Source organism: Rattus norvegicus, chromosome 10 (genome assembly GCF_036323735.1).
Source record: "Rattus norvegicus strain BN/NHsdMcwi chromosome 10, GRCr8, whole genome shotgun sequence".
Classification (NCBI taxonomy): Eukaryota; Metazoa; Chordata; class Mammalia; order Rodentia; family Muridae; genus Rattus; species Rattus norvegicus.
The window spans coordinates 46,909,082-47,037,500 of NC_086028.1; the positions used below are offsets into that span (position 1 = coordinate 46,909,082).

General features: G+C 41.7%; 2 protein-coding genes across 31 annotated transcripts; both read right to left on the reverse strand.

Annotated features, from left to right (window-relative positions):
• Window positions 1–1,200: 1,200 nt before the first annotated feature.
• Window positions 1,201–36,320, reverse strand: Prpsap2 (phosphoribosyl pyrophosphate synthetase-associated protein 2). Of its 22 annotated transcripts, XM_063268327.1 has the most exons (15): window positions 36,133–36,270; window positions 35,610–35,745; window positions 34,550–34,614; window positions 34,260–34,456; window positions 30,762–30,879; window positions 30,378–30,528; window positions 29,249–29,301; window positions 27,020–27,086; window positions 23,274–23,446; window positions 19,422–19,537; window positions 14,963–15,018; window positions 7,895–8,043; window positions 6,168–6,238; window positions 2,966–3,112; window positions 1,201–1,848 (listed from the first exon to the last, which is right to left on the reverse strand). In XM_063268327.1, the coding sequence occupies exons 6-15, from the start codon at window positions 30,494–30,496 to the stop codon at window positions 1,690–1,692; spliced, it is 1,110 nt and encodes a 369-aa protein (XP_063124397.1). In that variant the 5' UTR covers window positions 30,497–30,528; window positions 30,762–30,879; window positions 34,260–34,456; window positions 34,550–34,614; window positions 35,610–35,745; window positions 36,133–36,270; the 3' UTR covers window positions 1,201–1,689. The 22 variants fall into 22 exon arrangements, with proteins under 22 accessions (XP_063124397.1, XP_063124399.1, XP_063124398.1 ...); XM_063268329.1 differs by lacking the exons at window positions 35,610–35,745; window positions 36,133–36,270 and adding an exon at window positions 34,939–35,583 and having other exon boundaries at window positions 34,260–34,452; XM_063268328.1 differs by lacking the exons at window positions 35,610–35,745; window positions 36,133–36,270 and adding an exon at window positions 34,939–35,583.
• A 5,636-nt stretch (window positions 36,321–41,956) lies between these two features.
• On the reverse strand, window positions 41,957–120,763 carry Ulk2 (unc-51 like autophagy activating kinase 2). Of its 9 annotated transcripts, XR_005489812.2 has the most exons (29): window positions 120,173–120,305; window positions 119,016–119,108; window positions 116,498–116,539; window positions 105,872–105,904; window positions 104,879–104,915; window positions 102,456–102,629; window positions 101,279–101,352; window positions 97,558–97,659; window positions 96,527–96,585; window positions 94,639–94,721; window positions 93,009–93,056; window positions 91,553–91,641; window positions 85,917–86,088; window positions 76,733–76,793; window positions 73,653–73,790; window positions 69,519–69,664; window positions 67,334–67,414; window positions 65,512–65,798; window positions 65,073–65,260; window positions 64,660–64,766; window positions 55,940–56,089; window positions 53,091–53,299; window positions 49,491–49,669; window positions 48,710–48,828; window positions 48,274–48,431; window positions 47,029–47,164; window positions 44,876–44,941; window positions 44,652–44,779; window positions 42,566–44,486 (listed from the first exon to the last, which is right to left on the reverse strand). XR_005489812.2 is itself a non-coding variant. In XM_006246497.5 (28 exons), exons 1-28 carry the CDS (start codon window positions 120,260–120,262, stop codon window positions 44,721–44,723), a joined length of 3,180 nt encoding a protein of 1,059 aa, XP_006246559.1. In that variant the 5' UTR covers window positions 120,263–120,305; the 3' UTR covers window positions 42,566–44,720. The 9 variants fall into 9 exon arrangements, 6 of the variants coding, with proteins under 6 accessions (NP_001178574.1, XP_006246559.1, XP_063125081.1 ...); XR_005489813.2 differs by lacking the exon at window positions 44,876–44,941; XM_006246497.5 differs by having other exon boundaries at window positions 42,566–44,779.
• Between the last annotated feature and the right edge of the window lie 7,656 nt (window positions 120,764–128,419).

Genomic DNA, 128,419 nt, shown 5'->3' on the forward strand with positions numbered 1-128,419 from the left:
CCCCTATGGCAGCTGGAGTCTACTTTGTGCTACTCTAGAGCAGATGTTGAGGTCTGTTAGTTCTCTACCCTGAGGCAATCTTTCATCATTCATCCTCCTTTACCCCCATCCTGTCAATGTGACTGCTTCCTGGATGACACCTAGAGGATCAGAGGGCTGGCACCTCAGTGGCCAGAGCAAGCCAGGAAATTTCCTACCTGTAAGTGCTGGGAAGTACATCCCTCAAACAACATCCACTGTGACCTGTCCTCCCTTACAGATAAAGGTGAAGTCTAAAGAGCCAGCAGGACCTACACACCCAAGACCAATACAAAGTGCTACCCTTATTCAAAGTGAAGTGCCAGTGACCTCCATGCTCTCTAAACGGAGCATGAGAAAAGTCAAAGAACAGAAGGACAGTCACAGCTGAGGCTTCTGCACAGAACTGAATTCCCAACCACACCCCAGCCTCCTCATATGGGGACACCATGTTCCCAAAGCTCTTCCAGCAGCTGTCAGGAAGCTATGTCCCAGCCCTACCTATTTATTTGTGAAGTGTGGGATTCTTTTCTTCCTTCCAGGACAAGAAAGGCAAAGATGTATTTATGGGCATTAACACTCTGGGGTCAGTCCTGTTCCATGACACAAGGAAGATGGACAGAATTACAAACTTCAGAGGCTGGAGAGATAGCTCAGTGATGAAATGCATCCACTGCTGTTGCGAAGAACCTGGGTTCAATTCCCAGCACTTACACGGTGGCTCACAAACAGCTTCAACTCCAGTTTTAGGAGATCCAATGCCCTCTTCTGAACTCTGCTTCAAAACAGAAATCTAAACTTGAAACCTTAAGTCAGACAGTTTTTAGTCCTTCTGTGCCCCAACCCCCACCCCCGCCCCCGACTCCCAACCCCTACCCCTGCCCCAACTTCATCACTCAGTGTGACTTATTACATCTTTGTCTGAGAATTGGCTGTACTTTGAAGAGAGCAGAAGGGACTGCGGAGCCTCTGATGAAGGCTGTGAGCCTCACTACTATTTCAACTAAGTGACTGTGCATCACGAACTTGCAGGGCTTCTGAGGCCCCACAGGAGTAAGAACTGCCTCACCAGATGAAGCACTGTATGCAGAGCTCAGATGCTGAAGGGAAAAAGTAGCCCAGGAACTCAGGTCTTCGGTGGCTGTCCATTCCAGCTACAGAACAACCATCCACATACAGAGGTTTAAAAATCAAACATGAGGTTTTATTCTTTGTTTAGTTGCAGAAAATAAATACAGCCACATACACTATATGCCCTTTATAAAAGCGTTTCTAAAAAGATCATGTATTGGAACCAACAGTACCTTTCTGACTGTAGGCAGTAGACAGCAGATCATTTTACTTAACTTTTTGAACAGTTGGATCAAGCAACTTTAAAAAAAGGCTGAGCTTAAAAATCTCACTCAAGTGTATTATTTAAAATGGTTACACTAAAAACAATCAGGTTTTAACTTCTTTTATTTAAGAGGAGGTCTTTCTGTTATAAAAATTATCCCCCAAACTCACAAAAACCTAAACCAACATTAAGAAAGCTGGTCCTTGTACCTTCACAGGAATCAATCAGGAAGATGTCAGGAAGGGAGGGTCAAGTATCTAGCTGGGCATGGGCCTTCCAGCATATATGCTGGGCCTCCCACTTGACCTGTGGGAGTTCTGCCATAGGAGAACTGTTCAGTCATCTAAGCCTATGTTTCTGAAAAGGTAGGACATGGACTCCCCGTTGTGAATTCGGCGGATGGCTTCTGAGAGGATCATGCTGATGTCCACAGTCTTGATCTTGGGGCACTGCAACTTCTGGATTTCATGTGGGATCGTGTTAGTGACCACCACCTGTGCATCATAAGAAATAAAAGCGTCAGATGCCAAGCAGCCTCAGGACTGGGGTGTAACTCATGGTAAAGTGTTCGTTGGTGTGTGAACATCTAGGTTCAGGGCTAGTACTACAAACAGAACAAATACAACAGAACAGAGCAAAGCCAAATCTGAAAAACAGGAAGAAAAAAATAAAACCACCCAGTCAGCCAGTGTCATGGCTTTGTTTGAAAAGTGTACTGCAGCCTGGAGCCCCTGAGGCTCACCCTATGAGAGGCCTGCTGTCATCTCCACAGCTTTGGTTTCCATCAGGAAAAGCTGCTGTAGCTTTAAGATCTGATAACCTCAGGGTTGGGGATTTAGCTCAGTGGTAGAGGCCTTGCCTAGGAAGCGCAAGGCCCTGGGTTCGGTCCCCAGTTCCGAAAAAAAGAACCAAAAAAAAAAAAAAAAAAAAAAATCTGATAACCTCACACTCCTTAGAGCAGTTATAGCCCAAAGACACTTACAAATGTTGGTGAGACCTGGAGAAAATGGAACCCCTGTTCACTGCTGGTGGGGCTGGATTTGGGTCTCTTCTTCATAGCTTCAGTGAAAACTAACTCTTGAAAATTGTCCTCTGACCTCTATATGATGTGTACATTTATATATACGCATCACGCACACAAAATAGATGAGTTATTAGGAAGTTAGGAAGAGGCAGCATGTTGAGGCACACTTCATTATAGACCACAGTGTGACATGGGCACACGGACAAATTCAAAGAGAGAGAAAGCAACGAGGGACTAGGAGGGAGTGTGTAGTTAATAGCTCACAGGGGACATTTTCTCTTAAACCAGTTGGGTGCCCAGCATACAGTCAAAGCTGAATCAGGCCTTACCTCACTCAAATGGGAAAGCCACAGTTAATGAAATGCAAGCACAAGCACTTTTCATGCATTCCTCTTCTTTTTAATTTTTTTTGAGACACAGTCCCACTCTGTAGCCCAGACTGATGCTGAACTAATGGCAAGACTCCTGTGTCAGCATCTCCAATGCTACCCAATTGGCTTGCATCTTTTATTCTAAGCTAAAATGAGCTTATAATTGTTCCTGCTCTGCTGTTAAGGATCCAGACCCCCCCATGTCAGCCCTGCTACCTCATCAATGGCAGACTCTTCAATCAGCCGGGGAGCATCAGAGGATAACAAGCCGTGAGTTGCCATCACAAAGATCTTATATGCACCTCTTTCCTTTAGGGTCTCTGCTGCAGCAAGAAAGCTGTCCACATCATCAATAATGTCATCCTATCAAATCAAAGACCATACAAAAGGCACATCAACACTTGCCTTATTATCTTATTATGTTGTTCAGGGTGTCCTGAATACCTGGGCTCAAGTGATTCTCCCCTACTTAGTCTCCTGAGTAGCAGGGAATACACACAAGCCCATACTACTCTGCCTGGCTAAGAAATGTCTTTGAAAACGTCTCACTTATACATATTTATTTGTGTATATGTATGTGTATGGGTGTACAAGAACCACAACCCATGTATGAAGGTCTGTAAAAATAGTACATTGAGGAGGCTGGAGAGATGGAGCACTGACTGCTCTTCCTGAGTTCAATTCCCAGCAACCACATGGTGGCTCACAACCATCTGTAATGGGATCCAATGACCTCTTCTGGTGCATCTGAAGAGAGTCACAGTGTACTCAAGTACATAAAATAAATAAATAAAAATAAAGTATAATGAAAGCTGAGCATGGTGGTTACATCTTTAATCCCAGAACTCAAGAGGCAGAGGTAGGTAGGGAGATCAAAACTTTATGTTCAAGGCCAGCCTGGGGGAAAAAAAAATGTATAATGGACACCAGTCAGTTTAACAGTTCTTTTCTACTAATTATTTTTGTTTATTTATTCCTGTATTATGAGTGTGCTGTCTGTGTGCACGCCATAGCATGCATGTATTACTATTATACCAAGGACAGCGTGAGGAGGAAAGGGTTTACTTCAGTTTTCAGTTCTACAACACAGTTCATCACTGAGGGACGCAGGGCAGAAACCTGGAAGCAGGAGCTGAGGCAGAGGCCACAGAAGTGCTTCGGACCAGCTTGCTCCTTATGGCTGGCTCAGGCTGCTTTATCATAGACTCAGGATCACCTGCCCCAGGATGGCACCACTCACAGTGGGCTGGGCCCTTTCACATTAAATCACTAATTAAGAAAATGCACTACAAGTTTGCTCACAGGCCAATGTAGTGGGGGCATTTTCTCAATTGTGGCTTCCTCTTCTAAAATGACCCTAGCCTGTGTCAAGCTAATATAAAAGCGAGCCAGCATAGAGTGGAAACCTGGTCGAGAGTCTGCAGGACCTCCCTGCACAGTATCTCACACTTCTTGTAAACCTGTAACTACTCCAAAATAAAATGCTGGTTTATAAACTTTTTGAGTTTCCATGTGTCTGACTACAGGTACCATTCCTCATGGCCCACCTTGTATGAGGTGGGGTCTCTACTGCTGCATGTGCTGCCTCATGATTTCTGGGACTTTTGTCTCTCCCTGCCATCTCATTGCAGACGAACTGAGATTACAGATGCACTACCCGACTTTATGAGGGATTCAAGTTCAGGTGTTCATGTTGTGAAATCAGCAGCTTGAGCCATCTTTCTAGCCCTTAAAAAACTTATTTATTGTTAGTGTGCACATGTGCATGTGTGAAAGCGTGTGTACATATGCCATAGCATGTATGTGGAGGAGGTCAGAGGACAATCTGTGGCAGTCCTCTTTTTAACTGGCATGAGCTCCGGGGACTCTGGTCATCAGGCTTGGTGACAAGCACCTTTACTTGCTGAACCATCTCAACAGCCGATCCCTGTTTGGTTTTTAAAAGCATATCTAACCTAATTCTAACACTACAGACCTGAATTCTCAGCTACTGAAGAGGCCGTGGCGGGAAGCTGAAGGTGAGCTGAAGTTCTGACTGAAATGAAGAACTAGTTTAAGACCATCCTCAGCAACTGTCTCAAAATAAAGAGGGCTGGAGACGTAGCTCAATGTAGATACTTGCCCAGTACCCACAGAGCCCTGGGTTCAACCATCAGGATTAGAGGAAAAAGAAAGCACAGCTGATATGGAGAACAAAGTCTGCAGTCACTGTGCTGGATCTGCACCTTCCGCCACTACCTTGTGTCCTGAAATAAACTAGCAGGCAGCTTAATTCTGGGATGACATGGGGGATCCCTGAAAAGGGTACAAAAATCACCAAACAACAGTTAAAAATACAAGGTACCTATGATGGGATGATGGGGTGTGGGAGCCTGTTACAATACGTTCAAACCCAGTTACTCCAGCTATCTTTTAGAAACTCTTGTGCATGTGACACACCAGAAAACGGTATATGGTTCAAAGCAGTATTATTGGGAATTCAGAAAAATTGAAAACTGTCCAATCTGAAGAACAGATGCATCAGCTATATGGTATCATGACACACTATCTAGTAGTGAAGACCAAAACAGTCTTCACTGCATCCCAAGTACACATGACATGGCACCACTACGTGGATCAACCACAGCATGGCCCAAAAGTCACCGTGTGCACAGACACATTACTTATACATTCAAGTCTTTATTTTTTTTTATAGATGTGTACAAGTGTTTTGCCTGTGTGTAATGGATTCCTTAGAACTAGAGTTATAGACAGTTTTAAGACCATGTGGGTGGTGGGAACCAAATCTGGGTCCTCTGCAGGAACAGCAAATGCTTTTAATCACTGAGCAGGCTGTCCAACCCCAATGCCCAAATGTCCTTTACATTTAAAAGCAGCAAGCATTCTTGGTAGACTGTAAAGTTCAGTTATATCATGAACTTCACTCTCAGGCTAATGACAGGCTCTGGCAGGAGAAAGAGAGCAGGGAAAGCTAGGAAGGCCCACGGCCCCTGGCTCTCTGTCCAGGGAAGCAGTGAGTTACAGCTGCCTGACCCATTCTTCAGTGTTTCATTTAGAATGCGTGCATGGAATGATGTGAGCTTTGGGTTTTGTGATGTTAGGGACCAAATCCAAGGCTTTATTCAACTACGACCCTAACTGCCAATCTGTTAAAACCATAGTCAACTTTGTCCTTCACTTTAACTAACCATAAAAAACAATTTCCCAAAATATGGAAACCAACAGCTGTACCATATTCATGTAACTATATAGAAACTACTATTTTTCTTAAACCATTAATTTTTCTGTTTGGGGCCAAAGTTAACATCTAGCACAAGGCACCAACGAACATGATACTTAGCCCCCTGACCCAGTCTTTATGCACACAATTACAGGTAAGTCAACAGAGGGACGGTGGTAACAATAAAGAACTACGTACCACGATGATGGCAATTCTTCCTCCAACATCACCAACAACTGTGATTGGGGGCTTTTCTTTAGGAATCAGCACTGGTCAGAATGAAACACACACCTCAGTGCCTATGCTCAAAGGTAGAACAAAGACTTAAAAGGCTTTAAGTAGTTAATGTCGCCAGTTATGGTGGCATGTGTCTTTAATCCCAGCACTCAGGAGGCAGACACAGACATATCTCTGGGTTTGAAGTCAGCCTGGTCTATGTAGTGAGTTCCAGGACAGTCAGGGCTACACAGAGAAATCCTGTCTCAAAAAAAACAAACAAACGAAACACCCCCAGTCCCCAAAACAAACAAAACCCTCAAAGAACCCAAAACAACAAAAAAGAATTTAATGTCTTATAAAAAACAAAAACAAAAAACTTTCCAGTACTTAGAAGGGAAAGGAACTTCCTCAATTAGGATGGACAAGTATAAAATTCCCAGGTAACATGACACCCAACAGTATTGCCTAAAAGTAGGAACAAGTCAAGGGCATCCCCATGTAGCGATGCTGCCCCATATGGCATTGGGTATGTGAGCCGAGAAGAGAACAAAAGGCACCGCATCGTCGGGATTAGCAGGGGAGCCATGCAGACTACTTAGCAAGACAGACAGGTGTGTGCTCTGACTTTATTTATTGGCGTTCCAGGTTTTCTTTCGTTCTAAGCAGTTTTAAATATTTAGAGAGGTGAAGTTAGCTGTGCAGACATGTACCCAAAAGAATAAAATACTTTGAAATACATTTAACATTAATTGGCCAGACTTACCCTATGCTAACTACATAAAACTTTCCCAGCACTTTGCATTCCAAATAACACAATGCTGACCAGCTTTGTGAACAAAGAAGCCCCTGCCCACGCCAGCTGAGATACACGCACTGGGCAGAGGCATGCAGCTCCCAGTGGCAACGCACATGAACCCAAATAGCTGGCCATTTTCCTGGTCTTCCCTAAATTTGGGTCCTATGATTCAAAGGCTAACAGTTATTTTAATTCAACCAGGAAGGGAATTATCAGCTTTTGCCAACTCAAAAAGTTAAAAGGGAGGATATGAAGATGGTTTCATGAGTAAATTATCAAATGAGGACCAAGTTTGGGTTCCCAGTACCTCTGTTAAAAAAAAAATCTGGGGGGTTGGGGATTTAGCTCAGTGGTAGAGTGCTTGCCTAGCAAGCACAAGGCCCTGGGTTCGGTCCCCAGCTCCGGAAAAAAAAAAGAAAAAAAAAATTCTGGGTGTAGCTCTGTGTTTTTATAATCTCCAAGCTGAAATAATATGAGCTCCAGACCAGTGAGAAACCTTGTCTCAAGAACAAATAAAAAGGCAAAGAGCTGAGAAAAATATCTAACGTGGACTCTGACCTCCATGTGTATGTGTGTCTGAAAACACACATGTGTATGTGACTACACACACCAAAGAGAACCCATGGGCTGCAGAGGTGGCTCTGTGGTTAAGAGCACTTGCTGCTCTTCCAAAGGACCTGAGTTTGGTTCCCAGTACTAATACCAGGTGGCTCTCAATATCCTGGGACTCAAGCTCTAGGGCATCTGACATCATCTTCTGTCATCTGTGAGTATTTGTACACATGCAGCATGTAACAAAATATAATAATAATAATAATAATAATAATAATAATAATTCATATTAAAATATCCCCTCCACAAATCAAGCAGCCCAGAGAATAGTGGCAAATAGGTACTTGTGGATTCTTACTTGGGATCTCCAGGCTGGGGTGGATGGCAGCTACACTCCTGACCATTGGTGGGGAGTGCCGGCCATCCACCAAGTCAGACTCAGCATCCTGTGCTTCTCCATGGATCACTGCGATCCCCAGGCGTAGACGCTCTGCAAAAGATTGTGCCCTGCAAAGAACATTAGACACAAATCAAAAACCAGGAGGCAGCCTGCCAATGTCCAGGCAAAACACTAAAGAACATAAGCAAAATGTTTCTCCCAAAGGAGTAATTTCAACAGAGAATGACCACCTGGTGGTAGTGGTGCACACCTTTAATCACAGGACTTCAGAGGCAGGTGGATCTCAGAGTTTGAGGCCAGCCTTGTCTACAGAATGTGTTATAGGATAGCCAGGGTTACACAGAAAAACAAACAAACAAACAAACCAAATATAAACCAAACCCAACCAACCAAACCAACAAACCAAAACAAAAAACCAACACAAACAAAAACAAAAGAGAATGACCACTTCAGACTCAGGGAGAATGAGTGTAGAGCCCACAGGTGAGCATCTCTCATCAGCCAAACAGAACCTAAGTTCTGTTGTTGTAAAAATATAAAAAACAAAAAGAGTATGGCTGTCTTTTACCTAGCTAGGTCCGGCACCTCAGTGCCCCAAGATATCTGCTGGATATCTTAATTCTCAGTCAGCAAAGCGTCTCACCCACTCCACTCCATCCCGTATCACACTGCCAAAGGCCTCTCTCTGAGCCGTCAGCAATCTCTCTCCCTATCTAGTTCCCAAGGCAGGTTTCCATGCCAGAAACACATCCCAACTCTGAGGCAACCCAGACCAGCTGCCACACACTCCATTACACTTAAATCTACACATGAAAGACCACACAACACAATGACCTTAGACCCAATTGGTAAGATGTAATTGCCCACCTAAACATACAAAGCCCAGTACCATCCATCCCTTAAGAACATTAACAACAACCTGTAAATACACAGAGCAGAATTTTTTTAAAAAGATTTATTTATTATTTATAAGTACACTGTAGCTGTCTTCAGACACAACAGAAGAGGGCATCAGATCTCATTATGGATGGTTGTGAGCCACCATGTGGTTGCTGGGATTTGAACTCAGGACCTCCGGAAGAGCAGTCGGTGCTCTTAACCACTGAGCCATCTCTCCAGCCCCACAGAGTGGAATCTTAACATCACCTGCCATGGCTTCTCTCCCTCTCCCTACTATCTCTTCTTTTTCTTTCTGTTCTAGTCTCCTCCTCTTCCTTCAAACTTCTCTCCCGCCCATCCTTCCTTTCATCCAATGACAGGCCTCCTTCTATCCTGTACCTGCCCCTCACCTGTATTTTACAAATTCAATGGGGAGAAGGTTCTGGTGAAGTCACTGAGTACAGACTAGGCAGTTGTCCTTGGGGCAGTGGAATTAGCATCAAAATACAGATAACTCCAGGGCAAACCACATCGAAGTTCTGATTAAGGAATTTTGCTGCAGCACGAAGTTGCTAATGCTATCTTTGAAACTTCATGGAGAATCAACCATGTGAAACACCGCCCATTAAAGACTCATTAAGGTATTACATATTAACTTTTTAAAGCTTTACAAAGAAACTTCATACTCCAAGCACACAACTTCATTACCTCTGAAAGATCTTTATACATTCATCAGATTCGTGCTTTCTAAATAATTTCTTCTAATGTGGCAAATACATGTCCATACTGACATCAATGCACTTATGACAATAAACTGTTCTACTAACATCAAGTACAGTCTTTGGCCCTTTATAGCTTCTCCTTCTGGCAAAGTTAACTTATTTCATGCACGCTGATCACAGTATGCCTTTAGTGTCCTACTTTTTTTCACTCAATGTATTGTGGAGATTCAGCCATGTTATAGTTTTACCAGTATATGGATATATTGCTCTTTATCTATTTACTTATTGATGGGAAACCAAGCACCATTTCTTCCTTTTTAATTACTAAGTATTTTATTTTTAATTATATGTTCAGATGTGTCTGTTGTGGGTATATGCACATTAGTGACATTGCCCAAGGAGGCTAGAAGAGGGAGTCAGATCTCTGGAAGTGTTCTCTCTGAGTACCTGGTTGTGAGCTGACTAACATTGGTGCTAGATTTGAGATAGGGTCTCACTATGTAGCCTAGGTTGTCCTGAAACTCAAAGAGATCCTCCAGCTTCCTGCTTTTATCTCACAAGCTTACTGAAGTGAATGTGTCCTATATAAGTGATCAAACCATACCCTTGTTTTTTTTTTTAAAGATTTATTCAGTTATTTTATATAAGTACACTGTAGCTGTCTTCAGACACACCAGAAGAAGGCATCAGATCTCTTTACAGATGGTTGTGAGCCACCATGTGGTTGCTGGGAATTGAACTCAGGACCTCTGGAAGAGCAGTCGGGGCTCTTAACCTCTGAGCCATCTCTCCAGCCCCCAAACCATACCCTTGTATCCATACCCACTCTTGGCCGTTCCTAGCTGACCATCCAGAACCTCAGTGCTATCTGAGTCTGAGGAAAAGGACAGATACTGCCATCCATCTTGTACTAGAGCTGGGGAACAGCACCAGTTTTCACCACTAGGATGTCAGATCAGTTGTTTACAGATCTTTATCTGATAAAATTTCCCTTCTATTCTTAGTTTACTTCAGCTAGATTGTCAAATCTTTGAGTCATGTGGCTTCTCTTTCTTGTTCCTCACCAAGGTGACTGGCATTCATAGACCTTCAAAAGCTGGTGCGCCAATCTCAGGTTCCAGTGACAAGCTCAAAGGGTGTGATGTGTTCAACTTTCATACACTGTTCACTCAGTTTTCTAACAAGGTGCTTTAGAACGTCACTTCTTTGTTAACTGAGCTATCAGCTATCTGAGTGAAGGAGGCCTTAGAAAAGGGGAATGTGCCTGCTGATGCCTTATAAAGTTAGCATTGGTCTCTCATAAATGTGTGACACAACTCACCATTACAATCTAGACCTCGACGGCTGTGGTGGCTCATGTACACAATCCTACCTGTACACCACCGTGCAGTGCCTGGGCAGGAGATGGCAATCAGATTCCCTGAACTGCAGTTAGGGATGAGTCTTAGACACCTCTTCTGTATACTTTTTTTTAAAGATGTATTTATTTAATTTTATGTGTATGAGTATTTTGTCTACAGTATGTATGTGCACATGTGTGTCTACTGCTCACAGAGGCCAGCAGAGGCTTTTTATGAACTGCCATGTGGGTTCTGGGAATAAAACCCAGGTCCTCTAGAAAAGTAGCCAGTACTCTTAAGTGTTGAGCCACTTTTCCAGGTCCAACTTAAATCATTTTAAACTCAAGACCTGCTTTACAGCACAGAATGTCCATTATGCAGTCTGGAGTCCCTGGCTGACCTGGTGCTTTATGGCCTTCCTGATGCTCTGTTTTGCTGATTACTGTCAGAGGAGGAGTGAGATGCTGACCATCCCTGAGGAGAGCCTTGCTCCTTACAGCTACTGTATTTTGAAAGAAACCCTGCTACTTAGTTCAAAATGATTACAGTTACCACACTCTCTCTGAAAAGTGACCTTTTCTCATTGTGAAAAGACCGCCTTCATTCTTTGGAATGTTCTATTAACACAGCCCCTTCAGCTTTCTTTCAAAGACTCAGTTTCCCACGCTATGTCACTGTCCTAGTTTGCTTTCTGCTATTATGACAAAGACCAAGATCAAAACCAAGCTGGAGAGGAAAAGCTTCATGTGGCTTATATTTCCTGATCACAGACCAACACTGAGAAGCCAGGACAGAACTCAAGCAGAGACCCCAGAACAGTGCTGTTTACTAGCTTGCTGCCCCTACCTTGTTCAGGCTGCTTTCTTTTACAACTCAGGGCCACCTGCCCAGCAGTGGGACAACCCAAAATAGACTGGGCTCTCTCGCATCAATCAAGAAAGCACCTCACAGTCTTGTCTTTGGTTTATGTCATCTTTTAACTCCTACCTACCCACTTCCATGCACTGCTACAGACCTTGCCTCACTAGTTCCCTGGCCACACAGGATGTCCATCCTTCCCACTGGGCCAGACTCCGCTTGTGGGACCTTGGGTCTTCTATCCTTTTATTACAGGCACAGGACCCAATAATTCTAGTCTTGCTTTTCTAACATTAATAACAATTAAAAACAGGCTTCATTTACAAGCTTACAAAAATAGCTAAAGAGAAACAAAGGGGAGGGAGACTTACTGACTTCTCAGTACCATCTCAGAAGGGGGAGTGCATTTAAACAGACAAGAATAAAGCTAGGAAATGGTTTCTTAGGATTGGGGGAGGGGTGGGGTAGGCAGAAACCTCACAAATGCAGCATCCCCACTTGCTCCTCAGGTGAGGAAAGTGCCAGCACTCATTCCAGGAAGCCTATGCCCATGCACAGTCACTGTTAAGGAGCATTTTTTTTTTCTTTTTTTTGGAGCTGGGGACCAAACCCAGGGCCTTGTGCTTGCTAGGCAAGTGCTCTACCACTGAGCTAAATCCCCAACCCCAAGGAGCATTTTTATAAAGAGACACAAGGCCTTTTACAGTAGAAAGGCACCTTAACTGTTCTGTGATACTGAAACTTCTCAAGCACACCTAAAAAAGCCATTTACTATAGGCTTGGTTCTATCAAGAAATGAATTAACATTTCTAAGAAAAATGTAACGAGCTCTCCCAGGAGCAGGGCTGTGCTATCCTGGTAAACCGAAAAGGTGCTCTGTACACGTGTGTCTGAGCTCAGGGCAAAGGGGATGAATCACAACAGAGAGAATATTTTAATAAGAATTACTAAATACCTCAATATTTATGATCTGGTATTGTGGGCTAGGGTGTGGTTCAGTAATTTCTTAGCATGTTTGATGCTGACTTCCATTCCCAACACTGAAATAACAGTAGCAATAACAAATTAAAAAGCTGACATCACTTCAGCCGGTAACCACTGTCCCTGGTAGTTACTGGAGAGGTGTCACACAACACATGTAGATGAGCCTCCAGGACATGGTGCTGGGTGAAGAAAGCTAGCCACAGGCCATATACTTATGACTGCAAATCTAAACAAGCAGACAGATGTGTGTCTGCTTCTGCCCAGGGGCAGTACGAGAAAGATGGGTGCTTATTTAGTGGCTACAGGGTGATTTTCTATGAGGATAAAGCCTTACAACAGGTGGCAGTTGTACTTAACCATAAATGCACTATAAAAGCCATGGACTGTGAAAAGACTTCAGTCCTCCCAGTCTCTCAGGGTCTGAATTGTGGATCCAACTTTTACAGAGATTGAAAGCATAGAAAACCACTGGCCTTCATATTGAAATACAGATATGGATACACTTTGCTTCTTGACTTGTTTAACAAAGGAACAACACTATTCATTACATTGTATTAGTAGTTATACAGTCTAGAGATGATTAAAGATCATAGGAGCGGGGCTGGAGAGATGGCTCAGCAAGAAAGAGCATTGCTGCCCTTGAAGAGAATCAGCTTCAGCTGCCAGCACCCACACAGGCTCACAGCCACCTACAACTCCAGTTCCAGGGGATCTGATGCCCACTTTTGACCTCCATGGGCACCAGGCATGCAAGTGGTGGTAGACTCAGACAAAACACTCATACATATAATAAAATAAATCTTTTAAAAAGGCATAGGTAGAGAGCTGCACATGGCAGCTCACATCTTTAGTCCAAGCACTGAAAGTGGAGGTAGGAGGATCTCTGTAAGTAGGAGGCCAGCCTGGATTAAATAGTGAGATCCTGTCAAAAACAACAATAACACAACAACAAAAACCAAAAAATGATTGGTGGATATGTATAAGTTACACGGAAAAAAATGTCATCCTTCCATATTGACATTCCCTGGACCTTTCATACATACCACTTTGCTTCTTGCCTTTTAGTAAAAGGACTACATTATTTATTATATTGTATTAGGAATTACCAGTTACCCCTGGCAAAACCTGGCTTGCTCTATAGATGCTGAGCTAAATGTCACTTACACACACACACACACACACACACACACACACACACAGAGAGAGAGAGAGAGAGAGAGAGAGAGAGAGGGGGGGGGGGAGGGGGAGGCTTGCATGCTAACATGGCCTGCCAGCTGGACAGTCTCTTAACAAGTCAATAAAGTCTTTGAGCAGTAAACAAAGTAGGTTAAGTAGGATTTTTAAAATTTACCTTTACTGCCAGGCATGGTAGCACACACCTTTACTCTTAGCACTCAGAAGGCAGAGGCAGGTGGTCTCTGTGAGTTTGAGGCCAGCCCAGTCTATAAATTGAGTTCTAAAACATCCAGGGCTACACACAAAGAAACCCTGTCTCAGAAAACAACAACGACAGCAAATCCCCAAACTATTTATTTATATTTAGCATTGGGTGGAGGAGTATGGAGGTCAGAGAACAACTAATGGGAGTTGTTTTTCTTTCTATCATATGGGTCTCAGGAATTAAACTCAGGTCAAGCTTGGCAGCAAATGCCTTTACCCTCTGAGACATCTTACTTTAAGCAGAGTTTTACTGACAGGTATGGACTAACAGTGGACACACTAGGTCAGTACTCCCCAGATGGGATGACTCTGGTTAAAAGATATGATTGGGAGCTAGAGAGATGGCACAGCAGTTAAAAGTACACTGGCTGTTCTCCCAGAGGTCCTGAGTTCAATTCCCAGGAACTACATGGTGGTTCATAATCATCTTCTATAAAGGGATGTGATACTCTCTTCTGGCATGCAGGTGTATATGTAGATTGAGCACTCATATATATAAATAAATCTTTTAAAAAATAAATAAATGGGGGTTGGGGATTTAGCTCAGTGGTAGAGCGCTTGCCTAGCAAGCGCAAGGCCCTGTGTTCAGTCCTCAGCTTCAGAAAAAAAAACAAAAAACAAAACAAAACAAAAGAAATAAATGACTGGCAGTCATAAACTGAGATTGGAGAAAAAAAGAGTAAACTAAAATATCTATCTAACATTAGAGTTGACAGGATAATATTAAATTAATCCATGGAAGAAAAGGGGGATCAGGAATCATTGCAGCCCAATCTATACAGTGGGGACGCAGTCCCACCTACCTCTTGGCTGAGGCTGGAGACTTGGCCACGATGACTGCATTCCTATAATCTGGGATCTGTGACAGACAAGAGGCCTGAGGTTACTATTTTAACAAATAGTAAAATTATCATTTTACTATTCAAATTCAAAATTATCATTTGACTTAAAGTTTCACCAAAAAGAAAAGTTCAAAGCAAAATCTTCCTTTGGGAAATAAAGATGAAAATGTTCTCAATATGAATACTTTTTACCTATATAGGAAAGCCCAGTAATGTAGACCAAGAGCTCTTTTAAAAAAGTTAGCAGAGAGAGTAGAAATGTGGCTCAGTTTAAGCTGAGGGCTGTACAAGTGTGATGAGCTGAGCTTGCCCATCCCTCACCCACACAAAAGCTGAATATGGCAGACTGTGTTTGTAACCCCAGCACGGGAGTGGCACTGGGGTGGGGGATGGGTATAAAAAGTGGAGTTAGGCAGGTCTCTAAAGCACACTGACCAGGCAATCTAGCTAAGCAATGAACTGCATGTTCAGTGAGAGACCTCAAAAAGCAAGGTGAATTGAGGAAGTCACTGAACAAATAACACACATTCTCTCTCTCTCTCTCTCTCTCTCTCTCTCTCTCTCTCTCTCTCTCTCTCCCTCTCTCTAAAACAAAGCAAACAAAAAAATCAACAGAGGCAAACCAGGTGTGATGGTGTGTGCCTATAATCCCAATTGTCTATGAGGCTGGTGTGAATCTGTTTCAATAAATACTTTCCATGAATCCCACATTAAATGTAATTTCACAATAGAAAGATATCCACTGAGCCTGAATCCAAGTTAATGTCATATTCTAAAATACTGTGGTTCAAACAGATGACAAAATCACTCCATGCTGAGGAAAGCCATCTGTGAAAGGACAGTTAGCCTATTGCTCTTAATAAAAGGGCTTATTAAACAAACAAAATGACAGACAGTTGTGTTAGTACCTTTAATCCCAGCATAGAGTGGGCAGAGGCAAGCAGATCTCCCTGAGTTGAGGACGGCCTGGTCTACACAGTTAAGACCCATCTCTAAGCAAACAAACTGCTTAAAAGTAAGCAGAGCAAGTGAGGTGGTGCAAGTCCACAATCCCAGCAATCAAGGGGCAGAGGCAGGAGAATCAGGATTCCAAGACCAGTCTAGGTTACCTGAGACTGCCCCCCAAAAGATAAACAAACTAACAAAACCAAGCAACTAAATAATCATCCAATTTGGAAATCATTTCACTGTTGAAAACATAAGCACTCAGTGCTAATGGTGATTAGGGTAGATGTCATTCTTGTGTCCACACACACAGTAAGGAACCATCTTTAAGTAGAGAAGCAGTTTCTTGTTTCTGGCTTCACCTTGCAGGATTTTCTTTTCTTTTTTTAAAAGATTTATTTATTTATTATATATAAGTAAACTGTAGCTGTCTTCTGACACACCAGAAGAGGCATCAGATCCCATTACAGATGGTTGTGAGCCACCATGTGGTCACTGGGAATTGAACTCAGAACCTCTGGAAGAACAGTTAGTGCTCTTAACCACTCTTAACCATCTCTCCAGCCCCTTGGCAGGATTTTCAAACTATTCTTGAGAAATAACCAATCCATTCAGTGCCAATGACAACTGAAGAACATTCCCATTGGTGTTTCCTCACGTGTTTTTCCTACATGTATGTCTATGCACCATGTTCATGCCTGGTACTGCAGAGGTCAGAAGACACCAGATCCCCCAGAACTGGAGGTACAGACTATTGTGAGCCACCTTGTGGATGCTGGGAACTGGTTCTCTGGAAGAGGAAGAAGTGCTCTTACATGGGAACTCTCTCTAGGCCCAACACTGTGAATCTTAACACAGGTGGCTGCAGTATCCAAAGGCCTGCTGGATAACAATTACTCAGTAAAGGAACAAAAATGATGATTATCCCTTCTCTTAAGGAGAAGGGGAGGGAGCAATGGCAGGATCTGTGAGGGTAAGACTGAGAACAGAGAACAGAGGAGGGCGGGGTGATTGGGATGTAAAGTGAATAAAACACACAGACACACACACAAATGCTAATTGGACTTGCGCGTAGAGGAAAGACACACCTGTCCAGTGTTCTCAGGCAAGAAAGGAATGAATGAAGGAAGGAAGGAAGGAAAGAAGGAAGGAAGGAAGGAAGGAACCTTGTTTTCATTTAAGTACCTCGTTTTAGCCAGAAGTTTTTCTGAACTGTTTCATGCACTTCTTTGCCTCATTAAATAATATCACACCCTTCCAAGAGACAGCACAGCAGCCAACAAAGCCCTTAATAAAACCAAAGGACTCTAATAAAAACAGGCTCATTGTGTCTTCAGAGGGTAAAACAGGAAATATTATAAATACAAAGATCAAGGTTTGATGTGAAAGAACCAAGAAATCTAAGAGGAAGCTATTAGTCCAAACAGTAGCTCAGTAGCTGGTCAACAGGAGAAATGAGCTCCCAGGGAAATCTGGGAGGAGAGAGCCAATTTGCCCAGAACAGGATTATGTAAGAAGCCAAGTGTTTAGGCCAAGACAAAAGCCAAGTGCAGTAACTCCAACCTGAACTGCACAGTAAGTACCAATCTCCCAAAAAATAAGAAGTTACACCCAGGTACAATGTGAACACTCAGAAGGTTGAGGCAGGAGGATTACTTGATTCCCATAACAGAATAGAAGCCCATCTCAAAATAAATCAGTAAATAGAACAAATTGAATGAATATCCATCTATCCATCCACCCATCCACCCATCCACCCACCCACCCATCCATCCATCCATCCATCCATCCATCCATCCATCCATCCATCCATCTATCTTCTATAGTTTTGGTTTTTTTGTTTTTTTGAGACAGGGTTTCTCTGTGTTGCCCTGGCTGTCCTGGAAGTTGCTCTGTATACTAGGCTATCCTCAAATTCACATAGGTCAATCTGCCTCTGTCTTCCAAGTGCTGGGATAAAAGGCATGCACCATCACTGCCAGGCACATTACCTTTAATTACTGGCTTTAATGTGTCTTAAATATAAAACATACAGATATTCTTTTCAGTAACATTTCTAAATCACTTCACTATGAATGGTTGTGATGTTATCTTGACTATAAACATAAGTGGATTACAAAGATATACCTTTGGTATGTCTACAAGAGTATTTTCAAACAGGTTTGACTAAGGAGGGAAGACTCACCCTGAAGAAGGTGGCACTGATGGAGTAGGTCTGGACTAATAAGAGAAAATGAGCTGAGCAGCATCATTCGCCTCTTGGCTTCCTGACTGAGTGCTGTATGAGCGGCTGCCTCATGCTCTGGTGGACCATGACTTCCCCACTATGACAGCACTCTAACTCTGTGGGTCAACATAAACCCTTCCTTCTTTAGCTGCTTTTGTCAGACCCTTTTGTCACAGCAAACAAGGAAAGTAACCAAAGCCATGCCTTTATTTGTTCACCAAACACATCAACCCTGCCAAAGAAAGGTGACAGCCAACCAGACAGAACCACTGGCAAGACAAAAGGACCAAAACCAGGCCCCATGAGGAAGACCTGGATTATCAACCAAAAACATGCTTTAGAAAGGTCCAAAGTGCTGCCCTTAAATACACTACCGAGAAATGAAGCTCTCTGTGAAAGTGACTACAGAGAAACACTCATGTGCTAACAGCAGCTCCTAAAAGAAAACACCAATGCGTAGCATAAACCAAACATGTAAAAGGCTCCTGAATTAGCAGATCGCAAATACTCATAAGACTAACAAATTCTGGAAACCTTTGGGTAAGATCATGGACTAGATCTGCCTCTGCGTGGTACAACAAAGGGTCAGCTTAAGTGAAAACAGAGACTGTTTTAAAGAGACAATCTTTCTCCAGAAATTAACAAAAGAGGGATGATGAAGTGAGACACCAGGGGAAAAGGCCAGCAAAATGGATGAGAAATCTGAAAAATGGATGAGAAAGTCAGCAATGAGGAACTCATAAGACAATGAGATAAGGAGAGGGGTGAAAAGGTGATGGTGTGTTAACTAAGAGCACTGCTAGTTCTTCCAGGGGACATGGATGCAATTCCCAGCACCACCTGGAGGGGCTCACACTCCATTTCTAGGGGAGCTGATGCCCACTTCTCGCCTCTATGGGCACCGGGCACACACATGGTGCACATACCTACATGCAAACAAAACAGCCACACACATAAGCAAAATTCGGGGGTTGGGGAAAGAGCTGAGTGGAAAAAAAAAAACTACAGATATGGTATTTTAGAGACTTGTACTTACGAAGCATAACAGTTCTTTTTTTTTTTTTTTTTTCTTTTTTCTTTTATTTCGGAGCTGGGGACCAAACCCAGGGCCTTGTGCTTGCTAGGCAAGCGCTCTACCACTGAGCTAAATCCCAACCTCGCATAACAGTTCTTTAAGCAGAATATAAAATGTTTTGGAAACAGAAACAGTATCATCCCAGAATATTTACAAAATTAGAGCTAGCTTACCTCTTCTTGAATATACTGTAACAGGAAAGGGGAGGCTCTTAAATTATCCACTGGAATATTGAAGAAGCCCTGGATTTCCTTCTGGTGTAAATCCATAGTGATAAGATGAGTCAGACCTTCAAATATAAGCAAGTTAAACAGGTCAACAGTACCACAGTGCTCTAAGACACCCATATAACAATGACCAAGCAAACTCTGTCCTATCATGAAGACCTGGCACCTCTGCTTATAATTTTAGTAACATTAGGTGTATGATTTACATTTCCATGTGAAGATCAGAAGTGGGGCCGAGAGACAGCTCAGCAATAACTGCAGAGGACGTAGATTTGGTTACCAGTGCACATGCTAAGAGGCTTGCAACCACCTGCAATTCAATACAGTTCCAAAGGCTGAGACCCTCTTCTGTCCTCTAGAAAGCTACATACATGTGCACATACCCACACACACACATAAATAACAATAAAACCTTTGGCCAGGCAGTGGTGGTGCATGCCTTTAATTCCAGTACTCAGAAAAACAGAGGCAGGTGAACCTCTGAGTTCAGGTGAATCTCTGAATTAGAGGCCAGCCTGGTCAACACTGTGAATTCTAGGACAGCCAGGGCTATACAGAGAAACTCTGTCTTGAAACAAACAAACAAACAAACAAACAAACAAACAAGCAAATAAGCAAATCATCATCATCATCATCATCATCATCCCCTTAAAATACAGAAACAGCAGATAATCTTAACAAAGAAATATTTTTAGAAGTGCTATTATTACAGCAGATTGCATCTCCTGAAATTTTCCTTAGCAGGGATGGCAAAACCCAGCTTTATATACCAAGACCTCTTCACCCACACTGTGACATCTAAAATGATTACCAAAAAAAAAGGTACAGGAACATTTAAGAAGAAGTACTATCCAAAAGAGTAAGAAGCTGAACCTGTGTGGTCCATCTGAGAACAAGCCTGTAAGAGAAAGGAGAAAGCTTCCAGAAGATTCAGTGAGCTAGCCTATTTCCTCTGTCAGTGCTTGTCAGTGTTTCAAAGGGGTTCAGTGGTTAATAATGTCAACTTGGTAGGATCTACAATCACCTAGAGGTAAGTCTTGGAGACACACATGTGAGTGAGTAGCACGTGGAATGCCTGTGAGGGTTATTCTGATTACACTGAGTCAAGAAGATTCATTATAAATGTGGGTGACATCACACCCTGGGCTGTGTCAGGGGCTGCACAGGGAGGAAGCTGGCCGAGCCAAGCATTTGTCATTCCTTTCTTCCTGACTGCAAGTGCAGTATGATGAGTTGTTTCAAGGTCCGGCTTCTATGATGTGATGGATTGTACCTCAAACTGTGAGTCAAAATAAACTTTCTCTACCTCCAGTTGTGTTTGTCAGATGTTCCATCACATCAATAACATAAGTAACTAATATGGTTCTCCAGGGCTGAGGCTGCTAGAATTTATATTTTTTCAAAGCTGTGTTTTGTTCCTGCCTTCTTTGTAAAGCTACTTTGGAAATGTATTCTCTAGTAAGTATCTGTAAGAAGCGGGGACCTGGGGAAGTTTCAGTCCTTGGTCTGCACAAACTTCTGTGATGTATGCCTCCTTTAATCATGTACACTCACACACAAGCACACACAGCACAGACGTCTGCTAAAGTATGTACAAACACATATAAAATTCTTAGGCTGTGGAATGAACAGTCAGCCTACAGGAGAAAACCTTTGTTAGCTACATGTTAGGTAGGGAAGGTGTTATCTAGAATGCAAAGAAATGAACAAATTAAACACAAGACAAATGAAAAAAAAAAAAAAAAAACAACAAAAAACCAAACCCTCAAACCGCCAATCATTTGGTAGGTGAATGGACTAAACAGACAGTTCTCAAAAGAAGTCATACAAATGGCCAACAAATATTTTCTTGTGTTTGACATCTTGAGTCATCAGGGAAACATAAATTAAAACTACTTTGAGCTGGATGTGGTGAGAGGCATTCCTTTAAGCTCTTCAAGTGCTGTTTAAGGCCAGCATGGTCTACTTAGTGAGACTGTCTTAAAAAAAAGCAAACAAACAAAAGACCCCCTGCCCAACTACTTGGAGACTTCACTTCCCCCTAGTTAGAATGACAATCGCCAAGAAAACAAATAACAATAATTGTTGTCAAGGACAAGAGGAAAGAGAAACACTATTGCTAGTGGGGTATAAACTTGCTTAGTCACCATGAAAACCAATGTGGAGGCTTCTCACAAAATTAAAGAGAGAGAGCTATCAGGGTCTGAAGGGACTTAGGGGTTAAAGGCACTGGGTGCTCCTCTACAAGACTTGGGTTCAGTTCCCAGCAACCACATGGCAACTGACAGCTGGAACTCTAGTTCCAGAGGATCCAATGCCCTCTTCTGGCCTGAGGGAACTGTAACCATGTGGCACACAGACATAATTCATAGGCAAAATACAGTTACACATTAAAAGAAAAAAGAACTACCATATATCCTAGTTGAACCACTCCTTGGCAGATATGAAAAGGACTCTGCTCTGCCACACAAATATTTGCATATCTACAGATACTGCTGTTCTACTCACAATCACAAGAAAACAGAATACCCATCAACAAATGAATAGATAATGAAATTGTAGCACATGTACACAATGGAATTTTATCCAGCTATAAAGAAAAATTAAATTTGTAAAAAAATTAATCTGAAAATCATATTGAACAAAGAAAGTAATCTAGGCTCAGAAAGACAAATATGCATGTCTTCTCTCATATGTGGATCCTACCCTTTAATACTTACATATATGTATATATTAATATGTAGGTATGGGTTATGAAACTAAAAGGGTACCAGGGAAAAGGTAAGAGGTTTTGAGAAACAGAAAGAAGCAAAGTTATTTAGTCTACACGGAGAGCTCCAGGCCAATGAGAAAAAAGGTGGATGTCACCTGAGGAAGATGGCCAAAGTTGTTCCTTGACCTACACACATAATAACCTGTAACTAATTTAAAAATATAAAAATGTTTTTTTTTAAAATACTTAGGCTGTTACCTGAAAATGTTTAACAGAAAATAATAAACGTGGTTTATAAAATAGAACTATTTGTAAAATGAAAATGGTTTCTGTAATAAAGTCTAAAAGTAAGGTTCAAAATTATTTTTCTCCTTTCAAAACCTGAATATGACTGAAAAAATATGATATAACAAGTAATTCAGGAAAAAATATAACAGAAGTTGTTATTATTTGTGTTTTAGTGAATTGGAAGCAGAATCCCAATTCAAATAATTAGAATTCCAATAATTAGCAAATTATAGTTTTCTAATTAAACTAGACCTCAGTTTACCTGTGGTATACTTCTCATAATTTCAGATACCCATGATCCAAAAACACTTAATTACAAGTTCCAGAAAGAAATAATTGGTAAGTTTAAATCTCATGTCACCAGGAATAATGTAACCAAATCTTGTGATGTCCTTCTCTTCCCCTAGCATAGTGCTGTACCTGCCATTTAGGTGTGGTGTGAAATGTACCACTGTGGTACTGTGGGGCAGGCGCACCAGGGTTTCAGGCAGCTAGCTGTTGGGTGACCAGCACATCTTTCCTGGGAAAGGAAGCCCACTGTATAAACTATCTGTTTCACTACTTGTACTATCTTTAGAACTCTCGTCAAGATAATGTTTTGAAATTTCTAAGATCAAAAACAAATCTGCCATGGTGGTGCACAAACTTTAGTCTCCTCGGGAGGCAGAGACAGGCAAATCTCTATAAGTTTGAGGCCAGTCTGGTCTATGTAGTGAGTTCTAAGACAGCCACGACTATATGGTCAGACCCTGTCTCAAACAAACAATCAAAGAAAACACACAAACAGACATTCTTACCAGCTTTGCACATCATAGAAGCCAGCAATTTTGAGACAATAGAGCCCCTTTTTCTCATCTTGCACTGCTTGCTATAAGGAAAGTAGGGGATCACTCCAATGATGCTCTTGGCACAAGAGGTCTTACATGCATATACCATAATCAGGAGCTCCATGATGGTGGTGTTCACGTCCCTGAAAGCCATGGACGATATCAGACATTAGTATGTTACTTTTGACTATGATAACACTTAAAGCATTAGACACAAAAATGACAAATCCCTCTTCTCCCAGACCACTGAAAGAGAGAGTCAAAAGACAGCTTTCCACACCACATGCTCTCAGCCACTGGGCAGCAGAGAACTTTTCACAACGCTCTAAAGTTATACTCTATTTGCCATCCCCTTACCATACTCTGTGGAGGACCAGTGCCACCATCATTCCTCACTTTTCCTGTCTCTCATCATTCCAGTTCTTTGCCTGTCTTTGTAGGACATCTCAGGAGAGAAGTCTACAGTCCCACTCTTCTTTTTTTTCTCTCCTATATACACTCCAAAGAAGCTTTGGTCTCCAAAACAGCTCCCTGACTTTTATCAACAGCCTCCAACAATGGATTGGTTAAATTCATTGGCCTTTCTGCTGCCTCTAAGGCTGCTCAGCTGTGCTTACAATAGGGGCACAATGTCCCTGTCTCCTTCTGTTTCCTTTGACTCCTTTCTTGGTTCCCCCACTACCTGCCAAAGATTCATTCGTCTCTTCCTCCTGTCACCCTTTACCTCTCAGCCTCTGCAAATGCTGGCCACTCTTACAGGCCTATTCCAGCCCAAGACCCCTTCAGAAGTAATCTCACTAGCTGTTGGTAGGCACTTCCGTCTAAATGTTAAAATCTAACTAAAGGAACCGTCATTCCTTGTAAATGCCTACATCATCAGAAAAGTTGTGACTATTCTCTCGCTCACCACACTGTTCTTAGGCTACTCTGCAAGAGCTTAAAGGTGGCTAGATTCCACTCTTCACATGCTTTTGAATCTCACCGTTCTATTACCACCCCGTCCACTAGGCCTCCCACTGGGCCCTCAGTTTACACTCCAAACAGAGCATCTTGTTCTTTAAAGTGGTAGTCAGAGCAAAGTCCCAAGGCCCGAAATAGTTCCTCTTCTCATCCACAGCGCCGGTGCCAGCACTAAGGGATGTACAGGGCCTCCCAGGCCCTTTATGATCTGTTTTCACACTCTTCCCCTAGACATTTGCTCCACAAGCCTTCCTAGACATTCACTGCTCTCCTCTTCACTGAGGCCTACCTTGTCTGCCCTCTGCCCTCTTACAACCATCATCCCAACTCTCTCCCATCATCTTTTCTAACCTTCAGCAATGTTGAGGATTCAATTTAGGGGTTCTTGAATGCAAGACGACTAAGCTTTCTCCGGTGAGTTACAGCCCTAGCACTCCTTCCTCTGTGTTACATGTCACATAGCACTTATCATTTTATGGTGTACCTGGTATCTATCAGATTCTGTTTTTGTGTTTTGTTTCCTCTGAAGAAGGTCTCACTATGTAGTGACACTGTGACATGATACTGATGTCTGTAAATGTGTTGGGCCACAGATGCACACAGCCTGCTGGCTACAGGGCTAATATACCTTGCAGATGATACTAATTTGGAACTAATAATCCTCTTGCCTCAGCCTCTGAGTGCTTGGATTGTAGGCATGCATTGCCTTTTCTGGTTTATCATGTTCTCTGTGTTCACCAGATCATCAACTGTTCCAAGCATGAAAACACATGTAGCAGGACCCCCATTATTGCAAATATTCAACAAATATTGTTAATAATTGAATACCAACATTTGGATGAGAAGGTTCTATTACTACTGAACAAGCCTGATCCCAGATGAATTAAAGTAACTTCAGAAAAGCATTCTGTGAGGAAGGCTAAGCAGGGGAACCTGCAATGAGTACAAAGTTACCCTGAGGCTAACGAATCAGGAGCACCAAACAAGCTTACTACCACTAACTTAGATAAGCAAAGGGATGACAAGAAAATGTCAGTTAATGGGCAGGAATTTTCTTTTCTTTTTTTAAATTTTTTTTTAATTAATTTTTATTTATATGAGTACAGTGTAGCTGTTTTGAGATGCACCAGAAGAGGGCATCAGATCCTATTACAGATGTGGTTTCTGGGATTTGAACTCAGGACCTCTGGAAGAGCAGTCAGTGCTCTTAACCACTGAGCCATCTCTCCAGCCCCAGGAATTTTCTTAATTTAAAAATCTGTCTTAGGTTTTTCCAGCTTAAACTAGTTGGCACTAAAATGAAGGAATGGCAGTACAGCTCAGTGGTGCAATGCCTACCCAAGAGGAGGCTCTGGGTCTGATCTTCACCACTGCTATCAACCCATCACCAAGTCAACCAACCAATACAATGAAGTAGCAGCTGAATGTGACACCATCAAATCCTCATCTATTTCTCGGCATCTCAGGAAGAGGATCCTGATGCGCATGCACTTTCTGCAACCTAGCAAGACAGAACTCAATGTCCTATGTGGAGCCCAAAGACAGGGACAGCTGTCACAGAAACTAAGCACCAGCATGATTCTTGATTACTAGAAAAATAGTCTATCCTTAAGAGCTTCTACTGTTTGCTACTTCCCCTCATCAAGACTACAGAAGAGGGAGCTGGAGAGTTGGCTCAGTGGTAAAGACTGCTTGTTACCCTTGCAGAAGATCTGGGTTCAGTTCCTAGCACCCATGTGACACTGCACAGCTGTTCTAGGGGACCTAATATTCTTGTCTGGCCTCTGTAAGGATCCACACATGTGGGACATGTACATACATACAGGCAAAATATTCATAAAGGTAAAATTAAATTAAAAAACCTTAAAACAACAACAACAACAGAGATGGCCAAGAATTGTCCCTAACTCCAGTTCCAAAGGACTTAATATCCTCATTTGGTCTCCATAGGAATGCATGCAGTACATTTACATACAGTATACAAAATACTCATACACATAGAATAAAAAGAAATACATTAGGGGTTAGGGATTTAGCTCAGTGGTAGAGTGCTTGCCTGGCAAGCGCAAGGCCCTGGGTTCGGTCCCCAGCTCCGAAAAAAAGAAAAAAAAAATACATTTAACAAAACAAAACAGAAAGGGAGATGCAGTTCAGCTGGCAGAGTGCTTGCCTAGCATGCACAAAGCCCTGGGTAAATCCTCAGCAATGAGCATAGGGGCACACAGCAATCTGTCATTATTGGTGACATAGCAAGTTTGAAGCCAGAGATAAACAAGACTATCAAAACAACCAACAATAAACACCCAAAGAAACTAATCTAAAAAGGGCAGGCACAGTGATATCTACCTAGGAAGGCTGAGGTAGAGAAGTCTCTTGATACTAGGAATCTAAGGATGGACTGGAAGCATAGCAAGATTTTATTTACCTCTTTAAAAACAAAACAAAGAAGGGATTGAAGGAGAGAGGGACAAAAAGTCAGCAGCTTCACTAGAAAAACTAGCAAAGAGGGCTGCAGACACAGCTCAATGGTAAAGAGCTGGTTCTCCTAGTGTCATGAATTCACAGTGGCTCAGGTTCCACTAGAACCACCATCACCCACCCAGGAGAATGGTATGGTTCAGTTGTCCTGATTTCTCAAATAAAATGATTTTTAAAAGACCAGCAAGAGCACAGCAACCTTAAGACTACCTTCTCCTGCATGGACTTGTCCTCAGGCTCTGATAGGCACACTCAAGAGGCAATGAGAAAGCACTTACTTCGAGACGGTCTGAATGATAAATACATCTTTCCCTCTCACAGACTCCTGGATTTGAACTCGTGTTTCTAAAGGGAAAAGAAGGAAAGATATAGCTCAAACTTTTAAAACATTCAACAAGTCTGCATTAATTTTCAACCTTAAAGAATACAGAAACCCAGAACTACCAACAAACAGCAGAACGCACTGACATGTCACCATTAATCATACTTTTGAATCAAATCTGGGCTTCTCCCCTCACATTTAAGTAGTGTCTGCTGTGTCACAGAGTACAGCCTAGAAATGATGTACTCAATCACGCAACCAGCATCAACAAGAACAGAGGCATAAGCGCAGTATGCTGTGGGACAAAAGAAGACCGCTAACTATCCTTGCTCTGGTGACTGTCCCTAGCAACAATGGAACAATCCACAGGGTAGGACTGCAACATCAACACGAGAGGAAAACCACAGGGTGAGGTATGGCTCTACATCCACAGAGAAATCATGTCACCATTGGCCATTTTAATACTCAAGAAGCTGAGACAGGAGGATAGAAGAATTAGAAGCTAGCCTGGACTACAAAATAAAACTCTGATTCATAAAACAGCAAACAAAAGCAAATCAAAAAAATTTTAAAAAAATTTTAAAAACCCCAATCACTTGAGGACAGAAATCGTATAAAACTAGCAACAACAGAAAGCCTTCAAAAATCATAATTATAGCAGATAATTTCTTGAAATGTGATTAAAGTATTCTATTTATGTGCAAGAACTTATGTCGGAGACATGGCCAGCTATTTAAGGATTGTGTCTTGATGTCTGTACCTTACTTTCAAATGCAACACATTTAGTGAGCAAAACACCAAACCTATGTAGACATCAATACAGCCAATCATGGTACTACTACTCTCTCAATTAGTTCATATGTTTGAAAGTTTTCATTAAAAACGTTTGCAAGCTGGACATGTAGCTCAGTGGTAGAATGCCTTAGCAGGCTCTGTGCTCTGTAGTGATAGCCACTTTTATACCAGCATTCAGGAAGCTAAGGCAAGACGATCTAAAGTTTGAGGCTGACCTGGGCCACATTGTAAGTTCAAGGCCAGCTTGGGCTATGTAGTAAGGCACTGATTCTAAACTAACAAAATCATTAGAAAAAAAAAAATAGTGTACTTGCAAAGGAATGGGGTGTGATGCTACAAATGAGTTTTAGACACAAAAGATCTGGATTTAAATCCTTGTACTGCTACTCATGGGACCTTGTATCTATCTCTGACCCAGATTTTCAGTATGTACAAACAGTAAGGAATACAGAAGTTAGTTCCTCTGCAATAAACCAAAGACTTTCTACCCCATTACTCCTGAGCCTGGGAGTGAATAAACCTGGCCATAGCCCCACTCCTCCTACAGCTCTCCCTCATCCAGTCTCCCAGAAAAGAACCTCCCCGGATTTCAGTCACAGTTTGTCCTGTAGCCACCATCTTAGGAAAATAAGGAAGAAGAAACAGCTTTTTAAAGTTTAACTACTAGATGAATTCCTGTAGTGAAGAGAATGAACGAGTGTTTAATGAGCACCTACTATGTGTCAAAAGGTGTCAAGTACAGAGATTATTCCATTTATTACTGCCCAAGAATAAAGAGTAAGATTCTCATGTCCATATAAGCTGCCACTCCCCCTGCTAGAATAATTTCACTAAGAATACCCACCATTCTAAAGAAATACCAAAGATTAAATGACATTTTCTTACAACTGTGTCCTAGCAACATTTTAAGGAATTAACAACCTGTGGCCTTAGAGGAGATAAAGAATAACCAGCTGGGGTTAGAGTGCAGCTCAGTAGGTAGGCATGCATGAGGTCCTGGGTGCAACAATGCAGCACATGCAGCGTGGGCGTGTGTAGTCCTGGGCATGCCCACACACCTAAACACTAAAAGTACAGGCACACAGGACTTATGTTACCTACGGCAAAACGATCTCAACCAACAGGTAAGCTGAGGAGCTAGTTATACTTATGCAGTGTTTACTGAATGAGACCCAAGAACCATCAATCAAACCACGTGACTTGCACCAGGGATATTTCTATACAGCATAGTAAGGACTGAAAACAACACTCCTCCACCTGGCCTGCCTGACTTCCTGCTTTCAGAACTGACTAGATGACTGAGTCTGTCTGACAGTCAAGGATAACTTGATGACCCGTTACACCACATTCTGCAAGAAGATCCATAATACATATGTCCAAGGAAGCTCACCTCTGTTAGGTTCCTGGTAAACCTGCACTTTGCCCATCTCCACCCCCAGCCGCCTAGAGAAGAGAAAGGGGAAAAGCTGAGAAGGCAACAGAATAGACCCAACATCTTTACTATTAAAGATGACTTATAAGTTGACAAAGATAAAAGTCATTCTATTATGAAATAAAGTAAATATTATACCATATCTGTTTGTTGCCTACCCTTACCTCCACCCCATGACCACCCAAGGCCTATGCAATCTGTCTCTCCTGCTTCATGGGCCATATCCTAGTACTCCGTGCCCTACTACCCACATTCCCTACAGGCACCAACCTCTTTTTTTTTTTTTTTTTTAAAGATTTATTTATTTATTATATATAAGTACACTGTAGCTGTCTTCAGATACACCAGAAGAGGGCATCGGATCTCTTTACAGATGGTTGTGAGCCACCATGTGGTTGCTGGGAATTGAACTCATGACCTCTGGAAGAGCAGTCGGGTGCTCTTAACCGCTGAGCCATCTCTCCAGCCCAAGGCACCAACCTCTTTACTACATGCAACAGGCCTTGGAACCTGTTGCTCCCTCTGCAGAGCGGTGTGGGCTCTGTACCAACCCTCATTGGACGGCTTGTTTGAGTCTCTCAGTTCTTAGACATTCCCTGGTTTAAAGGTGCCTGAGCACCTAAGCTAGGACAGACTATTACACCCATCCTTATGGCTCACTGCCTTCTTCCTAGCATCTGTTACCACCTGAAACCACCTAGTTAGTTATCCGAGCTTGCTGGCTCCCACACTAAAATGTAAATCAAATGAAAAGAAAGCTTTTGACTGACCTGCTGACATTAACTCACAATACTCACATCAAGGTTTTATGCACTGCAGGGCTCTGGTATATGTTTAAACTATAAGCTGTAAGCTATCCTCATATACTACACATCCCTGCTTGCTAGACAATAATTGATCTATGGTTGTGCCTACCACACTCCTGGGAGCTGTGGTCACTCACACACTGCAGTGCTGAGTATATTCAGATGCCATGCACATCAGCTAGACCTGGTTATGGATTTGATAATCACTGCTAGTCTGATTATCACACTTAAAATTACCACACATAGCGACTATGGATTTGAATAGTAAAACTGGAACTCACTCTGCAATTTTCTTTGAAAGCTCCATACATGATGAATTGGAATTTGCTGAAAACAACACGAGGCCTCCTTTGGTTATGTTCATCTTGGTTTCTAATTCAGGAGGCGCCACACAAAACATCAAAACCTTCTTGGCGTTCCAATTCTAAGAGCCTAGAAAAAAAAAGTATAGATAAAAGACTATCATATATAAAATATACCCGAGCAGATTTTGTTTTAAACAAAGAATGATGTCAGCAGAAGGAAAAGAGCTGCCACCAAAATGGTGGCTCTTATCTTAAGGGAGATACAGTATGGGCAAGTACAACCCTTGGATTTAAGATTGCAAATGGCACCACACAACTCCATTACTTTTCATACCCACTGGGAATAAATAATAAACTTACAAGAAAGGCGGAGCTGAAGAGCTCAGTGTTTTACTGTTTGCTGCTTAAAGTCAATTATGGACAACCTCCTGTTATTCTCCTGTTATCCTGTATTCTGTTAACCTCTCTGTTATTCTTCCTGGATTAACACAGAAAAATGGCAGAGCCATTAGCAAGGACATGGACTAGCTGATCCTTAAACAAAGAATAAATGGCCCAGATCCTTCTATAACACCTGCTCCCCACACCCCCACCCCACAGCAGCTCTGGGCCACATCTAAAGTGCATCTTGTCAGTCCTGGAGGTGGCTCTGTGCTTTAGAGCACCTGGTCAGGGCACACCTTTAAATCCTAGTACTCAGGAGGCAGAGGCAGAGAGGCAGAGAGGCAGAGAGGCAGAGAGGCAGAGAGGCAGAGAGGCAGAGAGGCAGAGGCAGAGGCATCTCTGTGAGTTCAAGGCCAGCCTGGTCTACACTGTGAGTTCCAGGACAGTCAGAACTATAGTGAGACACTGTCTCAAAACCAAAACAAAACAAAAACAATATAAGTAAAAATTTCAACTTGTCATATTTCTTCCCCTCAACTGGGACAAGGCTGACTAGATAATAACCTTGAAGGAAGTGGTCCTCAAGGGGCAGATAAGAGTAGGGCCTGGCCTCTCTGGGCTAAGAATCCTCCTCCCACAGGGAGAGTGCTAGATTGGGTGGAAGATGGGACTATCCAAGTGTACACATCCTGTCTTCTCTGTGTTTACTCAGCTTGGCCAGCTCTCAGGAGGCTTATCTGGCTCTGTTTTGTTTTGTTTTACTGTTTTATTTTATTATGAAAACTAAAATATGGGGCTGGAGAGATGGCTCAGTGGTTAAGAGCACTGACTGCTCTTCTAGAGGTCCTGAGTTCAAATCCCAGCAACAACATGGTGGCTCACAACCATCTGTAAATGAGATCCGATGCCCTTTTCTGGTGTGCATGAAGACAGCTACAGTGTACTTATATATAATAAATAAATAAATCTTAAAAAAAAAACTAAAATATTTGTTATGCCCCAAACAAATACATCTCCCTAGTAAAACCTGAGACATCACCACGAAGGCTAAATCCGCCAGCACTGGCCTGGCTCTTCCAGGACCCCTCCCCTGACAATTAGGGTTCTTTCACTTTGTGCACAGACTGCTGCAGGCCTTTCCCACACACTAGACACTGAACTCTACAGAAATATGGAAAAACATATTCAATACTTCTAGCTCGAAAGAGTATCAATGTGAATATCTGTTAAGTTGCTTGTTCAAACAACTTGAGTGACGGGATGAGCTATTCTATTTTCCTAACTGCTGCCTCAACTTCCACAGTGTGGCTGCTATGTTGTGGTCAGTGGATCATCATCCAAGACAGGCTTCATGCATACACACAGGGGATCACCTAGTCCTAGGTAGCTAGGTGCAGTTCTACCATCAGGCTAGGAGAGCACATTGTAACAGAGCAGCTTTTAAGGGATATTCTAAATGAGAAGCCCAGGGTTCCAACACAGGTTACGGAGCAATTTCTCTGAAGCTTACAAGTCACAAACAAACGTCTATATGGCCAACCAACTAAGGAGTCCGCTGGTGCACACACTGTGAAAAGTGGCTGTGGACCAGGAGTCCACAGATACTACTCAGTCAAGCCCAGTCCTTCCAAAGCCTGGACCATTTCACTATCCTTTCTAGATATGCTGAGCACAGCCACAAAGCCTAAACACTCATCCTGTCCCTTCTGCAACAAGTATTTCAATCCTTGCTTTCAGAGAATGTGGCTTAGCTTCAAAAAATGGGATGATAGAAAAGAAACATTGCACTGGCAGGACTGTAGTGATGGCTGGAGGGTTAGAAGCAATTACTGTTCTTACAGGGGACACAGTGGAGGCTTGCAGCAACCACACGGCAGTTCACAAAGTCTTGGTTATTTACTAAATTCAGTAAAATGCCTGGGTGGTCACTTCTTTATACTCTATAAACTTCAAATAAGAAGTCCCTAAATAACAATACAAGAGACCCTGAGAGGACCTGCGGCAGTATAAAGTATTAAGGGTAGGAAGGGTTCTTTTACTTTAGCCTTTCTCTGCTAGGTCTACAGGATTCTAGTCCCTAGACCTGGAGCCCTCATCTCTGAGGCCCATCACCACAAATTCTACCTTAGAACCGGTCCTCCTCTCCTTGCAGCCTATGGTTCTTTCCTTGAAGATTTAAAGGAAACATCCTACTCTTCATTCAATGGCCCAGGCTCTCTTCTCCATGTGCTCCTCTAGGACATCTGAAGCCTTTCCTTCTGTGGCTCAGATGAACATAACAGCCTGCCTGGTCTCCTAAGCTGAATGCAGAGCCACAGCTCGTAAAGTCAAACTGACATTGAGGGTTGGAGTATGGCTTAACAGCAGGCGGCTTGCCCAGCACCAGGCAGGCCTTGGGCTTCATGCCACGTCCTCATGTAAGCCCACCCTTGAACATCAGAGGCAGGCAGGGCATGGACAATCACTATGACTGCCCAACTCACAAGCCACTCACCTCTAAGAGTTGCCTCTAGTTCCACTTTGCCTCCCACTGAGAAATTCCAACAGTGTTTTTGTTTTTTGAGACAGGGACTCTCTATGTAGCCCTGGCTGGCCTGGAACTCACTACCAAGTCAAGGCTGGCTTCAGACTAACAGATATCCACCTGCCTCCCAAATATTGAGATTAAAGGTATTTATGTGCCACCAAGACCAGCCTCCCACTTAGATGTGCTACTTATCAGGCTAAGAATCACTAGCTGTTGGTGCTCATCAGCACAAAGTTTCCCTGTGAAATGGAAAGCACAGAGACTGCTCCCACTCTCCCCCTGTAAGTGTTTTCATGTTAACCTAAACTTACTTTAGAATATGAAAGTTATTTATGCATGGGCGAAAACACATCTTTTTTCTAGAGACTCTCAAGACCTTTTGAAGAGCAAATCACATTCATCTCTGAATGAGACAAGCTGTCAGGTCTTTAGAGGTCTCCACAATGTGAAGAGGTCTCCACAATGAAGATCACTTGTTTTAGATACATTTAGCACCGGGGTATTTCGACATTCATATTAGAGATGATAAAGCTGCATGATCTGTGCTGTTTCCCCTCTAAAGCATCCACTGTGTACCCAACCCTTCTAGAGATGGCTAGAGGAAGGCAGCTGTGAGTTATACAACAGGCCTGAGCCACAGCCTAGACCTGTAGACCTTCCAGACAGTCAAGACAGGGGCTTGGAAATGGCTTCTCCACCAAAACGCCAGGTCCAGGCTGCAGAGGCTCAACAGTATGTGCTGCACAAAGCCTCACTTCAGGGACAACAGTTTGCAAACACAACCGAAAATCATTTGTTAGCAAAAAGGATACAGGAGTTACTTTCATTAACTCACTCCTGGAAAACCTTCTTCAGTGGTAGGGCACTTGCCTATCATGCACAGGGCCTGGGTTCCAACTCCAGCATGGAAAAAAAGCTGGCATTGATGAGATGGATTAGAAGTGTACCTTAGTGAAAACTGGATGCTTTGTGCTGCAGGCCTGGGTTCAGTCACCAACACTAAAATAAAATGTACAGGCAGGTGGTGCTGGTGCCTTTAATCCTACCACTTGAGAGGCAGAGGCAGGTGGATTTCTGAGTTGGAGGCCTGCCTGGTCTACAGAGCAAGTTCCAGGACAGTCAGGTTGACACAGGGAAACCCTGGCTTGGAAAACCAATAAATATACAAATTAGTTAATTAACAACAAATAGATAAAAAGTACAAAATAAACTGAGGCCTGGGCATGGTTGCACATACCTTTAATCCCAGTGGTCAGGAGGCAGAGGCAGGCAGATCTCTTATGAGCTTGAGGCTAGCCTGGTCTACAAAAAGTTACAAGACAGTTAGTGCTGTTACACAGAGGAGAAACCCCCCATCTCCAAAATAAAATAATTGGGAAACTGCAGGGCAGAGCTAAAACTACATTGCTCTTCCACATTTTTTGTTTGTTTGTGACAACTTGGCGATGCAGGAAATAGATCTAAAACTATTTTAAATATGGAGAAGTAAATTAACTTTATTCATTTAATGTGTATGGGTGTTTTGTCTGCACACCACATGTTGGACCAGAAGAGGGTGTCAGATCCTATGGGTCTGGCATTAGAGGTGGTGGTAGGCTCCATGTGGGTGGATGCTAGAACTCATACCCAGTCTTGAACTGCTAGAACTCTTAACCAGCCAGCTCTCCAGTCCCCACACCTGTGGAAGCAGGTTTTTAATAGTAAGACAGGTTTAACATTACTTTCCAGACTTTTTAACAAAATCTTACTAAGGTAAAAGCTTCTCCTTCAGCATCTTCCTCACAACAGTGGCCCCTAAAGGACAGAGTGCGGTAGCAGTCTGATTTGCAGTACAGTTCCTTGCATACAACAATAGGTTGCACAATTCTCAGTCACACAGAGCATGACTGACGAACTACAGTCAACAGGATCAGACAAATACCCAAATCTTGAAATGTCTATTGCAAACATACCTTATTCAGAAAAAGAAGATACATATTAAATGCCAAAGAAAGAACACAGAACTATGTTTTGGTGTGGAGTTTATCACAAGTATAGAGCTATCAATGATGATAAATGCAATTTTTAAAAAAATGACTTTGTAGCCCTCCTTGCCTGGAACTCGCTATGCAGACCATGCTGGCCGCCTCGAACTCAAGATCCTTCTACCTGCCTCTGGGATTAAGAGGTATGCCACCAAGCCCTACAAACTGCAAGATTATTTAAGAGCAGAAACACTGGCTCTATGTTAAACCTCAGAGTAGCTAATGAATATAATGTGCATATCTCTGCAAAAATTGGGTAATAATCATACATACCATAGCAGTTAAAGGACAAGAAAGGTTTCCTATAGTGGGGCTCAGCAGCGTGCATTATTTTTATTTGTGCATTTAAATTGTTAAGCACTAGAGCATGGGATGGGTCAATGGCAGGCCGCTAGCATTGCTTCTTCACCTTGCATTCGACCCCAGCACCACAAGGGGAAAAAAAAAGAAACCGTAAAACATTAGAACTCGCACTTCCTCAGGCCTCAAAACTGGGTTCAGTATTTTCGTATTCCTCACAAATGCTAAACATCCAAATTGTGTCAATATCAAAATAAGAAAAATAAATCCTTATCAACAATGTACAGATTGAGGAAAATATTTTCGGGCACAGTATCTTTTGCGGCTCCTCCTCCTCCTCCGTCTGAATGGAGCACAATCATCCACCCACTAAGGCCGGTAGAGCCGAACACCGGGCCCCGGGCTCGCCCGGAGCAACAAGGGTCACGGCTCCCGCCCGGCACCGCGCGGGCTCGCGGGGCCCGCCGTCCGCCCGCCGCGGCTCCCGCCCGCCTACCTGGTCCCGACCCCAGCCCGGCCCGCCGCAGCCTCGGCTGCCGAAGGAAAAGAGCTCAGAGCTCCGCACAGCGTCTTACAGCAAAATGGCGACTCCAAGCGCGAGAAAGTCGTGCGAGAGTGCGAGGCTGGGGGCGGGGCCTGAGGGCAACTGACTGGAGTGGGCGAGGCCATCGAGAGGCGTGGTCGGGGGTGGGGGAGAAGGTGGGATGGAAAGCGGTGCATTTGATGCTGTGGGCGTGGCCCACTTGGGTGGGCGTGGTCAGACGCGAGGAAATGTGGGGAGAATTAGAGTGGGTGTGGTCAGAAGTGTGGTTGAAATTCATAGGTTCTGGCTGGGTTCAAGTCTTTACTGTCCTGCAAGCTTGAGCAAGTCACCTCTTTAGCCCGATTTCCTCTTCTGAGAAAGAGATGAAAGCAGTAACCCCATCCCCTGGGGTTGGGAGGAGTGAGAAGTCCGCGAACCTCTCAGCATGGTTCTTGGCATAGAGTCGATGCGCAGTTATCACTCATAATTAAGTGGTATATTGCTTTTCCAGAGTAGCTGAGTTTGGTTCCCAGAACCAATGTAAGGCAGCTCTCAACTGCCGGTAACTCTAGCTCCAAGAGATCTGATGTCTCTGGCCTTCTCAAGCACCCGCACTCACAACATATACCCAAACATAAACACATACAAATAATTAAAATTACTAAAAATTGTTTTAAAAGAATTTGTAGCTCTGGGTGACCTGGAATTCACAGAGATCTGTCTCTGCCTCCCGAGTGTTAGGATTAAAAGTGTGCCCATCATTCAGCAAATTGGTTGCTGTTGATATATCACTGAATTCTTTTTTTTTTTAAGATTTATTTATTTTATGTACTTGAGTACACTGTAGCTGTCTTCAGACACACCAAAAGAGGGCATCGGATCTCATTACAGATGGTTATGAGACACCATGTGGTTGCTCGGAGTTGAACTCAGGACCTCTGGAAGTGCACTTGGTGTTCTTAACCTCTGAGCCATCTCTCCAGCCCACTGCTGAATTCTTTATACCTAAAATATGGTGATCCCTTACTATTTATAACATAACAAACACGTATCACATGCCAGGTATCAAGACATTTATTATGTATTTAAGTTTTATATTAATATATATTAACAGTAACTTTCAGAAATGGGATAAGACTTATCTCCATTTAATTGCTGTGGGAACTCTCAGCTTCCAGTGACAAAGCAATGGGCAGGCGCTACCTGTAGTGCCTTGCTCCATGTGTATACTTAAGGATTCCCATACCTGCACTTCCAGTTCACAAGTGAGACATACACAAGGAGACATATTGGAGAGTGCACAGACACCTAGAATTAAATTATCAGAAGGCTGGGGATGGTTAAATTCATAGGAGGGCATGTGGGTAGCTAATTCATGGGAGCTGTGCATGAAAACTGGAAAGAAGCTGTGTCTGAGTGACTGATTAGAATTTCAGTCCTGTAGGGATGATGGGGATGTTGCAGGTTCAGAGGCTAGTTTACCTTTTCTTGAGTTAGTTCTGGCCCTCCGGAATAGCCCTTTCTTGCTGACCTCTGTGTCAAAGCCAACATCTACAGAACCTTTTATAAGTTTTACTCAAATGTATTCCTTAGGCATTAATTTAAAATTGTTTTTTTTTCTTTTTTTTTTTTTTTTCGGAGCTGGGGACTGAACCCAGGGCCTTGCACTTGCTAGGCAAGCGCTCTACCACTGAGCTAAATCCCCAACCCTAAAATTGTTTTTTAACTATTGAGATTATGACGTAATTTACATCTCCTCCTTCCCTTTCCTCTGTCCAGACCTTATGCACTCTGCCATGCACAGCTTCATCCCTCTTTTGTCTCAATTGTCCTTAAGTATGTGACGTGGAAATCCAAGGGCTCTTTGGGAAGTCAATTGGATGGTGTTTTGCTGGGGCAAACGCCTAAACAAAAATTTTGTTAAAGTGGACATAGGTGTAAAGACCAAGGCAGACTCAGGAAGGAATGTCTCACTGAAGAGGACCTAAGAGATAGGGTGTTCTGCTAAAGCAAGCATGTGATGGAGGATTCTTTGCTAACAACATGAATATATGGGTCTGCCTTACATTGTGTAGCTCCATTTGTTGGGACTCCATAGAGAGAAACACACAAAAACAACTTCTGGTAGTGTGCTGTTTGTTGCCACTTCCAAGGACTCAGGCTGACGAATGCAGGTGCTGAGGCAAGAGCCATAGTGAGGCAAGACACATGTTTGGAGGGTACAAATAGGACTCCATGGAGTGACAGAGACAGAGCTTTGGCTTGCTGGTACAGCTAGAACCTCTCTAAACAGGTCCACTCTCCCCCGCATCTCCTTTCTTTTCCACTACCTCTGGTGGGTGGGGGGTTACAAGGAAGGTTAAAGTGTTTAAGAACCATCATTAAAAATAAGATTTGAAAAAAAAGTTACAGACATGGGTATTCCTAAAAACATAAATACAACCTGTACATGATTTTTGATTGATGATTGTTTGAAACTGGCTCACCATTGATGGTGGTGCAGGCTTTTAATTCCAGCTCTTGGGAGGCAGAGGAAGGAGGCTGGTCTGTGAGGCTGAGGCCAGCCTGGTCTACAGAGAGGGAGTTCTGGGATAGCCAGAGCTACACAGAGAAACCCTGTCTCTAAAAAACAAGAAGGGAGGGAAGGAGGCAGACAGAGAAGGGATCTCATGTATCTGAGGTTGGACTGTAACTTTATGGAAGCCAAGGATGACCTTCAACCTGTGACCTTTTCGAGTGCTGGATTTGTTGGACTTTCTGTCTTGGGACACACCCTCATGGTGTGGAGGTTTGACTCCACCAGACACTTCTTGCAGTGGAGATGGAACTGGCCAATCAGTAGAAGTTAGACCTTTCAGCTCACAGGTTCACTGCTAAGCCTGGGCAACTAAGCATCAGCGCTGCTCCCAGCCTATAGTAGAGCTTGCTCCCTTTCAGCTCACACTTTGGATCCACCACCTTTCTTTCTATGCCTGGAAAGAGACCATCTGAGAAGGACTCAAAGAGAACAGAGAGCAGGATAGAGACCATGCCCAGCTGAGTTTATGTAGAATTCGGAAGCCAACTCTACCTGGACTGCTTCCAAAGCGAGTGTCCCTTGGTTTTCAACCTTGAAGACACAGCTGGTGTTCCATTCCTGCCCAGAAGGCATTCACTTCCTTCTTCAGTCCCCTCCCCGACCAAGTCTTCCAAACACTATTGAGACTGTTTGAGAAGACCGTTTACCACTCCCTTCTCAAATAAAACAATCCCTGTTTTGAGCCCAACCCAGCTGCTTATTGTCCACATCCTGACTATCCCTCGTTGAAAATGTTTGGGAAGTGTTTTGGATTTCTGATTTTTTTTTTGTCCCCTGGACTTTGGGGAATCTGCATATACATAATGAGATACTTTAAGATCAGGCTCAGGTCTAAACAGAGAATTTACTTGTCTTCCCTGCCCAAGTTGGGAGTTCCACTTTTGGCCTGATAAGAGACCTGTGTGGAGAAATGGAAACCTATGCCTCTGGCTGCTGGCATGGTTGGGGCTTATGGATTTGCCTTCATAAGCCTGCTGCTTTGCAATAAAGTTGATCCTTGATCAGAACTTTGTTTGATCCTTCTCTTGTTCTTGTCCTTTAATTCCCAGACTCCCATTAGAGGTACCTACATTGACTGGTGGTCAATGGTCAACTACAGTACTATATTATAAATATAATTTTGGGTCTGAAACAAAGTTTCATGGTGTAAAAGTTTCCATTTGTGGCATCCTTTCTGTGCTCAAAGTGTTTTTGGATTATGAGGCATTTTTGGAGTGGGCTTGGTGGTCTGTAGTTAGTGATGGGATAACTAACTCTACCCAAATCTAAGCCCCAAGAGAATGTTCTTGGTCTCTTGCCAAGCACTATTTCACAGTACCCAGAAATGCCTAGCACAAGTACACTGCCGATATTAAAACACAAAGGGATAATTCATTTTCAACCAAACATGAGTGTCTGTGGCCCAGGAACGTGATTACATGTTTCCCTGAATAACATGGATGTAGAAATGGTCTCACGACCCTTTTATAGTTGCAGAACAAAAGAAAGTCATAAATCAAAGTATTTACCAAATCCATTGTGGGATCACCAGCTAAGCAGGTGATAGCAGAGAGGAGAAATCTGTGCTCTTGTTGATCTCAGATGCTGTCTCATGATATTCTTGGCTTTTGACTTGAGGAAGCTGGTAGTCCACTTACTTTAGTGCATTCCAAAAGGTTTGTCCTGATATTGGCAAGGATGTAATGAAGATTAATAAAACCCAAGATGCTTTGTTCTGGCTTTCCAACATTTCAGCTCTCCATAATCAAGAAGTTCTGATTGCTATCTACCCAGATCTTTCCTCTGAGGACTTCAGTTCACAGAGCTACAGTGTCAAGTGTACCCCTTTTCTTAATGGAGAGTTAACTGTTTTATATGTGCGAAACACAAAGAAAGTAAAAATAGCAAAATAAAACAAAACAAAAAAGGGGTTGGGGATTTAGCTCAGCAGTAGAGCACTTGCCTAGCAAGCGCAAGGCCCTGGGTTCGATCCCCAGCTCCAGAAAAAAAGAAAAAAGAAAAAGAAAAAAAAAAAACCAAAAAACAAAAAAACCAATCCACTCTGATTAGCCAGCTCTAGCTGGTTCCTGCCTGCCTATCACTACTCCCATGATTCCCAGTAAGAAGACTCATTTCCTAGTTCCCCTTTGCACACACATACAGCTAGACATTGTCTTTGCTGCCACCACTCCTCCATCTACTTTTCCCCTTCAGAAGACTAGAAATCTTCGGTAGGGTGATATCAAGTCTCTCAGGCTCTTATTCTCTTATTACATGTAACATCACTGAGTCCTGCCCTTGCTTCAAACAAATACAAAGCTAAATTATTTTTCACCCTGTCCTAAAATGAGCATCTAGAGCTTCTGAGTAATCACATACAGGTGTCAGTGTTCTGGCACAAATCTTGTGATTCTGTCATGGATCTACCCTCATCTCCCATAGGCACTCTTTATTAAATGTATTCTTTAATTTTTATTTTGAGGTAGATTCTATTATGTAGCTTTGGCTGTCCAGGAACTCACTCTACAGACCAGACTGGTCTCTGATATGCAGAGCTCCACCTGTCTCCCCATTGCTGGGATTAAAGATGGTGCTACCATGCTAAGTAGCACTGCATTTTTAGGGTCATGCATTTTTAGGGCCATGCATTTTTAGGGCCATTGTTTCAGATCCAATTTCCTGATTTACCTGCCAAAAACAGTGTCTGGAACTTCTGACTCCTCACTCAAAGATAATATTCTCACCAGGGTTCACAAAGGATAAAGGGGACTTGGGAACGACTTAATAGTCTGCACTGGGGGTTGGGGATTTAGCTCAGTGGTAGAGCGCTTGCCTAGCAAGCACAAGGCCCTGGGTTCGGTCCACAGCTCAAAAAAAAAAAAAAAAAAAAAAAAAAAAAAAAGTCTGCACAGCTGCTGAGTCAATGATTCAGAACGCTCAGTGAGCGGCCAAATGCCATCTAGAACTGGGTGCATGTACGAGACAAGTTCTCTGAGCACTACTGCTCAGAGACAAAGATGAAGGATAGTTAAAGTGAATTCTGTGCTTCTCCTCCCGGGTTTTCACATAGTTGAGTCCACAAGCTCATGACTAATTTGCCCCAACTCAGGTTCCTCTTCTTTGTTCTTCAGAGACTACGAAAGGCCATTTCTGACAGGTCATATCTAACCGAGCACGGTTCTTATGCTGGACTGTAGAAAAGCTCCTCTTGTGGGAACCAGTGAACACTGTACTATGGAAAATAAATCATTCATTCATTTATTGAATGTTCTCAAAATAATTAAAGTTGTGTATCAGCAGTTTTAAGCACAGTATTCCCAAGCAGGAGAAATGCTACTTCACAGGGCCAGCTGGGTAGAGAAGGGAGTAGAAAACGGATGAGTTGGAAAGAGGGATGCCATTCTTTCTACCTGAAGTGCTGCAGGAAACTGACACCAAGTACTAGCTCCATGCAGAAGGGATGTATAGGAACCCGGGCGATAGATGCATCCAGGACCTACTCTGTGTCCGCATCTCTTCTGCATTCAACTCAACTTCCTTCTACCGTTATAAATAAACTAACGAGAGCTACACCAGCTCCTATAACTGGTTCCTGTGAGGCTGCTATTCTTCCTAGTAGAGAAAAGGGCACGTGAGGGCTGTAGGAAGTAATTATGTCAACAACAGATCTCCAACATGTGACAGTTAAAGAAAATCCACATAGCAAGAAAACCAATTCACTCATAATTCCTCTACTTACATTTTCATGGTCAATTATTTTCCAGGTTAGGATGTGAATACAGGTGCTGACCCATGAGTGTGTGAACTTGTCTAATTCCATTTTATGAAATACATGATATGAAATAAAAATACAGAAACATAAAGCATTTATTTATTATTGCTATAATCAAGGCAAAAATTTCTTTAAACAATTGGCCTTGATAATGGTAGGATATCAGAACCATTATTCAAGAGTTTGCAGTTGCTCTCCACTGCTGAGATGTCGCTGCTTCTCACACCACCCACAAGACCTTGGTCACACAGGAAGAGCTTGAGAGTAACAGTGCAGTTTCAACACTCACCTATTCCTGACTTTACACCAACCTCATCCTCTCCAAAATTGTTGATATTATATTTTTAAAAAGTGTAGAAGAGGAGGCCAACTACATCTGCTTACTTGGAAAACCAACTGAGATAAACAGGGTGATTAAGAGAACATGAAAGAATTTAGTGTAAAAATTACAGAAGACATTTTATCACTAGTATAAGGAGGGGTACAGTCTGTCTGCAGGAGCCGGTATGACAGTCACCAAGGGTTTTAAATCCTGGAGCAGGGCAAAGAATATTGACGACCAAGTTTCCGACCCACTCTCAAAAAGCATCTGGCTTGACAAGCCACTTCATATCACCCCAACTGTACCCTAAAAACACTGTCAGCTTTATTTAACCTTGATATACATTTGTACAAGCAATTTAAAAAGACTATTCCACAATGACTCAGTGGGTTTTACCTGGTTTGAAGATAATGCAGTTACAAATGAGAGGTAGAAACACCGTAGTAAAGACCTAAAAATACAAACATCCTATACATAAACGTTCAAATTAACTGCTAGAATTTCATACAGATAAATAATGTAAAAATTACATTACTTTGTTCACCAAGTAAATGAAAACCATTTTCTCTGTTAACTTTAATCAGCACACTAAAGTAAGTGTGGTGCCAAAGAGCTTCTGTGCAGCTATCAGAGCGCAGGTCATTATGTCAAAGTTTTGAAGTAAAAAGATTAAAACCGGTGAATGGTTTATTCAAGTATTAAAGCAGGTAAGTAAAAGAAACCAAATAATATACAACATAGAAACCATTCTTGGGGAGATGTTGATCTGCCATGACCAGCTATTTGTGAACTCAGGGTTAACACTGAGAAGTACACATTAGTCTGGAGAGAGCTGCCCATTTTTCTAAGGGAAAACAAACCTCATTTCTTACTAATTTTATGTAGAAACTCCACATCACTAACAAGCCATTATTCATCACTTTGATTTGGCCCTATAAAATTCTCAAGAGTATTTCTTGATTCATGATAGCTTTCTAATACTGCCCAAATCAACAGCCTTTAATAAAACTAAGGTCACAAGAATCGATGAACATTCTGCATGCACAACAAAAAATGCAAACAATCAGCAACTCAAACTTCCACTGAGAAGATCTGTGGGTGAAGATATATCGCAGGTGAGAAAAATGCAAAGGCTCACATGAACGCAAGTTCTGACCATTTACAAGTTCAGTGGAGAGTACACATGAACTCTGAAAAGGACATATGTATGTAATCAAGTAAAATATTTTAAACAAGTCCATTGTGCCTCAGTTAGTTTTAAATTGCAAAATCCAATACATAGTTATTTAATAAATTAGTGCAATATGAAAGATTTTTGGAAGATTAACGTCATGTCCACATTAGATCAAGTTGAAGATTTCACAGTTCATCCAAGAGTCACCTTGTTTCTTCTTAAAATTCCTTCTCCTGAGCTGTTTAAAGATGCACGCTCAGATTCAGGCAAACTTACCCCAAATCTCAAGTTGTCTGGATGAGCTGTATACTCTTTTGCTTGTGTATGCTTTAGCAAACATGGACTTTCACATATAGCTCAGAGAGCTGAGTGAGGTCACTCACTTTGTTTCCTGTTTAATTATCCACAAGAATAACTGTACTTATGATACTAGTTCTAAGGTACATTTATTTGCCAGGTTCTAATAACTCGAGCCATGTGGACAACTCTTTTGCTTCTGCTTCTAAAAGAGAAAGGAAAGAGGGAGTGACTTCTCCAATAAGGCAGGTTTCCTACAATATGTAGTAGTTTTGTATTGTTTTCCTTCTTAAGTTGCTGTTTGTTCTTTGGTAGTCACCACAGTGTCCTGGGATGGGTGACAGAACCAAGATGTAATCAAATGTATCACCTCCTGTTTCACGCTGGTCCACAGTCAGGCACCTCCTGTTCTATGCTGGTCCACAGACAAGCCTGCTCCTCACACAGCTGCAGTGCTACAGCAGAGCGCTGACAATCTTCTTTCAATACTACATTTATCTAAAAATAAAATGTAAAGTGACATTAATCATAAAAACTATTTGTGTTTTCTAACCCAAGGACAGAGGAACTAAGGGGGGAAATCATGACTCTCACCACCATAGTTCCTGCTCTGTCTTGGCCCCAAGGTGAACATAATGAATATACTTTCTTTCCTCTGACCTGCAACAGTTCAGATATAACCTGCAGGTTAATGCTGCAGTGGAAAACTCAGATTGGCACAACGACTCTCCTTGCTTAGAAGTACAAGTAACTTTAGGAATGCTGTCCTAAAACCACAAAAACAACTCTTCATACCAGATACTAGGGATGGATATATATATACACACTACACACACACTGCACACACACACTGCACACACACACACACACACACACACACACACACACACACAAATATACATACACACATATACATACAGACAGAAATATATCTATGTTTATGTATCATTCTGGTATCCCATCCATCTGCTAGTTATATAAAATATGCAGTACACAGGATCCTTACAATATTCTTTGGTTACTACACCCAGAAAGCTTAAAAGAGTTTTATTCAATAATAAAACAAAGCCCCGGGGTTGGGGATTTAGCTCAGTGGTAGAGCGCTTGCCTAGCAAGCGCAAGGCCCTGGGTTCGGTCCCCAGCTCCGGAAAAAAAGAAAAGAAAAAAAAAAAACAAAAAAAAACAAACCCCCCCTACAGTCTTAAACAAGAACCTGACCACAAATAATGCGATGACAACATAAAGGATGAAAGTAATCTATATTCTATATGAAGCCTCTCTAGTCCTTACAGCATACAGGGCTGGCACTGTTGTCAACATCTCACAAAAAGATTAATAACTTGTTCAAGTTTTTAAAGTCAAGATCCATCTCAGGCAGTATGATTCTACATCTAGAAGACAAATTACAATCTGTTAAATTCAGGGGCTCTTTACCCACAAAGGATTCACTCTAAGATCCCTATTTAGGCCCGAAACTATAAACAATATTGAATTCTATCTACAAACACAGAACCATCGACACAGCCTACCTCACAACGCTGCTACTAAGAGACTCATAGGCAGGAGGCACACATAGCAAGTGTGCACTGGACAGGGGGATGCTTTATGTCCCAGCTAGCAGAGGACAACTTGAGATTTTGTCATGCTGCTCAGAACAATGCCAAATGTGGATGGGGAAGAAGAGAGGCAATGAGAAACAACAGAATCAAATATTATTTGGAAAAATCCCATAATTGAAGGCTGGAGAGATCACAGCAGCTAAGAGCAATGGCTACTTTTCTAGAGGCCCTGGATTCAAGTCCTCCCACTTACATGGTGCTCATAATTCTCTGCAACTCAAGATCCAGCGGATCTGATACCTTCTTCTAGCTCCCAAAGGCATCAAGCATGTAGATATACATGTAGGCAACACATTCAAGCACATAAAATAAAATAATAATAATAAAATAACGAGTTGAGGGGGTTTACAACCCCATAAGAACTACAACAATATCAACTAATCAGAGTTCCCAAAGTTCTCAGGGACTAAACCACCAACCAATGAGTACACATGCAGGGACTGATGGCTCCAGCCACATATATAGCAGAGGATGGCCTTGTTTTGTCCTGGGAAGGCTCATTTCCCCAGTGTAGGGAATGCCAGGGTGGAGAGGCGGGAGGGAGTGGGCAGGTAGGGCAGAGAACCATCATAGAAGCCGGGGGAGGGAAGATATGATGGGGGGGTGCTGGAGGGGAAACCGGGAAAGGAGATAACATTTGAAATGTAAATAAAATATCCAATAAAAGGAAAAAAGAAAAAAATTAAATGTCATGATACTCAATTCTTTTTCTGTTTGTTTTCTCTATATATCCCTGGCTGTCTTAGAAGTGGCTCTGCAGACCAGGCTGGCCTAAAAGATCTGCCTGCCTCTGTCTCCCAAGTTGTGGGATTAAAGTCATGCACCACCATTGCCTGACTGATACCCAATTCTTTAAAAACTAAACAATTAAAAAAACTGCTATGGCTGTTATTCCTCAGTTCTCAGACACACCAGAAGAGGGCATCAGATCTCTTTACAGATGGTTGTGAGCCACCATGTGGTTGCTGGGAATTGAACTCAGGACTCTGGAAGAGCAGTCAGGGCTCGTAACCGCTGAGCCATCCCTCCCGCCCCTCTCCTCAGTTCTCTGTGTAATAGTCCCGAGTTCTCTTTCTGTGGAGAGCGGGGGTGGGGGTGAGGGAGGGGCACTGCCGGGCCAGCACTTACACTTATGCACACTCTCAGCATCTGCAGGGTCCTGCAGGATCTTACTTAAGCCTTCCAAAAGAAGGGCTGCCTTGTGGTATCGCTGAACGATGTCTTCAGTCTGCTGGAACATCTCATCCAGGGCTGCAGACTGAACCTGGAACCAGTTAACAAAAGATTTGGAACTCCAAGGATATACCAACCCTATGGACAAAGCACTTTAAAAAATATTACAATCAATACACTTTATGAAAAGAAGGAAGACTCTGTAACGTCACAGCTAAATCCAGAAAGGAAAGAAGCAATATAATTCCTTGAATAAAATCCCTACGGTCTTAATGTGGTATGGTGTGGTATATTACCATTCCTGCCAATAGTTTAGAGCAATAATACACTCCGGTCACTTTCATTCCAAAGCTTTTTCATAAAACTATTTAATTTAGTAGCCGTCAAGGTGAAGCCAGGGTACATCAACAATAAAGGTGCAATTATCTAAATGGGAGATATCTATTATACTGAAAAGGTGTAAGAACATTAGTCCATAAACCTTCTCCATTTAGATACTTAATAACCCTATGTTACAGATTTCTTAGAGCCATTTCCCACAGTAAATAGAAAAAAAATCCAGTATAGTTAACAAATGGAAAGATAGCTTTTCCTAAGTGTCTATAGTTCAGTAAAGTCAGTAAATTGAAGTCAAGCACCTAAAATTTTGGGGATTAACAAAGTACTATTTTTTTCTAAGTTTTACAGAGCCAAACTTTCTTAAGTAGCAGAAAATATAGAAACATATTAACTTTTAGATAAAAACTATAAAAGGATAAGAACATACCTTAGAAATGAAGTTTAAAAGGAAATATAAAAATGTCAAATACAACCACTAGGATTATAAACTATAGTAAAGTGATTAAATAATGTTAAGTACTACTTAAGTCCAATACATCTCACACTTTGGACTTGAGAAAGGGTAGTATATAAACTCTTTTCTTGGTTGTTTTTTTGTTCTGTTTTGCTTTTTGTTATTTTGAATCAGGGTTTCTCTGTAGCCCTGGCTGTCCTTGAACTCACTCTGTAGACCAGGCTGGCCTACAACTCAGAGATTCATCTACCTCTGTCTTTCCATGTGCTGGGATTGAAGGCCTGTGCCACCACACGTAGCAGGATATGAACTTTTAAAGGTCAGAGCATTCCAAGTAGGTGTTCAGTTCAAAAGACACCCAGAGAGAAATATTATAGTTATAAAATATTAAGTATTGAAAGGTTTACCATTTCCACAGCACAATTATAGATGAGTTTCTCTGCAGTCACACTGTTGATTTCATCAATAAATCTCTGTTTATCAGAGAAGAAGCGATTCAGCTTTTCTGTAAGTTTCTTGCACATGGTGATGCAGAATTTATATCTTTCATTCAGATTTTTAACAACTGAAACAAAGTTGAAATGGGAATTATTTTTCATTTCTTCCAGAAGTAGCACAGTGACATATACCTCTCCCACTGTTGGAAGGAAAGTGACACTGCACGGTCACTGAAGGAAAAGATGGAAGGCCAGGTTCTAAGATCAGCACAGAAAAGCTGGTCCAGCACTCCTGACTTCTCTGTACCAGTAAACAATTAGAAACAAAAGATCATGGCTGACTCTGCCGGACAGGAAGGCGCAACTCCAAGACCCTTGGAGCTGCACACCACCAACTGTTCTGTACCTTGTTTCACAGCCGTGGATGGGCTCAGCTTCCCGGACTTGATCTGAGCTTTGGCGAGATGCAGGGAAGCCGCCAGCAGCTGTGCCGCCTTCATGTACAACACCAGCTGCTCTACCCGCCTGCACCGGAGACAGGAGCAGAGTTATCCTGGGAACGGACCCAGAGGCTCAGCCTGCTAAGTATCAGGCCACCGTCCAAACCGCTTTTCCAGGGGACTAGGTCCTCGTTTTTCCCACTGTGAGAAAAGATTTTCCTGTGTATCCCTGACAGGTTTCAATTTATTAACTCCCCAGCCTTAGTATCCCAAGCGTTGGGTGTAGAACACACTTGGCTCCTCCTGACTTTTCAATATATATCTAACTCCTGAAGGGAGAAGAACTAGTATGGACAAGTAGATGTGAACTTTGAATATTATGGGAACACTGAAACAAAAATATGTATAACTTCTTGGTCATCAAATGTCTCCAGTGGTAAATTTTCGGAGAAAGCTAATGCTAAGGTTGTATAATAAACTCTTGCTAACTAACATCTCACACAATGGAACGACTCATATTTTCTTGCAGCTTTCAAAAATGAGACCTGACTTCTAACAAGTAACAATGCCTATGTTTAAGATGCAAGTTCACAGGTTGGGGATTTAGCTCAGTGGTAGAGCGCTTGCCTAGGAAACGCAAGGCCCTGGGTTCGGTCCCCAGCTCTGAAAAAAAGAACCAAAAAAAAAAAAGATGCAAGTTCACAGAAACCATAAAGAACCTGGAAATGAACGACAGGCGGTACCTACCCCCAATCTTTGCTTAGCTGGCTTATCTGGTCCACAACTACACTCTCCTGAATCTGATACAGGGACACAGCAGATGTGCACAGCTCAGGGTTCCCACCCCTCACTGCTGTCAGGTCCAGCACACACTCAGTAAACATCAGCATCATGTTCAGATGACGTAAGGTGTCTGTGTGTTCTCGCTGCAAAGGCAAGGTGTTTTATAAAATTTTACATTAAGAACTTAGTTGTATTATATATACAAAGTTTCCCCATATTATGAGTGTTGGAATGTTCAAAGAAAATCAATGTTTTTAAATTTCAGAAAGCTGTTAGAAAATAAATACAAATCAAACCAAATATTATATCTGGAAATGTCTTCATGTATTACAACACCCACATGAGTAGGCTGTAAACTGTGCCTTTATCAGAAAAATACCACCGAATTAACCCAAAACCTTAATAATTGAATCAACGTATGTAAAACAAAACATGACAAACAGACATCAGAAGTGCAAGAGAGGGGGTTGGGGATTTAGCTCAGTGGTAGAGCGCTTGCCTAGCAAGCGCAAGGCCCTGGGTTCGGTCCCCAGCTCCGGAAAAAAAAAAAAAAAGAAAAAAGAAAAAAAAAAAAAAAGAAGTGCAAGGGAGGGTTGGGAAGATGGCTCTGGGGTAAGTGCATGGGTTTTTGCAGAGGACAGAGGGTAAATTCCCAGCACCCTCACAGTAGCTCACAAACACTTGTAACTCTAGGTCCAGGGCATCTGATGCCCTCTCTTCACCCACATGGACAACAGACACGTGGTACACAGACATATAACACAGACAAAACATTCCTATACATTAAACAAAGTAATTTTAAAAACTGGAGGACTACAAGAACGGCTGTGGGTGACACAGATATAGAGATGCTTGGCAGGTAGAAGCACTTGCTTTGCAAGCTTGAAACCCTCAGCCTAATCTCCTGAACCCATGAGGGGAAAGAGGAAAAAGACAGGCATCTGTAATCTCAGAACCACTAGTGAGATGGGAGGTAAAGAGAGGAAAACCATCCAGAAACCCATGGGTCAGCTGTCTAGGAGCACACATTGCAGCAGAAACAAGATAGATCCTGCTTCAACAGAGTCCAACTCCCAAAACTTATCCTCTGACCTTCATGTGGCATCATGGCACCTACACTCTCATATAAATAATAAACTTAACTCTCTGAATAACAGGAATTACAGCTGTTGCCACCAAGAGCTACATATACTTATAGTTTAGTGAGCTTACTGACTTATTATTTTAGGAAGTTTTAGACCTGGGGTAGTTTTTAAAGATTTATTATTTATTTTATGTATGTGAGTACACTGTAGCCATCTTCAGACACACCAGAAGAGAGCATCAGATCTCATTACAGATAGTTGTGAGCCACCCTGTGGTTGCTGGGATTTGAACTCAGGACCTCTGAAGAGCAGTCAGTGCTCTTAACCACTGAGCCATCTCTCCAGCCTCTGGGGTGGTTTTTAGTTAAGAGTAATTCACAACAAAGCTCTGATTTTCTGTGACCTACTTAGTTATTGATGAGACCATGGAGAGACTCTCTAAACGATGTCCTTTCAAAACAAGTTTGTTCTAAAATTTTCTTCTTTAGTTATAAATGAACTTTAAAATCTCAAATAAGGGTGGGGTTGGGGATTTAGCTCAGTGGTAGAGCGCTTGCCTAGGAAGCGCAAGGCCCTGGGTTCGGTCCCCAGCTCCGAAAAAAAGAACCAAAAAAAAAAAAAAATCTCAAATAAGACTAAAAATTTCTTTCTACTATGTGTGTGGTAGAGGAGTAGTATGGGTGTCTTTCCTTGATCAGTATCCACTTGTATTTTAAAACAATTATTCGTATTTTTGGTGTCTGTGAATGTAAATGTATGTGTGGACACTCACTTCTACATGAACATGGAGGTCAAGTGAGGATGTTGGGCATCCTCCCCCACTCTCTGCCTATTCTTTAGAGGAAGGGTCTTTCTCTGAACTTGGGGTTCCTATTTTCTCAGATAGGCTTGAAGCCAGCAAGCCCCCGTGTTTCCCTCTGTTCCCATCCTCCAAAAAACTGGAATTACAGGTGTGTGTGTGTGTGTGTGTGTGTGTGTGTGTGTGTGTGTGTGTGTGAAAGGGGGGGGGATATACTTGGTTTGTAACCTGGATGCTGGGATCCAAATTCTGGTCCTCATTAATGTGTCTTAAGGGTTCTAAATCACTGAGCCTTCTCCCTGCCTATACCTTATGTTTTGTGACAGGATCAGCCCTTAAATGTGAATCTGTGATCCCGACAGACTGACTGGCAGGAATCCACTCACTCAAGGCTGTTGTTACAAGCATGCCATGTCAGTCTGTCTTTTTCTTTTTTAAAATGTGGGTTCTGGGGACCAAAATTCAGGTTCTTGTATTTGTGCATCAAGCACTTTGCTGAGTCATCTCCCCCAGCCTTCCAAGTTTCTCTGAGACAGGAGAATAAAACACTCGCATCTCTTAGGTCTCTCTGCTGTATAACAGTGTATTGGGCTATACTCACCAAAACACAGTTGTCCTTAAGTTGGGAGGGAGGAACTGAGAAGAACAACTCTAAAGTCACAACAGCAACCTGTGGTTCTAGATCCTCCTTAGGGCAGATGACACGTAGTGTGTGCTTTTTTTTTTTTTTTTTTAAGCAGAACTGGATCCACAGAGAGAAAGCCCTGATCTATGAGTATAAGCTTCGAGTCTGCGTAAGCAGGGATATTTCTATGTGAATGGCTAACCTGGTATTGTGACTTATTGTTACTATTAATTGACATAGGGTCTTACCTTGTTGCCCAGGTTGGCCTCAAACTTAAAACCCTGCTATACGTGCCATCATGTTGGCATAATTATTTTTATTTTATAATTTAATATTTTTAATTCTTTAAGAATCTCATACAATGTATTTTGATTATATTTACCACTGATTCCTCTTCCTAATTCCTTTCAGATCCATTCCCGCCTCCTTATCTCCCAATCTTCATTTCTACTTTTTAAAAAATAATCCACCAACTCCAATTTTTGCTGTCTATATACTTCTAGGTGTGGGCCATCCACTGGAGTGACAGAGATGACATTCTTAAAGAAAACTGACTTTCCTTTCACATTAGTCAAATTGTCCATAGACTGGCATTGTTTTAAAATTTATGTTTAGATACATTATTTTTACCTAATAAAGAGAATAACGGGTTGGGGATTTAGCTCAGTGGTAGAGCGCTTGCCTAGCAAGAGCAAGGCCCTGGGTTTGGTCCCCAGCTCCGAAAAAAAGAAAAAAGAAAAAAAAAAGAGAATAAGTTTTGAGGATAAAAAAGTTATGTTTCTAGGGAAAACCTTAAAAAATCTTAGAAACAGAGTTGAGCATAGGTGGTGCAGAACTGTATTCCTAGCACTGGTAAGTTCAAGGCCAGCCTTGTCTACACAGTTTTAAGACATCCAGGGCTATACAGTATGTCTCAAACAAACAAACAAACTAAACTAAACTAAAAAGGGAATTGGAAATTGGAAATACTTGATATGGTTTGTTCTTACCTCATCACTAGGATACTCACATCAGATCAACAATGTACTCACACATCCCTGTCACCTCTTCCCTACCTCCATCAGTGTCTCCTCTGGTAGTTCAGGGGCTTCAAAGGTGATGAGACCCTCTAGGCTGGGTGGTGAAGCACCGTAAGGCACGTATCTTAGGCTGGGAGCTGCCTCTGCTCCTGGTGGGGAGGAGCCGAACCCTGGCGCAGGAGGGGAGCCCACACACACTCGGCCACTCGCAGAACACAAGGAGCCTCCTGAGCTGTTGGACCCCACTGCAAAGAAAAAATACTCGTAGCACATGTTCACGGTCAGTCAGAAGGGTTTCACACTCACTCTGCTCACTACTGAACATTACCTACTGAAGTGACAAAGAAGATACTTACAGTCCCAGGCCCCTCGCTCTATAAATAGATGAACATCTCTTTGTATACACACATACACATGTAAATAGACGAACATCTCTCTTTACATACACACATACACATGCACATGTAAATAAGATGAAATCAGCCTCTCCAGTTTTCCACACTCCATTTTAAACAAATTTGTATAATACACAATATTTCTCTCTCTATGCTTCACAGACTTGATCAGTATAAAAATGCAGCTGATGCTCAGTAGTTTACTAGCTTTACGTATACAGTGTATATATATCTGGGAAAACTTTAATTGCTGATTTTTTTTTGTATTACAAATTATTACTAAAAAAATTCTTCTTAAATTATTTTTATGTGATGAGTATTCCAAAGTAGGAATGGAAATTTCAAAGTGTAAACATTATAAACATTTTTTTTTTTTTGAGAAAAGATCTTCCAATGTATCCCTGGCTGTCCTGGAACTCTCTCTATAGACCAAGCTGGTTTAGAACAAGAGACTTGCCTGTCTCTGCTTCCCAAATGCTGGATGTAAGTAGGTGCCACTACACCTACTATTCACTACAGTTCTCCTGAGACTGGCCACACAGCTTTCTCAAGAAGCATTAGGCATTCCTACTAAACCACATCAGCCCTGAACTTATACTTGGAAAAACTGCTGATACAGCTGAGCCATGGGGGCAAAGTCTTTACTCCAGGCAGTTCTGAGACAGAGGCAGGCATCTGTGAGAGTTCAAAATTAGTCTGGTCTACATAGTCAGACACCTCCCCTACCCCCGAGAGATAGGAGAGAGAGGACAGAGGGAGAGAGGAGGGGGGAAAGAGAGAGGGAGGGAGGGAGGGGGAGGGAGAGAGAGAGAGAGAGAGAGAGAGAGAGAGAGGGAGAGAGAGAGAGAGAGAGAGAGAGAGAGAGAGAGGAAGAAGAAGAAGAAGAAGAAGAAGAAGAAGAAGAAGAAGAAGAAGAAGAAGAAGAAGAAGAAGAAGAAGAAGAAGAAGAAGAAGCAGCAGCAGCAGCAGCAGCAGCAGCAGCAGCAGCAGCAGCAGAAGGGGGTTGGGCATTTAGCTCAGTGGTAGAGCGCTTGCCTAGGAAGCACAAGGCCCTGGGTTCGGTCCCCAGCTCCGAAAAAAAGAACCAAAAAAAAAAAAAAGAAGAAGAAGAAGAAAGAGAAGAAGGAAAAGAAGGAGGAGAAAAAGAAGAATTTGTTTTGTTTTGTTTTGTTTGGAGACAGGGTCACTCTGGGCAGACCTAGCTAGCCTGGAATATTTTTGAGTATCTATAAATAATGCTTTAGCTCTACCTTTCATTATCTTATCTTTCCCTTACTAATTTACAAGTACCCTGATTAGTAGCTTATTAGGAATACAAGAACCCAGAGGACACGAAAACAGCACATATAGTTAAGACACAATCATTTCAAACTCACTCTTAATACCTTTAAAAAAGACTCTACTATTTTAAATTTTGTATGTGGGTTTGCACACATGGTGCAGGTACCTGCAGAGGACAGAGGGACTGGATCCACTGGAACTAAAGTTACAGACACTTGTGAGAGACCACGTGGATGCTGAGAATTAGACCCGGATCCTCAGGGAGAGTAGTCAATGCTCTTAACCACTAGTCAACTCTCTAACCTTAATCAAATACTTTCTTAATTTTTAGTATTAGTAGACATCTTAGATAATATGGATGACTTTAAAAATATAGGATTAAGTACAAACACTGGTACCTGAAACACAAAAGTAAAATAAAATTTAAACCAAATCTGGTGGCATGTGCTGTAATACTAGTAGCTAAAGTAAGTAAGAGGAGCTCAACTTAAGGCCAGCTTGGACTACACTGTAAATAAACTCAAGGCCAGCTTGGGAAACCCCAAAAAGAAAGGTGTGTGTGTGTGTGTGTGTGTGTGTGTGTGTGTGTGTGTCCGCGCGTGTGCGTGCGTGCGTGCAGGCAAAATAATCATGCATACAAAATGATTTTAAATGGTGGTGTATTGAGGGTGTCAAGTCACACGCTTGCACTTCCAGCACTTGAAAGGTAGATGGAGGAGATCAGGGGTTCGAGGTTATCCATGTGAAAGGGGCTGGGGAAACTGGGAATGCAGTTCAGTGGTATAGCATTTGTCCAGCATGTAGGAGAGCCTTGGGATCAATTTTGAGCTGCCCAATAAGTAAATTAAAAAGTATATTTTCCAATAATTTATTAGATCTGCTAAAATAAGACCTCAGTCTGAAGAGTGAAGTAGAATACAAACACGTCACGCACGTCTATCTCTTCATGGAGAGGTCACATTTTACCGTTATGTTGCACACAGACACACGGAAATATACATAGAGTATATATTACTTTAACTTTACAAAGTCCTCCCTAACATGTCACCTCATTTACTTCTGACATAACTCTTTAAGGGAGGTAAACAGCTATAATCACTTTATGGGGACAGAAAGCAAAGGCTAGAGAAGTGAGGGATTTGTCTAATTCACTACACCATCATCAGAACTAGTCACACCATGTCCTGAACTACAACAAGCGAGTCTTACCTGAGGTGGTTCTTGTTCGAAGGACCATGTGAGTACAAGTAGGGGCTGTGGCACTGTGTGGAGGAGACCCCACGGTGAAGAGGACAGCTCTGGCGCTTGCTGCTGTTCCTGCTGGCAATGCCAACACAACACCACAGGCTCCTGCTGGAGCTACAACAAAAAGTTGACCAGATATTAGATTACATTCATAGTATGCCTGTATGTAATTGTAATATAAGGAAACAGACGTTTATTAATTTTAACATTTATTTTTTATCATTTTAATTATGTGTGTGCAATGGAGATTATATGCAAATGGTTATAGGTGTTCACCAAGACTGGAAATGTCGTATCTTCCTGGAGTTGGGAGTTCTAGACAGCTGTGAGCTGTGGATGCTGAGAGGCACACTTGGATCCTCTGTAAGAACAGTAAGCACTCTTAGCTGGTGAGCCACCTCGCCAGCCCCATTTAATATTAATTTTTAGAATTCTGACATTCACTCTAAGATTAGATTATTCGATATAATATTTCCAAGGAAAAATACTTATTTTAGAGTGTCAGTGAGCTGGTGAAATGTGAAAGTGTTCACCGCCAAAGCTGATGGTCTGCATTTGATTCCGAATATCCACAGGGTAGAGGAGGACTGCCCCTGGTAAGCTTTCCTCTGACTTCAACATGAATGTATGTAGTGACATGTACATGCCCACATACATACACACACATATAAAAAGTTTAAATATAATTAAAAGAGTCGGGAGTGGTGGGTCACACTTGTTTTTTTCAAGGTAAGTCTCTCTGTACCTTTGGCTGCCCTGGAACTCACTCTGTAGACCAGACTAACCTTGAAATTAGAGATCTACCTGCCTCTGCCTCCTGAGTACTGGGATTAAAGGTGTGCACCACCACCAAATGGCTGATGTGTCATATTTTTAATCCCAGCACTTCGGAGGCAGAAACAGGCAGATCTCCAGGAGTTTGAGGGCAGCTTGGTTTACATAGTATTCTAGGCCAGACAGGGCTATATTATGAGACACTATCTCAGAAAAAAATTCCATAATAAAAGAATTTAGAGTAATACCTCTCTTCTATTTATGTGAATATTCACACCAAAGCCCAGTATTCAATGTTTTGGATAGTTAGAAAATATCTGAATTGCAGGTTATATCTGTTGATAATTAGAAAATTAGACAATGAAAACACAAAGGTAAACAACAGAGATTAGAAAGACATAAAAGTTTAAACAAAGTATGTCCACTCAGACTAGACCCTCACACCTGTGAGAAAGGAAGCCCAGGTAAAGCAGGTGCTGAGCAGGCTGGGGCTGATGGGGTGAGCTTGGATTAAATGGAGATTGGTAAAAAGTTCCCCATCCAGCAAAGCATGCAGAATCAGCAAGTTTAGTTCAGAGCCTTTCCACATTCAGACATCTAAAAATTAGTACCTTTATGGGACCAAATAATAAAGTCAAATTTACAATACATATCAAACATGAAAGAAGAGACTTTATAACTGAGGGGAACTACATAAGACTTCTAGTTTGGCTTGCCTTCACATGACCATAAGTGATTTTTGAAGTTATTTAAGTGTAGGAGAGGTTTGTTCAGATTTCTGTGTGTACACTGCACATGTGCCTGGAGCTTACTGGAGGCCAGAGCAGGGTGCTGGATCACCTGTACCTAGAGTTAGGAACAGTTTTGGGCTCTCATGTAGGTACTGGAAACTGAACCTGGGTTCTCTGTAAGAGCAACCAACATTCTCAACTACTGAGCCATCTCTCCAGCCCCTATAAATCACTAATTTTGAAAGGTTAGGATAGAGTCAATGCTCTATACACTTTACCTAGTATGACAAGGCTGTGAGTTCAATTCCTAACACTACAATCTCGTCTACATAGTAAGTTCCAGGCCAGCCAGAGCTACAAAGCAAGGGATACTGTTTTAGAAGAAAAAAGGCTAAACAGTATGCTATTAAGTCTCCCATTAACTTTGGGCAGATAACAACTTTGACTGAAGATGCCTAAGAAATTAGCACAGTTCAGTGTCAAACAATTAATTATGTTGTCTTTCCTTAGTCCATATCTTTAGCTGAAGGTTAACTATCTCAAAGAAAGTAACTGAAAAGACACACAACTTACAGATGGGAAGCTTTCTGTCTCCATGTACAGAGCACAGAACAACTTTGGATAACACTGAAATATGACCACACACAAAGACACAGACACACGCACGCACGCATAGCCTTCTGTTCCTATTCCTTAACTAAATGTGGAACTTTGTTTACTGTGCAAGAATTTAACGTGTTTATCACAGAGACTGGCCTGAAAAAGGAAGGTTAATTGTTACTGCAAGTGTTCTCTAGAAGGAGGAGGGCATGAAGCCTGGACGCTGGCACAGCACATCCTTTCCCTGATCACTGCACGTTCAACTTTCCCTTCCCTAATATGACAGTGAGTGATTGTACTGTGCTCCCCAAGATGTTGTTTTAAAAATATTTATTTTATTTTATGCATGTGTGCCTGGCTGTATGTACAAGCATACAGGAACGTATGGAGATCCCCTGGAACTGGAATTACAGTGGTGAGCCCGCCTGTGAGTGATGAGAACCAAGTCTGGGTCCTCTGCAAGAGCAATACGTGTTCTTCACTGCTGAGCCATCTGTCCAGGCCCCATAAGGAACAGATTTGAGGACAATATCCTCTTCTGTCTTCTGAAGTCCATACTTAAAACTGATTTCTTTCTTTTCAACTATATAGTCTCTGAGTAATGACTTTCAAGTGGTGAGCCTCCAAATCTAAGAAGCCTGAACAAATACAAAAGGAAGTTCCTGCAATGCCCATCCTGTCTACAGGAGAGCACTACAGAACTAGAGAGCACTTCGATATTCCAGGGAGTAAGCGAATGCCAGTAGAAATTGTGAAGAACATTCAAACATTTAGAAAATGAGGCAGGTACTCTATTCAGGGTAATGTCTGTGAGGCTTCTACTGCATCAAGTACTTAAGGTCAGACAGGGCACGGCAGAGCACTCCTGTACTGTGAGCACAGAGCAGTGGACGTAAACCCATCAGGATTTCAGGTCCTCCCTGGCTACATATGAGATCAATATTTCAGAAAACAAGTATTTACGGATGTTTATTACTGTACTTTAAGACCCACTGATGTTACTATTTTTTGGAAGGTTTGAAGTTTTCCCTATTATCAACAATTTTCATTGCCTCAAACTGAGAGTTCATGGTTAAAGAAGAAAAATGTGTGATTACAAATGTTAACAAAGTTCAAGAGAAAAAAGAACATGAACTCTCAAAACTGATGGGTGGTAAACATCCTTAGGGAATAAATGTTTCACAACCAATAACTTGGATTTAAATTATAACATGTGTATGTAAAACTATTATGCAATATAATTTTTATAGAAGAAAACTAAACAAATTAGTGGTCACTCAGATTAGCTGTTTTCAAAATATTTTCCCAATCCCTAGTGACTGAGAAGAACAATTTCTAGATTATTCACATGAAGAGCTCCTTCCTTCACAGACCTACTCCGCAGTAAAACTATACTGAAGAAAAATTATTTTTTTTGCATTGTTTTTTTTTTCATTTTATTTATTTATTATATATTATGATTACACTGTCGCTATCTTCAGACACACCAGAAGAGGGCATCAGACTCATTTCAGATGGTTGTGAGCCACCATGTGGTTGCTGGGATTTGAACTCAGGACCTTGGGAAGAGCAGTCGGTGCTCTTAACCACTGAGCCATCTCTCCAGCCCAAGAAAAATTATTTTTACATAACCACTTGATATCTGGAAACTGTTAAGAACAGACACATTGTTCAAATCATCTTAAAACACTGTCAATTTTCACTCACTGGGCTGTAAATGTAAGTGGAGAGTAAGGAATTCTGAAGTAGAATTGCTTTCCTTCTGAGCAACATCACAGACTCATACACTAAGACATGAAGCATCTTTTGTCCAGCACATCCTTCCTGTATATGCTACCTGCTCACTAGCTGTCATTCTAGTGTTTTAGTCAAAAAAACTCTAATGCTACTTAACAGTGACAACCAACAATGAGAGTTGGAGATGATGAAGTAGCCTTAGCTGGCTTGAAACTCATCATGTAGACCAGACTGGCCTCAGACTCAGAGATCTGCTTGTCTCTGCCTCCTAAGTGCTAGTATTAAAGAATCCTATACACCATTGCCCAACTAAAGTGCTTTCTTTAAGTACATCTCACATTAGCACAAGAAAGGCAAGTCTCTGACAACACAGTATTTTGAGAGTGCAAGGGAGACCACATTGACATAGCTTCTATTAAGAGTATGTGCTGTAGCATATTGCCATCTATATAATATACTGATATTATTGTTTTGCTTATTGGTTATTGTTAAACTCATACTAGCCTTAATTTACAAATTAAACTTTACCATGTATGTATGGGGGAAAAAAACTCCATCATATAAAAAGGGTATTGCAGTATCCATGGTTTCAGTCATCTGTGGTAAGTCTTGAAATGAGTCTCTGGCAAGTAAGGAGGAATGACTGTACAATAGCAGAAATCAAATTCGATACAGAGACTCAACAGTAGATAGTTCAGCAGAACTAAAGAGTCTAGGAATTTAGTGATAAAGCAACAAAGTATGTAATCAAAAGAGCAGTATACAGGCTGGAGAAAGAGATGGTCAGCAGTTAAGAGCACTGACTGCTCTTCCAGGGGCCCTGAGTTCAATTCCCAGCAACCACAGGGTGGCTCACAACCATCTGTAACGGGATTTGATGCCTTCTTCTGGTGTGTCTGAAGATAACGACATTGTACTCACATACATAAAATAAATAAATCTAAAAATAAGACTATGGTTAAGTTAACACGTCACAGGATGTATGGATATTCTACTGTCTCTTAGTGCTAATTGCATTTTAGTACCAATTCTCTATCTTCTTCCTATACTCTAAGGATTTCTGGTCTATTCACTCTGTGCTCAACCTTAAGAAACGAGGCATTTGCCTATCTATGCCTGACTTATTTCACTCAACATACTCAACATCTGGTTCTATGCTTCTTGCCATAAATGACAGGGTCTTATCTTATTATTTTATAAACAATATTCCATGTATGTCGGTGCCATGTTTTCTTCCTTGTTAGACACCTCAGTTGATTACATGACTTGGTTACTGTGGACAGTGATCCCTAAACATTTGCCATAGTGATTTCATCTCCTTTGGATATCTTCCCAGTAATGGGACTGTTGAACAGTTCTGGGGAAGGATGCTACATCCGAGCTACAGCCCAGCCACCGTCCTTCTATAATAAGCACTTACAAGTTGCTTTAGCAGTTCACGATGGTGGGGGCCACGTGATAGGGGCAGTTCATATCACCAAGGATCAGGAAGTGGAGAGCAAGACAGGAAGGAGAAAGGCATAATACACCCCCCAAGAACCTCTATCCATGATTCGTGTCTTGCAGGTGTGCTCTCCTATCAAAGTTCCCAGAACCTCCACAAACAGAATGACCACTGGGTTATCAAGATTCATATTGAAAATATGAATTTATAGAGGGAATTTCAGATTCCAGTCAGATTAAGTTTCTTTCATTGTGCAGGCTTCTTAGTTGATACAACTCCTGGCTTGTTTTGGGGCCCTATCCAAAAAGTTCTTTGCCTATACAATGCCTTTCAGTGTTTAATTTAGATCCGTGGTCTATTTTGTGTTGACTTTACACGTATGGTGAGAAAGAATGGTCCAGCTCACTTACTGAAGAGACTGTCCTTTCTCCAAGTATTCTTAGTATTGTGATACACAATTTATTGGAGAAAAAAACTATTATTAGAGTAAGGAGGCATTTTCAGCAGATAATTGTGGCATTTAGGCACAACACAATAGCAACAAGAGGCAGCTGTGAGACCCCTGCAGTGGCCCTGTGCTAATTTATGCAGTTATGCTTTATTTATGATTCTCTTAACCAAGTGGCTCCATGTATGCTATTTTCAGTGTTTTAGAAGTTTTTTTGGTTCTCTTACGGCTGAGCATCTCTGCAGCCCTGTTGATTTTAGTATTTAAGTTTTGACGTATGTTAACTTTTGATAATAGATGCATATAATTTTGGTAATAAATTCTAAAATTCTTACCTATATAATTATGTATTTATGAAAACCCTTTTTCTTACACCAAGTAGTGGTGGCTCACACCTCTATTCCCAGCACTTGAGAGGCAGAGGCAGGCAGATCTCTGAGTTCAAGGCCAGTCTGGATTACAAATTGAGTCCCAGGACAGCCAGGGCTACACACAGAGAAACACTGTCTTAAAAAACCCAAGAAATTGTAACCAATCAACCTAACAGCCATCAAAAAAGAAAAACCCAGGAGCAACACACATAAATACAGTGTACATATATACATGAAGGCAAAACATTCATAAACATAAAATAAAAATTCTAAAATAGAATAACAATCCTGTTGTTAGAGCAACCTGTGACATAAGCAAATGCCTGGTACATTTGCTAATACCACAAGAATGGAGATGGAGACAAAGCTGTATTTAAGTAACAAAGTGACACTGGATAGAAACAAAGATCTATACACACAACTAAACACAACCAAAGATGGCAAATCAGAAAATAGTGCAGTGAGCTCCTAATGTAAATTACCTTTCTAAAACTCACTCACTTTAAAAAATATTTTTACTATTCTTAATTATATGTATATCTGTGTGTGCACACACTGTAGGTGCCCCAGAAGGCCAGAGGATACAGTGAAGCTGAAGTCAGAGGTGGCCGTGATGCCCTAAGTGGCTGATGGAAAATAACCATCTGCAAGTCCCGCTCCAGAGGATCTGACACACTCTTCTGGGCTCTTTAGGCACCAGGCAAATGTGACACACACACACAACACATACATGCAAGAAAACACTCATATACATAAAAAATAAAATCTGAAAAGAATACATCATGTCATACGTAAACTAACAATGATAGCACTGATAGAGAAATGAGAATTGGTCCGTAGAGGGCAAGTTCCTCTATCTTTACCAAGATTAACTTAGTGTGAATTTGAAATTGATTGTAATGGAGTACGCCTTTAACCCAGGACTTAGGAGATGGAGGTAGGTTGATCTCCGAGTTTGAGATTAGTCTGGTTTACAGAGTGAGTCCCAAGATGGCCAGAGCTACTCAGAGAAGCCCTGTCTTGAAAAAAAGAAACAAAATATCAAAATGTGACATTAAACTAGTACACAAGAAAGCAGTAAAGAAGGTCAAGGGTTGGGTGTGGTGACACACATGCAATCCCAGAACTCTGGAGGCAGAGAGGCAGGAGAATAACCATGAATTTGAGATCAGCCTGGCCTATCTAGCAAGTTTCAGGCCAGGCAGGGTTGCATAGTGATTATTCTGTCTCAATAAAGTTAATATCCAACTTTATGCATGTAAACGGGACATGCCTAGATTAAAGCACATAACACGTACTGCAGACACCTTATAAGCAAGAACAGGATGAAGGGACACATCAAATCCTATGGTTGTTAGGAGTTGTTCTTTTCTGATTAGAAAACAAATCCAGTCAGGTAATTTGCTGGCCCACATATTTTTGAGAATACAATAAAGACAATAGAGAACCAGGTACAATAGAACACGCCTTTGATCCTAGTACATTCAGGAGGCAAAGGCAAGTACATTTCTGTGAGTTTTGTTGAATAGTACTCATCTACACAGTGAGTTAGAGGAACATCCAGGGCTATGTAGAGAGACCCTGACTCAAACATACAAAAACCAAATCACCAGAGAAAATAAGGTTATAAAAGATTGCAAAATTTAGGTATATGTAGAGATTCCTAGAATCCATCCCAGAAAATTTAATTGTAAACAAGACTGGGTTAGGGCATGGAATCTCCCTGTTGTTTATTGTTTGTTCAAATTCAAAGAGCCAGAGTTTGGGGTCAATCTAAGGCCAGTGGGAAAATTCCACAACAAACCTCTGAGCACAAAGACCCCTCCCTTCCAGGAAGGGTAGAGCTAGTTTAGTTCCTGGAACAACTACAAGCCAAAATGTCAAACAAAGCCACCTGTGACTCCCCAACTGACCCCCCTTGGAAAGTCCCAAACGGTCCACTGACCACGGGTCAGTTTGAAGGTTGCTTCACTCCACTAATAGTACCCTGCCTAGTTATTAAATTCTGCCCTTATTGTTTGAAATCTGTCCTTATCAAAGGTATCTAACTCCGTTAGAGTCTGCTCAGAGTCTTCTCTCTCTTAAAGTGGGGCGGCCCCACAGTGCTGGAACAATAAAACCCTTCTTGTTTTTGCATTGATTACCGTTTCAGTGAGTCTCATTCAAGGAGTACCTGTAGAGGTCCAACTCAAACCTCACAAAATAATATAGAAAGGGGTGGTCAACAGATTTAAGCCCTGGAGAAAATCTGAAAGGTTCATGGGTCTCACTAACTGGATATTTCTGAGATTCAGCAGCTATAAAAGAAATGCTTGGGAATACTGTAATTAGGCTAATTATGGCCAGGATGTTCCTACTGACAATAACATTTTGGTCACAAGCCCTTCCCATCACGGAGCACTGAGTAAGATTTGTTTTGACAGGTACTGAGGAGAAGGAAAAGATGACAGAGATGACAGAGCTATAGCTATATAAAAATATGTGTACTGTTTTAAGCCAGCCTCCAAGCTTGTGATAAAGCAATAAATTACGCATATGCTAACAAATTACCTGTTAGCAAACTAAGAAAAACTTCTTACCTACATCCATTGGTCGTTCTGTGTTTAAACTATCTGTGCTGCCCTGGTGTCCACCTAAAGGTGCCTTTACGTGCTGTTGTTCTGACAACTTCCCGGTACTGACAGATCTGAGGAGAACAGTGACATGAATAAGAAGGTGCCTTTTTTCAGAAATAGATGAAAAATAAATCAGGGTATAAATAAACTCTCCTAACCAAAATAAAGAGTTTATTCGAGAAACTCATGAAGAGCTCTATGCAGTTACAGGAAAAATCTGTAATTTTTATAAATTCCAAATGTATATGGTAGATATTAATTACATGGCATAAACCACCTACTAAACTAATGTGTCTTATTGCTTTAATAAGAGAATGCATTGATTTAGGTAGGGATTAGTTTTCATGTAAAAGGCTAAAGAGAGAATAGTCTTTTACCTGCCAAATACCGCCTTGCTCTGCTGCTCAGATCGATGCCTCTCACTTCCTTGTACTAAGAGGCAATGTGAACACTGACGAGGGTCATTTCCATCTTTGGACTGGCTTTCAGCAGGTCCATGACGAGTAACCAAGGCTAACAGGTTAGAAGATGCTTGTGTTTTAGGGATTTTGAAAGGAGCTGTAGTCTAAAGAGACATATGTAAGCTGGTTAATATGATGCAGAAAACATGGTGCACTGGTCGTTGAGTGCAGACTTGGGACAGATGCTGATCCAGATACCAGCTTTTTATTTATAATCTGTGCAATATTGTGCTATTCATTTAAGCTCTTTAAGGCTCAACTTCCTTTTCTGAACAGTAAATGTTCACTAAAATTGTAACTATTCTCACAATGAACCCTTTCATAAAGTACCAGAGTTCATATGTATAAAACATACCTTAGTAGGAGAGCCAATGATTGTTGGTAAAGGAGTTTTAAAGAACCAGTCAGAACTCCGTGGAGAGGACCCCATATGCTTGGTGGGAGAGGTTCCAAGGCTGCCAGGCCGACTCGGCTGAGGTGAGTAACTATATCCAGCCCCGGCAAGGGATGGACACACAGGGTCAGAGTGCTGCTTTCTGAGCTTCTGCTTGTTCTGATAGATATCGGTGAGGGTGGGTGCACTCTGCAGTCTAGCACCCAGTAAGAGTGACTGTGGTGACTGGGTCTGTGGCACTGGAGAACCTATCCACAAAATGAAGACAACATTAAAACCCACAGAGAAGTGCAGAGATAAAAAAGAAAATGAAAAAGGCAATTGGTGTGCATGTGTGTGTGTGTGTGTGTGTGTGTGTGTGTGTGTCTGAGGACTGGTCAGTCTCTCAGGGAGTGCACGTGGAGATCATAGAACAATCTCAGGTGTTGGTTCTGGTACTTTACCTTGTTGGAGACATACACAGAAAGACACGCAGGCATGTGGGCAGGCAGTGCAAATACCGAGGAGAGTAGGCATCTCTTTTCCATATAAACTGTGCTGTTGTCAAGCAAAGGCCACTAGCTTTAAGGTCACTAAGACATCTTCTTAAGTTTCTTGCAAACCAAATTATTCCTGATAGCGTTAAGAACATGCAAGTGTTCCTAGTGTCTAAAGTATTCTTTTCTAAACCAGCCACTGAGGCCAGCTTTGGTGCTGTATACTTGAATTCCCATAGAGAATATGCTAAAGTAGGAAGATTTCAAGTTCAAAGCCAGTCTTTACACGGCAAGACGCTGTCTCAAACAAGCAAGCAAACAAACAAACAAAAAACCAACTGACTAAAAAAACCTCTAACATTACAGCAACATAAGAAAATACTTAACTGAAAGCCAAGCATGTTAACGCATGTCTTTAATCCTAGCACTCTCTAGAGGTAGAGACAGAATGATCTGAGATCAAGGGCAGCCAGGTGTAAAGAAGGAGTTCCAAGACAGACTGGACTAAGTAGAGAAACCCCATTTTAAAAAACAAACAAACAAACAAACAAACAAACAAACACAACTGGAACTTTGCTATGAAACATTCCTGCTTGATCACATTCTATACCTGACATTAAAACATTATTCTACTTTTTAGAGAAATAAACTTAAATAGAAAAGTAAAGTTTGTGATAAATATCATGATCAGAAAAAGTTACTTAAATGTTACTTTAAAGAAAATACAAAATTAAAGAGAAAGAATGAGTTTTTTTAATAATATGAAATTTCTCTAATTATTAAACTCTTTATATGTCCATATGTCTATGCAGTAGAATTTGACTTATAATAGTATATGATTTACATGTTCCTTTCCAGGAATATGCATTATCCAATACCACAACAATAAACATACATGCACATACATACTTCTGAAAGTCTGTCCTTTCTTTTTTTACGCAGTCTCCTATCTCCCAGGCTGGCTGCTAACTTTACTATTTAACTGAGGATTACCTTGAACTTCAAAATCCTCTAGAGTTCTAGGATTAGCGGCATGGCTTTATATGGTGCTGAGGACTGAAACCAGGGCTCTGTGCATGGCAGGCAAGCACTTTACAAACTGAGCTACACACCCAGTCCCTTGTTTTCTTAAGGTTAATTATCATAAAGGAATCTTATAACCACAAGGAGATATTAAATATATTAAAAACATTAAACCAAAATTTAAAAAAACAGTATAGGAAAGGAACTATTTCATACCAATTCTGTTTTTTTTTATAAGACTGGAAAAAATATAACTCAAATCCACTTATAAAATGTTTTCATACCTGAGGAGTGTCTACTCCTGGCTTCATGGCCCTGAGGATGTCCACAGCAGCACTGACTAAACTGTTCAGGAATAGTACCAACTAGGAATGGAACAAAATGAAAATTACTTAAAAACTATATAGGACAGAAATGGACAACACACACACAAGCTGCTCAGTCTATAATAATTAATATAATTCTAATCAGCAAAAGGAAGGCTGAGATTTAAGAAGTATTATATAACCAAAACCAAATAAATGTCCCCAACAGTAGGTATGTAAAGCAGAAGTACCAGCATTTGAATAAATGGGTCCCATGGGGCTGGCTGATAGGCCAGCTGTAGTCCTTATATATCACGTTTGTGCTGAGGTCAGGCTCCTGCTGGCTGATACCAACCAATGATAAATCTATGCCTGCTGAAAAGGTCAAGGAATCCATCTGAAAACTCAGTGCTGGGGGCTATTCTGGTAGTCTGGATAAGACTCTTTTCTACACTTTGCTATAGTCTGAGACTCTTTCCTAAGTTTCCCTTCCTCTCCAAGGCCTGAACAAGCTCTACACCTTGTCTAAAGCCTTCCCTGTCTCTTGACCCTTCTTCCCTTGGCCTTTACCAGTGGTTCCCTATACAATCTCCTTGCCTTCTTACCCACATCCCCATGAACATACACTGCCATAAACAAGGGAGTGCTTTCAGAGTGCTTACACAACAGAAGACAGGTCTACGATTAAAAAAAAGCTCTGCCCAAGTAGTAAAGAAATGGGCCCTTACAGCTTTAAGAATAAGGTTTAGGGGGCTGGAGAGATGGCTCAGGGGTTAAGAGCACTGACTGCTCTTCCTGAGATTCTGAGTTCAATTCCCAGCAACCACATGGTGGCTCACAACCATCTGTAATGGGATCCGATGCCCTCTTCTGGTGTGTCTGAAGGCAGCTACAGTGTACTCATATATATTAAATAAATAAATCTTAAAAACAAAAAAGGTTTGGATCTTGTCTTTGCAGACCATAGCATGCTCCAATGGTTCCTGTAGGAGTGAAGGGAGGCTAAGATTTGATCTGATGAAACTTTTTGTTTTTAGCTAAAAACAGGCTCTTTACATTTTCTTTTACGTGGTATATAAATATGGATGCCAAAGATTGACATTGTCTTCTCTCACTCTCTTATTTGTTTTTCTGAACCTGGAGCTCAGTGGCTGGCCAATTAGCCCCTGGTGTCTCCTTGCTCTGCCTTCCCCAGTGCAGGGTTACAGATGCACACTGCTATTGCATGAGTTTTAGAGATTCCAATTTAGATCTTTATGCTTAAATGAAAGCACTTTACCCACCGAGCCATCTCCTCAGTACCTAAACTTTTAAAAACCCACTACCGGTCTCTGACTACAGATGAGGCCTTTCTGTGCCGTCTCCATACTGTCTCAGGACTTCAGCAGGAGATACTACAGACCTGGGTACTTTGGCCTCCCTTATACACTCTGACTTCAGAATTATGCTTCTTAGCTTCACTTAGAATGCAGTTCATCTTTCTGTTTGCTGTAGTTTCCAGTATTGTTTATTTCAGGCTTTCTTAAGCAACCACTAAGTAGGAAGATCTGTGTAAAGCTGCTGACACATTCCTACTCTGAGCTGTCAACCTTCTTGTGAATGTGATCCAGAGCTGTTGTATTTTAATTAATCTTCACTCGTCTTACTTAAGTAGGGGAAACATTTTGTGTATTTTAATCCAGGGCTTAAACTAACCCCTAGGATGAGGATATTTTTGAGAAAAAAGATACGTTCTTATATTTCCAACAGTAATCATACAGATTGGAGATTTTTTTGTCCTTTTTTTCTCGTGTGTGTCTCTTGATTATTCTTCCTCCATATTCTTTTAGGCAGTCTCTCAATCAAATGCAGAACTTACCAGCCTGACAGGGGAGGCCTTCTAAGGCTAGAGTTACATGTAGGTCGCCAAACCCATCCAGCATTTTGTGGTCCTGAGGAATCTGAACTCGTCTTCATGCTTCCCTGACAAGCTACTGCTAAGCCACCCCCAGGTTCAAATACAGAGAATTTTAAGGTGAATTTGGGAGAAGGATACAGCACAACAGATAGAGTATGTTCTATAATTTGCTTAAAGGCACTGTTATCGTGACCTTGAGAATGTACTTTATCAGATTTGTTACAGGGAAGAAACAGGTTTTAACTGACTGCATTCAATTCTCCTCACCCAAAGGGGATGGTGAGTAAGGCCTGGAAGAGCCGGTCGAGAGTCTTCGTCCTCCCGTCTGCACTGTGTCTGCTGGTACAGGGGAGCAGGACCCAACCCGGAGGAAGCCCATGGGGCTGGTATTAGACCTTCGTACCACTGCAGATCTGAAAAGAAAAAGAATTACTTCCTATCTGCTAGGACCTGGGACAGAACTTTATTTCTGATATTTTTGTCCTGCTAACTCCTGACAGCATTCCACGTGGAAGACACATAATGATTACAAGGAGCAAAAATAAAAAATGCAGCTGTGATGATACATGCCTTTAATTCTAGAACTTAGGAGGTTGAGGAAGACAGAATGAGTTCCAGGACTACACAATGAGATCTGGTCACAGAAAAAAATTAATTATAAAAAAAGGAGGAGGAGGCAGCTGAGGAGGAGGGGAAGAGGATGAGAAAGAGGAAGGGGAGGTGAGGAGGAGGAGAAAGAGGAAGAAGTGGAAGGAGGAAGAGGAGGGGAAGAGAAGGAAGAGAAGAGATGAGGAAAAGGAGGAAGAAGGGAGGAAGAAGAGGAGGGGGAGGAGAGAAGGAGGAGGAGGGAGAAGAAGAGGAGGGAGAGGGGAAGGGAGAAGAGGAAGAAAGAGGAGGAGGAAGAGGAAGAAGAGGGGGAGGAGAAGGAGGAGGAGGAAGAAAGTTTCCCCTTTTCTTCTATCCAATCCTTTGTGCTTCTCTATCTTATTATGAAGGTTATCACCATTCTTAATTACTGGGGATCTTTTCAGAGCTCACCCATGCCCTGAATGCACACCAAGCACCATTAGCTTTTAACTCCTAAGTGACATGTGGCACACTAATCACTGTTAGCCTGGACTCAGGTCTAGTTTCTTTTATATTCTGGAAAACAACTTAGCTCCAGATAGTTTTAATCAACTTATCTCCTGCTATTTGCTATTTGTAAACAAAGCTTTTAGGTTAAAAAATAACACATTAAATTTAACCTAAGATCACAAAAGGTAAACATACTCTCCAAGAAAGTAAATAAAAGGGAAATATGGTATTTTATCCTTCTGAAAAATCTCTATTACCTGCTCAATAGAAGACATTTGAATTTTTATTATTATTTCTGCAATCAAGTTGTTATATAATATTTTGTTTTGGGTGAAGTGTATGAAGACCCAAACTTACACAGATATGTCATAGAAAAGCAAAAGTATTTTGGTAGCTTTTTCAGATAACTGCGGAACTTTTTTTTATATGCCATCAAGTAGTGGTTTATAAAGAGTTAGATACAATCGGAAACTCTCCATGAATAATATTGTACTTAAAAAGTATCAGCACTTTGGATAACCTTTAATTTGTGCAGAATTTTTCTTTTTTTTTTCTTTTTCTTTTTTTTGGAGCTGGGGACCGAACCCAGGGCCTTGCGCTCGCTAGGCAAGCGCTCTACCGTTGAGCTAAATCCCCAACCCCTTGTGCAGAATTTTTAACACAATTTGGACAATACTGATTCACTGAATTATGCAGATAATCCAAACACTGACACATTATACTATATCAAAAAGCCACATTTATAACAAAATGCCATTTTATGTGGCTAGAGAGATGGCTCAGAATTTAAGACAAAGAGCAGTTCTGTTCTTGCAGAGGACAGGCGTTTGAGTCCAAGCACCCACACGGCAGCTGACAGCCATCTCTAACTCCAGTTCTAGGGAATCCACGCCTTCGCACTCTTCTGACCTCCAACATCTAGGCTTGTAAGTGGTGCACAAACATACATGCAAGCAAAACATTCATACACACAAGAAATAAAACAAATCTAAAAGAAGTCACTGTCAATCAAACAGAAATATGGGACGAAAAACTAACAATACCTGTCAGCATGACAGTGGAGAGTGTGTTTTCCAGAGCTCTGGTTTTATTTGAACTCATTATTGGTATTTATCCTCATTATTTCCTTCCAAGTAAAAAACTTAGTCCATTTCTGACAAAATGGCTGCTCTATTCCTATACCATAGTTTGTCATTCTTTTTTTTTTTTTGGTTCTTTTTTCGGAGCTGGGGACCGAACCCAGGGCCTTGCGCTTCCCAGGCAAGCGCTCTACCACTGAGCTAAATCCCCAACCCCTTGTCATTCTTTAAAATAAAGAATGCTCAGTGAAAATGGGGCTAGTTTAGCTGGCAACCCAATCATGCAATGCTTTTCCTATGGCAACTATTTACTATATTACAAACATGCTTCATTAGTATACTGGGTAGCATATTTCTAGGAGTTGTGACTTTCAAAGAGTAGCTTTTGCTCCTTTGTATGTGGTGGTAAAGATCACAAAGACAGTGCACATGCAGGTTACGACCTCGATTTATCAATTTCTGTTAGGAAACAAGCAGTTTTATTCATTTCTGCTTTCCTCACCATCGATGCATTTACTAACACAATGAGAAGAGCAAACGATGCCCTAGTCTTATTATCAAAGTTTTGACCCACGGGCTCTATGAACAGACCCAAAACTCACAATTTTTTTCATTCTCTACTATACCCTCTGTGTCAGCCTTAGCTCTGTTGTTACTCATTTGAATAGAAGTCATATAACTTTCTTTTTTGTTTTTTAATTTTTCAGATATATTTTATCTATGTAGCCTTGGCTGTCCTGGAACTTGTTCTGTAGACCAGTTGGGCCTTGAACTCAGAGATCTGCCTGCCTCAGCGTCCCTGAAATTAAAGGTGTGCACCACCACCTTGCGCCATAGCTTTCTACTGTTGTAGATGGGACTACAGTCAATCAAATATGGAAAGGCTGGCAGACACTTGGTTTGCTTGTCACCTTTTGGTACAACAATAAGCCATGCCATATGCAGAAACTGTGCATGAAGAATGTCTACCTCATTGTGTGTAGATGCGTAAGAGCAACTTGCCAGAACTGAATGGCTAGTTCCCTTCACCGTGCTACCTGAGTTCCCTGAGATTTAGGCCTCTATGGGATACAGTGATTCCCATTCTGTCAGAATCCTGAATACATTCGCTCTGCTCTGAGGAGGTAGGCTTCCATCATCTTTCTTTTCCAGAAATTTAGTGAAGTCTGTCACCGCTGAACATCTTTTTATTTTATTCATGGAACGCACACATAAAAATCTGCTGAGGGGTTGGGGATTTGGCTCAGTGGTAGAGCGCTTACCTAGCAAGCGCAAGGCCCTGGGTTCAGTCCCCAGCTCCGAAAAAAAGAAAAGAAAAAAAAAATCTGCTGAAGCTGAAAGACTTCCCTTCCTATTTTTTCTGATATGTAGCCCAGATTGCCTTACATTGTCAAACTTCCTGTGTTAGTCTCTAAAGTGTTTGGGTGATAGTTATGACCTGCCACACTAGAAATGCTATTTATCAAACAAGTTCTTCTTCCTTTTTCTCCCTCTCATATTTTCTTTCTTTTTTTTTTTTTTTTTTTTTTTTTGGTTCTTTTTTTCGGAGCTGGGGACCGAACCCAGGGCCTTGCACTTCCTAGGCAAGCGCTCTACCACTGAGCTAAATCCCCAACCCCCCCTCTCATATTTTGAGATAGGATCTCTCTATTTCAAATTATCTCACTGATTGGCCTGCAGACACAGGTTGGCCTTGAACTCAGGAGTTCTGTTTGCTTTTTTCTTTCAGGAATGACAGGTACACACCACCATGATTGGCTGGTTTTGTTGTTTTGAGACAAGAGTTCCAGTAGTTTAGGATGGCCTTGAATTCTCTATGGAGTTAGGAATAGCTTTGAATTTCTAATCCTCTAGCTTCTACCTCTCAAGGGCTAGGTTTAAAGGAATGTGCCATCTTGCCTAGTTATTTTTTTAATCTAAAAATAAAAGTTCCTTTACAACAACAGAAAAAGTTCACCATTTGATGGCATTCTGCCATTCAAGACTATACAAGTACACCACAGAGCACACAGTGTTTGCAAGTGAGCGAAGGGCTCAACTGTGCCTGGAAGGTCAGCGTAAATAACTAAGCTGCATCTCCAGCCCTAGTTCTTCCTCAGGAATTCCATGTTTAGACAAACACATGTGTGTGATATTAATCACAATCTTTCGATCAACAACAACAACAACAACAACAACAACAACAACAACAACAACAACAACAGAACCTAACAGACAAATAACAAGAAGGAAGACACTGGCTTACCTTGGAGAACTATGTGGATTTGTACCAGAGCTGGCAGTGGATATAAGATTCTGTTCTATGCGCTGATAATTCCTTACTTGAGTAGGAACTGGAATTGGGGCTGTTTCGCTGTGAGGTGACACAGTAGGTTGACACTGCCTGCCACCATAATTTAAGAAAGGAAGAGTAGTCAGACTAATTTTCTTTCAGTTGATCTGCTAGTGATATTTAGAGAAAGTTCTAGAAAGGCAAGTGATCACTTAAAATGTGAATAAGAAATAATCCTGTTTTGTTTTTTTTTTTTTAAAGTGTAACCCAAACTCACATCTGTCAAGAACTCTCCTAGCAGTCATACACACGTTGAGTACTAAAAAAAAACTATGTCAAAGCTGGCCAGGTGCTACACACCTTTGACCCCCAGCACCTAGGAGGCAGAAGCAGACGGATCTCTAAGACCCAGGCTAGGAACAGAGAAAATAAGCCTTGCTTGGAAAAAGCACATCACACACACACACACACACACACACACACACACACACACACACACACACACACAGAGAGAGAGAGAGAGAGAGAGAGAGAGAGAGAGAGAGCGCAGAAAAAGAGGAAGAGAATGAGAGAATGAGGAAAAGGAAGAAGAAATGCATCAATAATCTAAAAAAAAAAAAAAGTTCCTCTACACCCAGAGGAAAAGTTCAGTATCTGGTGAAACGGTTTCATCTATTCACATCCTGTTATTCACTACTATACAAGAAAGAATTTATGCCAAGTAAAAAACAGGACATCCACAGGCAAGGATAACTGGGATGTTTACAAAGGCAAGGATAACTGGAATGTTTACAAAGTTTACAGAATGAAGCAAGCATTGGCAAGGAGCTTTCAGCTTGAATTTAAATCATGCAACTCTCCAGCACAGTTAATAGGAGGCCCACATTTAAGAGTAAGGTGAATCAATCTCGCTCACTGCTGTTCACGGCTGCAGTCTGCAAACTGACGCAGATCAGTCAGCAGCGAGGAGGTGTGGGAAGTAGGAAGGCAGGTCTTCTGCCTCTACAGATCTCAGTGCTGTTTACCTCCCGCCCTCATAACACAGGCAGAGATGGTGCTCACTTAGGACATTAGTCACACCACAGAGGATGATCTAGGGGCAGGGATAGGTGCCTCTGATGTACTGCTCCACTGTTACTATACTTCTAATAACCTAAGATTATTGTATTAATGAAGCTTTTGATAGCTGGGTGGTGATCGTGTACCGCTTTAAACCCAGAACTTGGTAAAGGGAGGTAGGCAGATCTCTGAATTTGAGGCCACCCTGGTCTACAGATTGAGTTCCAGGATAGCAAGGGCTACATAGAGAAACTCTGTCTAGAAAAACCACAAAAAGAAATAAAAAAAAGGAAGGAGCTAATTAGATTTTATATTTTCTGAATATATTCAAATTTTACTCACACACTTTTCATTACTGAACAATGCTTGCATATACAAATAACTTTTTTAAAAGGTTTAAATGTTTAGGAAAGACTTCATGTTATTTTTTTAAAGATATTTATTTATTATATATAAGTACACTGTAGCTGTCTTCAGACACACCAGAAGAGGGCATCAGATCCCATTACAGATGGTTGTGAACCACCATGTGGTTGCTGGGAATTGAACTCAGGATCTCTGGAAGAGCAGTCAGTGCTCCTAACCGCTGAGCCATCTCTCCAGTTCCCCGAACCCTTTTTTTTTTCTTTTTCTTTTTTTCAGAGCTGGGGACTGAACCCAGGGCCTTGCGCTTGCTAGGCAAGCCCTCTACCACTGAGCTAAATCCCCACCCTCACCCCCGGACCCCTTTTAAAGAGAAGATTTACTGCCTATAGAACGTTTCTATGTTAAAAGGACAACTTTTTATTTTTTTAGGTTGTCATTGAAAGACAGGAGAGCCTTTGAAGATCAGTTAGTAAGGCTGGCTTATAAACTGAAAAGACATCAGACAGTAATAAGAAGCCATAAAAACAAAGGTGGACCTGGTGTGTTGGCACACACATTTAACCCTAGCACTAGGAGACAGACAGAGGTAGAAGGATTTATGTGAGCTTGAGGCCAGCCTGGTGTACAAATCAAGTTCCAGGGCAGCCAGAGCTACAGAGACCCTGCCTCAAAAAAAGAGGGGGAGTCTATAAGGGTGTAGGTAAGCATGTGGACATTCACATGCTCTGCATTACTATACTAAAATTGTAAACCCAATTTTAAGGGGTTAGGGATTTAGCTCAGTGGTAGAGCGCTTGCCTAGCAAGAGCAAGGCCCTGGGTTTGGTCCTCAGCTCCGAAAAAAAAAAAAAAATCCAGCTTTAATTGTTGTGCAGAATCTAGTTGACAAAAGCACACAATTTATAAAACCAATGTTGAGGGGCACACAATATATCAATAACTATATACTCCTAGGAAGTGGGGGAAATTGGGTTGTAACATCTGTCACTCCAGTGAATGCCAGGGTTAACCAAGCTACAAAGCAACGAGACTATATTTAACCCTCTCACTATAAGCTTCAAAGTGCTTAAGAGGGTCAATTTTTATGCATCTGTTATTATAAGGAAAAGTTGTTTTAATGGGTTTAGTGATACAGGCCTGAAATCCTAGCTACTTAGGAAACTGAGGCAAGGTTTCCAGTTTAAGGTCTGCCTGGCTACAGACTGAGTTCAAAGTTAGCCTGGGTAACTTACAAACTGTCTTTAAAATGAAAACCAAAAGATGACCTGGGAATATAGTTCTGTGGTACAGAACTTGCTTATCATTGAAGGGCTCTAGATTTATTCTCTAGCACTGCAACTATATACAGAAACACAAAAAGGTATTTTTTTTTAAAGAAACAAATTGTAAGCAAAAATTAAATAAAAAATTTAATAAAGTCACCGAAGTAACAAACTACTAAAAATCTTTTTAAAATTAAACTGCTTCCCTCCAACCTTCTAGGTGCTACGATTACAATGGTGTGCCCCAGAACTCACTTATGTGGTCCTCCGTGGAACCGACACCTCTGTGCACGCTAGCAAAGCACACTACCAGCTGAACACATCCCGCCCCAAGATGAAACTCTTGTAGTAAAATATGGAAACATACCCTCCACACACAAAGAACTCATTTGAAGCCCGTCTGCCAGCAGTCCCCATTGGCATATCATCTGAGGAGAAAGAACAACCAATCACATTATAATCACATGCTTCAAAGGGAAATAATCTCTTCCAAAATGATGGTTTAGAAATAATCTGAATACACAAGAGGGAAAGTTGTTTTCGTTTCTTTTTTTTAAAAAAGATGATTTTATATATAATAGTTCATTGTAGCTGTCTTCAGACACACCAGAAGAGGGCATCAGATGGTTGTGAGCCACCATGTGGTTGCTGGGAATTGAACTCAGGACCTCTGGAAGAGCAGACAGTGCTCTTAATCAATGACCCATCTCTCCAGCCCTGTTTTAGTTTCTTGAGACAATGTCTTTCTACATCTGACTATCCTGGAAGTCTCTATGTAGGTCAGGCCGGCCTCAAGCTCATCAATATCTGTGGGCCTTTGCCTTGTGAGTGCTAGGGTTGGCTACCATGTCTGTCTAATTCTTATGCTTCAATTTCTACAAGAAACACAGAAACTGCACCCAGCTAGACACAGAGGCTGCAACACTTGACCCACCCATTCCCTCCAAGCCAACCTACACCTTGTCTGTTTGTAAATAGGATCTCACTTTGTAGACCAAGTTGGCTTCAATTTACAGAGACCCACCTGTCTTTGCCTCCCAACTGTTGGGATTAAAGGCATGCACTGTCACGGCTGGCTGCCTGGCTCCATCTTTCTTCATGAGTTTAGACAAATCTACCACTCAGTCATGAGAACTTATTTCTCTTGGCTGAACCTTAACTGCAGGCCTGGGAAAAACCCTCTTTTCTGATTGTTTGTAGGCAGTGGCTGGGCACGGCTCAGCACATCCCATGATCGTTTTTTTGAGTTAAAGTTCCATATTGTTCCTATGTTTATATATTTCTTCACTATTTATTTACCATGTATAGAATTATACTTTTATCAGGTTCCTTGCTATAGATCATTGAGAAGTATTGGCACTGTTTCCAATATCATTTTGCCCATGTGTTCTATGATTTCCTTTTCTTTCTCAGTTTTGTATAATTAATTGTATGTGTGCACGTGTATGTGTGCACGTGTGTGTATGCACATGTGTGTGTGTGTGTGTGTGTGTGTGGTTTTTGTTTGTTGTTGAGATGTGCCTCACTACATTGCCCGCACTTAAAAGTCACAGATTCAAGGATCCTTCCCAAGTCACGATCTGCCCCGCCTTCCCTCCAGCTCAGCTGAGCTGGGGACGTCAGGTCCACCACACCAGGCTGAGCGTGGCCTTACAGTTTCAGCTTTTTGAGAAAGAGTCTCTCAATGGCTGAGTGATTTTTACCACACAATTTTCACAATATATATAAATTGGTTATAAAGCAGTGTATAGCTCAACAGAATGTTGGCGTCCCATCCTCTTGTATTAAACCTCTGTCAGATTTAACAGCTTGTTGACTGAGATATTGCTCTTCTGAATACAGTAGTAGATACCACAGGCATTCCTGATCTTCTCATCCATCTCTGTATACAGCAGCTACACTCACTTCAGATATCAAGTAATATATTTTTATTTTTAATAATAATATATCAAATAATATATTTTTAAAATAAACCACTCTGACAACCTATGTTCAGAACAAAAAAGAGAGTTACAAAAACTCCTGTGAAGGACCCTGAACTACGCGCTGCATTGATTTGGCACCTCAGGTCCCGCTCTCACAAACACACACCCAAAAGTCAGGGTACCTGATATGCTAGTGTCAGATAGTGTGACAAAGGAGACTAAATAAAAGCGATGGTCAAAGCACGGTGGAGCAGGACAGGAGTCTGCTTTAAAGACACAATTAACAGGGTGGAAAAACGAATTGGAAGAAGAGGCGAGAATGTACACTCAAGGCTAAGCAGACTCGGTGCTCGGAGAGCACGAGCATCCACTGCTCCCAGAGCACAGGCTTGGTCCACACCCACACCAGGCGGCATACAAGCCTGTAACCCCAGCTCTGGGGATCCTATCTCTAGCCAGGCCTCCTCAGGCACTACATGCATGTACACAGCCTTCTCCCACCTACACATACAAATAACTAAAAATAAAATCTAAAAAAAAAGTACTTTGCCTTTTTAAGTTTTGACTATATGTAATTATAAAATTAAATTAAATTAAAAGAAATAAGAAATAATCTCCAGAAACCCAAAGTAACATGAAGGAAATAACTTAGCTACTTATCAACTTGGTAACTTAACTTAATCCAATTGGGAAAGTTATCTCAAGTGACTTTAGGACTTTATATCACTAAAGACAAAACAAAAAACAAAACAAAACAAAAAAACCTCCAAAAAAGATCTTGTCTTAGTCAGGGTTCTCTAGAGTCACAGAACTTATGGGTGGTCTCTATGTGGTAAGAGAATTGGTTGATGACTTACAGTCTGTAGCCCAACTCCCTAACAATGGTCAGCAGCAGCTGTGAATGGAAGTCCAGGATCTAGTGGTGGCTCAGTCCCATGAGGCAGGCAGGGAGGCAGGCAAAAAAGAGAGACTCTTCCTTCCTCCAAGGTTCTTATGTAAATCTCCAGCAGAAGGTGTGTTCCAGATTAAAGGTGGGTACCACCATGCCTGGTCTGTCTGGGACTTGCTTTGTCCCAGGTGACCTTGAACTCAGAGATCTCCTTGCCTTCAGCTCCTGCGACTCAAAGCTACTTTGCCTCAAGATCTTTTTTTTTCTTCTTTTTTCTTCCTTTTTTTCTTTTTTTCGGAGCTGGGGACCGAACCCAGGGCCTTGCGCTCTACCACTGAGCTAAATCCCCAACCCCCTCAAGATCTCTATACCAAGATCCAGGTCAGAAACTTGTATCTCCCAACCTCAAGATCAGGATCACAGGTGCCTTCCAATTCTGGATTGTAGTTCATTCCAGATATGGTCAAGCTGACAACCAGGAATAGACACTACTATCCACCCCTTGTCAACTTGACACGAATATGTTATGTCCACAGGAGACAATAACAAGGTCATGAATACGCCGCCTAGCATGATGCAACTACTATTCCTCGTACAATCCCAAATGCATTTGTAAATTTACAATGGCGCAATGTCCCTTGGGAACATTCTTTTAGTATCAATACTTAAATACCAACTGATGTTAAAGAAATTGGGAGAAAAATGTGTTCTTAACAAAATAAAACAGAAAAAGCATTCATATCACTTTATAATCCTCGTTTCTGCAACTGGTGCCTTAGCTGGTATTTATCACTACCTTCCTCTACTACACATTCTGTATTTCCTCCACCCTTTGCAAGCACCTCAGCAGGTCTTAGCTCTTTTCCTGGAGGAGTGACCCATACCTTCATTCCTGATGGGTCTGTGTTGTGTCCTTAGTCATCCTGCTTGGATTAAGCTATTGTAGTTTCCCATTGACTTTAATCACAGGACACGGTAGTACTAAGAGACGCCCTAAGGGATCTCCTACACTCCAGACATAATCTTTCTTACCTCCATTGTGGAGAGGCAATCCAATTTCCCCATGGTAATCTGGATCTATCACTCCTCCTAACACTGCTAGTTCTTTCTTAGCCTGTTGGTTTCAGGGCATTAGAAGCCAAAAATGACCAGGGGGAAGTCTGAGCTTACAGTTCAATGGAATGCTTGTTGTGGCTCCTGGTAGGAGCACTCCCCTATCTGGAACCAAAACTTCTAGGCCAGCAGAACCTAGTTGTGGGGACAGGAAGCAAAAATTTTTCTAGAGGGTCACTAGGAGCCATAGTGAGTTGATTCCTGCACCCATGGATTCTGGCTATGGGAGAAACTGTACTATATATCGGACACTGACGCAAAGCATATACTGCCTTCTGAAGAACTTTGCCCAAGCCCTCCATGCTGCTGCCACCTAATTGGCACTGTAACTGCGTCTTCAAAAGGTCATTCCATCTTTCTACCAGACCAGCTGCTTCAGGATGATGGGGAACATGGGAAGACCAGTGGCTTCCATGATCACAGGCCCACTGTAGCACTGAAAGGAAAATTATACAGATTTAAGGTTTAAAAATATGAAGTTAAAAGAGTAAGTTTCAAAATTCACAGACTCAGGGCTAAACACTGTGAAAAGCAAGTCCAGGCAGCCCCGCCCTGCCGCTAGGACTAACAGACCATAAAGATAAAGAAAAGGAATGGGGTTGGGGATTTAGCTCAGTGGTAGATCTTGCCTAGTAAGCACAAGGCCCTGGGTTCGGTCCTCAGCTCTGAAAAAAAAAAAAAAAAAAGAAAACAAAAACAAACAAAAAAAAAAGGTATGCAGGAACCAGCCCGAGTTATCAGGACTGACTCAAACCATCTGGCAGAAGGGCACCTCCCCCAGCTTACTCAGAGTTACACCTTAACCAGATGTCCTTCAAACCCTGATACGCCCCTAGCTTCTAAAATCCTGTACGCTCCAGTCAATACGTACTCTCCTGCTGTGCTGTAATCTCACTGCCATGTTTAAATGAGCCAATCACTTATAGCCGCGCCAGAAATTAGCCAATTGTGTAACCGCGCCAAACCCCCTAGCCTTCCCTATATAAACCCCTGACTTTTGAGCTTCGGGGTCGACACCTCTGTCTCCTGCGCAGGATATGTGTCAACCCGGAGATCCCCGTAATAGATCTCCATAATAAACCTCGCCTTTGCTTATTACATCCAAAATGGTCTCTCTGTGTCTGAGGTCCGCGATTTCCCGCGACTTTAGAAATTAAAGGGTCTCTCTTCAGGATCTTTCATTTGGGGGCTCGTCCGGGATCGGTGTTTCCTGGAGCGCACCATCCTGAGACTCGAGCCAGGTTCTTTCAGCACTTCTCTGGCTGTGAAATGAGTTCCTTGATCTGAAGCAATACTGTGTGAAATACCATGATGATGGATAAGGCATTCTGTAAGTCCATGAATGGGGGTTTTGGCAGAGGCATTACTTCCTGGAAAGGCAAATCCATAACCAGAACAGGTATCTACTCCAGCAAGAACAAAATGTTGTCCTTTCCACGGATGAAGTGGTCCAATGTAGTCAACCTGCCACCAGGTTGCTGGTTGGTCACCTCGAGGAATGGTGGACTTATTTCCCATCCTCTGATACGCATATGTGTTACCAATGAGTCCAAAGTGGTTGCTACTTCCTGCTCACTTGGTCCAATCAGCATTATGTCATCAATATAGTGCACCAGTGTGATATTTTGTGGAAGAGACAAATGATCAAGTGCCCTTCTAACTATGACACAGGGCAGGAGAGTTAATATATCCTTGAGGCAAAACTATAAAGGTATACTGCTGGCCTTGCCAACTGAAAGCAAATTGCTTCTGGTGGTCCTTACAGACAGGTACTGAGAAGAAGGAATTTGCTAGATCAATAACTGCATACCAGGTACCAGATGTGTTAATTTGCTCGAGTAATGAAGCTACATCTGGTACAGCAGCTGCAAACGGGGTTACTACCTGACTTAGTTTTCAACAGTCAATGGTCATTCTCCATGATCCATCGGTCTTCTACCCTGGCCAGATAGAGTTAAAGGGAGATGTGGTGGGAACCACTGCCCCTGCATCTTTCAAGTCCTTGATAGTGGCAGTGATTTCTGCGATTCCTCCAGGAATACAATACTGTTTTTGATTCACTATCTTCTTTGGCAAAGGCAGCTCTAAAGGCTCCTATTTAGTCTTTCCAACCATAACAGCCCTCACTCCACAGATCAGGCAACCAATGTCAGAATTCAGCCAATTTCTAAGTATAACTATCCCAACTATACATTCTGGAACTGGGGAAATGACCACAGGATGTGTTCAGGGATCTACTGGACCTACTGTGAGTCAGACATCAGTCAAAACTCCACTAATCACCTGTCCTCCATAAGCCCCTACTTTTACTGGAGAGTCAGATGACCGGCCTCTGCCTCCAAAGCACTGGGATTCAAGGTGTGCCTCACAGTACGCCTGGCTAAAAGACAGCTTTCAAACTGCTCATGGTGGCACACAATCCCAGCACTTGGGAGACAAAGGCAGGCAGAGCTCTGAGGTGAGGCCAGCCATGTCTATAAATCCAAGTTTCAAGATACAAAGCGACCCTGTCTCTAAGAATAAAACAAAATAAACTCTTAATTGACTTTATTTCTACTGTAGAATTAGCCAATGCTTTGCTCTATAAAGCCTAGTCAATGTTCCCCGGTAAGGTTGGTTACAGTTACAAAGGGCTGAAGGAGCTACATGGCTGTCTGAAAGCCACGGCCCTTGTAGAGTCTGGATGGGGTGGCAGAGCACAGAAAGTGGTAAATAATCCCTTAGCACTGGTTACTTCCTAGAATTCCTTCTGTAGAAAGATTAAGGTAAAAAGACCTTAGTTATGACACCAATTGAAACTGGATTCCTTGAGAATTTTGGCTGTTCTCTTTCTGTACTTAGAATACTTCTGACTTTGTGAAAGATCAGATTCAGACTGATGCTGTCAAACTTCAGCAGGAATGACTTCGCTGATTGTTCACTGAGTCCTAGACAACAGATTCCTGTCAAGATCTTCTATAATATTTAGCATTTTTCTGCTGGGTTTATTTATTTGTCAGAGTTTGAACTGTACAAGTTCTTATATCCTGGTGCAATCCTATTTTGTTGTATAATCATGGTTAAGAAGAGGATTTGTGGGGCAGTTAAGAGCATGGTTACTACTGCAGAGGCCCTGATTATGTTCCTAGCATCCATATAGCTCACGACTACTCTTTTCTCCAGTTCCAGGGAATCTAGTGCCCTTTTCTTGCTTCTGTGGGCGCCAGGCATACACGTGGTACATACTCATACATGAAGAGAGAATGCTCACACACATGAAATAAGAATCACTTAAAAAATAATAAAGAAAGTAAAGGGTTTGAAAGGGATTGAAGGCTGTATCATCATGTTGGCTTATGCCAATTAAGATTCTGAAACTGGGTATGCTACTAACACTGACGACCCAAGTCCGATGCTGAGTACCATAAGATAGACAAGTGAACATGAAAACTATTATTATTTTGATCTCTAGGAATTAGGCACGCAGACTAAATAAATAATAATCACCAGATCCTTCCATCTTTATTTGATCTACAAGATAATTGCAGGTAGAGTTACATATAAAAAAAAGTAAAATGTGAAAAGAAAATAAAAATCCACCATTGGCAGCACAACAGAGGTCACAGGCACAGCTCCTTGATACTGATAGTTCAGAAAAACTCTGCACTTAACATTTTATAAGACACCTGGTTTAAAGAAATTCTGAAAATGGTGGAATAACCTAATGTAGATCAGTAGGGAAATAGGCAAACTGGGCTTTAGTTATACTGTTAAACTGAACATTAAAATCAACTAGTCATACATGTGCCTTTAATCCCAGGACAAGGAAGCCAGACAGAGGCAGTGGACCTCTGTGAGTTGGAGGCCAGCCTGGTCTACAGAGTGAGTTCATGGACAGCCAGGGATACATAGAGAAACCCCGTCTTGAAACACCAAACAATAAAACAAAACAAAACCAAAGAAGAAGAACTAGTCTATGATTAGACATTCATCCAGGCCCACAACAAAAATAGGAAAAGCTATCGAAATAAACACTCTATACCATTTACATCAACAGAGAAAAGACAAAAATACCATGTTTTCTATGAATCCAGGTACAGACCGAGGGATCAAAATAATTACAGGAAAAATACAGATCCAAAAATATTAAAAAGAGACAAGAGACTTTATATGTACTTGTATTTTCCTATCTAGTAGGAAAAGTAGTTTAAAATAAATACAGGAGAATACTGACACATACATGCCATGGGGATGATTTGAGTTTCTGCTGTAATATTTTGTTTGAAATATTTCATAACTTTAAAAGTTTTATTATTTCTTGTACTGGCTGGTTTTCTGTGTCAACTTGACTCAAGCTGGAATTATCACAGAGAAAGGAACCTCAGATAAGAAAATGCCTCCATGAGCTCCAGCTGTAAAGTATTTTCTCAATTAGTGATCAAGTGGGGAGGATCCAGCCCCTTGTGGGTGATGCCATCCCTGGGCTGGCAGTCTTGGGTTCTAATAAGAAAGCAAGCTGAGCAAGTCAGGGAGAGCAAGCCAGTACGAAACATCCCTCCATGGCCTCTGCATCAGCTCCTGCTTCCTGCCCTGCTTGAGATCCAGTCCTGACTTCCTTTGGTGATGAACAGCATGTGGAAGTGTAAGCTGAATAAACCCTTTTCTCCCCAACTTGCTTCTTGGTCATGATGTTTGTGCAGGAATAGGAACCCGAAGACACTTCTAGTAATGAGATAAAACCATGTACCTCAGGGTGACAGTTAAAGGTAACTCCCTAGTTTTTACAGCACTGATTCTAAAGTGCACAGACACTTGTTGTGCTCTGTTTTCCTTTTCCTTTCAGTTGTTCAGGCTGGGACCTATGACCTGGCAAATGCAAACCCAAGCCTGTGCCTGGGAGCTGCACCTAGTAAACTAAGTGGGTGACGGACAACTGAGTAGCCCTGAAGCCAACCTGTCCTACACATAAGCAGGACCAAAGCTCTAGCTCCCCTGAGCCTACTCCCTTCCCAACCACAGCAAGCTTGTTTCCCCTGCACACGGTTCTGCCTAACTTCTCTTGTCTCTGGGTTTTCTGGTACTCTGCACCATTCTACATAGCACTGGCCAAGTTTACTTAACCTGGATTCCCTTCCAAACTTACTCCCTACAGATCTAAAATTTAGTATGGTGGTACATACCCACAGTAATCCCAGGACTCAAGGGGCTGACACAGGGAAAGTGCAAGTCTGATGTCCGAATGGGGAGAAGGAAAGAATCCTCTCAGACAAAAAAACAAAACAAAACAAAACAAAACAAAACAAAACAAAACAAAACAAGAAGTCTCCTCTGACTCTTAGACTCCTCTAATCGCATCATCTCTTTACAGACACCTGCTCATCCTGCTGGTTTCTGTTTCTTTCTATTTAGATGTGAGCATAATGTGAGATTATTTCTTTAAACATTTTCATTACCTTCAGAATTCAAAAATACTATGCTATAGAAAATCACTAGACATATTTTAGAAAAGTAGGTATAAAATTCTGAGAATTCAAAACTAAATAAATGCTCATTTGTAAAGGTGCCCTACACAACAAGTTGTAACATTGAGGTTTAAATTTTGTAAATTAAAAATTATAATGTGTACAAGTAGAAAAGATTCTCACATGAGTGGTCTGACGAGATGTTGTGTGGAACCAAAACAAAGTCATCCGTGTCACAAGAAGAGTTCTTGCTACTATTACTGGCAGAATCTTTGGACACCTGTAGATAGTTGGGAGGACCCAATGGTGGGGAGGATAAGTTTTCTTCCTGAATATGCTGCATATCTGGAAGGGACTAAAATTAACAACATAAAATTAAAACTGTCCTAATAATCAAGTGCAAGTCAGAATAGTCTAAAGAATATTTCTTTTATAAAAGTGGGAATAAATGTCCATCTAAGGTTTTACACACACACACACACACACACACACACACACACACACACTTTTCTGAAGATCTTTCTTTTTAGAAAAGCAGTTTAAAATGTTTGCAGGAAGATTTACAGAATGATTCTTAAAAATGTAGCATTTATCACATGTACATATCTACCTCACCTGAAACTTTGGAGAAGTGTTTTATCATTGCAACCTCCCCAGTCCCAGCTCATGGCCTTGCAAAGCAACACTAAGTAACTATTTACTTAATGACTAAATATATAATGTCTAGTGACTTTAACCCCAAACTGTGCATTAAAAGTTCTAGACATACTGAAGAAAACATTGCACTCAGAAAAGCAAAAACAATGTTATGTACAAGGACAGACATATCAATATGGATAATGTCTGTTAGACTACAAGTTTATGCTCGCAGAAAGATTTAAACAACCTTACAAGTATGGATGTGTTCCTTTTGTTTTTGTTATTTAAAGGAAGATGTGGTTTGTGTGAGATATGATAAGAAAGGAAGAGAAGTATACAATTACATTTAAACAACAACTTAGGCATAAACCGCTATGTATCTTTTGGCATCTGCCCGCTCAAAGACTCTGGCGATAACTCTACTGAAATGCCTTATATGTGGTTCTAAATCAGTCACATGTATAAGTTGTATCGAGTCTCCACAAGTCTATTTAATACTGGTATTTCAGAAAAGGAAAAAACAAAAAAGTCCTACATCAAGGTCTTTAAATCCAGACCTTAAACCCCCAATTCATTTCTCCTGAGTCTTTAAATGTCATTTAAAATGAAATAAGTCTCAGAAACACTTTACCACATTTGTTTCTATGTGTATGTTTATGTGTGTGTGTGTGTGTGCACATTTGAGCATGTGTGAAGGTGTGTGCAGTGCATGTGTATCAAGAGATCAAAGGTCAATCTCCGATGTTTTTCACCAAGAGCCATTCATCTGCTGTCCTATAACTATGTAGACAAGGCTAGTGTCAAACTTACTGAGATGCCTCTGCCTCTGTCTCTCTGCCTCTCCCTCTCCCTCTCCCTCTCCCTCTCCCTCAACCTCTCCCTCAACCTCTCCCTCAATCTCTCCCTCTCAAGTAATGAAATGAAACGCATGTACCAGGGTTGGGGATTTAGCTCAGCAGCAGAGCGCTTGCCTAGCAAGCGCGAGGTCCTGGGTTCGGTCTCCAGCTCCGGAAAAAAAAAAAAAAAGAAAAAGAAAAAGAAAAAGAAAGGCATGTACCACTGGCCCTGACCTTCCTCTTTAAAAATGTATTTGGATTTATGTGTATGTGTGCTAATGTGTGTACACTGTGTGCACGTGGATCCCTGCAGAGTCCAGCAGCGGGTGTAACATCTTCTGGAGTGAGTTACAGGTAGTGGTACCCAGCATGGGTGTTGGCGATCTGACTCAAATCCTCTGGAAAGACAGCAAGTGCTCTTCACTCTGACCCATCTCTGCTCCCTCACCTTGGTTTTCTGAAACAAGATCTCTTGCTGGAACCTGTGGCAAACAATCCCATGTCCTTCTGTGTGTCTCATACATAATGAAAAATTTCCTTGCCGCCCTTTTGAACACTCTGAAGGTAGTAAAGCGAAGAGAAAATGAGGACTGACATTACAAGCATTAACTATTCTGCTCAGCTCTGATTCTAGCTGGATTCTGAATTCCATTTCACAACTAGATAAACTAAAAAATAAAAGCTCAGAGTGTTAGGTGGTTTTCCCAATATTACACAATTAGACATTAATGAAGCTGAGATGTGACCCAAGAGCCTTGCTCTGTCATTTCCTGCCAGTGACTTAGAATTCCAATTTCTTCCCCTACTGTTCAAAAGCCTTTGCATCCACCTTGCCTTCCTTGTCTTGTTCAAAGTGATGCTTCTCTTGCATCCAAAGCTGTTCTGTATTCCATTTCCTAGATCCTCATGACACAGATCAGGTCCTGACACTTTATTCTCTCTTTATATTCTGACTTTTTTTTTTTTTTTGGTTCTTTTTTTCGGAGCTGGGGACTGAACCCAGGGCCTTGCGCTTCCTAGGTAAGCGCTCTACCACTGAGCTAAATCCCCAGCCCCTATATTCTGACTTTTACATAAACGTGTTTCTTTCTTTCTTTTTTTGTTTTTCCTATCTCAAATCTCTGGTTATTATCTCTCCTTTTTTTATTTTTTTCTCTAGACAGGTCTCACTGTGTAGCTCTGTCTGTCCTGGAACTCAACTATGTAGACCAGGCTGACCTTGAACTCACAGAGATTGGTCTGCCTCTTCTCCCAAGTTATGTGACTAAAGTGGTATGCTACTATGCCCAACTTTTTGGGTTATTTGTTTGTTTTTTTATTTTTTAACCACCTCTTCATTTTTAATTTTGTGGATTTCAGGGGTAGGGAGAGAACTGAGGACCTCATGCACACAAGCCAAGCCAAGTGCTCTATATTAGGCTGCAGGCAGCCCTCCTCACTTCTAATGATGTCTCCTGAAATCATTAATCTTCAGTTACTCAAATTCTTTACCTCATACATTCTGAAGGTAGAAGGTAAGAAAAGCAACAGGAGGGCAAGATCACATCTGTGAAAAGTTACATGGTTCAACAACACAAAACTGTTTTGAAAAGCTCCATTAAAGGGGCAACTGAATAATAAGAGTCTCTTAGATGTCCCATTCCAGTAGGGCCTTCTAGAAAACTATTTTCCCAGGTCAGCTAGTCAGACACTCAGAGGTCACTCCAGCTCAGGTCTAAGGGGACAAGCTACACTGGAGTTGGCATTACCCAGCCGGCACTGGTTTTTCAGGCACGGCCATGAAGAGTGAATAGGGGAGGAGGTGTATGGAAAGGTTAAGGAAGCTGCTGAGGACCAGGAATAGAAGGTCAGGTTCCCTACATGGAGGCTTGTGCCTTTCATTTGAAGCCTTTGAGGTGAAGTTCTAATGATGACATTTGAGATGAAGCCCAGATGATACCACCATGAACCCTAGATGAAGAGACGGAAGTGAAGGGTCTGACATGTGTCCTGACAGTGCCAGCCTCACTCTGGACCCCATTTCCTCCATATGTAGCTTCATGTTTCTCCTTTTGAAAGGACATGTTTACCCTGACCAGTATAGGTTGGAAGCACTGAACGTATTTTTTTTTCATTTCACAGGGACTCACCTTGAGTCTTAAAGACTTTGACTTTAGAACAGTGTTTTGAACATTAAAACTATGGGGACATTTAAAGTTGGGTGGAGTACATTTTGCATTAAGCGATGACCATGAGCCTATGGTAGAATGTTATGGTTTGGATGTAAAATGTCCCCCACTGGCTAGTGTTTCAACACTTGGGCACTCGCTCATGGCACTGTCTTGGGAGGTTGTGAAACCTTTTGGAGATGTGGCCTAGCTGACAATGTCGGCCATAGGAGTAGTCTTAGGCTATAGCTTGTCACATGGCCATCTCTGCTTCCTGAGCTACACAACTGTGAGCAAAAATAAAGCCTTCCTTCCTTACACTTCTTCTTCCAGGCATTTTATCAGGGCAGTAAGATAAGTAACTAATATGTCTAGGGCTTGGTTCTCCCACTCCAAGTATTCCAGACAGACACAGGAACAAACATTTCTTCAAATTTTATCAAATTTTCAAATTCACAGAAATGTAATATAAGCCTTATGAACACAGCAATTTTTCTATTTGGTTTATATTGCAGGGTTGTACAAGAAACAGGGGTTTTTCTTTAACTTTTTTATTTACTTATTTATTTTTAAGTTTTATCTGTATGGATATTTATCTGTCTGTCTGACTGACTGACTTGACTGACTGACTGACTGATACCCATGGAGGCCAGAAGACATAGGAACCACCAGAACTGGAGTTACAGAACATGGAGTTTGTGAACTACCATGCAGGTGTTGTAAATTGAACCCTTGTCTTTTTTAAGAGCAACCAGTGCTATTTTTTATTTATTTATTTTTTTTTTGGTTCTTGTTTTTGGAGCTGGGGACTGAACCCAGGGCCTTGCACTTCCTAGGCAAGCGCTCTACCACTGAGCTAAATCCCCAACCCCTGCAACCAGTGCTCTTATCCACTGACCCAACTCTCCAGCTCTTTTTTTTCTCTTTTTTTATTTTTGGTCCATGTGTGTGCATTTGGAGGCTAAAGGTTGGCTTTGGATTCCTTCATGTATCATTTATTACTGTACTTTTGGATCATGTTTTCTCTAAACCTAGAGCTCACTGTTTCAGTTAGACTGGCTGTTCCATGAGCCCTTGGGAATCTGTTCTGAAACTGGGGTGTGCTGGGGTTACAGGCGGTGTGTCTGCATGCCCAGATCTTACATGGATGTGGGAGGTCTACACTGAGGTCCTGATGTTTGCACACCCAACATTTTGACCGCTGAACCGTCTTGCAAGCCCCTTTTTGATGATTTTAAAACTAAAACTCATTTTTTAGCAACAGGCTTTGTTTTACATCTATTTCAGCTTTGGTTATTAGATTTCTCAAGAAAACAGTAACAGTCGTTGGCACTGCTTGTAAATTTGTTGAGTGTTAGACAAACCGGGCTTATGCTCAGTTATATTACAGGAAGTATGCTGCATTCACTTCACACAGAAGAAACCAACAAGCTCAGAAAGACTAAAGCACTAAAGCACTCATCCATTACCAGGTCAATATGGGGTACAGGAACTCTGACGCTTCCTCTTAAACGTTTAAGTTGTCTCAGCTGGCTAATACCACAGTTGCCTTCTTTTATAGCTCCCATATCTTTCTCAGAAGTCAAAACTCCATGCCTACTTGGACACTGTGTGCAATACAACAGCTGACACAAGAGCTCCCACAGTACCTACAAACGTAAAATGTCTCAAGATCATAGGCTGTGGTACAGACTTAGAAGGAGGGCTAGTGTAACAAAGAAAGAAGCTAGGTAAAACAGAGACTAGAGTGGTAAGTTATGAACTGAGTCTCAGAAGCCCTTGAGGATCAAGAAGCTAAACTCAAGAGGACAAAGCCATGAGAGGATTAGCTGAAGAGCTTCATAGTGAAGCCAGTGACACTGAGTGCCAAGGCTGTTCCTCCGTTCCTCAGACCTATGCAAAAGGAACCTTGGCAGTGTACAGTAGTTGGTCATCACCTCTCCACCCCTAGAGTCTTTGTTTGCATGGATCACTGAATCCCCACACGGCACAAGGAGGTGAAGTAACAATGTCTGTTAGAAGAGAAGGGTCTAGGGAAACTTCCTGAACTACACAGCAAGGGAGCAAAGACCCAAAGTCAGGACTGTCTGATCAACTCTGATGTCCTTCCTCCTACACCTCAGCTGCATCATAAACACACCCACTAGAAGAACAAAGGCCCTAACTCTGAAATAATTTCTAATAAAACCCAACTTACTGGTGGAGAAGCAAAGCGACAAGGTGGCGAGCTGCTGCAGGAGCTTCCAGGGCCAGGGCCGGAGTACACAGGCACTGGGACTGGGCAAGCTGGGGAAGAAAGACAGGAAAAGAACTGCACTCTCTGTAGTGGCTTTTCAGATTTGTCTAGACAACAACCTAGTTTTAACCAAAAGTTTGCATTTAGCTATTCATCAGTGCTCCCACAGATGAGACAAAAATATAACAAAACATTTAAGAAAGAAAAAAAGAGTTGGGTGGTGGTATATGCTTTTAATTCCAGCACTCAGGCAGCAGAGGCACGTGAACGTCCGAGCTTGAGGCAAGCCTGGTCAACAAAGTAAGTCTCAGGATGGCCAGGGCTACAGAGAAACACTATTGGGGCTGCAGGAGGAGAAAAGAAAAATGACTGGGAAGACGGCTCGGCAGGTAAAGGTGCCTGCAGCCAAACCTGACCGCCTGAGTTCAATCCCTGGACTCCATGGTGAAAGGAGTGAACCAAGTTGTCCTTTAACTTCCACATGAGTGCATATGCACGGACACAGACACGGACACACATACACACACACCACACACCACACACCACACACACACACCACACTAAATAAATAAAATGCAAGAGCAGTTAAGAGGGTTAAGTTTGGTTCCCAGGGCCCATGTCAGCTGCCTCACAAGAACCTGTAACTCCAGTTCCCAGGGATCCAACCCCTTCTTTTGGATCACCTGCACTCATACCTACACACAGACAAAAGACATACTTAATAATTACAAAGATAAATACTTTTAAATTTTAGTTTAAAAAGTTAAGAGTTAACCAGAAATGCATTAGTTGGGCTGGAGAGATGACTTCGTAATGAGTAAAGGTGCTGCCACCACATCTGACAATCTTGAGTCTGATCACACAGGACTCACATGGTAGAAGGAAAGAACTGACTCCTACACGTTGTCCTCTGTATGTGTAAACACACACACACACACACACACACACCACACACACACACACATATGTATAAACACACACACATACACACACACATATGTATAAACACACACACACACAAAACACACACACACGCACACACGCACAACACATGCAACACATGCAACACACGCAGAGCATAAAAATAATTTTAAAAATTTTAGATAAAAATGCAGCAGTTACTAATCCTGTTTAACTTAGGTATAGAAAGAAATACTGTTGTTGAACAAATATAATTATAGACATAGAGAATTCTTAAGGAATTTTGAATAATACATTAAAATTAATTTTGGGTTTCAAAATATTATTTTTTGTCTTTTAGCTTGCATACTCTCTGTAAGTAAAAGTATGGGGGTCGGGGATTTAGCTCAGTGGTAGAGCGCTTGCCTAGGAAGCGCAAGGCCCTGGGTTCGGTCCCCAGCTCTGAAAGAAAAGAACACACACACACAAAAAAAAGTATGTAAAAATGGGAACTTACATTTTCTAACTGGAACTTGCTCAAGGAAAGGATGACTGAAAAACGCTTCTGTAATGAGACATGAGCATACAATCGTTAAAGAGAAGTGTACTAAGGCTGGAGAGACGTCTTCTCAGATACTGACTACTAGGTAAACTAACCAATAAGATCACAAAAGAGGCAAAGAGAAACAGAAATATATCAGAGCAGAAAAAATATAAAATAGTAACTTCAATCCATATTAATATGAGGAATGGTAAGTATATGTTAATAGTAAGACTTTAGCTAGATGTCTTCTTTTTCAACCCTTCTATAAAGATAAAAGACTACATAACACACTAGCCAGTGGACTATGTCATGTTTAAATGACACAAATGTACTGTGTACAACTTCAGCACACTGCAGAGGATGAGGTAGAATCACAACAGAAGTTTTCACACTTAGTGGAACGCAAGTACCATTTATACAAAGTAAATGTGATAAAAACCTCTCGTAATCCCAAAACAACCATTAGGAAAATAACTAAAACTCAAGTAGTAATTAGAAAGGCCATGATAGTAATTATCACCCACTGGCTAACATCTCCTAGACTTTTCCTGGGCCCAGCTCTCTCCTGACATCTGCACTTAGCTATGTGGTCGTTAGTGTAGGAGTAACAAGTGTAACCACAGTCCTCCTCTGGTCCCCACAGTTCTCTCTATCTACAGCTTCTCTATTTCTGTAACTGAGAGGCCATCCTTTCAGCTGCTTGGGCCAAAACCCACAGAGTTACTCTAACCTGATCCTTAACAAACGATTAGTAAACACTGACCCCCGCCTCTAGAAAGGTCTGGATCTCAACTGCTTTATTCTTCACGTCCATCACTCCAGCTGAGCTACACTCTCCTCCCAGCTTTGGACTTCCAATGACATGGTCTGTTCTAAGGAAACAGCCAGACTGATACCTTCTAAAAGCATCAGGTCACTTTTCCCTGCTCAAGCCTTCTAATGACTTCCATCCCATTCTCCTCACAGGATCTCAAGCTTCCATTCATGCTCCCAGCTCAAAGCTCCCCCATGAATTCTTCCCTCTACCTGACATTCTCCTCCCACAGCCGTACCACACACCTCAGGTTGATTGACTCTTCACTCGTATGGACTACCCTATTTAAATTTTAATTCCCCGACTATTCCATATCTTGTCCTTCTATTTTTGCACAGTACCTAGCACTTTTTATACGACATACAATTACAGTTTGTAATTCATTCATTATCTCTCTTTCCTCCTCTGGACTATCTATCATTTGAGAACACAGGTTTTCTTTTCTATCCCACATTCCTGGAGCACAGTAAGCACTTGATGAATGTTTATTAGAATAATGAAAGGAAAAGAGTCAATCAAGCTGGTGGTGGTGGCACACGCCTTTAATCCCAGCACTCATCAGGCAGAAGCAGGTGGATCCTATGAGCTCAAGGCCAGTCTGGTCTACAGAGGGAGTTCTTCAACAGCCAGGGTTGGCTATGCAGAAAAACCCTGTCCCATAAAACAAAATTTAACAAAAACAAACAAAAAGACAAACAAAAGCAAAAAGGATAAATCAAAAGCAATCTATATAATCTTTTCAGCAAATACAAAATAAGAAGATACGCAAAGCTTGCAATTACTACTTACCAAAGTCCATTCTGTCCTTCTGATTTCTTTGAAGCAAGCCCAAAAGGAGATTAGCCAAATAAGGTGATGTTTCTCTGGGAATACTGAAGTAAAAGACAGTGTAAGTAGTGAGTTTATATGTATTTAACTACATAATTTTTGCCTTCATTCTGATAAATAAAAATATTATAGTCGCTTTCACAAATATTCCATCTAGAACAAGAAGACCTGATAAAGCTTCATGCCTTCAAGTGAGGGAAAGAAAGGCCACACTACCTTTTGACAATGACCAGCACAGCTCGTGAACAGACCTCTGCATGTGCTGAACACTTTATTTACAAGGATCTGCTACAATACAGAGCCTCAGTTCTAACACAGCCTGTATCAACAGCTGGTATAAAATTCTCTCAAGAAAAAACCTCCTCCAGTCCTGTCTAGAAATGAGCAAAGGGTTGGGGATTTAGCTCAGTGGTAGAGCGCTTGCCTAGGAAGCGCAAGGCCCTGGGTTTGGTCCCCAGCTCCGAAAAAAAGAACCAAAAAAAAAAAAAAAAAAAAAGAGAGAGAGCAAAGCTTAATTATAAATGCAATTGACATGGAATAATTTCCAAAGGCCAATATTAAAATAGGAAAACAACTGAAAATGAAGAACAAGAACATACATGCCATGAACCACAAACTAGTAAAGACATTAGGGCAAATAAAAATGAACCAACCCTATTAATGAACAGAAAAATGTAAATTAAAAGGTTAATTGGTCTTCTTTCCTTTATGAGAAAAGGTATTCTCTTTACACTTTAACATCAAACAGGAAAAAGAAAGTACACCTGTCTGTCAGTTCAACAATTATATTTCCAGTAAAATTCTAAAAAAAAAAAAAGCATGGTAGAGTATGATCACCACACTTTCACGCTGTAGTAAGCAAAAAATGAAAACAGGATAGAACATCTAGTTTTATAAGACTATGTAGCTAACAAGAAGGATAAACACACTGTTGAACATTTGAAATATAGAATTAAAAAAAGCAGCCAGGCATGGTGATACATGTCTGTAATTCTGGCATTCAGAAGGCTGAACTGAGGTCACCCTGACAGCCTGAGCTACCCAGAAAGAGCCAATCTAAAAAGGAGAAGAAAAAGAAAAGAAAAGACAACTCAAAATGTAATTTATCTTAAACTGTACACACACACATACACACACACTTTCTCTCTCAAGCATGTGTAAAGAACTCCCACAAAGTAGACTGGAAAAATACACAATAACTCTTAAATAACACATAATAATACCAACCAACCAGAGCTCCCAGGGACTAAACCACCACCCAAAGAGTACACATGGGCAGACCCAGGGCTCCAGCTGCATATGTAGCAGAGGATGGCCTTGTTGGGCACCAGTGGGAGGAGAAGCCCTTGATCCTGCCATGGCTGGAGCCCAGTGTAAGGGAATGTCAGGTTAGGGAGGCAGAAAGGGGTGGGGGAACACCCTCATAGAAGAAGGGAGATGGGGATGTGATAGGGGGATGTGACAGGAAACTGGGAAAGGGGATAAAATTTAAAATACAAACAAAAACTATCCAATAAAAAGATAAATAACATATGATACAATACTACCTAGGTATTTATGATGTGTTAGCACCTTTCTAATTCCTTTTTACAACATTACTATAAATTGAAAGATTCATTAAGAGAAATGCACAAAACACGGCATTCAAAAATACAAAAACCACTGTATTCACAATAGTAACCCGACCAGATGGGAATGATGGTTATACCCCTCCCTGTAGGAGGACTGTGGGCTTGAGTCTAAAGGGGCCACAGAGGAAGACTCTTATCTAAATAACCAAGTAAATTTAAAAAAAAGCAAAAAACTAAAGTAAAACCTAGTGTACTTTAAGTAAAATCTAATCACATACCTAGGCATTAAGCTCCTGTTTTTTTCATAAAACATCCTTAGGTCTTGAGGACTGTTAGCCTATTTAAGAAGAAGAAAAAGTTAACTTTCTAAACAGAGAGGGGCAAAACTTCCAAATCCATGATTGACACTCATGTTCCTACTGTCGAATGTCTGTGGCTGCGGATGCTGAAGGCCATGGATGTTTACAGGTGGATTGTGGGGCACAGAAGACTGATAAAACCTCTAAGATGGTATGCGCAAATGCTGAGGGATGGTATGCAAATGCTGAGGATCTCGGTACAATAGGCCAGGCACTCAAAGGAGCATAAAATGGAAAAGCTGCCATTCTGGAGGTTACCTGACCTACCCAATAAGTACATTATTATTGTGTATAATCTAAATGTGCTTTACCTTATGACTTTCCAGGGACTAAAAAAAGAAGTCTATTGCCAATACTGTCTCTCCACAACAGCAGCACTGTTATAGGAAGAGTGGCTGGGATTAGTGACTGCCTCTACAAACAAACCACACTGGGAATGCAAAAAAAAGTAATTTGACTGCTTTACTGATTTCTTTTTACAAAGAAATAATTTCACTGTTATAATTTTCAGGTTAAAAATTAATGAAACTAAAAGTTAGAGCTTGACAATATGAACTGGTGTATCCTTTGAAGGTCAGCCTCTTAGTAGGAAAAGGAGACTAGGACCACAGATGCAGAATTTCAATATCTCCCCCTCACCCACAAAGCACCAGGAATGGAGAGGGAGAAACAGGGTTTCTGTGCTCCCACCTCACCTGGATTCCACGACCCCCAAACCAAGCTAGCAGATAGAGCTTTGATCACCACTCATCATAAGCTGCTAGCCCTGACTCTACTCCACTAGCTGGGAAAACATCCAACAGACTTCATGCACAGCATTAACTGTAACAGAATCAAGTAAGCCACAGAGGAGCCTGAATGCTTTTAAAGTATTCCTTATTTAACAAATCAAAGACCACTGCAAAATTTGAAGATGTTAGAACCAAGGACATAAGAAAAAGTCAGGCTACCTGAAAAGGTGGTTTTCCAACTAGGCATTGATAGATCACCGTTCCTATGCTCCATAAATCTGCCTTAGCATCATAATGTTGAGACATGATAACCTCAGGAGCCTGTTCACAAAAATTCAAGAGACATGAACAGTGTTAGTTACAGCCTTAATGTGCATATATTGATCCACTGTTAATGATCTGATCATACTAAATAAAAATGTTAACATACTGTGATATTACCCTTATAGAATGATACTGCCAGGAACTTAAAATTATAGTTCAATGTTGCATGAAAACAAGAAACAAACGTCTATATATTATAATGATACCAAATATAGTTAGAGTATTTTAGTAATAAGAAAAATATATACCAATCACAGGTCAGAAAATCCCTGAAGGTGAGAAATGAGAATATAATTAGGATCAGGGAAGAGTCAAAAAAGACTTGGATACCCAAATCTTTTTTCTTAAGAGATCAGGGCAAAAACAGAAAAATGTTTTGTTAAATATAGATGGTAGATACACATTACATTATCCCCTATATTTTTCTATAATTTAAAAACTTGTGTAAAAGCAAACTATAATACAACACACAGTAAGAAAACTATGTTTAAAGCAAAGGCGGTCAGGTGCAGAGGCACGTGTTCGTAATTCCAGCACCTGGAAGGCTGGGGGCTCATAAACGGGAGAGACCCTAATTCATCAATAATAATAAACAAAAACCAACAGCATTTTGTTTTGACTGGCTTGTCAACATCATCAAGTTTAAACCAAAACCAAAACACACCACACCATTGCTGTGGCACATGCCTTTACTCCTATCACTCAGGAGGCAGATCTCCATGAGTTCAAAGCCAGTCTGGTATACAAAGCAAACTTCAGGCCAGCCACGGTTACATAAAGAGACCTTGTCTCAAAATAAAACTCACCTCCCTCAAAAAATCAACCAAACAAATGCTAAAGAGATAAACTACACTTAATGGGAAACCATTTTGCATACACAACACTTGTTCCTAGTAGACTTAAAGTTTTTTCCATTTTATGTTATGTTTGTGGATGTTCTGCCTGTATGTGTGTTAATGTGCTCTGTGTGTAGTGCCCTCAGAGGCCAGAAAAGGGTGTCGGTTTCCCCGGAACTGCAGTTACAGATGGATGGACACCACATATGAGTTCTGGGAATTGAATCCAGTTCTCGACAAGTAAGTGCTCTTAATTGCTGCACACATGCATATTCTGTCTGTCTATCTGTCTGTCTGCCTGTCTCCCCCTTAGTAAATCTCAGTTGAGTCTTTTTACCCTCCTCATGGTTCAGGTCATTGAACCCCAGGGCTGCACCACTGAGCTATATTCCCAGATGGTCAACCTTTTTTAAGATTTATTTATTTATTTATTTATTTATTTATTTATTTATTTATTTATTATATACGAGTACACTGTAGCTTCAGACACACCAGAAGAGGGCATCGGATCCCATTTCAGATGGTTGTGAGCCACCATGTCGTTGCTGGGATTTGAACTCAGGACCTCTGGAAGAGCAGTCGGTGCTTTTAACCGCTGAGCCATCTCTCCAGCCCGGTCAACCTTTTTTAATAATCAGCCAAAATACTCTGATCAAGGTTAAACTAGATTTTTTTTTTGAGATACAGTCTTGCTATACACAACACAGACTGGCCTTAACTTCTGCTCCTCCTGCCTCTACTTCCTAAGTGCTGGGATTAAAGGCATAGGCCACCAAGCTGGGATCTTGACCTAATTTCATACTTAAGTTTTAGAATTCTATTAAAGTGTTGAGTTTATTTTATATAAACAATAAAATTGTGGTTTAAAAAGTAAACCTCATTAAAAACAAACAAGACTTTTCATTCCTAGCTCTCGTGACCTGGAAGCAGAATCTAAATGTTTTGACCTTATGAGGCTTGAGCGTGCTCATCAGTCTAGGCTGACCTGGAATTCACCATCATCCCATCACAATCTCTTGCACTCTGAGATTTCAGACATCTGCCAGTACTCAAAGTTAATTTTACTTTAGAGGGTACAAACTTAGAACTGAAATAGGAATTTTGTTTTGTTTTGAGACAGGGTCTCATTGTGTCACTGTGAGACCTGGGCTGGACTGGAACTTGCTATGTAAATCATGCTGGTCTCAAACTCGAAGATCCACCCACTTCTTTCTCCTGATAGTCATATTTATTTATTTCATATAATCCTACAGCTCCATAATTATTTCTAAGCTTAATACTTCACACTAGTTTCTAAGTTTCATAACCTACTATACATTATCAAAGGATAAATTGCTAAGATTATTTTTCAGCATAAGTGTGGAGCTAAAAAAAATAACTTCTACAATATAGAAAACTTGTTAAGACAGACATCATGTAAAAGATAAGCCTATTTTATAAAAACAGAGGTAACTGAAAGGCATACGTTTTCATTCATTTCGTTGCTGTTTTGTTTTTCAGACAGAGTCAGTCTGTGTAGCTATGGCTGTCCTGGAACTTACCTTTCAGACCAGGCTGGCCTCGAACTCAGAGATCTGACTCTGACTCCCAAGGGCTGAGATTAAAGTCGAGCTTTTATAAGTATTCTCAATTACTGCACATTTAGGCATACTATGACAGTATTATTTGAAATTTTATTTTCAGTTGAATTTAAGAGGGTGTTGTGGTTTCATTGAGAGATGTCTCCCACAGGCTCATGTGTTTGAACACTTGGTGTCCAGATGATGGTGCTATTTGGGGAGATTAGGGAACTTTCGGTGTGGAGCACTACTGAAGGAAGTGTGTCACTGGAGGTGTGTTCTGAGTGATAACAGCTTCACTCCACTTCCTGTTCTCTCCTCTCATCCTGTTTATGGATATAATGTGACCAGTCAGCTTCCTTTCCTGCTCCAGCTGCCAGTTGCCATGTTTGTCTCACCACTATGGGCTCCCCTTTGGAACCATAAGCCAAAACAAACTCTTCTTTCTACAAGCTGCTTTTGGTCATTGTATTTTATCACCACCATCACCACCACCACCACCACCACAACAACAACAAAATGACCAATACATAGGGATTTTTATAATAGTTAATTTTTAACTATAAAACCAGGGCCAGGCATGGTGGCATACACTTTTAATCTCAGCACTTAGAAGGCAGAGATTGTTTAAACCAGCCTGATCTACAAAGTAGGTTCTAGGTCATCCATGGCTACATAGTGAGCCCCAGTTTCTAAATAAAGAAATAAAGGAAGGAAGAAAGGAAAGAAGGAAGGAAGGCAGACAGACAGACAAAACAAAACAGGGCTGGAGAGATAGCTCGGCAGTTAGGAGAGCTGGCTGCTCTTCCAGGTTCAATTCCAGCACCCACATGGTCACAACCGCCCGACACTCCAGTTCTAAAGGATCTGATACCCTCTGAGCTGGCAAAAAACAAAAAAACCAAAAAACAAAAAAACAAAAAAACCAACTAGTTCACATAAAATAATAAATTTTTTTTTTTTTTTTTGGTTCTTTTTTTTCGGAGCTGGGTACCGAACCCAGGGCCTTGCGCTTCCTAGGTAAGCGCTCTACCACTGAGCTAAATCCCCAGCCCCAAAATAATAAAATTTTAAAAGATTTAAAACCCAATAACAAATGTGGAACAACTTTTAAGTCTACTAAGCAAGATGTAAGATGTCTGTGTGACCTCATCATTGCTAACATAATTAACAACAATTAAATCACGGTTCAGATCGGATGCAGACGTTCTTCTCACTCACCATGTACATTGGGGATCCACACAGTGTCGCTGCCATTGTGTTACTATGTAGGTAACGGGCAAAACCAAAGTCAGCTGTTTCACAAAGTTAAAAAAAAGAACAAATGACAGTTTGTTTACACTTTACATATATTATATATATATTAAATAATTCTGTAAGACACAGAAGGCACAAAAGAACTGTGAAAAACAGTGTTTATTGAAAAAAATCTGTCCACCAAAAGAAAACAAGTAGATATCTCAATTTAAAGAAGTCAAAAACAAGAACGGGACCCCCGTTGAAGGAATCAGAGAAAGGACTGGAAGAGCTTGAAGGGGCTCGAGATCCCATACAAACAACAACCCCAACCAACCAGAGCTTCCAGGGACTAAGCCACTGCCCAAAGACTATACATGGACTGACCCTGGGCTCTGACCTCATAGGTAGCAATGAATAGCCTAGTAAGAGCACCAGTGGAAGGGGAAGCCCTTGGTCCTGCCAAGACTGAACCCCCAGTGAACGTGATTGCTGGGGGGAGGGTGGTAATGGGGGGAGGATGGGGAGGGGAAGCCCACATAGAAGGGGAAGGAGAGGGGCTGGGGGATGTTGGCCTGGAAACTGGGAAGGGGAATAACAATCGAAATGTAAATAAGAAATACTCAAGTTAATAAAGATAAAAAGAAAAGAAAAAAGAAAAAGAAAAAGAAGTCAAAAACAGTAGCAACAGTCAACTGTGTAAGTCTACTGACTTTTAACCAAGGATCCTCAATCTTTGCAAGCAGAAGTACTACTTACAATAAATTATTAACGTAGGTCTCATTAAGCAATCATACCACATTGAGAATTTGAATTCTCTTTACTAATAGCTTCGCACACTGCCAGAGCACTAAACGCCCGGCAAAGGCTGAGTGAGGAGATCCTTTGGACATCAGAGTGAGGCCTGCAGGGTCAGGATCAGAACCTGCTGTCTATAAGTATACTGACTGCATCAGTCCCCACACAGAGAGCGAAGCAGGCTCTGCTTTTGGCCCTTATTAGACTTAAGAAAGAGTCACATATCTAAACAGATCTCTGTGAATCCTGTAACAATTTCAAAACGGCATTAATAAAATCCATTAGTCTAACAAGTCTGAACTAAAAGGATGCAAAAGTACTGTCTTAAAAATGTCCTTTCCATGAAGCAGAAGTGGCTATTTACCTATTTTGATGCGAATACCACTGACATTCGACTTCCTTCGACTGGCGTAAGACAACAAGATGTTCTGTGGTTTGAGATCCCTGTGGATTATCCCTTTGCTGTGCAGGATTCGCATGGCTGCTGCAATCTGATGAAGAAACACTCTGATAGTATCTTCACTCAGAGTTCCTTTAGCTGGTTAGAAAAGGAATCACACGAATAATTTAACAGACAAAAATCAAATACCTTTCACCCTTTTAAGATAATTCAGCTGCTAAAGAGGGCATGAAACAAGTAAGAACCCGGGACTCCCATGTACTCCTGTTGTTAATAACGAGCAGAATCCAAATAGACAACAAAGTTCTCAAAAAAAAAAAAACAAAAACAAAACAAAAAAAAAACCAATAAAAAACAACCTGATTTGTTAACGAGAACTGATTTGTCATTTTATTTTTGGTATCTTTTTCCTTTTTTCTTTGCTATTTTTACTAGTCAAGGTTCCTATGGTACATCTCTGAACACAAGAGGTGCTCAACAAATGCAAATGTCCCTTTTAGTTCAAAAAATAAGTTGTTTCACATTGGTCACACCTAGGAAAAATGTTCAAGTTTTATACCAAGCAGCTCATGAAACCCTGTGTGGAACCTGTGGCCAGTGTCCTTACTGTGGGGTTTCTATGTAGAGTGTTACCTTCCTTTAACTCTCATGGCCACAGTACTCCTGCCCCACATAGGATCTCTCATAAGTGAAGACATTAAGTCATGTTTCCACTCTTGTAATCACTATTCAGTGACTATCACAGCACACAGAGAGACTGCAGGCTAATAGCATGGTATAGTAGTAAGGAGGTAAATTCCAAGCCCTGCCCCATGTATGAGGCTGAATTACAAAGTAGTTGTGATAATATGAAACAGTAGGTTTAATAGTTGGAAACATCAAAAGGTCTACCATACAATGTACAACCAAACTTAAAATAGTTGACTGTTGGGGCTGAGGATTTAGCTCAGTGGTAGAGCGCTTACCTAGGAAGCGCAAGGCCCTGGGTTCGGTCCCCAGCTCCGAAAAAAAGAACCAAAAAAAAAAAAAATAGTTGACTGTTGCTACTATTTTTAACTTCTTTAAATTGAGATATCAGAAAAGAAGGAGCCTCAATTGAGAAAATGACTCCATGAGATCTGGCTGTAAGGCATTTTCTCAATTAGTGCAATGGGGTGGGCTTAGCCTATTGTGGGTGGTGCATCCCTGAGGGTGGTCCTGGGCTCTATAAGAAAGCCAACTAGGCAAGCCAGGGGAGCAATCCAGTTGGCAGCCCTCCTCCATGGCCTCTGCATCACCTCCTGTCTCCAGGTTCCTGACCTGCTTGAGTTCCTGTCCTGACTTCCTTTGGTGATGAACAGCAATATGGAAGTGTAAGCTGAATAAACCCTTTCCTCCCCAACTTGCATTTTGGTCTTTGTCTTTCATCAAAGCAATGGAAACCCTAAGACAAACCCCCAAAGGGGTCTCAACCTGTGGGTTGTGGGTTGAGTCTTATTTCTGATGTAGGATTGTATATGTACATAATGATTTAGAGCCTATCACCCCTCATTACCTTCCCCCTCCCTTCCTCTTCCAACTTCCCCTTCTACTTCATGAGTTGTTGGGTTTTTTTGAGGGGGGGGGAGGGGGGATGTTGGTGGTGTTTTTGTTGTTGCTGTTTTGAGACAGGATTTCTCTGTGTTGTCCTGGCTGTCCAAGACCTCACTCTGTAGACCTGCCTGCCTCTGCCTCCCAAGGGCTGGGATTAAAGGCATGCACCTGTGGCAGCCACCACCACCCAGTTTTAATTTTTAAAGAAATGAAAGGAACTAATGGCTTAGTAATGGTAAGCCAGGTGTGCCTTGCAAAGAAAAGAAATTCTTATTTGGTTTCTCCCCTCCTGGGGAAAAGCCTCTCCTCTAAACCTCTTCCTCACTGTCAGAGAGAAAATGGTTAATACTTGTGTGTGAGTTTAGAAATTTAGAACCAGTTGGTCAGCAAAATAACTAAAAGTTAAACACAGTATTTATTCAATGTTTCTAGACAAGTTTGGAACATGGAGGCAGCATTTCACAAATGCCTCTCAATTAAGTGTACTCCTTTTACTGAGCATTGATAAATACACATAAATTTACCTTGCGGGGTTAGTGAGATGATGGTTCAGCAGGTAAAAAGGTATAGGCCACCAAACCTGACAACATGACTTCCATTCTGAGACCCACATGGTGAAAGGGGACAGTGTACTCCCGCTAATTTTCCTCTAACCACATGTGTGCCATGGGGTACCTACACACACACACACACACACACACACACACACACACACACACACACACACGCACGCGCACACACACACACACACACACACACGCACACGCACACGCACACGCACACGCACAAATAAGAAAGTGTAGCAATAAAATTACCTTGCAAATAATCTGCCAGATCTCCACCATTGCAATACTGATAAGTGAAAAAAAAAAAAAGCTAATTAACTTCAAAAGATGCTGTTGTTGTGATTGTAATCAAGTCTTTCATAGCCATATATAAGGGAGTATACTTCTTTAATCCCAGTACTTGAGAGGCAGAGGTTAGCAGATCTCTGAGTTCAAGGACAGCTAAAACACACAGTGAGACCTGTCTCAAAGAAAAACAGTAACAAAAACATTTTATATTTAAAAATAATTTGTTACAAAAAGAGTGAGCTAGCAGGTAAGGGTGCCCTGTCACCTAAGTTGAATCCCCAGAACTAACATGATGGGTGACAATGTAGAGAGCAATGCTTGACCGTCTTCCTGAATTGGGCTTTTGTGACACAAGCCTTCAACCAGGTAAATCTCTGTTAATTGAAGGCCAGCCTTCAGTTCCAAGACAGCCAGGCCTACACAGAGAAACCCTATCTTGAAAACCAAAACCAAAGCCAAGTAAACTAAAGAAAGCCTCTCTCTCTCTCTCTCTCTCTCTCTCTCTCTCTCTTTCTCTCTCTCTCTCTCTCTCTCTCTCTCACGCGCACACACACAGTAAGTAAATAAAACATACTGTATGTATGTATGTATGTATGTATGTATTTATTTATTTATTTATTTTTGCAAAAAGGTCTCTACTATACAGCCCTGGCTGTCCTAGGACTCTTGCTATGTGGATCAGGCTGCTTCAAACGCACAGAGATCTCCTATCCCTGCCTCTGCTGGGGTTATAAGCAGGCACCACCACGCCCAGCCAAAAAACTTTACTTTAGCTTTAAAAAACAAAAAGTAAAATAAGAACATTGATTCAAAATGAATTTAAACCATTCTGTTAAAGTTGTTTATAAAGTTATCTAGTTAAAACACTTAAATGTTACAATCTTTATGAAGTAGAATCTAAATCATCCAATCAACTTCATTAATACTTACTGCCAACACTGGTAGAATACCTACCTCCATCACCAGAAAGACAGAGTTGGGTAATTCCTAGAAAATAAGCATAAACATCATAAAAAAACTAAACGCTAAGGTTAAAAAGTGATTAATATAGTAAAAATGGCTATTTTGCCAAAAGCAATCTATAGATTTAATGCAATCCACGTCAAAATTCCAACTCAATTCTTCATAGAGTTAGAAAGAGCAATTTGCAAATTCATCTGGAATAACAAAAACCCAGGATAAGGAAAACAATTCTCAACAATAAAAGAGCTACTGGAGGAATCACAGTCCCTGACCTCAAGCTGTATTACAGAGCAATAGTGATAAAAACTGTATGGTTGGTACAGAGACAGGCAGGTAGATCCAGAAATGAACCCACACACCTATGGTCACTTGATCTTTGACAAAGGAGCTGGTTCAACTGGAGGTCAGCATGTAGGAGAATGCAAATGAATCCATTCTTATGAACTTATACGAAGTTCAAATCCAAGTGGATCAAGGACCTCCACATAAAACTCCATACACTGAAACTAATAAAAGAGAAAGTGGGGAAGAGCTTCCAACATATAGACACAGGGGAAAATTTCCTGACCAGAACAACAATGTCTTATGCTCTAAAATCAAGAATTGACAAATGGGACCTCATAAAATTGCAAAGCTTCTGTAAGGCAATGAACATTGTCAATAGGACAAAATGGCAACCAACAGATTGGGAAAAGATCTTTACCAATCCTACATCTGATAGAGGACTAATATGCAATATATACAAGGAACTCAAGAGGTTAGACTCCAGAAAATCCAATAAAATATGGGAGACAGAGCTAAACAAAGAATTCTCAGCTGAGGCATATCAAATGGCCAAGAAGCACCTAATCAACATCGCTAGTCATCAGGGAAATGCAAATCAAAACAACCCTGAGATTCCACCTCACGTCAGTCAAATGGCTAAGATCAAAAACTCAGATGACAACAGATGCTGGTGAGGATGCGGAGAAAGAGGAACACTCCTCTGTCATTGGTGGGATTGCAAACTGGTACAACCACTCTGGAAATCAGTCTGGAGGTTCCTTAGAAAATTGGACATTGTGCTACCTGAAGACCCAGCTATACCTCTCCAGGACATATACCCAAATGATACTCTAACATATAACAAAGACACAAGCTCCACTATGTTCATAGCAGCCTTATTTATAATAGCCAGAAGCTGGAAAGAACCCAGATGCCCTTCAACAGAAGAATGGATACAGAAAATGTGGTACATCTACACGATGCAGCTATCAAAAACAACGACTTCATGAAATTCATAAACAAATGGATGGAACTAGAAAATATCCTGAGTGAAGTAACCCAATCACAAAAAGCCACATATGGTATGCACTCACTCATAAATGGACATTAGCCCAAAAGCTTGGATTACCCAATGATACAGCTGCATATGTAGCAGAGGATGGCCTTATTGGGCATCGATGAGAGGAGAAGTCCTTGGCCCTGTGAAGGCTCAATGCCCCTGTGTAGGGGAAAGCCAGGGTGGGGAGATGGGAGGGAGTGGGTGGGTAGGCAGGGGAACACTCTCATAGATGCAGGGGGAGGAGGGAAGGCATAGGAGGGTCCAGAGGGGAAATCAGGAAAGGGGATAACATTTGAAATGTAAGTAAAGAAATATCCAATTTAAAAAAATGGTGAGCTAATAAAAAATACACTCATTCATCATTAAACTTAACTCAGAAAAATTCATCAGAAAGTAAAATTAGAATTCTCAGGCAAAAAGAGTCTTGTCCTTTTTATTTTACTGCACTCTCAGGATGGAACCCAGGTCTGAGGACTCTCTATGCTATTCCTCCAGCTCTAAACTTCTTGACAATGTTTTAAGCATCGGCTCTGCATAGCCAAAATTGATTTTGATGACACTGAGGTAGTTATCAATCTGTTTAGAGGGTACTACAGAATAAACCACCTTTGTGTTGTGGATGTCGAGAGGCAGTAGAAAAAAACCCAGTGACACATGAGGAGCACCACAAGCTCAAGGCTTCATCAACACAGCAAGACCTGTCTCCAACCACAATAAAACGGATGGTACCATTTGTCAACAAGAAAGAAGGCTTTACTCAGTCCTCAGAGAAGTGCTCCCACTCTGAAAAGTTTGAGTTCAGTAGCAAAATGGCTTATTCTCTTCCTAGCAACACTAGCAAACTCTTATTTAGGACAACCATATTATCAGTGAATTTTTGGTAAAACCAAGATGTCTTATTACAGTATACAAAATATGTTTAAAGATTTAAGAAAATTAATTTGAATATTTTTACAAACTGTCACACTTACACAGCTTCAAGTCTGCTTGGTTACTAATTCAGAGACTAAATATATGGCTATTTTTTATTACATTTAAAATAATGGCAATGCTAATTTTGACCTGGCCCTATGGCTTAACATAGCCAGTGCTGAAATGACTCAAAACACAACACTTCACAGGCAGCAATTAACCTCATCAAGATCCAAAATTCAAAGACAAAGCAGTCATGGGAAAACAAAAGAGGGCATCTGAAAGGGAGTGACCAGCTCTAGTCAGAAAGCGACTTTACACTGTCCACACTGCAGCTACAACAGAGACCTAAAGAAGTTAGTTAAGAATCTGAAAAACTTAACACCATTCTACAAACAATTTTGACTGCTCAGCTTAATAATACAAACTTTGGCATAGGAGTACATCATTCACGAAGTGCTTGCTGGCATGCATACATGAGCCCCTTGTTCAATCTCCAGCACCACAGATAAGATCCTCCTCAATTCCACTGTGCATTTATAGCCTCTCTTTGTTCACCATTACAGTAACTCACTACTAACTTTAAGTCTCAGCTCACCCACAGCAGAAATAGAAGCTGGTACATCAGGACAGGAAGTCAAGTAGCCCCTTTCCAGTTGTTCCCTTGGCCCCCCAGCAGTGAGTATCAAGGGGGCCGCCACCATCACCACCGGGCACTCACTGCAATGCTAGACCTGAGGGTGAAGTTATATCTAAAAGAAAGTCAGTGACTTAGGGTAATGTGCTTCCCTGATTTCTCAAGAGAACCAGACAAAAAGAATGGAAGCCTGGTGGTGGTGGTACACATCCTTAATCCCAGCCAGGGGGAATGAACACCACATTATGCCCAATTCTTCAATTCTTTTATCCCAAGGTCTATAGACCTATCCTAAAGTGGTGATGCCATTTTTTCTTTGCTAAGGAATGAGACTGAACAACAGATCCCACCGTGGAACATTTGGCACACGCCTGCTTCCTCAGCAGCCGTCCTCTCTTGACAAATGAGGAAGGATGTGGAAAACACATTTAGCAAGTAAGAAAAATCAAATGTAGAGGAAATAAATTTTCTGAGGTCAGCAAATGGCTCAGAGGGTAAAGGAGCTTGCTATAAAAGTTTACTTGCAAATGGCTCTGGCCTAATTTGTGAACGCCAACAGAAACTGTCTCAAAGCATGAAGACATTCCTGAGGATAACATCTTAAGTGGTTCTCTGGCCTCTTCATATGTATGGACACACGTGCACATGCACACACTAAACAAATAAACATAAAGAAGGCAAAAGGGTTAAGATAAATTATTTACAGAGCTGGAAAACATGTTTCAGCAATCACAAGTGCTTTCTCCTCTAACAGGAAACATGAGTTTGGTTCCCAACACCCAAGCCAGGCAGCTCACAACCACCTGTGAGTCCAGCTCCATGGAATCCTTTGTCCTGTTCTGGCTCCCTAAGGCACACACATACGTGCATACACATGGACACTCTAAAAGTAATGCCAATAAAAGACTTCTAACAAACAATAAAAAGACAATCCAATGTATAAGCAAGAAACTTCCATGGAAATTTCAAAAAGATATTTAATTGTTTAGTAAATTTAAAATCATATTCGAACCAAAAGTCAATAGAAAAATACTAATTAAAATCATAACCAGAAGGCTGGAGAGATGGCTCAGCGGTTAAGAGCACTGACTGCTTTTCTAGAGGTCCTGAGTTCAACTCCCAGCACCCACACGGTAGCTCACAACCATCTGTAATGGGATCGGATGCCCTCTTCTGGTGTGTCTGAAGAGAGTGACAGTGTACTCAAATAAAATAAATAAATCTTTTTTAAAAAATAAATAAAACAAAAACAAAAAAAACAAAAGCAAAAAAGTAACTAGAAAGTAGGCAAAGATGTGCACTGTGTAATCCCTGGTAATTGAGAGGCAGAGGCAGGAAATCAGTCCCAAGCCATCCTGAGCTACACAGTGAGACTGCAGCCAGCCTGGACTATGTAAGCCTCTGTCTCGAAAAAAAAATTAAAAATGCTAACTGAATACAATCACCAGAATAACTAAAATTAGCAAGAATGTGGAGCAAGTGAACCTTTAAACACCTGCTGGGAGGAGTGTGAAGCAATTCCCTGGCAGTATCTGCTAAAGATCTGTGTTTCCCATAACAACCAGACAGACATCTTAAAGAAGGCCTCTGTAAGACCTACTTCAATGTGGTAAAGAAACTACAAGACGTCTTCTTTTCCATTTCTTTGAGGCTCTAAGGGAAGTGTTTTGGTGAAAATAATATACAATTAATGAAGTAATCCTGATTTGGAAAGATAGTTTCAATATAGAGTCAATTAAAAAAAGAAGAGGAGGAAGAAAAGGAAAAGGAAGACAAGAAAAAGGAAGAGGAGGAGGAAGAAAGAGAGGAAGAGAAGGAAGAGAGAGCTAGCCTAGAGACGTAGTTTGTCCTAGCATATGCAAAGCCCTTGGCTGGACCTCCATTGTTTTTAAGGAAAGCCGAGTGTGTGTATACGAGCACACATGTACTAAAAAGGAAAAAGCAGGGACTGAAGGGATGGCTCAGTGATTAAGAGCACTTCCTGCTCTGGCAGAAGATCTGGGTTTGGTTCCCAGCACACACATGGAGGTTTACAAATACCTATGATTCCAGTTCCAAGGGATCTGATACCTTCTGACCACCATCACCAGGCACACATGTGGTGCACATACACGCAATGCAAGCAAGTCTACACACAAAGTAAAATAAATATAAGACAGAAAACTAGACATAAGATACACCAGAGGTTTCTTCAACAAGTAAATGATACAAGAACAAACTATCTTGTTTTGCCTTATATTATTAGACAGCTTGAATTGTTTTTACACTAAAGATGTATTATTTAATTTTTTAAAAAATGAGTTCTTGGCTTTTTTTTGAAGTCTGAGTTTTTAGAGACCAAGAATGTATGTGACTATAGACAAGACCTTCAAGATTTGTCAACAGGAAGTCTAGCTTCTCGCTGCCTTTCTGCGTTTCCTAGAGGATGCCTGTTGTCATCAGGGATGTTAGAAGCACTGTGTGTGTTTAACAGGGTTTCTCTCGGTCGCCCTGCATTTGGTAGGCGAACAGGGGGCATATCCATCCAAGAGGAGAACCTGTAGGAGTTAAGGGAGTTTGTAAATAACTTCTGATGCTTGCTCGTACACCTGTGTTGCCAAAGCTTGTGGCCTGTAGTGTAATGCGAAATGCAGCCATTTTATTTCAATGTTATTAAAAGTGTTGCTTTTTTTGGGGGGTGGGAGTAAATGCACAGAGGCAGGGTTAGGGTTTTGTGCCTGTTTTAAGGCTTTTATTTGGCAGTAAATGTAAAATACAGTGAAATGATAATATCGTCATCTCTTTTATGAATTACATCAACTTGCATCTTTTTTTTTTTCTTTTTTCTTTTTTTCGGAGCTGGGGACCGAACCCAGGGCCTTCCGCTTGCTAGGCAAGCGCTCTACCACTGAGCTAAATCCCCAACCCAACTTGCATCTTTTTAAAAGGCTCGGTCCAGGATGTGAAGTAAGCGATAAGGTAACAGAGGCATGGTTGTATTTTATGGCATAACAGAGTCCATCAGATTTTTCTTCCCTCCAGAGTTTTGCTAATAGGCTTAACTCTTATTTCTGGATTAATAGTAGGATCATGCCCTTAGCAAATAATTTTCTGTTTTTAAATTAAGAGATTCCCAAATGTCTTCCTCTTATCTTGATGGGATGGATTTTTATATATAAGAAATATTTATTTAACTATTCTGTAAAATTATCTAGTGCCTGCTAAGGCCTTTGAGCATCCCTCCATCCTGTTGCGTGGCATAAAGCAGCAGCTGTATGGTGTTCTGAGGGCTCACTCAGAAGCTGCACCCACTCGGGCCCATGGGGATGAGGGACCTCATTAAAGGCATCAGGTTCTCATCCCTTGACTTGTGTGAGGAAAAAAGTGCTTTCCTTCCTGCCACCACCGACTGACATGGAAGTCTTCAGATGGAACGCTGACCCCATGTTCTTACTGTATTTTTCAAGTGCCTGGAAAAAAATATTTTCAAAAACAATACTAGTAATAGTAAAAGGAAAAAATATGCACTAACTTAACATGGCAACTACCTTAACAACAGGTGTTGGTGGCAGCCAGTTAAGCACCAGTGGCCCTGCTGTCTGTGATCTTACCTGTTCCTCTTGTTTCTCAACCATTTCACACGTACACTACTGAGGTAAGTTTATAACTTGAAATGTGAACTTTTTTTTTTTTTAGGAATAAGAATAAACTAATATAAATGTTTTTAAACATTTTAGAGTTTGGGTTTTAGACATGCTACTAGTTTAGTTTTTAGCTTCATATTTGAAAAGCTTTTTAGATCTCGCTTCATTTACATACAGTGCATTCTTTTTTTTTTTTTTTTTTTTTGGTTCTTTTTTTTCGGAGCTGGGGACCGAACCCAGGGCCTTGCGCTTCCTAGGTAAGCGCTCTACCACTGAGCTAAATCCCCAGCCCCCAGTGCATTCTTAAAATGTATGTGGTAAATAAAGCTTTCTTGAAAGCAAACAAAAAAACAAAAAAAAATGAGTTCTTTACAAGTTAGACAGCAGGACCAAGTGGTTCTCTGTAGCAGAATTTACATAACTCAGACAGAAATGGAGAAAACAACAGCAAGATACAGAAGCAGCAGAAAGCAATTTACTAACAAAGATTAAAAGAAAAACTTCCAGTTCCTCTGTAACATTTGTTTGTATTGAGACAGGGTCACTCTGCGCGGCAATGGCTGTCCTGAATCCTACTATGTGGTCTCAAACACCTAGAGATCCACTTGCCTCTGTGTCTAGTATTGCAATTAAAGATGTTTACCACCACATCTGGCTCTGCCACATTTCTTTTTTTTTTTTTTGGTTCTTTTTTTTCGGAGCTGGGGACTGAACCCAGGGCCTTGCGCTTCCTAGGTAAGCACTCTACCACTGAGCTAAATCCCCAGCCCCTCTGCCACATTTCTTAATTCATTCTCTAACCTGCAGGCAACTTCTATAGACTATCACAGGAAAGAAGAAAAATAATGTCATTTCTATAATCTTTAGTGCTATTTTCCTTAGGGATACCTGGCACTGGACGATCTCTGCGTATCCTGTAGGGTACAATCCTGCCCGTTATTGTGAAGAGGGTAACTGTGTTCACATGGACCAGATCTTCAATGAGCTTGCTGTAGAAACAATACTCTAGTCTAGGTTTCTTATATTCAGGGCTCTCAGGTTATTCCTGGCTACTGTAACAGCAGATCATAGTCTGGGTGGCTTCGTAAATAGAAATTTACTTTTGTATTATAAGTATTTTTGACACTATAAATGCCAACCACCCTCTTCTTCATTTAATACACATACTTTCTATACATTAACAGTCTTATTTAACCATACAGTTCAATTAATTGTAACAACTGTGCTCTGTTCAGATCAATGCCTGTAATGCTCCTTGACATCCCTTTATCACCATCCCTTACGCGTGCTGCCCTGGTTTTCCCCACGTTAGTCACTCTCTCTGCATCTTTTCAAAAGTCACAAAACGTGCCTGCAGAGGCAGAGCATGGTATACATAGTGAGTTCCAGAGCAACATAGTAAGACTCAAAAAAATCTGAGTCTTACGGGTTCTAGGACCTGAATTCAAGCCCAGATCCACACATCACACACTTACAATCTCAGTACAGCAAGAAAGAACAGCAGGCAGGGCTCGCTACCAAGGGAACTGGCCTTGCCTATCTGATGAAGGGACCTTGGAGAAGAGACAGACAGAGATATACAGAGATGGGGAGGGAAGGCACTTGATAAACACACATTGTCTTTCTGTACAAAAACTGTTAATAAATTATTTCTCACAGTTAAAGGTATAAAAACTAAGGGTTAACCTGTTTTATTTATAAATTTCTAAAAGAAATACACCAAACAATGTTTATATCTGAGAACTGTCATTTCTTTTCTAATTTGTTACTCTGACAATGTTGATGGTTTGAACATAATAATTACAGGGAAATATGTTTCCTCTAAGTGTCCTCTACACTACAACACCGTCACAAGTTGTGAGCGTAGGACAGGGCAGATCATATGTACTCAACATATGTTTGAGTGCCCTCACAAGGGGTAAGGAAAGGACAGAATGTAAGCAAACGAATGAAGAAAGGAAAATGTGGGCGCTATAAAAACATACTCAGGCCAATGACACCTCAGTGGGTGAAGGTGCCTGTCACTGAGCCTGACAACCTGAGTTCAATTCCTGAGATCCACAAGGTGGCAGAAGTGAACCAATTCCTGAAGGTTGTCATTTGACCACCATAGGCCCACCACAACTCTCACATACAAAATAAAAATATAAAAATATTTTAAACAGAAACAGCTTATACATAGCTTATAACTTCACACAGCTCTCCAAACATGAAGGTCAGTAGAAGTGGCCCTCCTGTCTACACAATGGAGCTTATTAGTCTCTAAACATACTATTCCCTCATGGACAGACAGAATCAAAGAAGTAAATCTACACTATCAGGCCGAGACTGGCTACTTGGTAGCCAAAGGTTATACTTGTTTATTTTATACCTTAGTTCTGGGAGTACAAATGGATAATAAAGCCCTTCATGCAGCCACCTAGAATTCACAGATTGAAGACTTTGATTTTGTTTATATTTCTTCTGATGATAGCTCATTCCACAAACAAAACCTGTACTAAAAATGTTTTTCCTTTCTGAGAAAAAACATCTAAGTAAAAGTAAATTTGTTCTTGCTTGTCAGGATGTTCTAACCCTCTAAGCATGCTAGACGAGGAGTCAATTTCATTTACCAGTTTTTGTACTGGGCACCAACCTGCGCCACCCAGTGCCCTCTATCCACAGGATACAAGCTACACGAAAAGCTCGAGGAGAAGGGACATTTCAGTTAGAGATGGTGATATGAATTTAGTTTAACTTGAGAAAATTTTTTGCTCTTTCTTTTTATGTTGCTTTGAGTTTCACAAATGAAGAGGTGAATTATATCTAGTCATGCTGATATTTATATTTTTTGTGCATGTGAGTTTACATTACTGATTTTTGGGGGGTGGAGGGGAGAACAGTCATATTCTATAATCAAAGTCTCTAACACTGTTCATGGTGTTTGAGCTAGACATTCCGAGTCCCAAAGTCAAAGACATCTTCAGAAAGGATGTATTACTGTGTATAAAAGGAAAATGCAAACCTCTGATGCCCAGGTTTAGTTGTCTGTCCTGTCCTGTGATGTGACAGATGAGCAAGGGTCCGGTCCACTCTGTATCACCCACTAAGGCTAAGCACAGCAGGCCAAGAGCTTACCCATCCTTTTATTGCTGTGTTCAGGATAATGACTGCATATGGCAGCCACTCAAAGGGCTTGCACAACAAATGCATCTCAATAATTTAAAAAACAGACAGAAAAGTTTTCACCAGAAACAAAACAGAATCAACCAATCATCTGTTTACTGTAATGGAATTCAACTGTCCAGATGAAGTAAGACAGGAGACAGAAAGGCAGACCATATGCACCAGTCTCCCCTGGAGTCGGCATGTTAAGAACAAGCTGTTCTGTCCCTGTGCTCACACCCAACACATTAGCCATGCAGGCTCTAGCATGTAAACCAGGACCTTTCAGAAAGCGCCATAGAGCCTGGAGATGCAAACTAACTATACATCAGAGAGCTCCACTTCTCTCCAAAGTAGATCTCTTGAGAAGACTCCCAAAAATGATTCTGACTACAAAGTTTGCCTCAGATGACTTTAAACTCCACCTCAAAACAGCAAACAAAAAAAACTGACCTTAGAATCCAGATTCCCTATCTAAATAAAACACAGTTCAAGCATGTTTTATGCCAATCACTGCACAAACACAAACACTGTATACACACACAGTAAATGTGTACAGCATCCTTGTTTTCATTAACTTTATTTTCTTCTACTTCTATGATTTACAAATGCTGCTTTTATAAGGAAAAAAAAGGCCTTTACCTAATTTTAAGTGGACTACAACAGTCTTTACATTCACTAAAGAAATGTTAGATTTGATGTAAACTGTAAGTATAAAGCAAACCCACCCCAGTGTATTTGCAACTGTTAATACATTTAGTTGTGCAACTCAGTCAGTGCTCCTAACCACTGAGCCATCTCTCCAGCCCAAATAGATGCAATTTTAAAGATTAAAAAAAAATTTAATGTAATTCAAACTGTACGTCTTTTCCACATGAATTAAGAGAGCTTCAAATTTCCATTAAAATTCACTTAAATCCACATGAAAGGAACTTTTTTAAAATTTTAACTTTAAAAGAAAATCCAAAATAAAGTACCTGAACATCATAGAGTGCTACGATATTTTCATGCTGAAGTTCCTGGTAAGGAAATAAAGAATTTAAAACATTATTATATAATCTGATAATATATTCTACTACACAAATAAAACTCACTTCTATACACACATATACTACCTGTAGCACATGACACCTTTACTAATGGCTTAGAAAAGTCAGTCTAACAGAACAAAAATAAATGTGTCTGATCAGACTTTACCTGAGACCTAAATATTTTTTACCACAGTTCTTTTTTTTTTTTTTAAGATTTATTTATTTATTAAGTACACTGTAGGGGTTGGGGATTTAGCTCAGTGGTAGAGCGCTTGCCTAGCATGCGCAAGGCCCTGAGTTCGGTCCCCAGCTCCGGAAAAAAAAAAAGAAAGAAAGAAAAAAGAAAGTACACTGTAGCTGTCTTCAGACACACCAGAAAAGGGCATCAGATCTCATTACAGATGGTTGTGAGCCACCATGTGGTTGCTGGGATTTAAACTCAAGACCTCTGGAAGAGCATTCAGTGCTCTTAACCACTGAGCCATCTCTCCAGCCCCCACAGTTCTTTTTTTTAAATGTTTTATCTTGTCTACCATGTGGGTGCAGAGACCAGAAGAGGGTGTCAGTGCTCCTGGAACTGAAGCTATGAACAGCTAGCTGTGAGCTGCCATGTGGATGCTGGCAATTGAACTAGGCCTCTGAAAAAGCGGCTACTCCTAATGAGAATTGTTGTTTGTCAAACAAATGCCATAATTAATATGGTTGCAGACTATCTACTAGTCTTCAATGTTTGCTTTTAGAAACCTTTTTCTGCCTGAAACATAATTCATAGCTCAAAGAATTCTTGTGATCTTAACTGGTGTACCTTTCCTCCAATCCCAAGTACTGTAATTCTTACCAAAAATCCTCCACAAAAATACTTTTGAGGAAAGCAGCTGTTAGATGATGTTTCTGTGAAAAAAAATCAGTATGGGAAACACTGGGTTAAGTAAACAAAAACCAGTAGAAATGTCCCTTTCTTTAGTGAGCCGAATGTTTGTAACTATTCAAATGTTCAGTAGACAAAGTCTACCAAATTTATTTGACCACAGGTTCTTTTGTTTTCCTCTTGAAAGCATCTCATCTTGACGATGCTACAGGGTGTGAACTGATCTAAAAATGAACTTTCTTCTGGAGCTAGTGACGTAGCTCAGCAGTTAAGGGTACTTGCTCCTCTTACAGAGGACTTGGCTTCTATTGCCAGAGAAAACGTGGCAGCTCACAACTGTCTGTACTCTAGTCCAACAAATGTCTTCTGGTCTCCCTGGGCACCAGCACATACATACATACATGCAGGTAGAAACACTTATACACATAAAGCAATAAAATAAATAAATCCAAAGTAAATAATACTAAAAAATAACTTCCAGCTGGGCACTGGTGGCACATTCCTTTGATTTGAACAATTATGGAGGCAGAGGTGGAAGCAGGAAGATTTCTGTGAGTTTGAGGCCAGCCTGGTCTACAGAGTTCCAGGAGAGACCAGGCAGTTACAAAGAGAAACCCTGTCTCAAAAAAGCAAAATAAATAAATAAAACTCCCTTCTATTTATAAGGGAGGCGGGGGGGGACCAATTTCTCTTGTTGCTCCCCAAAAACTTACTGGTACAGGTGTATGATAACGGACATCGGCAGAAAGAACAACATACCGACTAAATCTGCCTGGCATTCCAACAACAGCTCAAATCAGACGAAGTTAAAAACCAGTCTTCACAGAGTCTCTGTTTGGTCGAGAGTCACAAACATTCTTTAAAAGAGCCTCAAAGGAGCTGCAGAGGCAGCGCAATGGCTAAGAGCACTTGATGCTCTGGCAGAGAGCTCAAGTTCCTAGCACCTGTACCCAGCTCCAGGGGTTCCAAAAGCGTCCACTGGACACTGGACTCATGTGCATACTTCCACACATACATGAAAAGAAATCTTTCCAGCTCAGTGGTGGTGGTGGTGGTAAACACCTTTGATCCCAGCACTCAGGAGACAAAGGTAAGTAGACCTAGGAGTTTGAGGCCAGCCTGTTCTACAGAATGAGTTTCAGGACAGCCAAGGCTATATAAAGAAACCCAGGCTTGAAAAACATACATAGATACATACATAGATACATAGATACACAGATACATACATACATACATACATACATACATACATACATACATACATACATACAATCTTTCCTGGCACTCCAGAGGCAGAGGCTGGCAAATCTGAGTCTGGGGCCAGCCTGGACTACACAGTGAGTTCCAAGTCAACTAAGGTCACATAGCAAGACTCTATCTCAAAGTAAACAGATAAAAATTCCTTGAAGACAGCTTCAAAATACTGAATAATTAAAAACAACAACAAAAACAAAAATGGGGCAAGCAAAAATGAACAGCAACTAAAAATTACCAAACTTTAATTCAGCTACCAAACTTCAAAGGATGTTACAACATGCTCTTTTGACTCAGGGTAACTTTTAACTCGGAATATGATAGTATTCTAAAATAGCATACCTTTAAGATTTTTATTTCCTTTCCAAGCAGAATTTGTGACTTTGACAAGTTCTTTTTATTAATACTTTTAATAGCCACCTCCCAATCAGTTTTCTAAAACGGAAAAACAGTGTTATGCCTGAAAATCATGACAGAAACAACTCAACAACAACAAAACTTATTAAATATATTTTTAGCAAATCAATGTATATATGGTACTGGGAAAACATGACAAAGACCTCAAATCTCAAACTAAAAAATGATTTCATAAACCACACAGTACAAAGCAATGTCCTACTGCACAGCCACTAAAAGTAGTAAGTACAAAGACCAGATAGGGTCAGTTGAAAAAAAGTTTACGGTCGCATAAGACTTATGGAGAAATAAACTTGGGAAGTGATAGAGTTCAATGAACTGGATTACACTGCTTTTATTTTTTTCCTGGATTTTAAGTTATTTCATAATGAATAAGAAATAGTTCCTTTTTAATTGGTCCTCTAGAAACAAACAGAACAACCAAAGCTTTTTTTTTTATTTCCAGTTTCAATGTGCTTTCTCAAATTCTTTAGATTCTATAACCTAGTGTGACCTATTTGCGAAACAGTGGCTTGAAAATATTTTTTGAGGCTTGAACTTGCTTCTATGTTGTTATTATTAGAGTCTAACTATCTTTCTCACTTAGCGTTGGTCTAACTCAAAAGGGGGAGGGATACGACAGGGCACCCCCAGACACAGAGGAACGAGATACCTCCTAGTCTGAGAAAGCTTCAGACTAACGGGAAACGCGCCCGTTTTCCGCTGGGTGTGCAATTATCTACCGTAAAGGTGACAAGCTCCGGAAAGCCCAGTGTGGGGGAGAAGGGACAAAGGTCCAGCAACCCGCAACCCGGACAAGCACATTATACTGTGCAAGCACTGGGGTCTTAGTCGCTTCGGGACCAGTGGCTTCCCGGAGAAGCACTTCGGTTACCCAGCACACACTGTCAGGGAAGAACATAAGTGGCTCTGCGCCCGTCGGTAGGTGGAGCTCAGCCTAGCGGCTCTGGCCTCCAAAACAAACCCTGCGACAGTGACAGCAAGCACAAAGGCAGGCCGGCCCGGGGAGCCCAACCCAGAGGCCCGAACCAGGGCGCCGGCTCCCCGGCTTCGCACCAGACAAGCAGGCGGGCGGCGCTCACCTGGCGGTGCCGCCCCCGGAAGACCACAGCGAAGGCCCCGTGTCCCACGAGGTCCCGCTTGCTGTACTCGAAGTCGCCCACCACCTCCATGGCCGCGCCCCCGGGACATAGAGCGCTCGGGTGGGCAGGCGTGGCGGAGAGCGGAGATCAGCACCGCCGGCCCGAGGGCCCCAAGCGCGCCCGCGGGCGGCGGGATGGGGGCAGCCACGGCCCCGGGCCCGGACGGACACTCATGCCGAGAGGCCGGAGCGGAAACGGGACGGGTCGCCGCGCGGAGCCGGGGTCAGCGAGGCCTGGGCCCGGCCGCTCCTCATGGCCCGGGCCGCCGTCGGCCGCGGGGCTCTGGCCAAGCGACTTGGGCGCTGCCCGGCCGAAGGCACCGCCACCGTCACAGGGCGTACCCGGAGCTACCCGCGCGCCCGACAGCGGTGCAGAGCCGGGGCCGCGCCATCCCCGCAGGTGCGGCTGCCTCGGCTTGTTGCGCCCACGGCGCTGCTGTGTAGGGGCCGCCGCCCTGGAACCCGCACAGCCGGGGCGGCGACTCCTGCCTGCTTCGCGGGAGCACCCAACGCACGCGCGCGCGCCGGCCGCTCCGCGCCGACTACCGGTCCAGTGCGACGTCAGCGCGTCTTGTAGGACGATGCACCCCAGTCCTGCTCCCTCCGCCGAGAAAAGGAGTGCGCGCCCCGGGACGCGGCGCCAGGCACCGGGGCGAATCTGCAGTCACTGGAGCGAGTCGGCGAGCCGGGGAGGCGACGGCTGCTTAGGAACCGGCGGCCGGCTCGGCGCCGGCGGTTAGCTGGAGCCCGCCACGCCCTGACCTGAAGCCACCCTCTAAGGGGCGGATCTTGAACTCTGGCCGGGGTAATCGCTGAGGGGGTGCAGACATAGAAGACAAAAACTCAGCGAGCGGCCTTTCAAATCCAGACCGCAAGCTGCTGGACAACCCACTGAAGGGATAGGTGTGACTGGGACCTGCGCCTTTTGGGGGGGTCTCTAGACTTCTAAAAGAGGCTTAGAATCTTCTTTCTATCGACAACCTTCTTCACGCCAGTGAACTACCAGTTTGCCTCAGATTTTTTTTTCCTCCTCTTTTACAATTGTTCAGGTGAAAAATGATTTGTCAACTTTTGCTCAAAGAAGCATTACAAAACCATGGTAAACAATATACATACCCCACACCTAAGTGTGTGTTCAGGTTTGGGGATGTTGCTATCTAATTACCTCATCACAATTTCATTGCCTGCCCCTGAAACCCGTCGGTCCGTCCGTCCGTCCGTCCGTCCGTCCGTCCGCCCGCCCGCCCGCCTGTCTGTCTGTCTGTCTGTCTGTCTGTCTGTCTGTCTGTGTCTCCTTCCCCCCCATCCTTTTTTTTTCTTCTTTTTTTTTCGGAGCTGGGGACCGAACCCAGGGCCTTGTGCTTGCTAGGCAAGTGCTCTACCGCTGAGCTAAACCCCCAACCCCCTTTCCTCCCATCCTTAAAGATTTTACTTTTATGTGTATGGTGTTTTGCCTGCACCCATATATGTGCACCACAGGTGCACCTGGTGCCTGCAGAGGTCAGATGGGGGTGTCGATCTCCTGAGACTGGAATTACAGATGGCTGTGAGCCACAATTGTAGGTATTAGAAATCAAACCCAAGTCCTCTGATAGAATAATAGCCAGTGCTCTTAAACCACTGAGCTGTCTCTCCAGCCAGCGCTCTAAAACGCATCTTGACAACTAGGAGGGGTCCTAAAAACCTCCAGCTTTGAGGCAGGTCAGGAATCTGAAAGCAATGTTTCTGGTCCACTTTCCTGAAGAAGGAAAAAAAAAAAAAAAAAAAGACTCGGTAAGTCCATTTTCTATTGCTAGAACAAAACACCCCAGGCTTGGCACCTTGTAAAGAAATGAGATTTATGTAGCTCACAATTTGGAAGCTTACACCCCAAACAGCAAAGCACCAGCTCTGATAAGGAGCTCATGAAGAAGGGCTTCACAAGGGATGATGGAACAGAGATCACAGGGCAGAGAAGCCCGAGACTGAGAAGGGACCAGGGTTACTCCTTAATAACAACTCACTCTCAGAAGAACCAATGTCATGGTCTCTCAATTCAATTCACATCTCACCACACCAAGGTCCAAGCATCCAGCACTTTGAGGAACACATTCAAACCATCCAAACCCCAAATCATAACAGTAAATTAGATTTTCTTTTCTTTTTTTTTTTAAACTTGTAGTTCTTGTCCACAGTAGAGGGTTGTATCTGGTGACAACTTTCTTGCTGACAGAGTCCTGAAGTGGCACAAGGTATCTCAAAGCATCCTAACATGAGATCCAGGAAGTATGAGGGACCTAGGCAAGCTGGACCTTTTTTTCTCTCCTAGGTGTTGAGGATCAGACCTAGGACTTCACACATGCTAAGCAGTTCTCTGCCACTGAGTTCTAGCTCCAACACTTAACCACCTTGTAAAATATATGTATTTATTGTGTGTGTGCTTTCACTCCCTTATGTGGAGGTCAGAGGATCACTTGCAGGAGTCAGGTTTTTCCCTCCACCATATGGGACCTGGGGGTGGAACTCAGTTAGGTAGCCTTGGTGACATGACAAGCACCTGTGTCCTAACCATCTCACAGGCCCTCCCTAGCTACTTTTATAGCAGACCCACCCAGAAGGCAACATATTAACCTAATAACCTCACCCACTGGTTTGTCTGTTCCTGAGGACAGAACTGTAGTGGGTTTGCTCAATGCTCCTTGAATTCTAATGCTAATTTGGGTCCCCCAAAACTGTTTGTCTGCACATAAGATACTGAGAGACTCTGTCCCCCAGTTCTGGTTGGTAAAAAGAGGCCAGCAGCCAGTAACTGGGGAGAAGAGACATAGGGGTTTAAGTTTCCTGGGCTTGGAACAAGGAGGAAGAGGAGAGGGAAGAGGAGAAAGGAACTGATATAGAAGAGGAAGAATGTACAGGAGGGAGAGGAAGAGCTCAGGGACAAAGGGCCAGAGAGCTGCCTGGTTGGAGCTGAGAGCAGTTCAGAGGAAACACAGTAAATCGTGAGTGATAGCTTGGGGTTATCGATGGGAAGGTAGATTCTAACAATATGGAGGGCAGGCAGTTGCCCAGCCATTGCGCTGCCTAAGACACATCTAAAAATGAAAAGGCTATGTGTGCCTTTTATCCTGGAACATAAATGGTCTAAGGCGGGAAGGAAGGAACCCTGCAATGGGATTTTTTAAACATTTATTACTACCCAGACCCATACTCACTTCTGAAGTCCCTGGTCCTAGCTCTCCTTAGGGAGACTACATTTACCGTGAGTTTCAGAAGGAACAAACTCTATCCAGGCTGTGGCACCTTCCTTCCTCATACTCCCAAAATGGGGGGCTTTGGGTTTCTGTTCCCATGCTGCTCACTTCCACCGATCCTGCAAACACGGGTGCTTGTGTTAAACATGAAAATTAGGAGCCTTCAAAAGCAGGTGTCTAATTAAACAACTCTACACTTCCATTTAAAAGAAGAGTGGATTTCTTACCTCATTGAAGGATTCTGCAGCTTATCTCTAAAGTGTGCAGTTGATAGTCTACAGATTTAATATAAAGACTCTCATTGAATGCTAGATCTTCGTGAATATGGATTTGCAAAGCTGTAGGACCTTGTACAAGTTCTTTACCATTTCAGTCTGAAGTGTCAGTGTCCCCCTCTATAATTTGGGGATAAGGACAGCCACTACTTCAATGGGCTGTCTAGAAATTTAAATGATGGGAGCTGGAGAGTCCACTCAGTGGTTTTGAGCCTTTAAGGCTCTTGCAAGAGAACCCAGGTTCAATTTCCAGCAGGTGACTCAAAACCACCTGTGTCTTCAGTTCCAGGGGACCAGATGCCCTCTTTTGGCTTCCGCAAACATCCATACTACATGGCGCGCACACACACACACAAAGTATTGGGAAATGTACTCATTGTATAGTACACTTGATCTTAGCCAAAAGGCCAAGAAGTGATGAACTCAATGTATAAACTGCTTGGAATATTATCTAGTATATTCAAAGTACTATTTAAAGGTTGTAATAGCCTTATTGGGGCACCAGTGGAAGGGGAAGTCCTTGGTCCTGCCAAGGTTGGACCCACAGTGCAGGGGGGTTGGGGGTCGGTAAGGGGGGTGGATAAGGGGAACACCTGTATGGGGGATGGGGGCTTATGGACAGGAAACCGGGAAAGGGAATAACATTTGAAATGTAAGTAAAGAAATACATCTAATAAAAAATAAAAAAATAACTCATCAAAAAAGAAAAAAAAAAGTAGAGTGGTATCAAAGCCAACTTTATGTGGCACTTCCCCAACCAGTGCCCTCAGGATTTTCCCTTTCTTTTCCAACCACTCCCCAAAGTGAGCTGAGCCCGAATGTTTTAGCTTCGTGTAGCTAGACATACCAAGGGTATGTCACCACTTATAAACTCCACCGAAGTCAATGTAAGATATCTGAATAAGTAGAAAGCAATGAAATGGGGAAGTGTGACAGAACCTCTTGTCAACCTGACAGGATATGGAATCAGGGACAAGCCTCTAGGCACACCACTGAGGTAGGTTTTTGTTTGTTTGGTATGGTATGGTATGGTGTGTGTGTGTGTGTGTGTGTGTGTGTGTGTGTGTGTGTGTGTGTGTTCTAGGTTAGATTAGCCTCCTGCAGGCCTATGAGGAAGTATCTTGATTAGGTTCATAGAAGAGGGGAGGCCTACTCTAAAGTGGGCAGCACTGTTTCCTGGTCTGCATGAAGAAGGCGGCAGCTAAGCACAAGCATTGGTCATCCTCTGCTTCCCGACTGAGGATGCTATGAGAAAAGGGTTCAGTAGCTCCCAGTTCCAGGCTACAGAGTGTCATGACAGGGAAGTCACCTCCAAGGGAGCCTGAAGTAGCTCCTCAGTCACACATGGCATACATGTTGGAAAGCACAGAGTTTGAATGGACGTACCCAGCTCACTTTCTCCTTTGGTTCAGTGCAGGACTCCAAGCCCAAGGGATGACCCTGTTGGTTTTCAGTCTTCCCACATCAAGGCCTTAAAGGCAAGCTCAGCAGCTGGGTCATAGGTCACAGAGAACCTGGCCTGTATCCAGAATGGCCGGGTTTAATGCTGCCTGCTGGGATGCTTCCTCTGATCTGGATATTCTTCTGGAGCAGCACAGATTCCTGCAGGTCCCCTCTCTATTCAGATGACACTTGCTGACCTAATGCACTGTGTACATAGATCTTTGTCTCTGTTTTTGTCTTGGGATACAATCCACAACCCCATGAAAGTCCTATTGAAGAGCTTTCCAAACTGCCTGTGTTAGCTGTTACTGTGATAAAAAAAAAAAAAAAAAACACAATAAACAACTTCAGAGGATGGAGATCTGCATTTGGTTCCTGGTCCCTGGTTCAGAGGCTCCATTATTTCTGGATGAGGTACAGCATTTCTAGAGAAGGGTTTGTAGATAAGTGTGGTGGTTTATATATGCTTGGCCCAGGGAGTGTCACTATTAGGCGATATGGTCTTGTTAGAGTGGGTGTGGCCTTGTTAGAGTAAGTGTGTCACTGTGGTCATGGGCTTTAAAAACCTTGTCCTAGCTGCCTGGAAGCCAGTCTTCTAGGTGCCTTTGGAAGAAGAGGTGGAGCTCTCCGATCCTACAGCATGTCTGCCTGCACGATGCCATGCTCCCACCTTGATGATAATGGACTGAACCTCTGAACCTGTAACCCAGACTTTTATAAGACTTGCCTTGGTCATGGTGTCTGTTCACAGCAGTAAAACCCTAAGACATTAAGCAAAGCTTCTCACTTTATGCCTTAAGAAAGAGAGAGGGAAGGGTTAGGGACAATCCCCACATGTGTGCCTCCAGAAAGCAGTTTGCTGCAACCACTGAATTCCCATAACAATACATTCAAGTTAAACATCCATCAACAGACCAACAATTGATTAGGTCAGAGCTCTTACTATCGATCTGCCTTTCAGTGATTAGCTCCAGCTGGGAACCAATGCTCTAACACAGGAATTTTTTAAGATATTTGTATATCATGTCACTAAAGTTACATTCCAACATAAGGACATTTCAAGAGTATTAACATGCCATCTCTGGGTTCCTAATGTAAAACTTCATCACACCTGTGTCCTCAGGCCAAGCACATGCAGATAGCACATATAGTTTGACTTTTAGGCTCATCATAAAAGGAGAGGTGGGGTGGTAAAAGCAGAGGAACTCTGCTAAGGAAGTGTTTAATTAGGACTATATGCATAGCAACTTGTTAACAAAGGCCCATTGTAATAAAGTTAAAAGAAGGCAGCCTAGATAGGGGCTAAGAGAGGTAAGGGTGCTTGCTGAGTGGAGTGACCTGAATTCAATGCCTGGAACCTACCAGGTAGAAGACTTAAACTAACTCCTGTGGGTTGACCTTTGACCTCCACATGCACTTGGTAGCATACAAGTGCTCACATACATACATATAATCACATGCAAAATAATGTAAAATTTAAAAAAGGAATGCAGCCAAGTGTACATACTCTTTCCTCATCCATGTCTGTCTCTTTCTTTCTCCCATCAAATGCTGGTGGAACCCCAGCATTTGGGAGGTGGAGGCAAGAGGATCAGGAGAGTTCAAGAACAGCCTCGATTGTCTTGTATCCTCCCTTCAGCTGTTAGAATTACAAGTGAGCTCCACTATTCCCAGCATACATTTTCTTTTTTTTTTTTTTTCTTTTCTTTTTTTCGGAGCTGGGGACCGAACCCAGGGCCTTGTGCTTGCTAGGCAAGCGCTCTACCACTGAGCTGAATCCCCAACCCCCCCCCCCCAGTGTACATTTTCTAATGAGATTATTAATAATAAGTTTCAGCCTAGGAAACATAGACACAATGTCAGTGTGCACAGGAAGAACCCTAAGGCAAAAAAACCCCCAATGGAGTCTGGCATGCTTAAGACCCAGGCCTTTAAGCAAGGCAGAGACAGGTGAATCTCTGCTCACAACCTGGTCTACACAGTGAGTTCCAGGACTATATAGAGTGGCCCTGTCTCAAATAAACAATAATAAAAACCCCAAAACGTAATTTCTTCTCACGAATATGAGTGGTTTATTTTTACTATTGTCATATAGTTTAGCTCAGAAAAGTATGTTTCACAAGACAGGCTATGATGTTTTTGTAAGGGTTTAAAATAAAGAATATCTGTAAACAAACATCGGTGAGATTCAAAAGAGCATGTTTCCCAAATAAACTATTTGAAGTATCAAAATTTCTAAACAAAAGAGACACAAAGAAAATGGGAGATAAATTTGTATGCCCCACAGCGAGAGTTTGCTCACCTGAGACCTTGGTTATACAAACCCCCATGTGAAGCCCTTTTAACATGTCCATCCAGGAGGGAAAACCTTCTGCCAAAGACTTGGATAAGAAAGAAGGGGCTTACATTAAACTCAGGTCATTGGACAGGACAGAAAATACCCCAGCCCTACTGTCCAGCCAGACAGTTCCAGCTCACTCACTTGGGTTTCTCTGAAGGTCAGAGAATTGCTGATGATACTTTAAAAGAACTGGAGGTAGAGGTATGATTAAAGTTTATCAGGAACAAACAAGTGGTGGGGGGAAGTGCCCATCAACTGTTTAGATATCCCCCCCCTCAATCCTGCCACTCCACACATCTGGTCATCTGAGTTTCAGGGCTCAGTATCTGTATCTTCTGTCTTCTTTCTTCATTGTGCTGATGTTTGGTGGCCAGACCGCAGCCTCCTTCATGGTTCCCTCTCCTTTGAGAAATTAGCAGTGTGCACAGAAAGGTCATTCTTCTCAAGATTGTTGATTTCAGATTGTTGTTGAAATCAGATTTTTCAAGATTCCGTACTATACATTTTCAGCTTTGTGGTGACCAGTAAGATCCATGGGAGTGTGTGCAAAAGCACCTTCAGTGGGCCCTGGGGCTCTAGTACAGCTGCTTCACTCCTCCCATATAACTTTCCAAGGGAGATGGAAGATGCCAGCCAAACAAACCATGGAAAAACAAACTTTCCTCACACTGAAGGTACTTTTCAAACCTCAAGGTCTGAACCCAAAGAAGAGCTGAATATCCTGACATCCTGAGACCGGTGATGGCTGAGACAAGTGGCTAACTCCAAAGACAGCTTCACTGGAGAGAAAGTATTTTATTTTCTATACTGTTGTTAGTTTGAGAACTTAGTACAATGTCCCCAACTCTCCCAGATCCACCCTTCATCACTTCCCTTCACAGCCAACCAGCAGCTCTCAA

Excerpts from the sequence above, each read along its gene's own strand:
- Prpsap2 (XM_006246436.5), bottom strand. The coding sequence starts at position 30,496 with ATGTTTTGTGTGGCGCCTCCTGAATTAGAAACCAAGATGAACATAACC. Across the intron at positions 23,447-27,019 it reads ATCATTCAGACCGTCTCGAA|GGACGTGAACACCACCATCA; the intron begins GTAAGTGCTTTC and ends CATGGCTTTCAG. Across the intron at positions 1,849-2,965 it reads AAGAGTCTGCCATTGATGAG|GTGGTGGTCACTAACACGAT; the intron begins GTAGCAGGGCTG and ends TATGATGCACAG.
- Ulk2 (XM_063269009.1), bottom strand. The coding sequence starts at position 120,262 with ATGGAGGTGGTGGGCGACTTCGAGTACAGCAAGCGGGACCTCGTGGGA. Across the intron at positions 73,791-76,732 it reads GAGTTCTTTGTGTGTGGAGG|GCAGTGTCAACCTACTGTGT; the intron begins GTATGTTTCCAT and ends TTATGGTGGCAG. Across the intron at positions 67,415-69,518 it reads TTACTCACCATCCCCTTTGG|TTGGTACTATTCCTGAACAG; the intron begins GTGAGGAGAATT and ends TTCCATTCCTAG.